Genomic DNA, 104,275 nt, shown 5'->3' with positions numbered 1-104,275 from the left:
GCACCCCATGAACTCCCCCAATTTCAGTTTGCACCCCACACCTCCACCTCTCCCACATGCTGCACTCCACGACACCCGACTGTCACACAGACTGTACCATGCACCCCCACCTCTCACACGCAGACCGCACCCCATGACCTCCCCCATACTCACACAATTTGCACACATACGAGATGCTCCCTCGGACCCCCTGTCCCTCACAAACATTACCATACAGACCCCCAACCCAGCTGTACAGTACACCACAAAGACCCTCCCGCTGAACCCCTTTCGTCACAGACACCCGCCCCGCAGGCTCCCTATGCCTCCCCTCCTGCTGCAACTCCCTGCAGACACTGCTCTCTCCAAGCCCCCTCTCTCTTAGAGACCCATGTGATTGGGGAGTGTCAGCTGACCTGCTTGCGTCAGACCTCCTTTCACCCACTCCACTCTAGTCTCTACCATAGAGTAGGGCCGAAGTGGGGGTAGAGCTAGCCGTAGTAGTTCCGGGTCAGAGGTTGTCCATGTGGAGCGCAGCAGTGAGACGCCGGGTGATCAACCGTGCAGCCGTAGAGAGGTACCTGAATCGATATACATACGGTTATTAACCCCTCGTGCCCCAGGCTGAGGAGGATCTGCTGCTCAGCAGATGAGGGGTGGGGGTTAGACTAAAGCTTTGTCCAAGTTTTCGTTGCGGCAGGATATTAAGCGGTTCCGATCAATAGTAGTAATCTTTGGCGCAATGAGTTCCCCATGCTTGTTTTGCTCAGGCAGCTTTCACACCGGCGTTAGGGTCAGTTCAGAGTGTCCGTCTCTCCGTTTTTGGAGGAGGGAAACTGAAATAAAACAGAAGAAACACATTTGTTCTTATTCCCAGTTGATTTAAATAGGGGTTAAACACCTCTCCCAAAATGGTAAGCTTGCCTCTGCTTTGTTAGCTTACTCTTTTTGGCCTGGAAGAACAGCGCAGTCGGCAGCATTATCTTCCTGTTAAAATGGAAACCTGACGGAATGGAAGCAGACGGACGCTTTTGCGTTTGTGTTCCGTTTTTTTTTTTTCAACCACATTGAAATCGTTGTTAGAAAAAAATGTATTTTTTTTTTTTACCTGTTTTCAGTTTCTCTCCACCAAAAATGGAGTGGAGACACAGAAAGCCTGAACTGACCCTATTGCATCTGTGTCGGAGATTCCGGTTTGCTGCTCTGTTCGGGGAGCAGTGAAGGGGAGTCCCTGTGGACTTCTTGAATTTTTAAATTTAACTCTTTAAACTTTTAGTATAATTTTATTTTTATAATAACCTTTTATCCATTTATTTTGCCTCTTTTTTTAATACACATAGAAGACTTGAACTTGCGATTGATCGCTCAGGCCTCCCTCACACAGGATCGCTCAGGCCTCCCTCACACAGGCGTTTGCAGAAACGCAGCGTTTTTCAATGCTGCTATTATTTCAGCGGCGTTGTGATGCATTTTTGACAATGTTTTTTCAGCCAAGGATGCTGGAAAAAAAAAAATCAATCCTCACCTAGCTGGCGCTGTCGAGGTCCCCGCCGCTGTTCTCCGGAGCTCTGGGCAGGTTGCCAGGCACTTGTTGGACCGGCAAAGCATCTATTGCTAGTGATGGGGATTGAAATCCCCAGCGAGAGATTGCTCTGATTGGCTGAGCCTGCTAAATGTCAGCGGGCTCAGCCAATGACAACCAGCGCTGAATATACCAGTCGCAGCCATTAATAGAATGGCTGTGATTGGTGCATCGAGCACCAGCTCTGATTGGCAGAGTCTGTGCTCCTGAACCAATCAGAGCAATCTCTCACTGGGAGGAGGGGATTTCAATCCCCATCAGTAGCGATGGATGCTTTGTCAGCTCGATAAGTGCCAGCAGCCTGCCCGGAGCTTCGGAGAACAGCGGCGGGGACGCTGACGGCGCCAGCTAGGTGAGTATTACATTTTTTCAGGTTGTGCAGCTAGCGCTGGCAATTAGGGCTGCCAGAAACATGGTACCAAGTTGGGTGACGCACAGCTGAAAACGGCCAAAGATAGAACATCGCTGTTTGAGGCTTGTGTGAGCAGCGCCATTGAAAAAGAGCGTAGTACAGTGTTTTAGCGCAGCGCTGAACGCTGTACACGAATATCTGTGTGAGGGAGGCCTTATGCTGTACGGTAGTTCTACCGGCATTCAATTAGGAAAGGCAAGTGAAGTGCTATGAGGACTTGATTTTGCGTAGTTTTTATCGGTACCATTTTGGGGTACATATTGATTGTATGACATCAATTTTTTTTTTGGGGGGGGGGGGGGCAGGGTGAAAACTCTCGCCTCGCAGTGCGAGAAAAAAAAACGGGATATCTCCAGTCTTTTCAATGGGGCCAGCGGGAGCAGCCCCATTGAAAAGCTATGGAGGATACCGTGGACTTCTGTCACAGCTGTGGCAGAAGTGCAGCATGCTATCCCATTGCTTTCAATGGGATCAGCGCTGCTGCCGATCCCATTGAAAGCAGTGGTTTTTGGCAAACCCTGCAGTATGATTTTCGGGGAAGGGCTTGAAATATAAGCCCTTCCCTGAAAATCATCAATAAGTGGTAAAAAAAAATTACTCCCCTCTCCGCTGCTCAGACGCATCCTACGGCTGGCTCCCCGACACTGCTATCCAGCACTTTCAGCAGGCGCGGATTTAAAAATCCCCGCCTCATGAAAGGGCTGTGCTGATTGGCTGAGCGCTCAGCCAATAACAGCTAGTGCTTAGCTATTGACTGAGCGCTCAGCCAATTACAGATAGTGCTTAGCTATTCATTCATGAACGAATAGCACTATCTTAGCTATTTATGAATGAATAGCACTATCTTAGCTATTTATGAATGAATAGCACTATCTTAGCTATTTATGAATGAATAGCACTATCTTAGCTATTTATGAATGAATAGCACTATCTTAGCTATTTATGAATGAATAGTTAAGCACTAGCTGTTATTGGCTGAGCGCTCAGCCAATCAGCACAGCCCTTTCAGGAGGCGGTCCCATTAAAAGCAATGGGATAGCATGCTGCACTTCTGCCACAGCTGTCACAGAGGATTCCTTCATCCCCGCAGGGATGAAGGAAACTCCTGCCACAGCTGTGACAGCTGTGGAAGAAGTCCCCGGCATTCTCCATTTCTTTTCAATGGGGATAGCGCTGCTGCCGCTGGCCCCATTGAAAAGACTGGCGATATCCCGGTGTTATCCCGTTTTTTTGTCTCGCACTGCGAGGCGAGAGTTTTCACTTGTTCTCGCAGCGCAGTGGAAAAAAAAACGCCAGTGGGTGTCGGCCCTTATGTGGTTAATGCATACAGTTTTATTTTCTTTCCTTTTTTTTCGTCAAATGCCTAAAAAAAAGTGTTCAACTAGAAAACTTTTAACATATACGCTAAATGTGCATTAAAATGGCATGTGAACTGAAGTAGGAGGGATGCAACTCTTCATATACTTTATCTACCCCCTTGTATGACTGGCATGGATGTAACTAATGCCCTTTGTGAAGCCCTGCCGGTGCCTACAGTGTTGGTGCTGATGTCTATGCAGTTTATAGATCACTCTTTATATGGCTCGTAAACTTGTATACCTTTTTTGTTGTTTCCTTCACACGCAGCACCCAAGCAAGCCACAGAAATGACGTCTCTAGCCCAGCAACTGAAGCGCCTTGCGCTGCCGCAGACTGACCCCAGCCTATTTGGCCTTCGCCAGGTTGCATCGCTTCTCTTTGATCATAAGGAAGCTGCAACTATCGACAGAGATACATTTTATGCTCTTGGTAAGTCCGTTTCCTGTATAGTAACCGACATCTGACAAGGTGAGCTGAGGCTCCTTATATAGCCCCAACGTATGCTGTGTTGTACACTACAACATGGAAGGGGTTCTTTACTGTAAGAGCAGTGACACTGTGGAACTCTCTGCCTGAGGACGTGGTGATGGCAAAATCCATAGAGGAGTTTAAGAGGGGACTAGATGTCTTTCTAGGGCACTATGATATTACAGGATATAGACATTAGGTGATCAGTGGGGTTGATGATCTTAAACATTGATCCAGGAATTACTCTGGCTGCCATTATGGTGTCCATCGGAGCTAATTGGCTCGCAGTGGTTTTTTTTCCTTCCTCTGGACCAACAAGGGGGGGTTAAACCAGGCTGAACTAGATGGGCATTGTCTTCATTCAGCCTAACATACTATGTTATAGTAGAGGTTTCAGACTGCAAAACAATACAGCGTAAGTTGAGAAGAAATGAATATGCATGAAAAACGGTTTAGTTTTTCTTGGTGTTCATGAGTGTCACGTTACAGTATTGTATCGACCCATTTGATCCTCTTTGGGTATGAGTATTTATTTAGAGGGACCCCGTCACCCTTCCTTGTGGTTAACCCCCATGAAATATCCGTCCTGGAGCATCTTTTTTCTTACAACAGTATTTTTGCGCCGTTCATCTGTTATTCCTCCTAGAAACTTATAAATTGCAATTGGGCGTTGGGGGTGTCCCTACACAGTCAGTCAGTGCTGCTGGACCCAGAATGAGTAGGGACACCTCTTGGAATGCAGAATGATAACATCCAGTTGTCATTTTATTCTAGGAGGCATAACATAGGAACCATATCATCAGTTCTATGAAAAAATGCTCCAAAATTCTTATTTTATGGGGAATGTAACTATTTACTAAAAATATAGACCCGTCAGGAGAGATAACAGGTCGTCTTTACAATGTGTGTTTGAATACGCAAAACTAATTCTACAACTTTCTATAACTTCGTAGGATGCACCGGACTGGAAGAGCTTATTGGGATTGACGACTCATTTGCAATCTTTGAGGAAACCCTGTTCAGTAGTACTTCTAAGACCATGGAGCGCAGCGTGCAGACCAAAGCTGTGAACGAACAGCTGGATGAAAGCATATCCTTGTTTCTTACACACCTCTCCCCGTATTTCATGCTGAAGCCAGCTCAGAAGTGCATGGAATGGCTTATTCAAAGGTACAGTCACCACTATGATGAGAAAACGTTAAAGTGGTTATAGTGGATATAGCTGCCGCCACTAGGAGGTGTGCACTAAGCAAGCAGGTGTTAGCTCCTCCCACCAGCGATACACCCCTTCCCTTGCAGGCACTGAGCTGAATCCGTTTTAGTTTAGTGTCCATAGGAGGCAGACCATTTTTCATTTCTTTTTTCTCTTCCAAGTGGGAATCGTGAATGATCGAACTTCCTTGATTGTTACCAAATGGTTGCATAGACAGACTTGTTACTCCACCTCCAAGCTACCCTGCTTCCTGCAGGCCATGGGGGGTCACTAAATGTTCCTGATTTCCCCCCACTCCCTTCTACCCCCCCCCCCCCTCCTTCCCATTTTCAGCAATCTCTCACCATTAAGTAATTGACGCTGAGGAGGTGACATTGCTGGTACTATGGGGGAGCCGAAGAGAAAGGGAGGAGGTTACTGGATAAGTATGGCGCCATTCCCTAGACCCTCTCAATGCTCCTCCAGTTAGCCTGAATCCTCTACACTCTACTGTCCATCTCTTTTTCAAGTGTTTCTAGGGGTCAACTTTCTTTCTCTGCTTCCGGGCACCATGTCTTTCTTCGGTCATCCACTTTTCCTTTGCGAGCGCAACCTGACTGATAAAGTAGCAAAGACCCCGACTTGGTGCAGCCTGCTAGGTCGTGTTCTCCGGTCACTCGTCCTTTTCCTAGGCCTCATCTACACCCTACACGTAGCATGCGGGACCCCATGATCTTCCTTGCCCTATGGGCTCTAGCGGCAGCAGTGGTGGACTCCCTCACGTCCTCCCGAGACTCTTTTGTCATAAGCACAAATCTGGGCATTAGCTCCTTTTTAGGACTTTCTTGGGGGCCAGCCAGCACCCCCTGCTCTCCCACTGCGTGTAATTGCGCTTGGATAGAAGAGTGTCTGTATCCACGTTTTGTACCCCTGGGCTATGCTGAAAATCTAAGCCCCTGGCTCCAGGCCTTGCACGCAATATTAACTTCATATACAAGGTTTTGATGAATTCTTAACTCTTTCCTAGAAGGGGGAAATGAGACAGCGTTATGCCCCTTATGACTACGAGATTCTGTCATGGCTTCCTGATACTGGCAATAGCTGCTGCCTGCAACGACTGTGGGGATATGTCAAACTATGGCAGGGGTGTTGGAGTGGCTGATATTTGCTTTAGCTGCGTAGTCATGGCAGATATAGAATCTAACTGTATTACCTTAAGAATGGTAGAGTTGGAAGGGACCTCCAGGGTCATCTGGTCCCACCCCCTGCTCAGTGCAGGATTCACTAAATCATCCCAGATAGATATCTGTTCAGTTTCTGTGTGTAGACTTCCATTGAAGGAGAACTCGCCACCTCCAGTGGCAACCTGTTCCACTTATTGATCACTCCTCCCATGGAAGAGGGTGATGAGGTGGTGACTGCTGCTCACAACAACTGCGTAGACATGTCAAGAACTGAATCTAGCCATAGTACTCTTACTCTTATGTAAGAGAGTGTAGACCCGTCAGGTACAGAATCTAGCAGTAGTACCTTTACCCCTCCAGTGGGACGAGGCTGATGCTTGCAGCAGCCACACTGACTGGCTTTGTATGTGACCAATCAACGGTGCAATTACTCCTCCTATGAAATGGGACAGTTGCTACATAGACTGTTGGATAGATATCAGGCAGCTACACTCCCCCTTAGGAGAAGTGCTGACATTAATACGGCTAGGCTTCTTACCAGTTGCAGTCGTCTTCCACATTTTTCTAGTTCAGGAGACTTTTCTTTGCATCATCAGTTGATGTTGCAGCTTACATGGCTTCACAGGTGGTGGTGCATGAACAGTTCATATTTTGTTTCTTCCCACTGGAACGTCTTAAGGTCTTGTGTGTGCTCCAGTGACACTGAAGAGAAATAGGTATTTTTGTTACTTGCCGTAAGATCCATTTCTTGTCACGTTCATTGGAGCACATGAGAAGGTTACTCATGGCTTCCGTGGACTTCATTGTTTGGTTATTATCCAGTCACCTTGTATGTGGATTTACGACTACTACTGCCTACGTATAAACTGATTTAACTTAGTCCCTGCAGGAGGGGTATAGCTGCTAGGAGGGAGTAACTTTTTCTTTTCTTAGTGTTGCCTCCTAGTGGCAGCACCTATACCCTTTTCGGTGTTCCCCAATGAATTGATGAGAAATGGATTTTACTGTAAGTAGCAGAAATCCAGTTTTTTCGTGCATTTAATTCCTTGCAGGACTATCCTTCACCACTTTTGACCCTTTGTGGGTACCTGATTTTTGCCCCAACACTAGCTGCTGTGGGTTGGACATCCGCATTGGGTCAGAACTAGAACTGTCATAGAAAGTATAGCTCCCATTAATTTCAATGGGAGTGAAGCCTTCTTTGCACACTTCCTGATCACTATATATTTGGTCATTCTGGCTTTATGTACTGGGCGGTTTCTGTTTTTTCAGTTTCCTGATGTGTAATATATAGTATTGTGTTCCCCAGGTTTCATATCCATCTCTACAATCAAGACCTCCTGATAGGCTGCGTTCTGCCATATCATGAAACTAAAGTATTTGTCCGAGTCATTCAGCTTTTAAAGATTGAAGACCCCACTCATAAGTGGAACTGGCTACATCCAATTCAGGTAACTACTAAAGTCTCATCGCATCCTATTTAGGCAAACTATTAAAGGGGTTGTACCAAAACTCCAAGTTATCCCCTATCCATGGGATAACTTGCTGAGTGGAAATCTTACTGCTGAGACCCCTGTCGATCTCTAGTACACGACTCCTGTTTTCCGCTACCTTGCAGGAATATCGCTCTGAACGAAGTGCTGGTCACACATTGATTTCAATGGGGCTGATGGAAATACTTAAGCGGGTAGCGTTCGGGTATCGGCAGTCCCATTAAAAGTGAATGGTGCGCTTGCTTGACCAGTACTTTATTCAGTCTTCTCCTTTCTGCTAGGGGTATAATAACCCCCAAATGAGGACGATGGGACATGGGACCCACGTTCTTGAGATCAGTGGGGGTCCCAGTAGTGAGACCCTTATTGATCAGCAAGTTATTCCCTATCCTTATAACTTGAAATTCTGATACGAGGCCATTTTAAAGGACCTTTCTGGTATGATTACAACAATGCCAAAATTTATTTTTTTAGGTTTTTCAACTTTTGCATAATAGAAACCGTTATTTTTGTAATTTTTTATTTTTTTTTGCATTTAAAGTTCCATAATTTTGTATTTTTCCATGGACAGAGCTGTTTGAGGGGTTGTTTTTTGCGTGACTAGCTGTAATTTTTATTGGTATCATTTTGAGGTACCTGCGGCTTTTTTGATCACTATTCATTTTTTTATGTGTTTCTAGAGGACTTAAAGTTTGAAAGCTCTAATCGCTATAATAATGCATTGCAGTATTTGTATTACAGTGCGTTATCGCTCAAAATAGCTATCGCAAGTCACGGCAGTCTTGGATACCAATGGCCCTCTACGATTACATCACGAAGTGCTGATGACCGCACAGAGGGAGTGTGCTTCCTATGTGAACCCTTTACATGCCGCAATGTACATTTATCGCTGCATATAAGGGGTTGAGAGTGGGGATCGATGTTCTCATGGATCCCTGCTATTTCAGCAGGAGGCAAGCTATCAGTCACAGCCGGCTCTTGCTGCAAGATAGTATGCGCTCAGAAGCTTACGTCCTGTTGCTTTTAGTACCCCCGAGCCAGGTCGTCCTGTAACATTAAGGGGTTAAATTAGGGGTGTCAAACTCGTGACCCATGGTCTGATTATCCTTTCCTTTGTTCCCCCTGTGCACGGTAGGACTGCTCCTTGAGTCAGGGACAGAGATTATTGCTATAATGTAGACTATAGTATAGCAGTAACGTGTCAGGGCTGGTTTGTATCTGTAGTTCATGTACTGCACTATTAGTAATTCAGGAATTCGCACTGTGCAGACCAGGTTATAATATTTTTTTGTCATTTTCTACAGAAACCAGGGGTCCCTCTGGCCAGAAGCACCTTAATCACGCATTGCTGCAAGGACATGGGGTTTATGGAGTTTATTTGCAGTTTGGTCACAAAAGCTCTAAAGGTTTGTATTGCCACGTACGGGTACAGATGTAGCCAACGTTGCCCTGACACTTAAAGCTCCATTCAGACAACAGTATTTTTTTCAGTATATTGCAGAAGTACATGGGCGTCAAAACCAGGAGGAGAACTTGCAGAGAAAAAGTATAGCGCAAAGATTTGCATCTCTTTCCAGATCTTCCTGGGTTTTGCTTACAAGTACTGATGCAAACTACTGATCAAATACCGTCATCTCAATGGGGTGTAATGTGTGCTAATGTAAAGACCATGTACATCTTTGGGGGGGGGGGGACAGTTTATTTTTTCTCGCACGACTGGTTTTGAACTGCGAATTCCGCGATCGCGGATGATCCGTGGGGTTAAACGCAGGCATTGAAAGGCATGTATTTTCGAAGTTTCCTCCTGGGTACGAATTGCGTAACTCGTGAGCGGAAGAAAAATCACAGCACGCTCTATTTTAAAGCTGGTTCTGCGCGGACAGCCTCCATTGATGTCGATGGATGCGTGCATCCCACAGCCCATACGCAATTAATATTGCATATGAGTGGCAAAATTGCTCGGGACTTGGTATGAGAATACATAGAAAAGGAGAGGGAGAGAGATGAGTGAATGAAATTTTCTAACGTCGTTTCCTACTTGCGAGTTTTCTTCCGTTCTGGCTATATGCTGTGCATACGCGTAGATCTGCCCGGTAAACCGCATGCATCCACCACCAAACACAATTACTTTCCGCGATTGATCATAGGTCTTCCTCTGTGAATATCCGCATGCGGAATCCAACTTGTTCATATGAGCATGGCCTTGCATGAACTGACTCATTTTTGTGGTGGGGTTTAATTACAAAACGCCATTAACTCCCCCACCATCATCCTCCCGCTGTAAACGTTGAAAACCGCCGCCGCAGTGCATTGAGTACACCCATTATAAAATTAAAACGGACGACTACTTAGCGCCATTGAATACATTCAGTAGCATCTTTCAGCTCTTGCGTTGTGGAAACAATAGGTATAAGTATGACCCTTACATCCCCGGACTCAGCGGGTCACCTGCTTTCAGCTTAGCTCATAGGGATAAAACTAGCTGTCAGATTCCCTTTAATTATTTTCTGGATGATGTAACTGTGGATTTCTTTTCATAGGTGTTTTCAGAAGAATCCGAAAACGAGGCCAAGCTGAGGGTCTTAATATCGTTTTACGTCTCAACAATAGTGGCTGCTTTGGAAACTGCTGAACGTATCTCTCATATGTTTGTTGCTAAACTCCTTCCTTACGTGCAGAAGGTATTGGCGCTTTGACTAATGTTATGTCTTCTACAGTATTAGCTGTAGCTTCTTGCCATCCAGGGGGGCAAATCTCTAATACAAATTGACACAAGATTCGGGACAGGGTACAGATAATGGAGCGTATGAGTGCCATTGATGGAGAGAGCTCCTGCGTTGGGGCATTGGGACTACCCTATTTTAGGCAGACTGAGGAGCCGGCTATGAATGCTGGAGTCTCTGCACATTAAATGGTTGCACGTTTTTCTAGGTTGTTGCCGCAATTTTCCCTCTCTGCGTCTCTACTGGAAAAATCCATGGCCATAGACGTCTTTCTGTGGGCATAGTTGGGACATCCAGATGTGGGATTTCTAAGGGTCTGTTTACACCAAACAATATATCGTTTGCTCGCTCTTTTGGGAAAACAGGCAGATATGTTGTTGGCTCGTTCAAGTGAGAAATCATTCATTTTTTCACATTCACTGAACAATTGGTATTCAAACAAAATGATAAGTGAGCGAGCCAACGATGATTTTTATGCTTGCATAGAATAAACGACAAGCAAAAAGCAAACAATTTATCGTTCGGCTTTGCTTGCGTTTAGACCAATCGATTATCGTTCACTTTCGCTCGTTTGAATCGTTCGGTCTAAAAGGGTATTAAGTTGCAGTCACTGGGCAATTCCTTTAATTCACCTCAAGCTTATTTACCAGGACTTTTATTACACAGCAGCTTAAAAGGGGACTGTTAATGGGAATACGTTTGCAGTTCCTTTCTGGACCACTGCACAATGTACGGAGCTGTGCTAGTTCTGGCACGCAGGGTCTTTGGCACTAGCACACCGACTCCAAAAACAGCTGGTCAGGAGTGTCATACCGCTTGCTAATTTGATATTGATGACCAGTCCTGAGGGTTGAGGTCATCGGTACTATAGTTCTGGAAAGCCCCTTTAATATTGAAAGATCCTTTCTGATTGGTGCTTTACTTTTCTTCTGTAGGGATTGAAGTCTTCTCTGGTAGATTACAAAGCTGCCACATACATGATAGTATGCCAGTTAGCTGTCAAAACCATCATGGAACCAACGTTGGTGAAAGCCCTAGCATCACAACTCAGCCGCAGGCTGCTGCGGACTCCGTCTCTGGTCCGGGAAGGAGTGGCAGCTATGATAATTCTTTTACAGAGTCAACAGTCAAAAGATGTGGGGAAGAAGTGAGTACCTCGAAATACTGGATGTGTGTTGTGGAAGACAAACTACTTTACTATTGTGAGGAGTAAGAGAGGCTCAAATATGACTGATGTATTCCATTAGTGAATGTTTGTACTGTCTTGTGCATCATAGAAATAGGTATAAATACTTTTATCTGTTTTGACATTACAACATAACGCCATACACCTGATGGGCCTGGCCTAAAATTAAAAAAAGGGCATACTCTCCTAACCTAGAGATCCGAGACACAACTGAAAGCTGCGCCCGTTAGCATCGTCGACTTCCGGGAAGGCATCTGGCAGAGGTCTGCTGCATCCAATCAGAGGCGGCAGCATCACCGTACATACTCCTGGTATCATGGCGCCCAGTGCTGATACCAGAGTATCTATGGTGACACTGCTGCCTCTGATTGGCCGCAGCAGACACCTGACTTCACCAGGCCTTCTATCCGGCTGCGTCCTGGGGCTCTAGGAGAGCAGAGTATGCCTATCTATCTCTCTTAGGCCGGGCCCAGCAGTTGGACAGGGTTTTGTTGCAATGATAAAACCCCTTTTAAGAATCATCCTATTGAGGATGTAATGAGGAAGTCAAGCAAGTTTTAATTGTGACGACTTTTTCCATTTTATTATCTACTCTCTTTCTCCAGACCATTTTTGCATCTCTGCAAGGTTCCTGAATTAGTTTCTGTACTTCAGAAAATTTCAAGTTCCTACGACGCCAGCCCATTGTTAGAATACCTCCTCCCGAATCTAGTTCGCTCCATTGTTCCCTCATCTACAGGTAGGTATATATTGTGTGTATACCAGTCCAGGGATTGTGTCCACAAGTGATGTAAGAGAGTGGATATCAGACCGAGTTCACCCGAACAGCAGATTACACACTCGAGTTTTGCGCTTGTAATATGCTGTATGAATCTCCCCTAGGCTGCCATGTTGCTGCTCACATGACTTCCGTGAAATACACGCACAAGCAAAATCGCAGCATGTTCTATCTTATAAGATTGGTGGCTTGTAGCGAGTATGCGGTGTCATTGTGTACTCCATGACGAGCAACTGTGTCTCACGGGCAGCATTCAGAGAATTACGGCTGTCTGAGCCCGGCCTTGGGAGGTTTTTCACTTTGGTCTACTTTTTCACATTTTTATTATTTATACACCTGTTTACATTTAGGTGCTTGTATATTTTCAATCATTTTATGCCCGTCTTTCCTTGGTCTTTCTTTTCCTAAGTACCCATGTGAAGTTTTTTCTCTTCAGAACCCCAAGCAGATGATCCAGACCCAGAGATTTTTAAAAAACATCTGGAAGCCATCCTTATCAATATACCACTACACAAAGACTTGGATAAGTTGTTAGCTCGGTAAGGCGTTTGTTTTTCTTAGAACACAATTGTCTTGACCCTTTTGTTGCTGAAATTCCAACTTTGAACATACACAAAGCCTGAATCATACAATAAATATTATTATACCCCCATATATTTTGTGAAAATACTATCCTGCACTTGACAGTGTGCGCCCTCATGCAATTTGGCATCAAAATGTGTTTTGGAGGTAAGGACAACACGTTCATGTCTGTGACTACAATTGTGACACAAAAAGTGCCTGAGATGCAGATTACCTCTAAAAATAGAGGTTCATAAATGTCACTTATGCCTGTGTCTATATGCAGATATCATCATGTATGGGGCGAACAATATGCAGGAGGTGGTTGGATGTATATCTGATGACCTCACTTCCTTAGTAGAATTCATCCCTCCCCATAAGCATATCTTGGTAAAGGGGGTGATGACTAGCGAGGAGAGAGATCAGCGTAACAAGATGTGATCTTTCTAATATTGCACCTGAAATATTAAGTCCGGTATCGCTTGGAAGCTGAGACTGTGGTGTTTAATGTCATATTAAGGTCAACCCTTCATGTTCTTGTCATGGCCCTTGACCGTGAAGGGGTTAAAGTTGTTCCCTTTAGGCAAGCTCTCCTGGCATGTTCTGGCTGTCGGAAGCTTCTCCTCCATTCTGATCTGCCTCATTTAGTACTCTGCATGCAGAAACTGAGCAACAAACTAGAAGTTACTGGCTTCTCGCTCGTTGTCCGAGCAGGACGTGCGTGTACACTGACCGATAATCATGCAGATTCTTGCTGGATTGTGCAAATCTGAATGAATGATCGTTCCATAGATCTTTAACATTTAATTTGAATTTAATTTAGAAAGCATTTCCAGCCGTTCATGGAGGGTTTATGCCGCTCACTTACTGTTCTGAGTAGCACTGGATGGAGCAGGTGATGCCATTTTTTGCACACTTCTGTAGATCATTTTAGACACTTTTTTTGGGACTCTGCTTTAAACAAAAAAAAGTGTGGCTTCATGGGAGAGGGCAGGGAATAAATACAACACTTTTGTACAAAGCCTGGCATAAAATCTGCTGGAAAACTGAGCCAGCTATTGAGGGGTATAAACCTATTTGGGCCATAAGGACCCTGTGACTCTTCTGGACAATTTTTCATCTGCACTTTTTAAAAGCCGTAACTCTTCTATTTTTAGCACAGTGAGTTGTAGTTTTTATTTGTGCCATTTTTTGGGGGGTACTTATAGTGTATTGTAAAACTTTTATCCTTTTTTTTTTTTTTTTTAATGGAAGGCAGGAAGAGAAAACCTCAATTTTTCAATTTGTGTTTTTTACAGCGTTAATCATACAGCATAAATGACAATTAGTGCAGACTGGTATAGGTTTTTCCACTTTTGCACAATAAACCCCCTTTTTGGGGTGGGGGGTAATTTTTTTATATTTTGTTGCATTCAAAATCCCAATACTTTTTAATTTTTTTTTATTTTTCCATGTACAGAGCTCTGTAAGGGCTTGTTTTTTTATTCGTGCGCTTTTTTTTTTTTTTTTTTAAGAGAAAAATTTTGCCTCCAGTTTTCTTTTTATTTATTTTTTTTTGGTTAGTAGTTTGCAGATATTAAAAAGCGTCTCCAGCTCTGCACAATCCATGCTGTACCCTGCACAGTGGAGACTAGCCGCCATGAACTAGACCCGTTTTCATTCGCTGACAAGTGTTCTGTGGTGGCTGGGTCAGCATCAGAGACAACTGAGCGCACATAATGGAGGAGACTGATCAAAATTTATGTCTACTTTGTTGAATACAATGTAAGGCTGCATTCCCATGAACATATATCGGCTCGGTTTTCACGCCGAGCCGATATACGTCGTCCTCATCTGCAGGGGGGGGGGGGGGAGGATGGAAGAGCCAGGAGCAGGAACTGAGCTCCCGCCCCCTCTCTCCCTCCTCTCCGCCCCTCTGCACTATTTGCAATGGGGAGAGGCGGAATGGGGCGGGGCTAATTCTCAGAACTTAGCCCCGCCCCTGTTCCGCCTCCTTTCCTGAAAGAAGCCGTGAAAACCGTGAAAGCTCCTTTCGTGAAAACCGAGCCGATATACGTTTCGTGGGAATGCAGCCTTATACTTGAAAACAATGGGCGAGGCGTTCTGAGAGAACTCCTAAAGATTTAACAGACTGTGATTTTTTAATTTTTTTTATTTTGTATTTATTTCTCTCATTTCTCTGCAGAACTTTCCTGGAGGAATTCCTCACTTACGGAGAACAACATCAAGCCGATGATGACAAAATGTCTGAATTGCGCCAAAGTTTTCTCCCGCTCATCAGGCTGTTGGAAAACAAGTACGTAGGCCTAATGTTTCTCAGCAGATTGCACTGATGTACTTAGCTTATTGATATAGAAGTATGTTTAGTAAAGTCCAGAGATCCTTCCAGTAACCCATCTCTCTGTGTACTACATATACTCTACAATTGTACTTTTTTTTTTTTTTTTGTCCACATCGGTCTTTATGGTCTTCAAGATTTCTTCTTCCAGTCATTCAATTAGAAATGTCATTGTGGATATACAGGAGGTAAAAATCTACCCAGTAATGAATACACAAATACGCACTTGTCTGTACTATAACAAGCTGTGCAGCTCCATGTCCTACACGCAACCAGGACAGAATTGGAAATAAACAATGAAAGTTTCTATTAAATTAAGCAAGCAGAGATCTTGAAATCTGTAAGACAAATAAGGCGGCTTCACATAAGCGGAATTTGCTGCTTGCCCCCTTTGTGTGTTGTGTCACAGTCGCGGGGCACGCATCAAGTACTTGCTGCTGGCCACTGATCGCCATGCACTGTCTTGGCGCGTATGCACATGTAATACTCGCCAAGATACACCATGCTGCAACCTTTATTTTGCGCAGTTTGTGTGAGCAGTCACATGGGAGCCTATGGCAGATTAGTACAGCCTATTCCATGCACGAAACCCGTTCGGAATATGTTGTAACAATACATGTGTGTGACGTAGCCCATGTCATGTAAACTATATTGGAACATTGTAGAACTACTCAGTAACTTTTTTAATTTGCCTCCTTGTCCTCCTTTTCACAAGCAGCGGGCTAACCTGCCTGACTGCTGCTGAGTCACAGTTCATGAATATCCAGGACTACAGAGCGTGCAAACAGTATTACATCCTTGACTTGCACTGCAGCTTTTAAAAAGTTATTTTATGAGAAGTTTGGCACCAAATAAAGAAACTGAAATGCCACTGTCATCGGGGTTGGTTTATTCTGCCCTTAGGACCACATAACCCTGGTGTCAGCACTTGACAGCTTGCTGAAAAGTAACTAATGGAAGATTACAGGAACAGATCAAATTAAATACAAAGGCACCCTCCCCAATCCTGTGATGTCAGGCAAAGGAGATGTGCAAACCAGATGTGTGAGCATTAGGTTAATGGAGAGTATCACATGGGTATATCACCAGTACAGAAACCATCTGTACAGAAACCATCTGGTTTGTGTGCGGTGTAGCCACATTCAGGGAGACCTCATATACCAACAGAACGTGGACAATGAATCCTTGTACTAGCTGTGAAGGCATCACGCACATCGTCTGCTGAAGCACTTGCTCAGGAGGTCTCGCAGGCCTTTGGAACATCCATTAGGACCAAAACCATCCATAGGAAACTGTATGTGGAGGGTTACCATGGATGAGTGGCTGAACACAATACCAATATCACAGTAGTGGTGGTGTTTGGAGTGTCATTTTTGGACTGTAAATGAGTGGAAGCAACTGTTGTGGACAGCTGAATCCTAGTACACCATCTTCCGATCAGGTGGTCGCAATTGGGCGTGACCGTTACCTGGAGAGCGGTTTTTAAGTGACTGCAAGATCAACGCCAATGGGAACACACATTGAGGCCAACGACAGACCAACACTGTGTTGGAAAATATGAATAAAATCTAATTTCATCACCTTCTATGGGTCTCCCAATACTTTTGTCAACATAATGCATAAACACATACAAACTAATGAGAAAACCCTATATAAATTGCAGAGGTTCACAAAAAAGCCTTTCATGATGTCATTGGTTTAAATTTGTCTGCAAACACAATTTTTTTCAGCCAGATTTTAATGTCTATAGTATGTTTGAACATATGGCTGCATTCATCACGCATGTAACCACTTCTCTGCCTGCAGGTATCCGGAAGCCCTGGATTCAGTGTTGGAAAGACAGTTGAAGGAAGTTAAAGATCAGGACAAGCAAGAATTGTTCCACCAGTTCATCGCGCTGTCTACCAGTGGAGGAAAGCATGAGGTGTGACCATCGGCTATACGCTACTGTTGTAATCTGCTCATGATCTTATAACTCACGTGATTGTTTAAATATTTGTATGTGAAGTCTGTAGTAATTCATAAACTGTTGTAGTTGTTGGCAGACTGCGGCACTTCGTTCCTGCTTAGCCTGAATCACCCGCAGGCGGCGGTGAGACACCTTGCTTTACTGCATCTGAAGAACATCATTGAGAGGTCCAAGGTGAGTTGTTCTCTTCTGTGTCGGGTTTAATAGCCATACAGGCAAAATCTGCTGGACATTTACTTAAAAAAATATATACTTTTTTTCTTTTAAAGGGGTTTCTATGCAAATGCTACTGATGACCTATCCTCGGTATAGGTCATCAATGGTTGATTGGCTGGGATCAACCGATCACCTGATTGGGCGCCTGCTATCAGCCAGCGAAACATAGGAGATGGGTGGAAGCAGATGCCTCCAACCCCTGTGTAGTTGCATATTTATTGCCTCCAAACCCTGTATTTTAATGCATATTTATTGAATGTTAAGTTTTACTTGTACAGTCTCTCCAAGTTTTCCTAGAAGCAGAACTTAGACAGAGTGAGACTGAGCCATAATACCAAATGTACCCTATGCGAAGTGCTACTTTACCTGCAAAATAAATTGGACTTTTGTAATAATCTTAAACGACGCCTCTAAAAGTAGCAATATACACTCCTTGTGAAAAAAGACTGACTGTGGTATGCGATGGCCCCAGACCATCACGCCACCAGTGGGGGGGCAGTGTGCCGCTCAACAGCAAATTTAGGATTGAGGTGCTCACCTCTAGGTGTCCAGACACGAACACGGCTGTCGTCTGTGGCCAAAATATACTTGGTTTCATTGCTGAAGACAAACCAGATCCACTCCATAGCAGTCTGGCTTCGGTGTTCACTGCACCACTGGAAACTGAGGTGATGGTGGATGTCAAAGGCCATACATATAATGGGGGCCGTGAGACCAAATATCCTTCAGCCAAGTGCTTGGAAATGGTTCAGGCAGACACAGGGGTGTAACGATGGCACCACCTGTCTCTGGACAACAAAACAGTTAGAGCTGCTCATGCTTGTCAGATGATCAGACAATACTCTCTACTGGTGGTCTGTCGAGGGCGCCCAGATCCCAGTCACTTTGTGTACATGTCCTCATGCATTACTGGTCAGAACTGCCCAGGCGGTGGCAATTCGTCAATCTGACCCTCCAGCTTATCGCATCCCAATAATGCACCCCTCTCAGACTCTGGTAACAGGGTGACATCTCTTCTCTGCATCGTAGAGGCGTCTAGTGGTCAACAAGCTCTACACAAGTGGAAGAAGAGGTCACTACACACAGGGAGCCTCTGAGAGCCTTTTATAGGCCAAGGGGGGAACCACTTTTAGGGCCTCAGGTGACGAGTTCATCTAATCACTCCACAACCCTGCATGTTTGTATATCTGCATCTTGGGGTGGGATTTTTTATTTTTCAAAGAATGTACTTACAAATCTGTCCAAACTTTTATATAGAAGAATAATATTTTCTCTTTCATGTACCAGGCTGGTTTTGAAGAGTCTTTTATTAAAGAAGCCATATTAGCTCGCCTGAAGGATGAGAACGTCGAGGTGCTTATGTCCGCCTTGGAGTCATTTGAGGTCAGTTGTTTATCATATTAATTTCGTTAAATAGTCACAACTAATGTTTCCCTAGTAATTACTAAAATGCGTCAGCCTAGACGGTCTGCTTCCATATTGCTCGGCTTCTTTTATTCTTTGCCTTTCAATGAGCAGTGTAAATTTATTAGCTTGTCTAACGTTGTATGTTAGGGGAGTACGACACTTGCAGGCTTTGGAGTATTGTTTCAGTGGTTGTAGTTTTATTCTTTTTATCATTGTAAAATTATGGGTGCATTTACATCTATTTTTTTTTTTTTTCGGGCCTGAGTCTTTCTACAAATGCTCATTCATAGAACGATCACGTGGCAAACGAGCAAACGCTCATTTAGTTGCTCATTGGCTCATTTATATGAGCGAAAAAAGGTTTGCTCACAGCTTTACATCTTCACAGGAAGACGGGCTGTATGATGGTGAGCGATCAGTTGCCCCCATAGAGCAGATAATCTGCCCGTGTACACCGGTAATGAGCACGGACTTATATGGTTGTTGGCATGGGCAGATTAGAGTTTTTGCACTCTTCACATTTGCTCCGTGGCTTTCATTCATAGGAGAAGAAAACAACACCCTGCAGATCTGTCTAACAAAAGTGGTCAGTGGCGCCCAACAAACCTGGTTGACTTATATACTAGGGACCATCTTGGCTTCATCATTGTATCCATAGTTTTGACATCATTAATAGCGTTGCACATTGCAATACTCTTACTGGCAGTGGTGACCGGCTGCCATTTGAACTGCACTTGTGCGTTCTCTTGGTTAAAAATATATGTGCTGCAAATCGCCTTGCGTAAAAAAAATAAAAATACAAAAGCAAAAAAAAAAACTATATTTGTAAGTGATTAAAGGGGTTGTCCAGAACTAGAAAAACATTGGCTGACTTTTTCCAAAAACAGCTACTCCTTACTTTCTTACAGCCAACAACCGACCGCAACGGCTCCGATCAGCACCGCCGCTGATCAAAGCAGTTCACCCTTTAAATGCCGCTGTTAATTTTGACAGCGGCATTTAAATGTTCTGATCAATGTTGGGGAGTAAGCGCCACGTCCTTAAGAGGTTAAACTTTAGTTGTAATTCATCCACTAATTGGTATGTTGTGGCCGTTCTGACAATCGTCTTATTTTCAGGTTTACCTCAGCCACTTTACTGCAGAAGAAATGGTCTCCGTTCTCCTTGCCCTATTTGATCGTGCGGATCTATCTCAGGATGATGGCTGGTAAGCAGTCTTATTTATTCCTCCCGTCGTTTTAGGTACTCAGAACGTGTCTGTAATAACCTTTAAGGGTTCCTGATGGTGACTGGCATGGAGATCAAAAAATATCATTTGGCACCCAGATTTTTAGACTTTGTATCCAAAGGCACCCAAGCGAGTTATAAAATCTGGATCCCTGTTACATAGTCGTAACTGTAGAAGCTTTCCTACTGGCAGCCCACCAGTACAAGAATGATGGGAGCATACAGCACACGGTTATTATTAGAATAGTGTAATATGCCGACTTTGGCTGGCTAACACAGAAATCGCGGTGCTGCACAGCGCCATAGCATCTAATGATTGTCCATGGGGTTGTAAATTAAAGCAACTGTGACATAAAAGTCGCAGAAAATCCAAAGCTGTTGGATTTTTGCTTGTGTGTGGCAAGTTGCACACAACTCTTCCATCTATTCATATGCGATTGTGACTTGTGTACGACCTGTCTGCGATTCGGTTGTTATTTTACTTGTCAAGCCGCACAAATTTTTTGGTGATGCAACTTAGAGACTTGATACTGTACAACCAGTGTTGCAGCGTAGTGCAAGGTGAAGTCTTAGTTAAGTCACATGGCCAAAAAATGTAGGCGCTTTTCTGTGACTTGCCTTCATGCGACTGTTTTACAGCTGCAGTCATGTTGTCGCAGTTGCACTTACTTTACGTTGTTGTCTATGGTAGAAAAGTTGAAAATCCATCAGGTGTGGATTGCTTACTACGGTCATGCCACATTTGCGAGAGGTACCATGTTGTGATGCGACCGGAGAGATGATCACTGAATGCAAAATCGAAAAGTGACATTGCCATCTTCATGTCGCATGACATATCACCACATAGCTCTAGCCTTAAAGTCAATGTATAACGGTATGCAGTAAGGTCCCTATGCAGATAAGGACGATGGAAAAACACTTCCCATCTCCCTTATTTGCATAAATTACCCAGATGAGCTAGCATGGCCTTATAAGTCTCCTTACTTGCCTTTTAGGTGTCCCCACACCACTTTTGGGTGCTCTCCTTGGGGAAAGTCTAGACCATCCCCCAACTCACTCTCCCTCTAGGTTTCTCCACACAATTTTTGGGTGCTCTCCTTAAGGAGACATGACACTCCCTCCTGACCCGTAAGTCCCCTATGCACCCCCTACTGGCAGTCATGGGTAGTCAGAACATAGAGCGCATAAACGCTGCGGTCAGTCCCACTAGCGTAGATGTTGTGACTGAGTAGTCCATTGTAAATACTGTCAACCTTTAGTTCATATTCTACCCCCTGTAAAGAATGTTTTCTTTACAGGGGGTAGACAAAAATATGGAAACCCCACACAAAATGCATGTTCTCAAATTACATAGGATTATAAATCCTATTTCAATAAGACACGTAGAGATGGATTTTAAGTGGAGGTAATATGACACCGATGCCGTCGGGCAGAAGTGAACATCTGGCCAAGCAACACTGTTCCATTGGTCAGGGGTTTGAGCTACTCAGCTGCTATTACCAGCTGGCTCCCAAAACCACCCAGAGCAGGGCAAGAGGTGAAGTAAAAACAAATTTGGCGGGAAAGCTCACAGCCACGCAGGGGTCAAAAGGGCAGTTCAGTGCTAATGATTAAAATACTGTGCATTTTGTATGGTGTTTCCATATTTCTGTCCACCCCCTGTAATTTTGATTTTTAATTTGACAACCAAAACATGTTTCCTTGAGTCCTTTTTTTTTTGGGGGGGGGGGGGGGTGTTAAAAATGGTGTGATGCAAATGGACAGTGAATTAGATCACCCGCACCACTTCGCACTCATGGGCTCGGAACCTTAGGCTTGCCTTGGTTTGGATGATGTTTGGCCGTGTAGCTACGCCAAAATTAACCCACATTTTATCTCATAAAGGGTTTCCTATTTGCTGAGTGATTAATAAAGGCATTGGAAACTAGTATAAGTTCTCGTGTTTGGACCCTCTTGGAACACTCATGGCTTTTTTTTTTTTTTCTCTTCCAGGTACAAAGCTATTCAAAAAGCTACGGAACTTCTAGTCCAAGACAGTTCAATCAAGGATCACCCTGAGTTGTGTAATAGGGTGGTAATGGCTGTAATACCGCACATGGTCTTCACAAACAACGTGGTCGGCTCTGCCGAGAATAACATGGCGGTGTACCTGGGAAGAAGTGGTGTTTGTCACCTGCACCCACTACTAAAGGGCTGGTCAGAAGGTATTCTGGGCAATCTTTGAATGTGTTTTATACAACTATACATTTTATTGTAAAGCATTGTAAAGTCTTCAGAGAACCCTTTAGTCCCTTTATTGTACATATGAAGGAAGGATACCGTATTAGAAGATGGTTTTCATTATAGGAGATGTATCTCTAACCTCGCATTAACACATATTTCATCTCCATTATTTATAGCACTGAATGGGAGCTTAGAAAAGGCTAAGGCTGGAAATTGTGCCGTGGCGGTAAACTATAGGTTTTCAGAGCTGTTGTCTGGCAATATGGCTGCCATGGACCCGGCTACGTTTTTAAAGATGGTAAGTTGTGAGTTTTTCTCGGACATCGCTTTTTTGGGAATTTTATTTTCCGTTATCTGTAGAGAAAACACTATATTTGCGCTACAGATAATAAAAAAATGTACAATTTTTTTCCCCTTGATATGTACTAAAAAAAAAAGGATCCAGTGGCTTATAGTCAGATCATTTGGTGACCTACCGCACACAGGCAAGGGCATTCCTCCATGTTGTCACTACCAGCTATTCCATGTATGACACCTTATTAGAGGAGTTGTCTGAGTTATAACAAATAGTTATATACTCACCTATTCCCGCTCTCGCTGTGTCCCGCTCCAGTGCTCGGCCCCCTGCTCTAGTCCGTGTGTACAACTGAAGTCCTGCCAGACTAATGAGATGGCACAGGCTGCAGCCAATAGCAGAGCTCAGCGGTCGAGTGCGGCAGTGCCTGTGATGTCCCTAAAACCAGACGGCACTCGAGCTGGGTGGAGCGAGTGAGGGGAGTATATCCGGGTTTGTTATGTGCACGGAGAACTGGTTGTCCCCAGATGTTAGAACCCAGACAACCCCTTTAAAATCCAACTTTGCCGTTCATATACTAGTTTATAAATTGAAGACGCAGTCTTGGTGTGCACCCTTTGTGTTTTTGTTCTATAACAGAGTATCCGATGGTCAGTTCCTTTTTGTAGTGTTCCAAGGTTGTAAACCATTCTACACGCTAGGATGACTCCAACAATGTCTGTGTTCTGTGAGATATATATTTACTAGAGATGAGCGAACACGTTCGGCCCCGCCCCTTTTTCGCCCGAACACCGAACTTTGCGAACACTTCAGTGTTCGGGCGAAAAAAGTTCGGGGGCCGCCGTGGCAGCGCGGGGGGGTGCGGCGGGGAGTGGGGGGGAGAGGGAGAGAGAGAGGGCTCCCCCCTGTTCCCCGCTACTGCCGCCCGCGCCGCCGCGCATCTCCCCGCCCCCCGACCTTTACGCGCGAACACTGCAGTGTTCGGCAAAGCCGGTGTCCGGGTGCGGATGTGTCCGTAACGGACATGTTCGCTCATCTCTAATATTTACGTTTATAAAAAATGATCAATGAAGTGTTGTGACATTTACTTACATAGTACAGCACCACTTCCTATTCAAAGTCAATAGCAGTGTGGAAGTCCACTTAATGAGTTGAGACCAGGACGACATACATGCACAGTCACACTCCCCACAACCAGGTCTCTGTGTAGTGATCCTCTAATCACTGAATAGCACTCTACATAAATGGCTTCTACGCTGTGGCCAAGGAAGGATGGGAGCCTGTGCAGTAGTGCACCAATATGCTGCAAAACTTTGAGGACTTCTTCTGAGGCTTCGCTTGTGAGTAAGCAAGTCCCATTTCCATTCACTGCTCCAGACACCTTGGTACAATTATTATCTGCAGGGGTACTTACTGGGAACTTCATCAAGCTAATTCACCACTCAACAGCTGAATGCAAGGATAGTGGTTAATTGGAGCTACAATGAGACCGGTCTCCTGCACTCCGAGCAATATAGTCACTATAAAAAGTAACGCCTGGAGCTTCACTTTAAAAGTAGTAAAAGTTTGGCTACTACATTCATATCATTGGGAGTAATAAAGCTTTCATCCATGCCACCTTGGCTCGTCCGACTCAACTTGTGTTCTTCCCCACTCGCTGGGACCTTTAAAGTGCTGCGGAATATGGTGGCATTGTAAAAATATGAAAAATTGTAATAAACTTTAAGGGTGTGTTCACATGTGGTGGAAATGCCACAGATTTTCCACAGCAACTGCCACGTCAAAATCTGTACCATTGGTGCAGCTTTTGATGCTGAATCGGCTGCGCTTATGCAGTTGATTTCAGCCTGCAGAAAAGCATCCTCTCGCCTAAGATTGCCCCAAAGCCCAGTGTACATTGTTACCCCACGCCACTAATGAGTGCCGCCACTGCTGCTCAGGTGATGTGGAAGTGGCGGCACTCAGTAGTGATGAAGAGTGACAGTGTACGCTTGGCTTTGGGACTGGCAGCGTGCGTGGTATTCCTAGATGAGAGGACGTTTTTCTGCAGACTGCAATCATCTGTGTAAGTTGCAAATTCAGGGTCAAAATCTGCACCATGGGGTGGATTTTGATGCAGGAATTTTACCATTGTAGAAAATCTGCAGCATTTCCGCCAATTGTGTGAATGCACCCTGAGGCTTCTTTCCCACGAGCATGTACCGGCCGCCGTTTTCACGGCCGGCCGATATACGCTACGTTGGGAGAGAGAAAACTGGTGAACGGACGCACACATCAAATGTTTGTGCGCCCGTTCAGACGGCATGGATCCTGACGCATATGCCGTGACTACCATGCCATCGCCCCTTTTCCCTCCCTCCCCATCACATGCTCACCTGTATTTTCCTCCTTAGCTCACCTTGCTGCTAAACTTTTGGGCCCAATGTGTAAACGCCCAGTGCTATATTGGGCTGGCCGGGCGCTTTTACGTCTCAGGAATACAGCCATGTGATCTGATGCACTGGAATCCAATGCATCAGATCACAGCGTATATCAGCCGGCCATGAAAACGGCCAGCTGATATACGATTGTGGTAAAGAGCCCCTAAGGGAATTTTCCAGGACTTCTCCTCTGGACAGGTAATCAGTAGTTGATTGGTGGGGGTCTGCTGCTCAGAATCCCCATTGATCAGCTGATTGAAGTGACAGCGGTGCTTAGGTGAGCACTTCGGTTCATATCCAGCACAGTGCTATACATTAAATAACAACTGTGCCTCGTTTTGCAACTTGGTCGCGTTCACTTGAGCTGCTTTCAGGCTATGTTAACCAATGGACATGACGTCACAGGCCTGAGTAGAAGCCTTCATTCAGCTGATTGGCAGGAATTCCAAGCGGCAGACCCCGGCAATAACTATTGATGACCTATCCTATGGATAAGTCATTAACAGTGAAGTCCTGGAAAAGTACTTTATTAAGTCAGAAGCATAACTTAAAAAAAAAAATTCTGTTGCTTGATGTTTAATTGTATTGCTTCCTTTTCTGCTTTTGTAGGTTGAAGATGTTCTGCATGTAGCTGACAAGGACACGGTCCTGGTGAGACAGAAGGTGACTTTTCATGTTCTCAGCCAAGCCCTGGTGGCAGGATGCTTGAGCTGCCAGGACCCTGAGCTGCAGGTTGCAACGAAGATCTTTCAGCTGCTTGACAAGAAACTGAGGAGTGCGCTGGAACTAGTACAGGCAAGTTATCCTCTCAGTGCTGACGGGTACTTGGAACCACACTACCGACAATTCTGAAGGAAACTTAAGCCCCATTTATACACAAAGATAATCTTTCAAATGATTGAAAGATTAGCGATCATTTTGCATAAAGTACTAAAGGGCACTAATGTCCATTAATACTTGATCAGCTTCATTTGGGTGCAAATGAGCCACCTGGAGCTGTTGCAGAACTCAGCAGGTGGTCTGAGCTCTGCAATCAGCTTGATTGATCAGCCAGGGGCTGCTAAGAGAAAACAATGTAATCTCTAGCACCTGTGGAGTAACAGCCTGCTCTCTGTTTTCTATCATCAGCTGCAGTGAGAATACATTGTAATCTCCTGCTCCTGTGGAGAAAACAGCATGCGGTCTGAACAATGGTTTTTAAGTTCACCTAAAAAACCTTGTTCAGACAAAGTCCATGAAAGTAACATTTACACACAGCGATTCGCTCATATGACAAATTTTTAACGAAGTTTGAGCGATGATCGTTGCGTGTAAATGGGCCTTTTAAATCAAAATTAACCCCTTAAGGGCATGGCTTATTTTGGCCTAAAGGCCGCAACATTTTGGGGGATTTTCAATTCCACACTTCAAAAGCTATAACTTTTTTATATTTTTCCATTGAGATCACAGCTTGTTTTTTGTGTGGCAAACAAATTTTTATTGGTAGTATTTTTGCGTGTATATAATGTTTAGGCTTTGGCTGGGTACTCACATGCCAGATTCCCAGCGGAACTCTCGCGGTTTGGCCGCAGCGAAAAGAGCTGCTTCGAAACCCGCGTCACTTAGCCGTGGGTTTTGAAGTGGCCTTTCCACTCGCTCTTCTGCTGTGGCCGGTGCTCCCATAGAGGAGAGTGCGGCTGCAGCAGAAGAAGAAAAAAATGAACATGCTGCGGCCGCCGAATCCACGCCGCAGCGGCAGCTTCTGCCGGCTTTGTTGCGGTGGATTCGCTGTCCCGTGTGGATGAGATTTCTTATAAATCTCGTCCACATTGCCGGCTAATCCCGGGATTAGCGGCCGCAGGCGGATTTGCCACGGCGAAATCCCGGACAGAGTTTCCGCGGCAAATCCACCCTGTGTGAACCCAGCCTTAGGCCTCATGTCCACGGGCAAAAGAAGAATTAAAATCCGCAGCGGATTTTAACTCTTCTCCCGCCCGCGGATCCGCATCCCATAGGGATGCATTCACCACCCGCGGGTAGATAAATACCCGCGGATGGTCAATAAAAGGGATTTTAAAAAAAATGGAGCATGAAAAAATCTGGACCATGCTCCGTTTTCGTGCGGGTCTCCCGCGGGGACGGCTCCCGCGGGCTTCTATTGAAGCCTATGGAAGCCGTCTGGATCCGCGGGAGACCTAAAATAGGAATTTAAAAGAATTAACACACCCGCAGCGGGCCGGGAGGGTCTTCTCTTCCTCACGGCCGGATCTTTCTTGCTTCGGCTCGGCGGATGTGCCCGGCGCATGTGCGCGGCACGTCGGCAACGTTGCGGCGACGTGCCGCCGGCGTGATGAGTTCATCCGCCGGCCGAAAAAGAAGATCTGGCCGTGAGGAAGATAAGACCTTCCCGGACAGCTGCGGGTGAGTTAATTCTTTTAAATTCCTATTTTAAGCGCTCATGTCCGCGGGGCAGGAGGGACCCGCTGCAGATTCTCCATGGAGAATCCGGAGCGGGCCTGATTTTCCCTGTGGGCATGAGGCCTTAGTGTGGCACAGAGTGTTAAGGCAGCAGAATGCAGTCCCAAGCTTTCACTCACGACCTGCAGGTTGCAGGTTCAATCCCCGCTTGGTTCAGGTAGACTGCTCACGATTGACACAGCCTTCCATCCTTACGAGGTCGGTAAAATGAGCAGCCAGTTTGGTGGGGGTAATAAACAAATTACCTGAAAGTGCTGCGGAATAAGTTGGCGCTGAACAAATAACAAGTCCCTTTTTCCCCCTATGGTATATGTTTTAATAATTTTTTTTTTTCAATTCTACTACAGTTTCTTTAACACCAATAATCATACAGCATACATGAGCACAGTATGGGGGAAAAAAAAAATCTTTTTTTTTTTTTAATTCCGTGGATCAAGTTCTATGTGGGCTTGTTTTTTTGCGTGACAAGCTGTAGTTTTTAGGCTGGGTTCACACACGGCGGTTTTGCCGCATGGAATTTCGCCGCGGCAAATCCGCCCACGGCCGCTAATCTCGGGATTAGCCAGCCATGTGGACGAGATTTCTCAGAAATCTCGTCCACACGGGACAGCTAAACCGCTGCGGCAAGTCCGGCTGCAACCGCGGCGGCCGCAGCCGCGGTTTCAGGAGATGCAGCATGTCTATTTATTGTTTACTTTCGTCGCGGCCGCACTCTCCTCTATGGGAGCGCCGGCCGCAACGGAAAAGCGAGCGGCCGGGCCGCTTCAAAGCCACCGCGGGTTTTTCCGCAGCAGTTCTCCCGGCGGAAATCTCACGGTTTTTGCTGCGGCCAAACCGCGGGATTTCCGGCGAGAATACGCCCAGTGTGAACCCAGCCTTTTTGGTATGATTTTGGGGTACATACGGCTCTTTTGATCACTTCTGTTTTTTGCTTTTTTTTTCGGAGGCAAAACAAACAAAATAAACATTTTGCCTCCGTTTTTATTTATTTTTTTTCTAGTTTTTGCTGTGCGAGATAAATAGTGTGTAAAGTGAGACGAAATATGTGGTAGTTTAAAATATTTTTTTATATATACAAATAGAGTAAAACATGATCTTTTTTTCACACGATTTTTATTTATTTTTACATTTTTTTTAATGTTTCTGTAGGGGACTTGAACCATAACCGCTATGATCGTTATGATAATGCTTTGCTGGACTTCTCTCCTGCAATGCCTTATCGCTTACAATAGCGATCATAGGCAATGGCAATCTGGGACACCAGTATCTGGCGCCCTGTTGCCATGGCAACCCGGCGTCCAATGCCATAGCTGAGGGAGCGTACTCCATCTGTGAACCTTTTGCGTGCTGTAATTTACGTAGATCGTGGCATGTAGGGGATTAACAGCGGTGCTTCGCTGTTCTTATCTATCCCCGCTGTTGCAGAATACACTGTCCTGGAATTGCGCACCTTAATCTGCACATCTAATTGCGGATTCTGATGCTGCATACTCCGTCCCATGCACCCCAGGATGGCTGACAAAAGACAATACTGTAACTTTTATGCATTGGTTATGTACACCAGGACCTTTAATGATGTAATGAATATTGTGATACAGGCCAAGGCAGATAAGTGGGTGCTGGACAAATCGAGTGGGGAGCAGCTCTACAAAATTGTGCTGACTAAGTATATTGTGAGGCTAAACGCTGGAGAGAGTGTAGATATGGTGGAGGCGATTCTGCTGATGCTTATGGTGAAGACCTTCATGAACAACCTGAAATGTCCAGAATCTTTCCCTAAAGGTGAGAACGACCTACGTTACTTGTCCCCCTGTCGGCTTATATATAACACTTACTTCATAGGTGCTGTTGCTGTTCTAAGCAATTCGTCTTTCACTTTGGCATCACAAACTTTTGTGTAGACCTTATAACTTTGTTGGGACATTGTGTCGTATGACGGTGGTTCCCAGTGACCTGGTACATCCCCACAGCACAATAAACTAAGTTATCTACTGAGAGAGGTGGTGACTGGGAGTCGGGTGAGGTATTTTTTTTAATATTCGTCCGCGATCCAGTGAAGATTGTGTTGCGTACGGAAATCTGCTTCTCTTCAGCATCTTGTGCATGCGCTCTCTTGTATAGGGGAGTGCGCACACGGGGCTCTAAAAAGAGTGAGATTTTCATGACGACTCCAGAGGGGACACTGCTAGATTGTGGGAGCGGGTGAGTATAAAAATACATCACCCGGCTCTCTGTCACCGCCCCTAACAGCACCGAAACTTAGTTTATGGTGGGGACGTGACAGGTTCTCTTTAAAGCCTTCTGTACAGGTGCCATTTGTAAGCATAGTAAGTACTTTATACTAGTCGCAGTGTAACTCATACAATGTTAGTTAGTATTACTTGCCTAAAGAAACCCAAATTCTCCATCCAGCAGACCAGCTAATAAATTGCTCTGTACGCTCTTTTGGTATATATTACAGTGTGTAATCACAAGCTGGTCATGTCCTGATTATTTTTTTTTTTTGTTTAGGTGAAACTTGGTGGAATCCTGTAGCCATGGACAGCCTGAGCAAGAACTACCTGCAGCTCCTCGTTGGCATGTTTGATGTGATTGTCATTGGCGCCAGTGACGGGGCGCACGTTGAAAACTGCCGAGCTCTCTTGGGCTTCTTATTTTCAGTAAGTTTGTTATACCCCTCTTCTATGTGGCACTCAGTATCTAGTTACATCATGCTGTCCCGTTTTCATTTTCAGCTCAACTGCATTCTTGTATAGTCCAATAAATGGAGAGGTGACATGTTAAGATTGAAAGCGTTGTACCAGAATTACAAGTTATTCCCTATCCACAGGGGGACGCGGGGATAGGACCTAGTATAACCGTTTTTTTTATTCTTTCCTAAATTAGGATCATTTAAAAGGTCCGATCAAGTTGTTCAGTTTCCTCTGTCTTCTTTGGACATATGGCTACAACCTCTCGAGTCCCTTGGGATGCACAGTGAATGCCATGTTGCAAACACGAGCCTTCTATATTGGTCAGGCCTTACTAACATCACCGTTCGATCCAATAAAAAAAGAATTTGAACTGATGTCATCCCCAGGTAAGGTGCATTTTAATATTCCTTGACTTTTAGTATCTTGAGAAGTGGGTCATACCACCACATTGTATAAACTTTGGCATAGCCTGGCGGTAAAATCTTCTGTTATCCTGCCACTGCACCTCAAGGAGAAGCAAAGCGCTACATTGTAAGGCCAAATGTACACGGCCGGGTCGGATTCTACATGTGGGATCCCACCGGAGAATCCAACCCTGTGCTCGGCCAGAGACCCTTGTGTACCTGTCCGGATCTGTACTGCTGATGTGCCAGCCGGGCCGGACGGCACATACGCAGTACAGATTATCCCGCGCCGTAGCTAGGCGATGACGCAGATTCCACAGCCCGTCCGCAGTGTCAGCTTCCATTGACTTCAATGGAACCCTTCCGCATGGAATCCGCGCTAGAATAGGACATGCAGGAGCAAATTTCCATAGCATGTCTATGGGCAATATTTGCTGCGAAATCCGGAGGCGGAAGCCGGCTCCGGATTCCGCAATGCAAATACACCTGTGTGCATTGGGCCTAATGCTGATACACATTGGGTTTTCTTTATAGCTGCTTTCTTCACAGGACAATAGAAGGGAATCCTTAACGATGGACCGCTTTCTGATAAAGTCCCTAGTAGCATGTTTGAAGATGAGATTTACAACCCAGACCGCTCCTTCAAAGTATCACTTGTGGAATTAGAAATGGCACTTTGCAGAAACTTGTTAATTTTCTTATGACTTTTGACCTCGCCTGGTTTCATGGTTTTGTCCTACAGTGGCTGTGTCTTTGGTGATTAACCTGGCTAATCCTATAAGAGAGGTGCGCAGAGGAGCCATTGTCTGTTTAAGTGCTCTTAATGTAGTGAAGAAATCGCTGCTTTACCCAGTCATACAGACAGTGAGTGAAAGAATCGAAGAGATCGTTGCCGATCCAAACTATGTGGCCCAGGTATGTCATATAATTAATAGACTGTATTCTTGACTTTGTCATGGGGATGTTGTATGCACTTCAATTGTGTTTGCCATTTTTTTTTCATACATGTCTAAAGAACAAGATGTTGTTTCTATATAACCATTGCAATTCTGCAATTACTATGCAGGCATTAGGCAGTATGTTCGAACAGGCACAAACATCCCCCAAGGCTTCACAAAAGCTCAGCGCATTGAAGGAACTTCTCAGCCTCCTACAGAACCCTAGCTGCCCAACATATGTCAGTAACCTTTTGTTGAAGGTGCTCCATAGCGTAAACGGCGAGGTATGTATTCTTGTAGTAATCTATTGCTTAGATCGAGTTTTTAGTTTAAACATATGCTTATGCTGTTTACACTGTTGGTAAGGTCATCATTTATCTTAAAGTGAAAGATAACACCTATACTTATTAAAGTTGACCTCCAATTAAAAACAACTTTCCATAAATCGATTGTAGAAGCAAATTTAAGAAAAATGTAATTTTATTTCCAAAAAATTGATTTTTTTCCAATTATCAGACTTCTCTCCTTTTTCCTGCACTAATCGCTCTGAATTTACTGATAAAATCTATACACGACAATCCATACGCTGAGAGATCAGCTTACACCTATAGCCCATAGAAGTCTATAGGGAAGAAGGGAGCAAGAGACTAGCTACTATGATGTGTCCCATGCAAAACACACAGTAAGTAGAGTAGATCCTGCTCCTCTAGATCACACAACCAATAGCAGCAGCATGAAGGACATAATACAGCAATACTGAGCAATTTAGATGTGAATCCAACACTGCGGTGAGGCATAATGCTAGAACAGTAACAGCAATGTCTCGATTTGTCTGCGTATCTCCCTGCAGCTGTTTCTCCTCCATCCTCCACAACTCTCCATAGACTTTTATGGGAATCAACTGTAACCTCATCCCTCATTGAAACTGATAATACATCTAATTTCTATGCACAGATTTTTATCAATGCATTCAGAGTAAAGACCCTTCTGCTTAACAGATCTAGCAGCGTTTTTACAAACGCCCATTCCCGATTATTATGCCGTACTGCTGGGGCAGTGGTCAGCTGACAAACGAGTAAATGCTGTTTTACTGGCTGACTACATCTTTAATGCAAGAACAAAAAAATCTTACGGTAGTCCATCTTCCTGTGTAAACGGGGAGTGTGCTGCTGACAGTAAGACGTGTACAGCGAACAATTGCATTTAGTTATCATTCCCCCCCCAACCCATATAGCCTGCATGGGTCTATGTAGAGGGCCTCTAAAGAGGATCTAGTTGTCCTCTGATTAGCAAGGCTGATTTAAGTAGTTTTGTAGCCTCAACCACGCTGATTATTGCACTTCTTTTTCTGTATACCCCTCTGTTCTCTTGGAGCAACCACCATTAGATTCACCTGCTGGAGTTTTTAATTTGTCAAGTGGGCGGTGTCCTCTACACGTTGTCAGTGAACAGAGGAAACGTTACAGGTTCAAAGCTCTGGTTGGCGCATCTATGGGAGGTTGTTGTGGGAGAATGGGGTTGGGTGGGGGAGACTAAAAGAAAGAAGAGGTGTGATGGTCAGCTATGTTGCGACTGTAAAGCTATGCAGCAGGCCTCGCTGATCTGAGGAATGACTGGTCCTCTTTAAACATGTGCCAATATTGTTGATCAGTGCTTATCATGAAGCTCAAATTGAGCTATGTTAGAGGACTTTGAGGAGTCAGGGAAGAGGGAAAGGAGCCTGATAAGTGGAGAAAGGCCTTTTCCTATAATGTAAGATACTTAGTAATATATTCTTCTACCTGCTTGTACTCTTGATTAATGGAAAGCTGTTTACAGTTGGAGGTATACTTTAAGCTGAAGCCACAGAGCCTGCACAGGTCCCTTTCCTCCTCCCTATGCATTATCTTCTCTACACTACACAATAGCAGGCTCACATTGGCCAACGGGTTTCTCTTTGAATAGCATATCTCTGACACTGCTGTTGCAGCTTCTAAGACCTGATGGAAATCCCCATACAATGCAAGAAAAAGTACAATCCGAACATAAAAACTGATTAGAAAGCGTATTTCTCAAAATGTAGTTTTAATTGTCAAGAAAAACAAATCCTGTGGAATAATCCATTGCTTCACTTTTTCTCTCTTGCAGAATCTCCTGATTCAGTTATTGCCAGTCTTGAAAAGACTCCTGGAGAAAGTGACCCAATCTGTAAGCGACGTTCTCCCCGAGGAGGCTGTGCTCCTTCACCTCATGCTGGCCAAGTTTAATGAGCATACCGCTGGCCTCTTATCTAAGGACCCTCAGTGTCTAGACATCTTTATACAAGCTCTTAAGACTCCCCAGGTCATCTCGGATGGGATGCCTTCCTTCCAGATGTCTGCTCTTGGACAAGTATGCGGTTTTCTTTCTTTTCTTCTCTTTTTGAATTCATGAAATGAATCTTAAGTGCTATAACATCTCTTTTTAGATCCCAAATTGTGACATACCGGCTCCTGCCGTTTCCAACTATCATCAAAATGTCTTAATTATGAAAAAAAATGTAATGGCAGTTACTTGTATGCGATTGTGTTTACTCTTTCCAATCCAATTTCGGAGCCACCTACACACTCACTGATCCTCATTTATTTTTGGGTGGTTGCAGAAACCCATAATAATGAGCTGCCATGATGATTTTATCTGCAGGTTTTTTTTTTTAATGAAACTAGTTAATATTAGTATATTTAATATATATGTGTGTGTGTGTGTGTGTGTGTAATATATATATATATAATTAATATAGTGTGTGTATATACATACAGTTGCTGGACCTCGCCCGACATGGGAGCTATGCAGGAAAATATCAATAAGGGGCAAAATACGAAACTAGATTGGAAAGGGTTAAAACTCAGCAATGGTTCATTTAATCTAGTTACTTTAAAGACAACTTGTCATGTCCTATTAGCACCATAAATTAAGTTTATGGAATCATAAGACAAGGGCTGCTGATTCTGGGGGTGTGCTACTTGCCTCTCTATAATGAAAACAAAGGTTTGGTACCGTGTTAGCCAGTAGAGCAAAATGTGATTGTTCATATCTACAGACTTGCCTCTCTGTTCCTTCCTTGCAATGGGTCCTCTCTACATTCAGCGCACACTGTTCTTTCTGTGGCTGTAATGCAGAGATGAGTCCGCTGCACATGAGCGCTCATACAACCTTCCCTTTTGAAGTAACATTTGGCTGCTTCATGCATTAAATAAAAACTGTTGCAATTAAAGTGTTACAATAGAAAACCAATTATATCGCTTCTCTAATTTTTTTTTTTGATGGATTAAAGCGCACTTAGCACAAAAAAAAAACTGTTAGCAAAAAGCCAAATGACAAATGAAAGCTGTGATCTGGTTGTGGCTATGGACAACGTCTATCCAGCTACAAATAATAGTGGTGATAATGACAACTATTCAAGAAAGCCACGTGGTCCGTGATAGCTGGAGTCTCTGGTTATTCTATAGAAGGAGTGTTACTTATGACAATAATCCCCTTGTTGTCGTTCTTAGATCACGAAGGCTTTCTTTTCCGCTCTTGATGGGACCGTCCAGCAGAAGTTGCTCGGTGTGCTTTTTGACTTGCTAGTAGAAAGCAAGAACTCCACTTGTGTTCACGCTGTCAGTAGTACTTTCAAATCGGTAAGTCAGCAGATGAGGTAATAGCTTCTGTAATGTGTAACCTCAACATTTAGATTTGGTTAGAATTATATTCTAACTTTATCTCCCTTACCGCTCCTCTGTGAACCTCTGATCATACTTGGAGACACACAAACGTTATTGCATGCATAGTATGGAGGTAGTCAACATTCATCCTCTTACTATTGAATCTGTTTAGAGATATGTTATGTAAAGTGGTTTCCCCGTGTGGACTTACATATATCCCTTCCTTACAGATCTCTGTAAATGCTGTACATATCAGCACAGAACTTGAACCTGCTGGAAGAGACAGAACTGTTTCATCTGTGCGACAAGCCAGGAGGACTAAAATGCAGGCCCAAAGGTATAGGCAAAATCCCAATGTTACAGAATGCTGGCCTTTGCTTGCAGTGGTTCTAACTGTTAACCCCCCGGGTCTATCAGCCCGTTCACATGAACGAGTAGCTGGGTAATACATGATTGGCAGAATTTGCACTGAGGTGGAGTCACTCTTTCTGACTTTAGATAGACCCCAATCTGCAATTTCAATGGGTTTTAGTTCACAAACCTTATTAAAATACAACAGTTGTCCCTTCTTAGTGAATTATAGTCTACCTTCTTTATTAACCCTTCCCAAACCAGTTTTCCTGCCACCCACACATTCCCCAGCTTATTTATTATGGGTGGGGAAGCGTGTTGAGTTCTCCACAAGTAATCCACCAACATCCAACCTCTCCTCTGTATATTGTAATATACATATGTGGAAGAGAACTCCATGTCTGACCTCTCCTCTGTATACTGTAATATACATATGGAGAAGAGAACTCCGATGTCTGACCTCTCCTCTGTATACTGTAATATACGTATGGAGAAGAGAACTCCGATGTCTGACCTCTCCTCTGTATATTGTAATATACATATGTGGAAGAGAACTCCATGTCTGACCTCTCCTCTGTATACTGTAATATACATATGGAGAAGAGAACTCCGATGTCTGACCTCTCCTCTGTATACTGTAATATACATATGGAGAAGGGAACTCTGATGTCTGACCTCTCCTCTGTATACTGTAATATACAAATACAGAAGACACCTCCGATGTCTGACCTCTCCTCTGTATACTGTAATATATATATGGAGAAGAGAACTCCGATGTCTGACCTCTCCTCTGTATAGTGTAATATACATATGGAGAAGGGAACTCTGATGTCTGACCTCTCCTCTGTATACTGTAATATATATATGGAGAAGAGAACTCCGATGTCTGACCTCTCCTCTGTATACTGTAATATACATATGGAGAAGGGAACTCTGATGTCTGACCTCTCCTCTGTATACTGTAATATACAAATACAGAAGACACCTCCGATGTCTGACCTCTCCTCTGTATACTGTAATATACATATGAAGAAGAGAACTCCGATGTCTGACCTCTCCTCTGTATACTGTAATGTACATATGGAGAAGAGAACTCCGATGTCTGACCTCTCCTCTGTATACTGTAATATACATATGAAGAAGAGAACTCTGATGTCTGACCTCTCCCCTGTATACTGTAATATACATATGGAGAAGAGAACTCCGATGTCTGACCTCTCCTCTGTATACTGTAATATACATCTGGAGAAGAGAACTCCGATTTCTGACCTCTCCTCTGTATACTGTAATATACATATGGAGAAGGGAACTCTGATGTCTGACCTCTCCTCTGTATATTGTAATATACATATACAGCAGAGAACTCTGATGTCTGACCTCTCCTCTGTATAGTGTAATATACATATGAAGAAGAGAACTCCGATGTCTGACCTCTCCTCTGTATTCTGTAATATACATATGAAGAAGAGAACTCCGATGTCTGACCTCTCCTCTGTATACAATAATATACATATGGAGAAGAGAACTCCGATGTCTGACCTCTCCTCTGTATACTGTAATATACATATGTAGATGAGAACTCCGATGTCTGACCTCTCCTCTGTATACTGTAATATACGTATGGAGAAGAGAACTCTGATGTCTGACCTCTCCTCTGTATACTGTAATGTACATATGTAGAAGAGAACTCCGATGTCTGACCTCTCCTCTGTATACTGTAATATACATATGCAGAAGAGAACTCCATGTCTGACCTCTCCCCTGTATACTGTAATGTACGTATGTAGAAGAGAACTCCGATGTCTGACCTCTCCTCTGTATTCTGTAATATACGTATGGAGAAGAGAACTCCGATGTCTGACCTCTCCTCTGTATACTGTAATATACATATGGACAAGAGAACTCCGATGTCTGACCTCTCCTCTGTATACTGTAATATACATATTCAGAAGAGAACTCCGATGTCTGACCTCTCCTCTGTACACTGTAATATACATATGGACAAGAGAACTCCGATGTCTGACCTCTCCTCTGTATACTGTAATATACATATTCAGAAGAGAACTCCGATGTCTGACCTCTCCTCTGTATACTGTAATATACATATGGAGAAGAGAACTCCGATGTCTGACCTCTCCTTTGTATACTCTAATATACATATGGAGAAGAGAACTCCGATGTCTGACCTCTCCTCTGTATACTGTAATATACATATGTAGATGAGAACTCCGATGTCTGACCTCTCCTCTGTATACTGTAATATACATATTCAGAAGAGAACTCCGATGTCTGACCTCTCCTCTGTATACTGTAATATATATATGGAGAAGAGAACTCCGATGTCTGACCTCTCCTCTGTATACTGTAATATACATATGGAGAAGGGAACTCCGATGTCTGACCTCTCCTCTGTATACTGTAATATACATATACAGCAGAGAACTCCGATGTCTGACCTCTCCCCTGTATACTGTAATATACATATGTAGAAGAGAACTCCGATGTCTGACCTCTCCTCTGTATACTGTAATATACATCTGGAGAAGAGAACTCCGATTTCTGACCTCTCCTCTGTATACTGTAATATACATATGGAGAAGAGAACTCCGATGTCTGACCTCTTCTCTGTATACTGTAATATACATATGGAGAAGAGAACCCCAATGTCGGACCTCTCCTCTGTATACTGTAATATACTTATACAGCAGAGAACTCCGATGTCTGACCTCTCCTCTGTATACTGTAATATACACATGTAGAAGAGAACTCCGATGTCTGACCTCTCCTCTGTATACTGTAATATACATATGGAGAAGAGAACTCCGATGTCTGACCTCTCATCTGTATACTGTAATATACATATGCAGAAGGGAACTCCGATGTCCGAGCTCTCCTGCATTGTGTTAGAAATGTGTCGGACCTTGCCAGACATGGGAGCTCAATCTCAATGTAAGGCAAGGTCTGACACTGGATTGGAAAGGGTTAAATAGCTACTTGGAAAGTTTCCATGCACCTTCTTATTGAGACCCCTATTATAGTTATTCCTTCTATTACCTGACACTTCCTTGTCTCTAGAGAGTATAAAAATCACTTTCTTACTCCATAGCATGTTTTTACTCATAACTATGAGAAAACTGCTTATTAAGTCACTCTCGTAAAGCTCTTAATTTTTACTTGTATTGTTGTACCTATTCATCCTAATTTGGTGATATACAGTTAATAGATAGGTTTTTATAATCTTTTGTTTTAATTCTGGTTTAGGAAACAGGCTGATAAAGTAGAAGAAGGGAGTGTGAACTGGTCTAGAAGTACTCTCATCCTGGAGCTCCTGCAGCACAAGAAGAAGCTTAAGGAACCACAGCACTTGGTGCCTACCCTCTTTTACCTACTGTTAAGGTAAAACTAAAAAAAATTTAGTATGCATATAGCTGAATTTACCTGGTACCAACCAGTATGGCTTTACTGCATTGTGACAGTGTTTGGATGTTTTCATGCATAACTTGAGATTTGCCACTTAGGAGCCTGGGAGAGATGGTGACAACCGATTTGGCAGTTTTAGTTTTACCCAATTTGGTTGTCTCCTTAGAACAGAGATCATAGTACCCAGTTATCTAATATATGCATGTAGGCTCACTAACATGAGTGCCCAGTTTTCACTGACGTGCATATACAGACTTCCTAAAGTTTGTATTTTAATTCTAGGAGTCTTGAACCTTCAAATCCAGAGCAGGGAAACGTGGAGTATACCAAGCAGCTAATCCTCAGTTGTCTTCTCAACATCTGTCAGAAGGTTTCACTTGATAATGAGAAGGATGCTAAAGGTAAGAGAACAGATTATTTCCACAGAAAGGGGTACGTGTCTAAATCTGGCTGTGCATATAAGATAAGTAAGCAGGATGCTTGTTCAGCCGACTGCTGCCTCCAACTCCTCAGCTTGGATCAGCCAAACGGGAGATAAGCTGCTGCCAAAACCTTTCGGGCAGTTGGCTACTGACATGCAAGTTAATTATCAACTGCTGAAGTCAACAAATGTGTATGGCTGCTTTTAGGGTCTGTTTCTTCTTGTGTTTAAGGAAAATCTATTGTAAAGTCATACTTCTATATTGTCAAATATTTTTAAAAAGACCAGAGCATGGTGATTCCAGGGAAAAAAATCACCCAAGGGGTAACACCTGACCTGAGAGGATCGTCTGATTGACAAGCATGAGCAGCTCCAACATTTTGATTGTCTGCCATCCAGGGGACATCGTCTGTTGGAACCAATTCCAGCCGCTTGGCTGAAGGACATTTGGTCTAACGACGCTCATTAAGTGTACTGCCTTTGACACCCACCCACAATCACCTCCTTTTGCAGTGGTGTCATGAAAGTGGGCTACTACGGAGTGGAACCGGGTTGTCTTCTCTAGAAAGAGAATGACACCTTGCACATTTTTCTACATCCAAAAGTTTTCGAGATATGAATTTTATCAATAAATTATGGTTCTAGGTGACCTTTGGAAAATTAACCCCCTCGTATTCCTTGACCCCATAGCCCAAAGGGTCTGAAAGTTGAGATTTTTACATGCATTCTAGTAATGAACCATTGTACAGAGTTTTTTTTTAAATCGGAGATGGTCTGGTGTTACACCTTTTGTGTGATTTGTCCTGCAATGACCCAACATCAAAAATGTTAATGACCAAATAAGGGTTTTTGAAAATTCACACTCCTGTTCTAGAAATTCTGGATGAAGAGAAGTTCAATGTGGAGCTTATTGTTCAGTGTATCAGGACCTCCGAGATGCCTCAGACTCACCATCACGCCCTTCTGCTCCTGGGAGCTGCTGCTGGCATCTTCCCGGTAAGTACATAGAGTTGTTCCAGTGTTACTGACCTGTAAGTCCTTTGAGCCATCTGTGAATATGAGATTTGAGGCTTTGTGTTTTTAACATCCCCGTTCTTTTGTCTTATTAAGCTACTTTTAATTAACATTTGAACGTTCACTTCCAGGATAAAGTCCTCCACAACATCATGCCCATCTTCACCTTCATGGGAGCCAGCGTTATGCGACTGGATGACAGCTATAGTTTCCAAGTCATCAGTAAGACCGTGCAGACTGTGATTCCTGCGCTGATGCAGGTACGATACAGTCATATGATAAATGGATATAGCTTTTGAAATGCTCCACCCTATGACAACCCTTTGTGACGGAGCGCTGACGTGATCATAGAGCTCCATATATTTGGCCGACTTAAAGATTCAGGGCTGCTTTCTTTTATCCTCCATAATACGAGAGCCGCTGAGCTCATCATGGAATGGTTCAGGTCACCTGGGTGTAGATGGACCTCCCTTTACTCCATTTCTTAACATATATGCTTTTAGCTATTTGAATTTATCATTTAACCCCTAATTATAAAACCATATTTGGTTATTTTTCTTTTAACCCCTTAAGGACCAGGCTGTTTTGGTCCTAAAGGACCAGACACTTTTTAGGGATTTTACTCGTGTGGTGGTTTTACTGCCCTATTGTTTTTTTCTTCTACAGCGACAAAAATTTATTTTTGTTGCTTTTTTTAACCTATGACATATAGGGCTATTTTTATATCTTTTTTTTTTTTTTTTCACTGATTCCCCCCAGGTATTTAGTGCCGTTGAGGTTCCTCATTTTGTTTCAGACGTTTTGATATACAATTTGTATAGTTTGGGATTTCAGGGCACATATGGCGTCCGTCTGTTTTGGTTGTCGGCGGAATATTTTACTTTGTGTATATTTTTATTTTATTCCACAATATTTATTTTTTATTTTTTTCTGCTTATTTTTGTAACTTTTTAAAAAATTTTTTTTTAAAACCTCTCTGTCCCCCATGACGTCACATAAAAAAGATCATTTTCTTTCCTTTTATATATAAATTTCATACTACCTCCACTGTGACTGGGGCTTCCATAAGATTGATTGCAGGAGCAGAGGCTTTAATCCTGCACTGTACTCATGCTATCATCCAGGATTAAAGCCCAGGACCAAGCGCCATATATTTTCAGCACTTGGTCCTTAAAAGGACCAAGTGCTGAAAATATCTATTTGTCACTGTAGTGGATTATATATAAATGTTACAGCATAAGTATATTGCTTGGATATGATTGCTGTTATCGGACCACACCAGTACCGATCTGATGACATCGTTGCCAGGTGCCAAATTGGTAGATATGGAAGCCCATGATGAGAAGATTCGCTAGCAATTATCTATCAATAGCATGAAATCACTCCATGTTTTGTCAAGACACTTCTCCATGAGAACTCAATGAATTCTACTTTATTATCAACATTACCAACTCTTAAACAGAAAGAAGAAGGCGTATTCAAAAGTTACTTGGTACAAAGATTAGTGTTACATAAGTGACAAAGCTGATTGATAAGGCTTATTGACATCTACCAAATAGTCTCAAAGCTCTTAAGGCCCGTCTCAGACATAGAAATTACTTCAGTCAGGATATTGCTGTTGCGTTAGACAATATTTCTGCTATAGTTGTGTGTCTTCTCTGTTAACATAGCTTAGCCTTATTTAATTTGTCTGTTGACTTCTTATATTAAAATCCTAGTACCCGGCACTACAAAGCATAGGTTTTAGTCTTCTATTTAAGGGTCAATAGTCCAATACAAGGTAAGAAACATACACTTATTGCATTCTGAAACGTAACACTTTATATTCCAAGACATTATCTAGCGTGTAGGTTTATTTTCAGTAAGATCTACAGTTACAATCATTTATTGATCAGCATAAATGTTTTCTTTTTTTTTTTTTTTGCAACCAGCTGAACGTTTGTACATTTGGCAAACAGGCCTGAATTTGCCGTGAGGGGGGGGGGGGGGGGGGTTAAATAATTATGATTGCAACTGTGTTTAAAAAAAAAAAAAAAATCGGGGGCGGAGCCTAGCTTGCCGAGAGAGCGGCCGCACGGGATCAGTGCTCCTGCAGTAAAGGAAGTTTTCCTTCATCTGCGGACTTGCTGATGCCGGATATCTCCCGCTCAACACCAGCATAAGCTGCCTCGCAAGCGGAGGCACAGAAAGAGAGGCCTGGAGACCGTTCCGGCCGAAGTCCAGCTCCGGGCCTGCTTCTGGCGCTGAAGCCGGGCCCTAGATTTAGGCGCCTACGCGGACCGGAAGTGAAGCTCCCCTACCGGCTTCGATCTCAACTCCTTTCCGGACCCGCACAACAACAAAGCGCCCGGGCAGGGTCAGTCGGGGGGGAAGGGACCGGGCAGAAACGGAGCCTACAACCCCGCACTGGAGCGATCCGGACCGCGGGACATCGCTATAGCGCAACCAGGAGCGACCGGAAGTTCGGCTCCCCGGAGCTCCCCACCGCGAAAGCCTCTCCAGCGCACTTAACCCCCGAGGCCCCAGGGGGTCGGGCTGGAGGAGAGGGCGACATACCTCCCGGAGGGTCCGGACCAGCGGCTGCAAGATTACACCAGGAGACACAGCGGCGGCGCCCCCCCCCTCGCTCCCCCCCCCCCCCCCCCGCTCCTCCAGTGCCTGACGATAGCGCTGAGGGGGAAGGGAGACCGGCGTAGGAGAAGCAACCCGGCGCCTCTGATAAAGGCACTTGCCCCCCCCCCCCCTCTTTTGTGAACACACTTGCATGAACCGTGTTACCAGACCCAGGGTGAAGAGAAAAGAGTATACCACCCAGAGACAACGGGTCTTAGGCTACAAGCAGCATTGTATACGGTCCCCCCCCCCCCCCCCCCCCCTCCCTGCACAGCTCAGATGTGATAGAAGAAGAGTGCAGGCTCCAGCGCCAGAAGTGTATACAGAAACACACAGAGAGTACCATCAGTGATACATGACAGGAGAACCCCTTTATTAAGACCTAAATCACTAATAGGTGGTTATACTTTTCTACAAGTACCCCTAGTAACGCACTATCCCAATCTTCCAACAACTAAGTCGCTATACACATCATCCCACCTAGAAACTCCCCCCTTCCCTTCTTCTTCTCAACTCAAGGGGTGGAGCTCACCACCAGAGAAATGATGCGTTAAAAACAAGGACTGCTTGGCGGCTCTTATCGGGACCTCTAATAATAATTCAGAAATACAAATGGGGAAGACGAGCAAAGAGAGAAGCAGTGACCCCCAGAGCACTCCCCGTTCAAATAAGGGACAAGTAGATATGCAGCGTTATCTGAAAGAGCGCGGCGCCAGATCCGTACATGACGCTGCCAGGATGACACCCACTCAAGACCCTTGCAGAGCAGCCGGTGCGGATAGAGAGGATGAAGGGGACTCAGAAGGGGAGGAAGGTGAGAGCATTTCTAAAACCTTTATGAGGGATCTCATGGCTTCTACTATAAAACCCGTCCTAGCGGAGCTAGGAGAAATTAAGGAAGAAATGAAGCATCTAGGCAGAAGAGTGGAGGACTTGGAATCCTCTTCCGCTTCCATCTCAGCTCATGCACTTGACATGGAGAAAGTGCTAATCGAACACCACGCCTACCTCAATAGAACCCTTATTATGCAGGAGGATATCGAAAATAGGAATAGGCGTAATAATATACGCATAAAGGGTCTACCGGAGAGTTGGGCTACTGAAGTGCTTCCTAAAATTGCCAAAGAGATTTTTTCCTTACTCCTGGGCGAAGACAGAACAGAAAGTATTTCTATAGAACGTATACATAGAGCCCTGCGGCCCCCTCCTCCAACATCTGAACCTCCAAGAGACATTGTGTGTAGACTGCTAAACTTCCCAGACGCGGTAGCAATTCTGAGAGCAGCAAGAAACCACAAAGACCTCAGTTATGCTGAGTCCCCAATACAAATATTTCAAGATCTTGCACCATCTACGCTCGCAAAACGCCGCTTACTACGCCCACTTCTAGACGCTTTAAGGGCAAAAAATATCAGATACACGTGGCTCTTCCCGTTCGGCATTAGTATCTCCCATAAAGGGCGTAAACTAAATATTCGCTCCCCGGAGGAACTACAGAACTCTTGGCAGATCTTAGAGATTGAACCCATGGACCTTCCATGCTGGCTGCCGATCCCCGACTTCCCATGCTTGCCTCGTCTCGATCCCCCTGAAAGATGGCAACCGGCAGCGAACACGAAATCCCCAAGGGGGAAGAAGAAGAAGACCCGAGAGGAACCCACGGGAGATTCTACCTGAATCGTGATAGGGCCTTACATGTCTTTACGTTCTCACATTTGATGGACATTTGTCCACATAAAGTCTTAAGAGCTCTGTGATCCGACCATTTCTCACCATCTTACCATTTAGCAGTTATTCTGCTGAAGGGAACCGACAGAACGGGCTACGGTCACCCCTTTTGGTCCATCACAGAACTAATACTTATGCCTCCTAGGTTGCATAGTCTCTCAGGACGCTACCATGCTCGTGATATGACCAGTATTACTTTTTGTCTGTTAATAGGCTGCTCAGTTGCACTATCTTTAAATATGCTTAAACTTATTTGTTCATATCGTTTAACTACCCCACCTCATAGGTCCCGAGGTGGATCCCGCCAGGCTGGACTACGTAATTCCTTACCGTCTACTGGCCTGGTACGGCGCTTGCCCTTCCTTACTCACCAACGCATTTGGAGAGAGATCCACGGATCCTCTTTCGATTCCGGGTGACTCGCTCCAATTCTCTCTATAGGTGCCCTCACCTCTCTCAGAGCACTTATCTGTTTCCCTTGTTCCCCACGTCTGATCCTTTGTGTTTCTACCTGGTGTCTTTCCCTTCCCCCATCCACACACACCCCGCCCCTACCCCTCTTCGAATAATTAATTTTAGGTGCAAACACCTTAACGTGCCTGAACACCTGTCTTGATACATTGTAACTCCACCCTTAAATTCTAGCAGAAGGTCTTGACTGATAGACTTACCCTGTTAAAGCAGACCCACCCTCCGCACGATGGACGTCCTACGGGTTTCGTCTTTTAATGTGAAGGGCCTCAACTCTCCGATGAAAAGGCACAATGTTTCCCTGATGGCCAGAAGGTATGGCACGAAAATTCTTCTTTTGCAGGAAACGCACTTTAAAAAAGCGAAGTGTCTGTCTCTACCGGGCAGACATTTTGAACAGAGCTTCCACTGTGCTCATCCTTCCTCGTCCTCCAAGGGGGTGTCAACATATTTTCATAGGTCCCTTAGCTTCTCCAGCATCTCCCAATACAGAGATGGAGAGGGCAGAGTGCTCTTCCTAAAGGGGTTAGTGAACAACATAAAAATGACCATAGCAAATCTTTATGCCCCGAACGTAGACCAAATTCCCTGGTTAATTAAGCAACTGACAATCCTGAACCATTTCAGGGAAGGCCACCTGATCCTGGGCGGCGATATCAACGTAGCTCTCCACCCCCTGATTGACTCCTCTACGGGACGCTCGCACATCTCCCAACCAAAACTCAGGAGGCTTTCACGAGCTCTCCAGGATCTTAATTTGGTTGATGGGTGGCGGCTCTTGAACCCCTCTGTGAAGGATTATACCTTCTATTCTCAAGTACACAAGTCATACCAGAGGCTGGACCACCTCTTCGTCTCCTCTGACCTCCTGACGTGCCTAGTAGGAGCCAAAATCGACACAATTACTATCTCCGACCATGCACCGATCCACCTGGATCTGCGCTTAGCCCATCCCAAACCCAAGGAGTGGAGATGGCGCCTCAACGCCTCTCTTCTGGACCCAATAGAGGAAAGAGAACGCCTCTCTAAACTTATTGAAGAATATTTCCTCCTAAACGGTGAGAGTGGTCCGGAGGTTCCAATGATCTGGGAGGCCCATAAGGCCTTTATAAGAGGTCTTTTGATAGCCTTAGGTTCTAAAACTAAAAAACTTCAACAAAAAGCCATAGACGACAAACTTAACAAAATCTCAAAATTAGAACTTCAGGCGAAACTGTCCCAAACTAAAACCATCATTGACAACCTAACCGAACTGAGGAGAGACCTTAAACAAATCCTGGAGTCAAGATTCAATAGAAAACAATTATTTTTCAAACACGCAGTATATGCTCAAGGCAATAAAGGAAGCAAGCTCATGACCGCTTTAATAAAGAAAGCACGCGCAAAAAGCTTCATTAAGTCTATAAAGACTCCTGCAGGATCACAGGTAACTTCCTCAGAGGAAATAGCTAACACCTTTCAGAATTACTATTCGCGCCTATACGACATCAAACAAGACACCCCCCACCCTGAGGGAATAGACATTAAAAATTTGACAGAGACCTCCCTACGTAGAGCGCAGCTCCCGAAACTGAGTGATACTCAAGCTACCTCACTTCTGACCCCCATAACGCAATCTGAAGTGGAACAGCTTCTTGCCTCTAGCCCCCAAAACAAAAGCCCGGGCCCAGATGGTCTAAATCTCCCATATTATAAAGCATTCAGCTCAATCTTAATTCCCAAACTCACTGAACTTTTCAATGCATTGATGAAAGGAGCCTCCCTGCCCAAACAAGCGCTTGAAGCGCACATAACTTTAATCCATAAACAGGACAAGGACCCGGAGATATGTAGCAACTACCGCCCAATCTCCCTTATCAACTTTGACATTAAATTATGGGCCAAACTCCTCGCAAAAAGAATGGAGAGCCTGGTGCCCCTTCTGGTCAACAGGGAGCAGGCAGGCTTTGTGCGTGGGAGGGAGGGCAGAGACAATTGTCGCAGATTGCTTCACGCAATACGACTAGCTCAAAAACGCCATATCTCGCTGGTCCTTGTGGGTACGGACGCCGAAAAGGCGTTTGACCGTGTTGACTGGACCTACATGAAGGAGGTCCTAGATCACTTCAACTTTCCCCCGGCCTTTGTCTCTGCTATCTTCTCCCTCTATGCAGCCCCATACGCCAGGCTCAAAATTAATGAAATTCTCTCAACCCCCTTTAATATTAAAAATGGAACTCGCCAGGGGTGCCCACTATCCCCCACGTTATTTGTCCTTGCGCTGGAACCCCTCCTCCAGCTTGTACGGCATGACCCAGAGATCACGGGACTCTCATGGGAACACCACTCTCTCAATATAACCGCCTTTGCAGACGACATAGTCTTTATAGTAACCAATCCCGAGAAAGGGCTTCCTAGGCTAATAGAACTCCTTAACAGCTTTGGTCTAATTTCCAACTTTAAGATTAACTATGGGAAGTCAACAGTTCTTAACGTGTCCACCCCTGCAAATCAGAGTAGAATCTTAAAAGAAAACTCACCCTTCACCTGGGCAGACTCTTCACTCGACTTTCTTGGAGTCAAAATAACTAGGGAAACACACAACCTGTACGCAGCTAATTTCCCACCGCTATTAGACCAAATTAAAAACTTACTGAAACTATACGATATCCCTCGCATCTCGTGGTTTGGGAGAAAGAATGTCTTAAAAACCTACATTTTGCCCATAGTTATCTATAAAATAAGGATGCTTCCCATCCACCTCCCGGTAAGCTTCTTTGGAGCACTCCGAAGGGTGTTCACGGGGTACGTCTGGAGGCAGAGGAGACCGAGGCTGGCTTACAGTTTGATGACGAGGAGAGGAGTGGAGGGCGGCATTGACCTCCCAAACATTCAGGACTTATACCGGGCCTCACTCTTGGGCTACTGGATGGATTTAGTTCTTCCTATAAAAGATCCGCTCTTTGCCTCGTTAGCAGAAGCAACGGGTGAGGACTCATACATAGAGGACCTCTGGTTCCCTACAAAAATCAAATGTAGATCCAAAAACTACAACCCCTTGATTAAGGGCCCCTGTGAAACTTGGGCCGACCTGAGAGGAGACTTGGCCCCCGACCCTTCACCGCTTGCCCCACTTAGTTCCTTACCAAAGCTCCTTAACATCCCGCTGGACCCGGCGTCCAGGTCAGTGTGGAAAAGATTTAGCTCGGTTAATATAGGAGACCTCCAAGCTCTAGCGCATAAAAATCCAGCCGACGTCCTTAATAGCTTATTACCGCATCACAACTTTTCCTTTCTGCAACAGGCGTCGGTCGTAAAGGCTTTAGGGGAATTCTCCAAAAGATTCATCTCCACCAGACCCCTGACGCCCTTCGAAAAAGCGCTGAAAGAACACAACCCAAAACATAGGAAACTAGCGACGGTACGGAAACAGTTTGTCTTAAAAACAACCTCATCTAAACCCTCTTTCCTACTATCTTGGGAAAAAGAGTTAGACATCACTCTCTCCCCAAGCGACACACACACTATCTTGAGCACGTCATTCGGCTTATCTCAGTGCGTATTGGCACAAGAAAGCCACTATAAACTTTTAGTAAGGTGGTATAAAACACCAAAATGGCTCCACGCCTACAAATTAGCACCACATGAGAGGTGCTGGAGATGTGACAGAGGACCCGGCTCTTACCTTCATATATGGTGGGGATGTTCAGTGTTGGCACCCTTTTGGAGGGAGGTGGAGGATACCATGAGAAGGATTACCCCGGCTCTTCGCTTGTCTCCCGAGATGATTTTCTTGTGGAGACCGTCTCCTGCGTTTCATCCAAGGAAGAATAAACTCATTGCCTTCCTGATAGATGCGGCCAAAGCCCTAATACCTACCTTATGGCTTCAAGAAACCCCGCCGTCAGTGACCCAATGGATGGCGAGAGTAGATGATATTTGCAATTTAGAAGAACTCTCCAGTTGGTCCAGAGGCAACAGAGAGGAGTTCTTCCACATATGGGGTCCGTGGAGGGATCTGAGACGACCCTCCGGCCCAGGTTGATCCAAGTTGACTGTAATTCCAATGGAGACTCGCAGTCGGCACGAGTTGGAGAGCCGCTCCCCCCCCCCCCCCCCACTCATTATCGAGGGCCCCTAGCGGGCATCGCTATCCCCGAAGGGAAACTCACTCATATTATCACAGCAGACGGGATCCTCGGATCAAGCATGGCTCTCAGAAGCAAGGCCCCACGCACCTCTCTAGGCTCAATATTCGACTAAAGGCCAGTCCTACTTTACATAGACAGGTTGTTCACGCTTCCCCAACCCTCCCCATACCCTCCCTTCCCACCCTAACCTCCCACCGTACCTGCTTTTCCCTTTTCCCCCCCTCTTAGCTTGCATAGGCACGTTGTGGCCTTCCCATTCCCCTTCATGTCTTGTTTGTCTGTCTGTTATTAGTTGATATTAATACTACTCGGAGGATGTTCTCTCCAGGGGGGCCTGATATATGTGACTTCAGTCATGATGTTCATGGCTTCGGATCTTTGTTTCCCAAAGAAGGAACCTCCATTGTTCAGTTACAACACGGCATAGAATTCCGTATACCTTGATCAACATTATCTTGCCTGTTTACCTCCGTGTAGTCAATCATCCATTATTCATTTGTTCTTATGTTCATTTGCGCAATCATTTGATTACTCTTCTGCAGTATTGTATGTAATAATTATCTAAAATCTTAATAAAACTTGATTTAACAAAAAAAAAAAAAAAAAAAAAAAAATCTATTGAGTTTTCCCTTTTAAAATTTCTCGCTCTTTTTTTTTTTTGACCCCCTCTGATACAGAAAGGAGAACAAACCTGCAAGGAGACCAAAGCTGATGTGGAGAAGGTGGTTGAAGACATCATCCGTGTCTTTGTGGATGCTCTGCCTCATGTCCCTGAACACAGACGACTGCCCGTCCTGTCCCAACTGCTGGATACTGTGGGAGCAAAACGATTCCTCTGGGTGCTTTTAGTTCTTCTTTTCCAACAACATGTGACCAAAACTGTCATCCTGGCAACCAGTGGAGAAAAGGTGAGACGCTTGATGACACCTGCAGCAGATATACCTGAAGGAAGTGTGTCATCAGAGTCAACCCCTTCCTGAATCTGGTGAAGAGCTGATTGGCCTGGGACCTGCTTCTGACACCCCGGCAAACAGCTGATTTTGCGTGGGAAGTGATGTCCAGCTAGACCTTTTACCTTCAACAAACACTGCGGGGAAAATGTAGTCATGATAGCCATTCATCTGATTGCCGATACAGTGATGCAAAGAGCACCAGAACGAGAGCCGTCTTGCAGAGTGGCTGTCCGTTATGGCTCATAGAGGGGCTCTCAAGAGCAGGACCCCACTCTGTGACGCTCATATGCACTAACAGAACATATGAACAGGGGTTGCCTTCTTGGAACAAGCCCTTTATTTTAACTGTTTGCTACATACAGTATATTTATTGAATGCCGACTGATATATCAAATGTAATTTTTGCCTTGGTTATTGCAATAGTTATCATGTAGACATGAGCGAGCATACTCGCTAAGGGCAATTACTCGAGCGAGCATTGTCCTTAGCGAGTACCTGCCAGCTCGGAAGAAAAGATTTGGGTACCGGCGCTGGTGAGCTGTGAGTTGCGTCAGTGAGCAAGGTGGAGAGAGGGAGAGAGATCTCCCCTCCGTTCCCCCCCCCCTGCCCCGCCCCCGCCGTCACCCGACTCTTTTCTTCTGAGCAGGCAGGTACTCGCTAAGGACAATGCTCGCTCTAGTAATTGCCCTTAGCAAGTATGCTCGCTCATCTCTATTATCATGTAATGGCTTCGAACACTAGGCTTATTGCTATAGGACAATGTAGATCCACTATATAGATGTAGCATCAGGTTATAGTGTACATTCATTTCACTGTTACTGAGTATGTACTTATTCTTATCCCTTTTTTGATGCAGGATACAGTGTTGGAGCGCGACACCGAATTCTGGGTATCGGTCTGTTGTGAATTCAATGTTCAGAATCAACTGGAGAGTTTGATCAGTCTTCTGATATTCCTCAGCAAACTTCCAGAAAATAAAGAAGGTGAATAGAAATACACAAGTTGCATGAGTCTAGTGATACCCACAGTCTTTCCATAGTTGTAATGTAGAGCACACTGGCATATAAGCCTCTCTTCCCTCAGATATTAATCATAATCTTATCTTAACATAGTGTTTTAGGCTGAAAAAAGACACATGTCCATTTAGTTCAGCCTATTCTGCAGTACTGATCAAGAGAAAGGTAAAAAACCTCAATGAGGTAGAAGCCAATCCTATATAGTTTTGGGCACCGGTGATCAAAAAAGACATCTTTAGTTCGCCATCACCACATCCTTAGACAGAGTTCCGTAGTCTCACTGCTCTTACAGTAAAGAACCCCCTTATATGTTGTGTAGAAACTTTCTTTCCTCTAGATGTAGAGGTCGCCCCCTTGTTAGTCACACTCCTGGGTATAAATAGATGGTCGGAGGGATCTCTGTATTGTTCCTTGATATACATAGTTATTAGGTCGCCCTTTAGGCATCTTTTTTTTTTTTTCTAAACTAAATTTTTATAACTAACTTTGTAGTCCGCTCATTCGATTTATTACTTTAGTTGCCCTACTTTGTAGAGTGTTGCAGAGTGCTCAGACAGCAGAAATGCAGTCTTAAGCTCTCACTTATGGCCTGAAGGTTGCAGGTTCAATCCCCACTTGGTTCAGGTAGCCAGTTCGAGGTTGACTCAGCCTTCCATCTGTCCGAGGTCAGTAAAATGCGTATCCAGTTTGCAGGAGTAAAATTACTCAAAAGCGCTGCAGAATAATTTGGAGCTATACAAATAACAGGATTTATGTTATTTTTTTTTTATTTTACCCACTCAAGCTCTGATATGTCCTTCTTGAGTACCGGTGCCCAAAACTGTACACAATACAGTGTCTGAGCAGTGACTTGTAAAGGGGAAGAACCATGTTCTCATCATGTGCCCCTAGACCTCTTTGGATGCACCCCATGATCCTATTTGCTTTAGTAGCAGCATCCTGACACTGGTTGCTCCAGTTAAGTTCACAGTTAACTAAAATCCCCAAGTCCTTTTCCATGTCAGCGTTACCCAGTGGTTTTTACATTTAGTGTGTAATGGTGACATGCATTTCTCTGCTCATATACATGACCTTACATTTATTAGTGTTAAACCTCATTTTCAGATTGTCCTGTCTGTCGCCCTAATAATGGAGTCCCCCACTAGCAAGACCTGTCTAGCCTGCCCTTAGCTCCCATTCCACTTCTTACTAGAACAGACATTTCCCGTTGGTCAGAGGTGCTAACTAGAGATGAGCGAGCGTACTCGTTAAGGCAAATTACTCAAGCGAGTATTGCCATTTTCGAGTACATGCCCGCTCGTGCCAATAGATTCGGGGGCTGCTCGAGTAATTGCCTTAGCGAGTACACTCGCTCATCTCTAGTGCTAACCCTTTTAAGGGATTTTCCTCATCAACCTATTTGCTAACTTGTTGGGGTGTGGCAGGTCAGGACTAGCCTCCGTTGATCTCTTTCCTCTACCCCTCTTGTCACCCAGCTAGCTGCCTGATCATCTAGCACTCCCGAACCACCATCCACCCCACATCTACCTCAGCAAATGCCCGCTCAATGAGCAGCACACTCCTTTCCAGGCTGCCAATGGATCTCAGTGTTACAAGCTGTGTTTTTAGATCCAGTATCTGGGCATCCAAATGTGCAACACACATCTTATACAACCATATGCACCCTCAAAACATTTCCAATGTCCCTGATTCTAAAGTCGTTAATCTCAAGTCACAGACTTAAGAAACAGTACACTTCAGAATATAGGCGCACGCTCCGCTCGTACACTCTTTTGTTTGCTTTATGTAGCTCTTACCTGTAATACCCCTTCTCTGTTCTTTCTAGATGATCCTGAACAGAAGAAGAGCAAGTTGCAGAAACCAAAAGTCCAGAAGAAAGAGACAGAACTCTTCAACGTGGAGACGCATTCTGCTAAGCAACTAAGACACTTTAAGTTTTTATCTGTGTCTTTTATGGCAAACCTCTTGGCTTCTCACACTTTTGTTGGGAAGGTACTTAATAATATTGATATCCTGTAGCCTTTTACATAAGGGTGTCTTCATGTTTTGTCCGTGTTACAGAACATTATTGACCGTCTTGTTTGTGCTTCCCAGGTGGTCGAGTTTAAGGCTGTTGAGGAATTACAAGAGCTGGAACAAAAGTATGTTATATAACGGTTAATCAGGACAATTGCCATCATACTTATTCATTAGGGAATGTTTGAGCTTTTCTTATTGACTAACACAGTTTGTTAGATAACCCTTTAAAGTTGTTATTCAACTAAGACTTTTTACATAGAAGCCAGCGAAGCAATAAGCATATCACCACAGATTCAGCTTTTCTAAACCCATTGCTTGGCTTTTATTGCCGGAAAGCCAGGTCTGCCCATACATTTTCCCTGCAATGTATGCAAACCATTCAAATGAATGGCTGACCAACTATTACATAGATGCACCGGATCCATCAGAGCTGGAGCAGCTTCCCATTCTGGCTCCTATAAACGCCTTCCTATGATATCTATAAACGAACAAGGGTTATTCTAATAGGGAAGCCACTTTAATATGTCTCGGATGCTGCATAGTAACAAAGCACTCAGTCCAGAAATGATAACTCCGGCTCTGTTGCAGTGTCACTATGCTATTCCATGAACAGTGAAGTTAATACAATTCATTGTGTATTCTATATGATTACAGGGTATTAGAAGAAGTTCTCTGCTATATCAAATTAGTAGCTGGCTCCGTGGAAGCGAATGCAGACAAACCAACGGTAAAGTTTTGGCGAGCTCTGCTCAACAAGACTTATGAACTGCTGGACAAAGTAAGTTCTACTTAAAACTACTCCTAATGTATACTTTGGGATAAATCAGAAGTGATCACAACATAATTCACACAGTCATAGAACATGTTTGGAAATTGGCTAACTGGAGTTGCCTGCCTGGACAGATAGAAAAGAGGATGTTTATACCATTCTTTCTTGCATTGATATATGCAGTATGTTTACCATAACCATCACTAAATGCTTCAAAGTATCTTTGCATGAAGACCATAGTAGTCTGTAACATGTGAACACAATCCTGAGACGGAGTTGGGTCCTTGTTTTTAGTGTAGTTTTGTAATTTGCCTCTTCTTGATTTAAAGGTTAATGCTCTGTTGCCTACTGAGACCTTTATCCATGTGATTCGTGGACTGATGTCTAATCATCTACCATCGGTACGACGTAAAGCAATGGATCTCCTTAACAACAAGTTACAGCATCAAACATCGTGGGATGAGCAACAGGTATCAATTAAAATTCAGATTGTTTGTTTTTTCGTCTCATAGAGTGCTTAGAAGCATCTGCGTCTTAAAAAAGCATCTTCATAGATCAAAAATATAATTGTGTAGCCATTTTGACACTTTTTCTGTTTAAATGACCCATTAACCGTATTACAGACTGCAACTGATAAATGTTCATCCTGTGTTATAAGTCCCAGGTACACCGCTGCTTGGACCTCATAGGAAAGAGAGCAATCTCAGTCACTGAAGAGTTGAAAGGAGTTATCAACTCAATTATTAGGGTGATAGACATGGCAAGCTGTCATAAAGACCGCAATCATCGAACACTGTGTTGGCTTTATAGAACTCTGTACCACGTGCCACACCAGAAAGGCAGCAGGAGATTAGGGGGGTAAACAAGTAGCTGCAGAGTTGGTGTAGGAAGGAAGGCTTTTGTATCCTGTAGAACGCGGCCAACTTTGCTGACGGCTACAGGCCCTACCGTAGGGACGGGCTGCATCTTAGTGGGCAGGGGCAGCTGTGCTGGAGGAGAAGATGGCTAGAAGGTTGGAGGAGTCCTTCAACTAGGGACTGGGGAGGTAGGGTAAATAGAGAAGACATTGTAGACAGTGATCTGGGAGTAATATAAAAAAATAACCAAAACCTTCTAAACTGAATGGTGACTAGAAGTCTGAACAATAAAGAAGACGAACCGGAAGAAATAATGTCTGAAGAAAACTAAGACGTTGCAGGAATAATGGAGACCTGGTTGAATGAAAGATGTGACTGGGTGGTGAACTTACAGGGTTACAGTTTGTTAGCAGAGATCGTAAAGTCCTGTTTAAAGCCCACATTACAGGAAGACATGTGGGAGGGAGATGAACATATGGAGTTTATCTAGGTAGAAATACATATCAATCACTTGCCATAACCTTAGCACATAGCAATGTACCGCTGCATGGTAGCGCGCACCATTTGCAGCAAATGTTTTAGGCATGACCCTGATATTTCTGCATAATCAGGAAGGCAGTATATGGTTTCTCTTAGACCAGTTTTATCTATTGTATTACATTGAGACTCTAATTCATTGCTACTCTAGTATATTTTGTTACATCACAATAATTAACTTTTTAAGAGGACCCAATTGTGGGTTTCAGCTTATGGCAAAGGCTGTGGTGGAACTATTTGTACCCAGCACTGTCACAATAATAAGGGGGCGCCCTCCCTGTCTAGCGGAAAGAAGGTTTCTATACCGACACAGAAGGGGGTTCTTTACTGTAAGAGCAGTGAGACTATGGAACTCTCTACCTGAGGACGTGATGATGGTAAATTCCATAAAAGAGTATAAGAAGGGCCTGGACACGATTTTTAACTGATACAGCATCGCATGTTATAGTCACGGATTACTTCAGAAGGGTTGGTGATCTGGGATTATTCCGATTGCTAGATTGGAGTCAGGGAGGAATTTTTTTTCCCTAGAATGAAAATTGGCTTGTACCTCCATTTGCGTTTTTTGCCTTCCATTGGATCATCATTACAGGAAAATAGGCTGAATCGGCTGGACATATGTCTTTTTTTCAGCCTAAGATACTATGCTACTATCCCATGAAAACAAGGTTCCCCTATCCAAAGCATTTGAACTTTACTGTCTCCATCAGCCACATTGAAATGAATGGTGGGGTAGTGTATATCCTTGACTGCTGATGCATTCATTCGGGCATCTTCAGGACCTATGTTCCTAGGTAGGCCAGGGTTGCAGCCTTCGGACCTACGCAATCATATTTTCATGGGACCCACCCTTAAACTAGCCCGTTTCTGTAGTATATTAACCGTTTTGTGCATCTACTGACTATTGAAAATTGGTATCCTTAATTGGCATTCAACTAGTTATCATTTCCACATAGCTTCTACAAAGTTTTATAAACTAGGATATATTATCAAACTGCATTACACTTATTGAGTAGAGGTGCTGAATATTTTCATTTCCCTCTACTTATGTTGTGTGTGTATATGTGTGTATATATAATTGTGTGTGTGTATAATTTTTGGATACATTCTTTAGCTGTTTATATTGAACCAATGGGCCTTTTATTTCTGTTCTTTTCCAGATTGAGTTACTTTTGGAACTTGTTGAAGACCTTCTTTCTGTTGCACAAGGGAAAGGAAACCTAGAGGGAGAGGAACAAGCCATAAACAGACAGACTGCTCTCTACAGCTTAAAGCTACTCTGCAAATGTTTTGGTTCTCATAAGCAGCAACTATTCGTACCTGTCCTTAATGCAGCAGTTGATCTTCTATCTGCAGAGCAGCCCGAAGAGAAGAATATTGTGGGCAGTGCTTTACTGTGCATTGCTGAAATCACCAGCACTATCCAAGCCCTTGCCATCCCACAGCTGCCCAAGTATGCAATCATTATAGATATTTTATCTGTACCAGCAGAAAGTTCCGACTACCTTTTAAAACATTAAAGGGGTTGTATGGCCCCTTTAAACATTTTTTTTTTTAAATGGTGTAAAATAATACTGCCTCTCACCTGACTGATTCTCTGATGCTCCTCTAGTCTCTATAGTTCCCAATCCCTCTTGACAGACATGCAACTACTCTTACAGTGCATTACTGTGGCCAGGGATTGGCTGCAGTGTCGCATGAGGAAGACATGGAAGCATTGAAATGGGAGTGAACATTAGTTTTACAATACATTAGATGTGCCCCAAAAAATCAATAAAAACTACAGTTTGCTGCACAAAAATCAAGCCCTCATATGGCCATGTCGACAGAAAAAAATTTAAAGAGTTATAGCTTTTTGTTGCATCCTTATGGCCAAAATAGGCCATGTCTTTAAGGGGTTAAAGAAAACTTTGTTAATTGATCCGCTCCTGGCTTTAAACACTTGTGCTCATACGGTATCATGACTGTAATGATGCTCCATGCAGAAATATTTTTTGCTATCTACAGTGTTGGCTAAGCTGAATCTAATGTACAGCGCCATATGGGGCACCAGAGATGGGATCATTTAAAAGCAGTTTTATTATGAAATGTTATGTATAAATATGGTGATGATCACTGATAGGATATTTATTCCTTGCAGGTTGATGCCAGCCCTTCTCACTACACTGAAGCATCGGAAAGAGCTGCTGACTAGTGAGATTCATCTTCTGAGCACAGTGACTGCCCTCCAGAAGGTTTTGGAGACTCTACCGCACTTCCTAAGTCCCTATTTACAAGACTCCCTACTCCAGGTTAGTGCTTCAGTGTATGTGATCAATATATATTTATGGTTATGTCTTTCTGACTGTTTTTCTGTTGAGTCCTTTTCGTCTAAAAAAAAAAAAAATCTTTCGGTTGCAGCATGTTGTATCTTCTTGCTTCCTTTGTGGTTTTTTTTACCCAGAAACTTAACTTGAAGAAGCGCACGTTACATAAGTTGTTACAGTACCACAACTTTTAAACAATGTAGGGACGTTTCTTGTCTTCTCAAGATGATGAAGATGGAAGTCCTCCAAGTGATTCTCATCGCTCCAGATTGGCAACATAGTGCGTGGTACGCGGATTTAGTTGACCTGCCTGTCAACTCTCTGTGGTGCCTATCTGTAAGAGATCTTCTCGTAGAGAAACCCCTTTTCCAAACGAATTTGTCCGTGCTTTGTTCAACTGTGTGATGGTTGAAGCTGCAGTCTTGAGAAGCTGTGAATTGGCGAACCTATCATTCAAACTATAATGAAGACTAGAAAACACTCTTCCTGGGTTTATCATCACGTTTGTAAAAAAAACTTTTCTGGTGTGCAAACAACGCAACTTCCATCCTATGCGTTTTTATCACACCACCTATCCTTCCTACAGGAAGGAGTGGATATGGGCTTGGGTCTTGGTTCCCTGAAGAGTCAGGTATCCACACTATCCATACTTTTACAACACTCACTGGCATCAAAGTCGTCTGTCTGTAGTTTTCTACAGGGGGTCACTCATACCATCCCTCCATACCATTCTCCTGTCCCACCTTGTGACCTTAATCTGGTACTGGATGCACTGCAGTGTCATTCCTTAGAGCCGTTGACCAAAGTTCCAGCTCGCCATTTGGCCTGGAAATTTCCAAGCATGCAGCCTTGTCGGCCAAGTCTCCATTCACCGTCTTTTATAAGGGCAATGTGATCCTATGGCTTGTTCCTTCCTTCATTTTTCCCCTCTGCAATTCATCTGAGAGAACAAGCTCTCCACAAACTGGATCCAGTGGAAGCCTTGTGGACCCTCGTCTCTGACAGCATCTTTCAGGCGCAGTGACTCTTTTCGTGATTCTTGACTGCCGAAGACGTAGCCTCCAAGGTAGTCCTCTCTTGCTGGATCCGATCATCAGTGGAAAAGGTCTACCATGTCAAGGGCAGAGTGCCTCCCTTCTCTGTTAATGCGCATGCTACTTGGGCAGTGGGTGCCTCATGGGCGGTATGCAAAGGTGTTTCCGCTATTCAAATGTGTAAGGCCGCTACATGGACCTCTTTGCACATCTTTTCAAAGGTTTACCGGGTGCATACTTTTACATCCGCAGACACCTTCCTCATTCGAGCGTTTTGAAGACTGCCATAAAGTGACCGCATGTGTCCTTCTATACATTTACTCACTCCAAATGGACTAAGCCGCAGCTGCATGAAAAAAACAAACAAAAAAGCAATACATCACCTAAAAGGGGCTGTCCTGCTCCACTGCACGTCTCCTCTGCATCTTTGGCACTTGTGTGAAGTCCTCCGGCAGGGCTTTCTGGTCAGGGCTTTGAAAAACCCCGCCTTCAGGAAGCGCTGCCTCCTAATTGGCTGAGCCGCAGCACGCGATAACCAATCACAGCCATTCATTGAAATCTACTCTTCGCTTGGCATTAATTCTTATGCAGTCTTTTTTTGCAAAATTGCATGAAGGCGCTAATGATTGTAAAGTGTTTGGAAGTTTAGCAAAGCCAGGTATCTTCTGTCTTTGTGCTTGTCAAAATCTGAAAAATGTGTTAGCAGCGAAACGGTTAAGTAAACATACAGACTTGTGCTACAGAGGACTGTTGAATCACGGCTTTGTGCTTGCTCCTGATGTGTGAATTTTCTGGTTACCTAGGTTACACGTCTGGATAAGATTGCTGTCAAAATCGGACCCGCATCGCAACTTTCTGCCAGGGTGACAGCACTGAAAACAACATTGGCAACAAAACTATCAGCCAGAGTTCTTCTTCCCGCCGTCACCAAGTGCTATTGTCATCTGGTGGATGCGCAGCAGGTAAGTGCTTGTTGTTTCCTTTCACTGTGTGATTATCCATACTTAACTATGTCTCTATAAGCAGTAGGTGATACCATCTACGTGAGTACAGACATGATTGGGACATATTCTCCGCTCCCGCTGCCCCGAGGTTGAGAACGTTCTATATTCATCATAATTTATTTGTTCTTGGTTTTAGCACTTTTCTCTTCTTTTATTGAAGGGCTTAGTCTGTCCTATATAAAGTGTTTTGCAATCAAAAAAAAGAACGGTTTTACTGCTAACCCTGTATGAATCTGCCACAGGCTTTAGTAGGAATCCATCAATACTAACAGAAAACCTCCTGATTTATGGTTTTGTCATTGCTGCAAGTGTTTTTGCTGCAAATACTCAATGTTGTCTGCTAAAGATTCGTCTTATTAATAATAGAGAGATGCAAACAAGGACAGAAGTGTGAATAGACATTCTGAGAAATCTATGTAAAGCATGCCTGACTTTTCAGAATAAACTGCTACGGGTGAGGGATAGCTCTATATCCATCCATTATATGACTCGTAAAACTGGGGATAACTGAGGCTACAGCTCTGCAGGTTGCATCTCTAATTCTCAGTCTTCCCTGAGCCGCTGGGTGGAGACTAGCTGTTGTGTCCATACACTGCACATGTAGGGGAGTGGGATATCTCTCTGTAGTACACGCTCATAAGTAACAGCACCATGGAGGACATTATACAGCAGTACTGAGCAGTGCAAATGTGATTTCAGTAGCTGTGACACAGTAAATACTCACTCACACAGAAATGCTGCTTCAGCAAATGGTTTCTCTGCTTTCCACTAACTTTGCAGCAACTCCATCATCATCATTTCTCTCCATAGGCTTCATGAGTTAAAGCCCTATTTCCGAGCTGTATTCACAACTTTACTAGTTGTCTTTAAAAGCGGTCAACGAGTTTGTTTTCACACATTCATAACAGTTTAGCTGAGCTCCCATAATGCAGTAGGACAGTAAAAGAGGTTGTCCAGTTGTAAAACTACTTATGACCTATCCGCAGGATTGGATATCAATAATAGATCAGTGAGAGTCTGCCACCCCAGATCTCCACCAATCAGCTGTTTGCTGACCTTGTGCACGCATGCAAAGAGCTGATTTCTGCAGAAGGCAGATGGCTCCGTTCTTACTGCAGTCGTCAGGCTTGGTATTACAGGCTAAGTTCCCACTGAGGTGAATTGGAACTGTACCTGTAATACCAAGTCAGGCCACTGCAAAGAGAACGGAGCTGTTTGCTTCCTGCAGAAATCAGTATGGTGCTCTGGAAACAGCTGAACAGTGGGGTTCCCAGGTGATGGACTCCCAGCAATCTACTATTGATGGTCTGCCATAACGAGTGGCTATTGGTAGATTACAACTGGAGAATCCCTTTAAGCTGGCCATACACTTAAGGATTTTTGACAGCTTTTTTCTCAATGACTTGTTGTCCATGGGTGCTCTGTGAAGGTTGCTATTGACAGAATGCCATCAGTTAAAATAACAATTCGCTGATCAATCTCTAGTAAGAGTTTCCATTGACGGATGCAGTGCTGTGGTACATCTCAATAGAATGCCTGCCTGAATGCAGTATTTCTGTACGGCTCATCATAAAGTTGTATTTTTGACATGCCTGTGTATTTTAAGTGCTATATATGTTTTATATTTAGGAAAACTGCATTGGATCCCTCATGGACATACTAAGAGAACACATTGCTGCAATGGACAAACTGCAGCTGTCATCGCATCAGTCTGAACTGACCACATTCTTCCTCAAAGCCCTGGATTACAGAGCAGAACATACTGAGGTAACTAGAACATGGGGGGAGCATGAATGAATAGTTCCCATAGGTACTTGTCTGGGTGATGTCAAGTAACCCGGTTATATAATGTTACCTGACACCTACTGGTGAAGAAAGTCTGTAATGCACTTAGAAGTGGAAATATATAGGGTGACATTCGGGGTTTTTACATTTTTTTTTTTTCTGTTTTACAGAGTGATTTGGAAGAAGTTGGCCAAATTGAAGGCCATGTCATTAACTGTTTCATCATCATGGTCATGAAGCTTTCAGAAGCCACATTTAGGCCACTTTTCTTTAAGGTAAGACAAAGTAAAATATAGCCTAGGTTTTATTTCAGGCCTTCAAAAATATATAATGAGCTAATTGGCTTCCTCACTTAAATTGGCCGTAGTGTATTTGCTTGTGGGGAATTAAACTGCGTTCACAATGCTGGTAAATGTAAGGTTCTGCACATGGGCAGAGGAAATAACATGTCACCATTACACACTAAATGGGAAACCACTGGGGAGCACTGATATGGAAAAGGACTTGGGGATTTTAGTTAACTGTAAGCTTACCTGGAGCAACCAGTGTCAGGCAGCTGCTGCCAAGGTGAATAGGATCATGGGGTGCATCAAAAGAGGTCTAGGGCACATGATGAGAACATTGTTGTTCCTCTTTACAAGTCACTGGTCAGACCACACATGGAATATTGTGTACAGTTTTGGGCTCTGGTAATCAGGAAGGATATATCAGAGCTTGAGCAGGTACGAAGGCGGGCAGCTAAAGTAATAAATGCAATGGGTGGACTACAATACCCAGAGAGGTTATCAAAATTGGGGTTATTTAGTTAAGAAAAATGACAGCTGAGGGGCGACCTAATAACTATGTATAAATATATTAGGGACAATGATCTATTTATACCCAGGATTGTAACAAGGGGGCGCCCTCTACGTCTAGAGGAAAGAAGGTTTCTACATCAGCATAGAAGGGGGTTCTTTACTGTAAGAGCAGTTTGACTATGGAACTCTCTGCCTGAGGAAGTGAACACTCTGAAAGACCTCAAGAGAAGCTGGATTCCTTACTCAATATAATATTACATGTTCTAGTCACCGGTTAGATCAGAAAGGTTGCTGATCCGGGGATTCTTCTACCTGCTGTATTTAGAGTTGGGAAGGAAAATTGGCTTCTACTTCATGATGGGGGTTGCCTTCCTCTTCATCAATGTTGCAATAGAATAAGCTGAACTGGATGGACCTATGCCTTACATACTACAGGTTGTTACGATGTTCCATTGGGACAAGAAAGTGCTGTAAGTGATGCCGATCTCTTTGCAGCGCTGTGGAATATGTTCACGTTCTAAAAGCAGCAGGAAAGAAATTTGATTATTTTACAAATCCTATAATGATTACGACCTGTTTTTAGTCGCTCACATACGAAACTCTTGACTTTTCACAGCTTTTCGACTGGTCAAAAACGGAGGAATCCTCCAAGGACAGACTCCTCACCTTCTGCCGCTTAGCCGATTGTATCGCTGACAAGCTCAAAGGACTCTTTACCTTGTTTGCTGGTCACCTTGTTAAGCCTTTCGCCGAGATATTAGTCCAGACCAATGCAATGAAAACTGGTATGTTCTGATATACTGGCCTAGTGTAACGATGGCAAACTGCTAATGTATCAGATTATTTATACGCTAGTTATATTGGAGTGTCTGTCCACCAGAAATATCATACCCCATTGTGATTCCTTACAGATGAAGCGTTTTTCGAATCTGATGAAAATAATAGAAAAAGTTGTCTTCTCTTGGAGTTTGTACTCAACTGCCTGCACAAAATCTTCCTGTACGATACGCAGCATTTTGTCAGCAAGGAGCGAGCGGAGGCCTTAATGATGCCCTTGGTGGATCAGGTATTTTCTTTTTGCGATCATAGCCTAAAGTTGATGGCACACTTTTTTTCCTTTTTAAAGCCCTCTGTTGAGAAAGAATTTTGCTCTTTCCACCGACAGAAAATAAATTGAAGTGCCAAGCGACGTGATTTATGTCGGGCTGATAAATTTAAATGTATTCTCTTTTTATTAGATTGAAAATTTACTTGGAGGAGATGAAAAGTACCAGATGAGAGTGAGCCAGAACCTGGTTCCTTGCATTGCTCAGTTCTCTGTTGCTATGGCGGATGACTCCCTGTGGAAACCACTCAATTACCAGATACTTCTAAAGATGCGCCACTCATCTCCTAAGGTGAGGAAAATTCGCTAAGATGCAAAGTTATAGATTTCTTTTTTTATCTGTATGTAAATGTTCCTGGAGGTGCTCAGAACTGGAGACGTGCGGTAAAGTAGTGAAATTATCAATAGATTGTATTCGGCTGCGTAGAAAGTGGAGATGACAGACTGTAATGTGTATATCCAGCTTTTATCAATGTGCGTTTTTATGGTGAACGTTCTCTACGGATTAAGTGTTGCAAAAGGGGTATTCCCATTTGAAGCATCCGTTTCAATTGCGATTTGGCCAAGTTTCCATGCTGCTTTATTTCCATTGAAGTCTATGGAAGTTTTTCAGCAGCAAAGCCACCTATGTTATGGTCAATTTATCAGTAAGGGATGGGGGTTAGTAGATAGATAGAAAATACCTTCTTAATATATCCATATGCAGCAGCTAGAGGTGGCTGGGATTACAGAAATACTTCAGCTGGATGTGCCATGTTGTTTCCGTAACTCCCACAAAAGTTTCTAATAGTTTAAAAAAAAAAAAAAAAGTGCACGCGTTTCCTCCGTGTCCCCATCATAAAATATTTCGGACATAAGTGAACAATACACTTTTGATTTAGTGGGTGACTTACATTGAGACACACACGTTTTTTCTTGTTCTTAATTGCTAAGGTCTGTCATCTGTTCTCAGGTCCGCTTTGCTGCACTGCTTGTCCTGGTCAATCTGGTGGAAAAACTGAGGGAAAACTACATGGTCCTGCTGCCAGAGGCCATCCCTTTCCTGGCAGAACTCATGGAAGGTATGTTGCCCTCCGCTACGGTCAAGCCACATAAGTATATGTATATATGCGTTTTGTAAATTTGTACAAAGCTCTTTGTAATCAAGCTTGCTCCAGTAATGGGCATATTTGTTTATTCTTTTGGTTTTGGAGAGGGTAGAACTCCCACACTCCTTGCAGATCAGGTAAACCTTCCAAAAAAAGGCTTGTTGGCAATTGCCACTAGGGGGAGCTAGCTGTGGATGTGTTGACATTTCCCTGATTGTCCTTAGTAAGAGTTGTATAAGTAGCTGTACAATGAGTTTTCCCTATTGGTGACTACAGACAATATAGTCATTAGTGGCTGTGTGAAGAAAAATAATCTGCTGACACTGTACCGGGCACATCTGAGGGTCCTAGGGTGCTGTCCGGGTGTCATGGCAGCCTGGGGCCCACTTTATGGTTTCCAGGGTTGCTATGATTGTCTGCCTATTAAGACGTGCTGTGTCAGATCTTAATAGAATGCCTGTCTGAATACAGTATAATGCAATACTATGGTATTGCAGTATACCGTAAAGCGATCAAACAATCACAAGTTCTCTATAAGGCAAATTATTACAAAATGAAATATTAAAAGTTTTAAAAAAAAACAAAAAACTTTTCACCAGTCATCCCCTAAAAAAATGGTATAGCCACATATATTGCATTTTTGATCCCAGACGGTAAACGCTGTCAGAAAAAGGAGAAAACTACAGGTCACCTTCTAAAAAAGAAGTATGCATCAACTTCAAAAAAATAAATAAATTATGGTCTGAAAAGATGGTGACAAAGTAATTTATTATTAAGCATAAAAAATAGACCATTTTGTATCCCCCAAGTCCCGCTGATGCGCAGAATATAGATAACGTCATTTTTACTGCATCTTGATAGCTGCAAAAATGCTTCCCACCCCACCCCCTGACTACCACTTAGAATTGTTTAAAAGTTTGCCAGTATGGCACATGAATGGCAAATGAAATGGTACCACTAAAAAAAGACAACGCATCCTGCAAAAAACAAGCCCTCATGTAGCGAAGTCACTGCTTAAGATGTGGGTAGGAAAAAATGAAAAAAGAAAATAAAAAAGGAAGGAAGGGGTTAATGGTAATTGGCCAGTACTTATAGGTGGAGTTTTTATATCGAAAAAAAATTGCACCTCAGCTCTCCTTGAAATTCTTAAGTCAAGATTACGGTGGCACCTTGGCACACTGTTTTTCATCAGACTGTTCTCTATTCCAAAAGCAGATTGTATACTGCTGACTGCTTTACGGGGCCGTGCTGGGGAAGTAAAATTCTTTTATCACTTCACTCCTTGAAGAGACTTTGCCACCTACTTTTAGCCCTATAAGCTAAGTTTATGGACCTACAGTAGGTGACCTGCTGAGTCCGAAGATATAAATGTGTTATACTTGCCTCCCCTGTTGTTCGCCCCCCATTCTCATCGCTGTAAGCCGTCAGGGCAATACATTGAGCAGCGGTGCTAAGTAGTCTGCCATTTCTAAAATTAGAATGGGCGGACTACTTAGCACACCGCTCAGTACATTCAGCTGCGATACTGGGTGAACAACGGGGGAGGTAAGTATAACCTTGGCATTTAGAGTAGGTGATAATAAGGTGCTGCAAATCCAAATACCACGACTGTGTGGAAAGGCGTGTGATAGGAGAAATCGCCAAAAAACAAAATAATGGTCCTGCTGCAACCCTTAGAACAGAAAGCTTATTAAAACGAGGGGTATCGCTTGATTCTTCTTTATTAGTAAAGCAATGAACAACAAGTATGATGCATTTCGGGTACACAGCCACTTCCTCTGAAATGGTTGGATAGACTGCGGTGGATGACAGCGCAGAGGTGCTTGCCGCACTTGAGAAAAGAAGAATGACCTGTATATAAGTAATGGTTTCCCCAGTGCCCCCTAGTAGCAAATAAATCAATCTATATTCTTGCCTGTCCTCTTCTTTGTGGCGCAATGGAGTAACATTCTGCCGCTTGTGTCTGGATGCTGAAGACCTGGGCAGCTGAACTGCAGGGCCTCTTAACCCTTTCCAACCCATGGAAGGTATGTTGCCCTCTGCTACGGTCAAGCCACATAAGTATATGTATATATGCGTTATGTAAATTTATACAAAGCTGTTTGTAATCAACTTTGTAATGAACTGCAGGACCTCTTAACCCTTTCCAACCCAATTTCCCTGCCACCCACACTCCCCAGCTTTTATTTATTTTAGGCGGGAAAGCGTGTTGTGAATTACTCGCCAAAAACATATAAAAATGACGTCATGATGTTTTATTAGCAATTACACTATATGTATATTATACATATATACACATAATGTGTGTTAGATATACATGTAGTGTAACTGCTAATAAAATCATCTCTAATATATACAGAATTATTATATATGTATATTACAGTATGCAGGAGAGAGGTCTTGCATGGTGTGATATACATATGCAGAAGAGAACTCCCATGACTGGCCTCTGCATAACTCTGCTGCTGGGCAACCTGTATCAGACCTTGCCCAACAGTGGAGCTATGCAGGGAAATCTCAGTGTTGGACGAGGTCAGATACTGGATTGTAATGGGTTAATCCTAACTTGAACTGCTCCGTCCGCAACGCAAATCAATACACCACTCAGTGGAAAGCAGCTACTGCACAGCTCGGTGCCGTTCTTAGCACTGTTTCCCTGTGCCCCTGTTCCTGCTGCTAGATCATTTGGCGCCCAGGGTGGTTGCACGCCTCGCCCACCACTATAAATGGGTATGGTTTATGGTATGGTCCTCACCTAGTTTTATTATTCTGTTGTGTGCCTGATCTGATCTAGTCTCTTCTTGTACCTAGATGAATGTGAAGAGGTGGAGCAACAATGCCAGAAGACAATCAGACAGCTGGAAATCATTCTGGGAGAGTCGCTGCAGAGTTACTTCTAGGAGGTCTTCCTCCAGATTTGTCCTGCCACAAAATATAAAGCTTGTGCAAGAAACTAGAAGGAGACCGGCTGAACTGTGGTTAAAATTGTGAGAGCGAGCCTCGTCCTTTCACAACGCACGGTCTTGGTTGACAACGCTCATGGCCAAGCTGAATGAGATCAGCTAGTCTGAAACATGGGAGATTTATGGAACTGTCTGAAATGGGAACGTTTTTTTCTTCACGTCGCAAGAAATCACCGCAGCGCTTTCCTTCCTCATAGCGCTCTTGAATGATGACAGTTGTGCTGTGATTGCTTGCTATGTGTCACGGAAAGACTGTTTTTATACCATAGATTGCAAATGTAATTCTTCTTCCAGCAATATTTACCACCGAGATCCATAAAGTTTTAGATGCAGTCATCGTGGTGATTTGATGGCCATGTACTCCTGATACCATTTTGTGTACCTGACATAGACTGGCGTCTGGCGTTTTGGAGCCCTTCACTGAAGTTACATTTGTATCATGCATTTTGTATACAAATATTTTGTAATGAAATGGGATCCAATGTCTAAGATTAAATATATATTTTACACTTTTTTTCTCAAAATTGTATTTTTCTCTACTATTACCCCTTCTCTGTTTTCCTATAGTAGATATAAATTACACTTTTATTTTTGCTCCAGATATATAGGGCAGCAAGAGTTACAGGAGGTGGACAAAACTATGGAAACACCATATGAAATGCATGGAATTTTAATCATTAGAAATGAACTGCCCTTTTTACCCCTGCTTGGCTGGCAGCTTTCCCGTAAATTTGTGTTTACTTCATTACTTGTCCTGCTCTGGGTGGTTTTGGGAACCAGCTGGTAAGAGCAGCTAAGTGGCTCAAACTCATGGAACCAATGGAACCTTGTTGCTTGGCAGATGTTCACTTTTGCCCAGCAGCATCTGTGTCACATTACATCCACTTAAGTTATATGGAATTATAAATTATAGTTTAATAAGACCTGTAGAGACTGATTTTAAAGCATGCATTTCATATGGTGTTTCCATATTTTTGTCCACCCCTTGTATATACAGTACATTTGTGGGGAGAGGACACTTTCTAAGCAGTCCCTTACATGGACCTGTCTGGATTTGCAGATTGATCCACATGTTTAAGTTTTTGCTGGATTATGTTGATGCCCTATGCACTGGGCTGCTGATCCTTACAAAATAAAGAGACTCTCAGCAGTGCTATGGCAAACTTAAGATTCGATTCATGTTGGTCGAACCCACTGCTTTCAGTGGGATTAGCTCACCATCTAATGTTCTATGAAGAGCCTTCCACTTCTACCCCAAAGACAGAAGAGGTCAGGGGAGATAAGGATCAGGCTGTTAGATCTCAACATGCCCAATCGTTTGATGTTGGAGAGTTAAATCACTGCCAAAGGAGTCTGAAAGTGGCTTACTTCCATCTCCCCATCCAGAACACCATCTGGTATATGTTCTTAAACACTGCCTTACAGAGAAAAGGCCACACCATGAAGAAAAATGCAACACCATAAAGATTTTGTCACAGCATTAGGGAATTGTCAGGGGAGGTTCAGGTACATTATGCAAATCGATGCAGTTTCAGGCCAATCACGTGATTGCGGAGCTTGATGAAAGGCGAAAACCAGTATGTGAAGGTAACTTTGGAGAGAACTTTGTCATGCCCACAGAAACTGCTCTGTGGTGGTGCCTCTTATGTCTGGATAAAGACTAAGGAGTGAAGATGCCTCAAAGACACCGTTTTGAGGCATTTAATCTAATGAACGAGTTTATTAAAGGGTTATGTACAACCAGTTGGTTTTTGTATCATATCGCGGTAGAAACTCAATGGCATATTGCAAGAATGGGTCAAATTTAAAGCTGGATCAGCAGAACGAAATCTGCAACATTGTAGCGAGACTTAGATGAACATCATGTAGCAGCTCTACAAACCAGTGCTGGTTACATTTAATGGAGCGTACGCACTGATTTGGATATGTCAGTATCAACGTTGACTGTTTCACGAAGATTGGCTGTGTGCGGTTCAGCTGTCTATAGTGAAGACTTCCCCTCACATTGGATCATCGTGAACCCTTGCGATGGTGTCACTCCAGAGCTACCTGGCACAGTGTGATGTTCAGCAACGAATGGAGATTCTTCTCAGCAATGATGATAGTCAAGTATTGAGCCAATGTAGAATTGGGCCGATTCTTCTGCCATTTTGGGACCCCACAATCCTGTTAATATGGAATCATAGTGTTGGGTGCTCTCAACATCTAAATACCTCTAGTACTCATAAGGGGAGCATTGATGGCAGAATGTTATGTTGCTGATGTGCTGCAGCCCATCGCACCATATCTTCAGACCGTACCCAATACCATTTTCCAGCGGGATAATGTGAATATCAGCAGGAAGGTGTCCACGTGAGTCCTTGGCCAGCACGCTCCCTAGATCAATTGTATCCCGTTGAATGAATGTTTTCCCAAATGAAGATGAACTATGGTCAACACTACACCAAGACCGTATATCATTGCTTAGTAATATGTGTGTGCGTAATATATATTATAATTTTTTTTTTTTTTTAATTCTGATGTCTGTACATAACTATGGGAGCTGCCATCTTGCCTTTGTTGCAGAGATATGCTTTACAGCTGCTTTTAGAAATATGCTTTTTAGCAGCCACCTATGCCGATCACACAATGGGCAGGAGGAGACCCATTGATTTCTATGGGAAACTATTCTCAGCATGCTATGTGACCTGTGCAGGAAGGGGAGTAGATAAAGTGTGATCACCTAGTCCTAATGGTGAAGCCTGTGCTATCTAGATGTGTCACCTTTCATGTTAATCCTGCAGGCAATGAGATGACAGTTTAGAGGTTTTTTCTACAGAACAGGAAGTGTCAGACTATTACAAAGTTTAGTGGTCAGTGTGAAAACTGCAGGATTTTGGGATTTAAAAAAATCTGAATCGTATTGAGACTAAAGAAAAAAAATCATCAACCATTCATAAAAGGTTTACTGTAAATACTTGGTTTATACAAGAAGTCATTTTCTGATTCCATATTACCTTTGAAGCATACCGAAGTTTTAGGCAGGTGTGGAAAAATGCTGCAAAGTAAGAATACTTTCAAAAATAGAAGTGTTAATAGTTTATTTGATAAGCAGCCCTTGTCTTCAAAACAACATTAATTCTTCTAGGTACACTTGCACACAGTTTTTGAAGGAATCCTACAGGGAGGTTGTTCCAAACATCTTGGAGAACTAACCACAGATCTCCTGTGGATGTAGACTTGCTTACATTCTGCTTTCTCTTCATGTAATCCCAGAGAGACTGGATGATGATGAGATCAGGGCACTGTGGGGGCTAAATAATCACTTCCGGGACTCCATGTTCTTCTTTATCTTCTTTAAGATAGTTCTAAATGACATTGGCTCCAAATTTATTCTGTGGCAGCACAACAACCCCAAACGTACAGCCTATCAGACGCCTCCCACATGGTATTGCATGATGGGTAATTATCTGCCTGTATATCTCAGCAATGAGGGCACCTGGCCAAATCCCCAACTCCATTTGCTGAAATGCAGACCCACACTTGCAGAGAAGTTCCACCATGTTTCACTGTTGCCTTATTTTTCTCTCACTCTCCATCCCTTTGGCGAATAAACTGCCTTCTGTTACAGCCAAGTATTTAACATTTTGACTACAATACCCAGAGATTGGGATTATTAAGTTTTAGAAAAAAGACATCTGAGGGGCGACCTAATAACTATGCATAAATATGTCAGGGAAAATACAGAGCTCTCTCCCACCATCTATTTATACCCAGAACGCTGATTGTACCAAGGGGGCGCCCTCTACATATAGAGGAAAGAAGGTTTCTACATCAACAAAGAAGGGGGGTCTTTACTGTAAGAGCAGTGATACTATGGAACTTTCTGCCTGAGGACGTGGTGATGGAGAACTCTATAAATCAGTACAAGAGGGGCCTGGATGTCATTATTGAACATTACAATATTACATACTCTAGTCAGTGATCCAGGGATTATTCCAATTGCCAGATAGGAATCAGGGAATTTTTCTCCCTTGTTAATAGGAAAAATGGGCTTCAAGCTCATTGGTTGTTTTTTTTTTTTTTGTCTTCCTCCAGATCAACATTGGGAGGTAATAGGCTGACTTTGAACATGTGTCTTTTTTCAGCCTTACATACTATGATATGATAATTATATGATTCTTAGTCCAGAACACCACCTGCAATTTTTCTGCACCACAGTTCCTATGTTTTTGTGCGTAGTTGAGTCGCTCGGCCTTACTTCTAATTCGAAGTTATGGCTTTTTGGCCATAACTGCTCCATGAAGGCCAGTTCTGGCCAGACGTCTCTGAACAGTAGATGGGCGTAACTGGTTTCTACCAGTTCTGAGCTGATGGTACTGCTGGGCATCTTTTGATTTCAAAGGGAAGTAAGCGTGATGTGTCTTTCATCTGCTGCACTAAGTTCCTTGGCCGACTACTGTGTATACAGTTCCCAATTTTGCCTATTTCTTTGTGCTTCTTCAAAAGATCTTGAACAGCACATCTTGAAACAAGTCTGCTTTGCAATCTTTGCCTGGGAAAGACTTTGCTGATGCAGTATAACTACCTTGTGTCTTGTTGCTGGGCTCAGTTTTTCCATGGTGTATGATCTGTGGCATGCAACGGTCTTCCCCAACCTCACCTTTTGTAGCAGTTTGGCTTTTCCATACCTAGTTTTAAGCCTCCTCCACAGCCGTTTCTGTTTCAGTTAATGACCGTTTCAACCTACATATAAGGCTGGATTCACACAAACGTATATCAGCTCGATTTTCACACCGAGCTGATATACGTCATCCTCATCTGCAGGGGGGAGGGGGGGGAGGATGGAACTGAGCTCCCGCCCCCTCTCTGCCGCCTCTCCGCAGCTCTGCACTATTTGTATTGAAAGGAGGCGGGGGCAGGGCTAAGTTCTGAGGAATTTGCCCCGTCCCTCCTCTCCCCATTGCAAATAGTGCAGAGGGGCGGAGAGGAGGCAGAGGGGGCGGGAGCTCAGAGCACTGCCCTGGCTCTTCCTGCCTCCCCCCTTGCAGAGAGAGACGATGCATATCGGCTCGGCGTAAAAAAACCGAGCCGATATATGTTTGTGTGAATCCAGCCTGAAAATGATGATCATTATTACCTGTTTGGTATAATTGGTTAATGATACACCTGACTATAATCCTACAAAATCCCTGACTTTGTGTAAGTGCACCTAGAAGAACTAATGCTGTTTTGAAGGTAAATGGCGCTCACAAGCATTCTTACTTTGTAGCCTTTTTTCCACACCTGCCTAAATTGTTTAGTCATTCAGATGCTCACTAGAGATGAGCGAGCACCAAAATGCTCGGGTGCTCGTTACTCGAGACGAACTTTTCGCGATGCTCGAGGGTTCGTTTCGAATAACGAACCCCATTGAAGTCAATGGGCGACCCAAGCATTTTTGTATATCGCCGATGCTCGCTAAGGTTTTCATTTGTGAAAATCAGGGCAATTCAAGAAAGTGATGGGAACGACACAGCAACGGATAGGGCAGGCGAGGGGCTACATGTTGGGCTGCATCTCAAGTTCACAGGTCCCACTATTAAGCAACTATAGCGGCAAGAGTGGGCCCCCCCCCAACAACGTTTACTTCTGAAAAGCCCTCATTAGCAATGCATACCTTAGCTAAGCACCACACTACCTCCAACAAAGCACTATCACTGCCTGCATGACACTCCGCTGCCACTTCTCCTGGGTTACATGCTGACCAACCCCCCCCCTGCACGACCCAGTGTCCACAGCGCACACCAAACTGTCCCTGCGCAGCCTTCAGCTGCCCTCATGCCACGCCACACTCATGTCTATTTATAAGTGCGTCTGCCAGAGGAACCGCAGGCACACACTGCAGAGGGTTGGCACGGCAAGGCAGCGACCCTCTTTAAAAGGGGCGGGGCGGTAGTCCACAATGCTGTACAGAAGCAATGAGAAATCCAATCCTGTGCCACCTCCATCTGGAGCTGCACACGTGGGCATAGCAATGGGGAACCTATGTGCCACACACTATTCATTCTGTCAAGGTGTCTGCATGCCCCAGTCAGACCGCGTTTTTTTATAAATAGTCACAGGCAGGTACAACTCCGCAATGGGAATTCCGTGTGCACCCACAGCATGGGTGGCTCCCTGGAACCCACCCGCTGTACATAAATGTATCCCATTGCAGTGCCCTGGACAGCAGAGCTAACGTCAGATGAAATGCAGGTGGGCTTCGGCCCACACTGCATGCCCCAGTCAGACTGGGGTTCTTTAGAAGTGGACACAGATGCATTTACAACTCCCTGTGGACCCACAGCATGGGTGGCTCCCTGGAACCCACCGGCGGTACATAAAAATATCCCATTGCATTGCCCAACACAGCGGATGTAACGTCAGCTGTAATGCAGGTGGGCTAAAAATTAATTTGATTACACTGTAAGTGAGGGCCCACAAAAATTGCTGTATCAACAGTACTAATGTACATCAGAAAAATTGGCCATGGCCAACCAAGAGGGCAGGTGAAACCCATTAATCGCTTTGGTTAATGTGGCTTAATTGGTAACTAGGCCAGGAGGCAGCCCAGTTAAAATAAAAATTGGTGGAGGTGAAAGTTTCAACGCTTTAATGAGCATTGAAACGTATAAAAATTGTTTAGAAAAATTATATGACTGAGCCTTGTGGGCCTAAGAAAAATTGCCCGTTCGGCGTGATTATGTGAGGTTTCAGGAGGAGGAGCAGCAGGAGGAGGAGGAATATTATACACAGATTGATGAAGCGAAAAGGTCCCCGTTTTTGATGGGGATACAGAACGATGCTTCCATCCGCGGGTGCAGCCTACGTATTGCTTAGGTATCGCTGCTGTCCGCTGGTGGAGAAGAGAAGTCTGGGGAAATCCAGGCTTTGTTCATCTTGATGAGTGTTAGCCTGCCGGCACTGACGGTTGACAAGCGGGTACGCTTATCTGTGATGATTCCCCCAGCCGCACTAAACACCCTCTCTGACAAGACGCTAGCCGCAAGACAAGCAAGCACCTCCAGGGCATACAGCGCGAGTTCAGGCCACGTGTCCAGCTTCGACACCCAGTAGTTGTAGGGGGCAGAGGCGTCACCGAGGACGGTCGTGCGATCGGCTACGTACTCCCTCACCATCCTTTTACAGTGCTCCCGCCGACTCAGCCGTGACTGGGGAGCGGTGACACAGTCTTGCTGGGGAGCCATAAAGCTGTTAAGGGCCTTAAAGAGTGTTGGCCTGCCTGTGCTGTACATGCTGCCTGATCTCCGCGCCTCCCCTGCTACCTGGCCCTCGGAACTGCGGCTTCGGCCACTAGCACTGTCGTATGGGAATTTTACCATCAGTTTGTCCGCCAGGGTCCTGTGGTATAGCAACACTCTCGAACCCCTTTCCTCTTCGGGTATGAGAGTGGAAAGGTTCTCCTTATACCGTGGGTCGAGCAGTGTGTACACCCAGTAATCCGTAGTGGCCAGAATGCGTGTAATGCGAGGGTCACGAGAAAGGCATCCTAACATGAAGTCAGCCATGTGTGCCAGGGTACCTGTACGCAACACATGGCTGTCCTCACTAGGAAGATCACTTTCAGGATCCTCCTCCTCCTCCTCCTCAGGCCATACACGCTGAAAGGATGACAGGCCAGCAGCATGTGTACCCTCACCAGTGGCCCAAGCTGTGTCTTTCCCCTCCTCCTCCTCATCTTCCTCCTCCTCCTCCTCCTCCTCCTCCTCCTCCTCCTCCTCCTCCTCACCGCGCTGAGATATAGACAGGAGGGTGCTCTGACTATCCAGCGACATACTGTCTTCCCCCGGCTCTGTTTCCGAGTGCAAAGCGTCTGCCTTTATGCTTTGCAGGGAACTTCTCAAGAGGCATAGCAGAGGAATGGTGACGCTAATGATTGCAGCATCGCCGCTTACCACCTGGGTAGACTCCTCAAAGTTTCGAAGGACCTGGCAGATGTCTGCCAACCAGGCCCACTCTTCTGAAAATAATTGAGGAGGCTGACTCCCACTGCGCCGCCCATGTTGGAGTTGGTATTCCACTATAGCTCTACGCTGCTCATAGAGTCTGGCCAACATGTGGAGCGTAGAGTTCCACCGTGTGGGCACGTCGCACAGCAGTCGGTGCACTAGCAGATTAAACCGATGTTGCAGGGTGGCAGCGTCCGTGTGGGACTTGCGGAAATGTGCGCAGAGCCGGCGCACCTTTCCGAGCAGGTCTGACAAGCGTGGGTAGCTTTTCAGAAAGCGCTGAACCACCAAATTAAAGACGTGGGCCAGGCATGGCACGTGCGTGAGGCTGCCGAGCTGCAGAGCCGCCACCAGGTTACGGCCGTTGTCACACACGACCATGCCCGGTTGGAGGCTCAGCGGCGCAAGCCAGCGGTCGGTCTGCTCTGTCAGACCCTGCAGCAGTTCGTGGGCCGTGTGCCTCTTATCTCCTAAGCTGAGTAGTTTCAGCACGGCCTGCTGACGCTTGCCCACCGCTGTGCTGCCATGACGCGCGACACCGACTGCTGGCGACGTGCTGCTGCTGACACATCTTGATTGCGAGACAGAGGTTGCGTTGGAGGAGGAGGAGGAGGAAGGTGCTTTAGTGGAGGAAGCATACACCGCCGCAGATACCACCACCGAGCTGTGGCCCACAATTCTGGGGGTGGGTAGGACTTGAGCGGTCCCAGGCTCTGACTCTGTCCCAGCCTCCACTAAATTCACCCAATGTGCCGTCAAGGAGATATAGTGGCCCTGCCCGCCTGTGCTTGTCCATGTGTCCGTTGTTAAGTGGACCTTGGCAGTAACCGCGTTGGTGAGGGCGCGTACAATGTTGCGGGAGACGTGGTCGTGCAGGGCTGGGACGGCACATCGGGAAAAGTAGTGGCGACTGGGAACTGAGTAGCGCGGAGCCGCCACCGCCATCATACTTTTGAAGGACTCCGTTTCCACAACCCTATACGGCAGCATCTCCAGGCTGATAAATTTGGCTACGTGCACGTTTAACGCTTGAGCGTGCGGGGCGGCGTACTTGCGCTTGCGCTCCAACACTTGCGCTAGCGACGGCTGGACGCTGCGCTGACAGACATTGCTGGATGGGGCCGAGGACAGCGGAGGTGAGGGTGTGGGTGCAGGCCAGGAGACGGTAGTGCCTGTGTCCTCAGAGGGGGGTTGGATCTCAGTGGCAGGTTGGGGCACAGGGGGAGAGACAGCGGTGCAAACCGGAGGCGGTGAACGGCCTTCGTCCCACCTTGTGGGGTGCTTGGCCATCATATGTCTGCGCATGCTGGTGGTGGTGAGGCTGGTGGTGGTGGCTCCCCGGCTGATCTTGGCGCGACAAAGGTTGCACACCACTGTTCGTCGGTCGTCTGCACTCTCAGTGAAAAACTGCCAGACCTTTGAGCAACTCGGCCTCTGCAGGGTGGCATGGCGCGAGGGGGCGCTTTGGGAAACAGTTGGTGGATTATTCTGTCTGGCCCTGCCTCTACCCCTGGCCACCGCACTGCCTCTTCCAACCTGCCCTGCTGCTGCCTTTGCCTCCCCCTCTAAAGACCTGTCCTCAGTAGGCGTAGCAAACCAGGTGGGGTCAGTCACCTCATTGTCCTGCTGCTCTTCCTCAGAATCCTCGGTGCGCTCCTCCCTCGGACTTAATGCCCTTACTACTACCTCACTGATAGACAACTGTGTCTCATCGTCATCGGCCTCCTCACCCACTGAAAGGTCTTGAGACAGTTGCCGGAAGTCCCCAGCCTCATCCCCCGGACCCCGGGAACTTTCCAATGGTTGGGCATCAGTCACGATAAACTCCTTTGGTGGGAGAGGAACCACTGCTGCCCAATCTGAGCAGGGGCCCGAGAACAGTTCCTGGGAGTCTGCCCGCTCCTCAGAATGTGTCATTTTCATGGAGTGAGGAGGCTGGGAGGAAGGAGGAGCAGCAGACAGAGGATTCTGAGTTGCAGCAGTGGACGGCGCAGAACTGTGGGTGGACGATAGATTGCTGGAAGCACTTTCTGCCATCCACGACAGGACCTGCTCACACTGCTCATTTTCTAATAAAGGTCTACCGCGTGGACCCATTAAATGTGCTATGAATGTGGGGACGCCAGAAACGTGCCTCTCTCCTAATCCCGCAGCAGTCGGCTGCGATACACCTGGATCAGGAGCTCGGCCTGTGCCCACACCCGGACTAGGGCCTCCGCGTCCTCGGCCGCGCCCACGTCCTCTAGGCCTACCCCTACCCCTCAGCATGCTGTATTACCAGGAATGCAGAAACACAACACTGTAATTAAATGTGCCGCTTATTGGCCTGTGGTTGAAGGCTGAGTTCGCTTACGGAACGCCAGGAAATAATTTGGAGCAAGCCTGCTGTAACACTTAGCTGGCTGCGTATTTATCTGTAGAACTACTACACCCAGCAGACACAGACCCAGAACACTGAGCAGAGTGACAGGCAGCCCAAATAGATTTTTTTTCAAGATTTTTTTCCAAAGGACCACTGCGTATATTCAATCTATAATATATGTCTTCTGGCCCTGCCTACACTATTTTCTCCCTAGACTGTGTGACGGAACTGCAGTGTTGCACTGTTATTAACTGCAACAGACCGGTGATTTCAGAGCCAGGAAATAATTTGGCGCAAGCCTGCTGTAACACTTAGCTGGCTGCGTATTTATTTGGAGAACTACTACCCCCAGCAGACACAGACCCAGAACACTGAGCAGAGTGACAGGCAGCCCAAATAGATTTTTTTTCAAGATTTTTTTCCAAAGGACCACTGCGTATATTCAATCTATAATATATGTCTTCTGGCCCTGCCTACACAATTCTCTCCCTGGAGTATTACTGCAGGGCGCAATGCTCTGCACGGCCGATATACCAAAAAAAAAAAAGTGCAACACTGCTAAAAGCAGCCTCCACACTACTGCACACGGTTAGATGTGGCCCTAAGAAGGACCGTTGGGGTTCTTGAAGCCTACACTAACTCCTAACACTCTCCCTACAGCAGCTCCAACACGATACCACTGTCCCTCAGCTATCTCACAACGCATCTGAGGCGAGCCGCGGGAGGGGCCGATTTTTATACTCGGGTGACACCTGATCTCCCCAGCCACTCACTGCAGGGGGGTGGTATAGGGCTTGAACGTCGCAGGGAGAAGTTGTAATGCCTTCCGTCTTTCAATTGGCCAGAAAAGCGCGCTAACGTCTCAGAGAGGAAAGTGAAAGTAACCCGAACATCGCGTGGTACTCGTTACGAGTAACGAGCATCTCGAACACGCTAATACTCGAACGAGTATCAAGCTCGGACGAGTACGTTCGCTCATCTCTAATGCTCACTATTTAGAGGCAAGCACACAGATTGCGAAGGAGATGTGACTGCTCCACTACACTGCTGCCCCTTCATTCTAGTGACTGGGAGACAGGGGCACTACTATCATCTTAAAAGATCAAGGGCCCAAGCCTTAAGGCATATGTACCCTCTACAGCACGTGTCAAACCAAGGCCCGCGGGCTGAATCCGGTCCGCTGCCTCATGTTATGTGGCCCGCGGCGTGCCGACGCCGCTCACCACTGACGCGATTACCAGCTGGGGTGCCGCAGCTCCCCGCTGGTAATCGCGCTATTACCGGTGTTCCCGGCACACTCTGATGTCAGTGTGCAGCCAGGATCATCCTCCCCTGAGTCCCCTGCTCTTCAGTTCCGCAGGAGAGGACTCAGGGAGGAAGCGTATTGGGCTACACACTGACATCAGAAGGAGAGCAGCGCTGACTGCAGGGAGCAGGTAAGTATAAGGGTTGGGGGAAGGTTAATATTACTGCTGTGGGGGGGGGGTGTTAATATTGGTGCTGGAGGGGGTTAATATTACTGCTGCTGGGGGGGGGTTAATTAATATTACTGCTGCTGGGGGGGGTAATATTACTCCTGCTGGGGGGGGGGGGGGGGTTGGTTAATACTACTGCTGGGGGGGGGGGGGGGTAATATTACTGCTGCTGGGGGTTGGTTAATATTACTGCTGCTGGGGGGGGTGTTAATATTACTGCTGCTGGGGGGGGGGGTTAATATTACTGCTGCTGGGGGGGGGGTTGGTTAATATTACTGCTGCTGGGGGGGGTGTTAATTAATATTACTGCTGCTGGGGGGGTTAATTAATATTGCTGCTGCTGGGGGGGGTTAATTAATATTACTGCTGCTGGGGGGGGTTGGTTAATACTACTACTGGGGGGGGGGGGTTAATATTACTGCTGGGGGGGTTAATATTACTGCTGCTGGGGGGTTAATAATACTGCTGCTGGCGGGGGGTTAATATTACTGCTGCTGGCGGGGGGTTAATATTACTGCTGCTGGGGGGGTGTTAATATTACTGCTGCTGGGGGGGTGTTAATATTACTGCTGCTGGAGGGTGTTAATATTACTGCTGCTGGCGGGGGGTTAATATTACTGCTGCTGGCAGGGGGTTAATATTACTGCTGCTGGGGGGGGGGGGGTAATATTACTGCTGCTGGGGGGGTTAATATAACTGCTGCTGGGGGGGGGGTTAATATAACTTCTGCTGGGGGGGTTAATATTACTGCTGCTGGGGGGTGTTAATATTACTGCTGGGGATGATGTTGCTGAGGGGTTATTACTAGTGAGAGGGTATAACTGTGGGGGTCGCTATTACTACTGGAGCCACTGTGGGATACCCTGTTACTACTGAGGCCACTATGGGGCTCGCTATTACTACTGGGGCCACTGTGGGGTACCCTCTTACTACTGGGGACACTGTGGGGCTCGCTATTACTACTAGGGCCACTGTGGGGCTCGCTATTACTACTGGGGCCACTGTGGGGCTTGCTATTACTACTGGGGCCACTGTGGGGGTCAATATTTTTACTGGGGCCACTATGAGAGTCACTATGACTACTGCGACCACTATAGGGGTTACTATTAGGGCTCGTTCACACGGGCGTAATCGTATTTCGGTTGCATAAATACGCTGCGTATTTGCGCAATCGAAAATCGCTTATGCCTGCATATTTGCGTACGCAAAAAAGAACGCAGGTGGGCCCACTAAAATGGTGCGCAAATATGTAGTGAATACACAGGTTTCCTGCTCATTCACTCTTCATTTGCCTATTGGGGTGCGTAGTACGTAACAAAATAGGTCATGCTGTGTGACAATATACATCATATGAATGAACTCATTGAAATCAATGGCTTCTATTCACTGCATATTATGTACGCAAATACCCTTGTGTGAACGAGCCCTTACTATACTGTCTTACAATTGGCCCTTTGAAGGTCACCATAAGCCTGATGTGGCCCTCGGTAAAAATGAGTTTGACACCCCTGATCTACAGCATCCCAAAATATATAATTTAAGACCATATTTATAACCTATGACTTGGGGGAAAATCAGTGTTGTGGTCCCTGATACCTGTATCTATGGATGCATCGCATATGATTAATTTGCCTCTTCAAGGGCACGGATCTATGTATGGTAGTCCACCTCTTAATAATACATAACACCTCTACACAAGGACTGAATATTACCACCATACTGTTACTGGACAAAGCCAATGATTCACGGGTGACGTCTTCTCTGGAGCCATTCTTTTGATAGCATCATGAAGACTTCTTCCAGCTACAACTTATCCTACAGAGTTTATCACACAAACACCTTTTGATCCTCGCTCTTCAGCATCCTCCTCTTTCACCCTCTGCAATAAACTCCCCAACCACAGTAACCCAGGTGTAATAGTGCCCCCCTCCACAGTAAACATGCACCATTTTGTGCCCCATACAGTAATAGTAACTTCTCTTTGAGGCAGTAATCATGTCTATTTTAGGTCTCCCCTCAGAATATTGATGTTGTCTTTTGTGTTTTCTAATGTGGCTCTAATGAGTCAATGGCTCTCTGCCATAGTTAACCGTACCCGCATGTTCTGGATTTGGGTGCAGCTGTAATTGGCATTTCCCTGGAGCCCCAGGCTAAAAATCAGGTGTTGGCAATTTTCTTACCAGTGGATATCCTAGCAGGGCCGTTTTAATACCCCCGTGGGCCTAGTGCAAGGATATTTGCACCTCACCAACCATAGCCCCTACGCCTCTGCATCACCATCCTGCTCACTCGATCCCCCAAACTTTTTGAAAACTAAAAATATAATATACTGACATATTCACATAATCCTGCCAGCTGTACTTCTTCATCTGGCTTCCCCTTCGATCTTTGTTCACTTCCAGGTCCAGCAGTCACCAGTCATCGCTGCAGCAGGAATAATAATAATAATCTTTATTTATAAAGCGCCAAACCTATTCCGCAGTGCTTACAAAAACAGGGGGCTACAGAAAGACAAAAATACAAAAAACACGGTTACATAGTAATCAGTTGATGGAAACAATAGGGGTGAGGGTCCTGCTCCAACGAGCTTACATACTACAGATAATGGGGTGATACAGAAGGTAAAGGGGCCGGAGATGTACACAGTATGGAGAGGTGGAGAGTGAGGGATGCTATACACAAACAATAGTCAGGCGTTCAGCCGTGTGCCGGCCGAATCGGTATGACTGCAGGGGTGGTTTATGGTGCCTAGCAGGGATTGCAGTCAATAGGTCAGGGAGCATGTTATCAGGCGGAGTACAGAGGGGTTTGGTTTAGGGGATGTGGTATGCCTCCCTGAAGAGGTGCGTTTTTAGAGTACGCCTGAAGTTTTGTGAATCGGGGATGGCGCGGATAGTTTTGGATAGCGCATTCCAAAAGACTGGTGCTGCTCTGGAGAAGTCTTGGAGGCGAAAATGAGAGGTTCGAATTAAAGGGGCACTCTGTCGGATTTTGTTAGCAGAGCAGAGGGCCCGGGCTGGGTGGTAGATTGAGATGAGGGAGGCGATGTAGGGTAGTGCAGTGTTATGGAGAGCTTTATGGATGAAGGTAGCGAGTTTAAATTGAATTCTGTATTTGAATACATGCTGTCCAAAAATTTGTGGACAGGCTGAAAAATAAGTCACTTAAAAAAAATTAAAAATAGATGCATCCATGATTTTATAGGTCTGAATGTTACTGAAACCAGTCACTGGCCACACGGTCACGCACTTAGGCATGCAACTACTGGACTGGAGCAAACGGGTTCATTGAAAGTGAGTAGTTGTTGATTTGGAGCGCTACAATATTTTTTAGCTGTTTCCGCGTCCTGAGGAGGTAGATGCAGTAGAAAATGATGCAGCTACCAGGTAGCCTGGACCATAAGTACTGTTTGCCCAATGGTTAACGTGGCCCTGGGTCTCAGCCCATGGCAAGTGTTCTTATACTAGTATTTCTATGTTACATTATGTAGCAATATTGAATCGCTATGAATTTAACGCCTAAATGCCACAGGATGTAAGTTTACATCCTGGCAGGGTGGTAGTTAACACAACAGGACATAAACTTATGTCCTGTGGATGGCACAGTCTCAGAAGTGAGCACATGCCATCCCACAGTGGGAGCCAGCTACGACTGGCAGCTGGCTTCCCTCTGCAACAGCTGGGATCAATTAGAACACAATTCCCCGCTGTTAACCCCTTACATGCCACGATCAATGTACATCGCAGCATGTAAAAGGGTTCATTAAGGGAGGCCAATGGGTTGCCATGGCAATCAGATGCCATACGCTGTTGTTCGGGCCTGCTATTGTAAGTGATAATGCATTGCAGTATGGAAGTACTGCAATGCATTATCATAGCAATTAGAGCTTTTATGGTTCAAGTCCCCTACAGAGGCAAATCACTTATTTTGTTTTGTTTTGCCTCTAAAAAAAATGCAATAAAAGTGATCAAAAAAGCCATATACACCACAAAATGATTCCAATAAAATTACAGCTTCCCATGCCAAAAACAAGCCCTCATACGTCCATGTCCATGAAGAAATAAAATAGTTATGGCTTTTGAAAAGATGAGTCATGTCCTTAAGGGGTTAATTACAGTCTTTAATACTTAGCTGTTCCAATGATGCTTTATATGTATCCTTGTAACAGGGGTAATGAATGTGATTTAATAGTACATACCCAAAAGTACATTTACCATTGAGGAGATGGGGGGGGGGGGGGCTACAGTCATCTCAAAGGACAACTATCAATCCCATCTTTGGCTCCTGTGAATGAACCCTAAAGAAAAAAAAAATTCTCTTTCCTCTTTCTGCATTAAAAAAAAGTAAGACATCCTGTTCAGTTTGTAGTCAGTCCATTCCCCAGCTCCCCAAGAGAGGGCACTGTTGTGGTTTGAATATTCTTTCTGCACTAAAGCTATTAATAATTACTAGATATAAAAGAAAAATAGGAATTTGTAATTTCAAGCCTATTTTTTAGAGCGAGCGATGTTTTGTTAAGGTAACCTAGGGAATATAAACCGTACGCTGATGTAAACTCTTCCATTACATAATATCACAATAGAAGAAACTCCACATGTTTAAAGGCTTGTCAAACTTAATTAGCCAGAAAATTTTATTTGATCTTTTTAGATTGGGTCAGGTGTTCTCTATTCGGTTTTTATCCCGATCTGCCCTCTATGAAAATTAATCGTTCTCCAAGTCCTAGAAGTTTAATTCAAACTCATTTATTTTTCTTTCGTATAAAAAGTCCATTAGTAGACAACCATCAACTGCGGCTTATTTCCATGGAAGACAGATATATTGGCCTTGTAGTGCTTTGACCATGGCTAGGGCCAGGCAAACTCTGCATAGATCTTTTATATGATCTATGACTTATCATAACTTTCTTCTACAGCACGTGTCAAACTCACTGAATATCATTTCTTTTCTTCCACCTGTGCATGGCTCGACTGCTCCTTGAGTCATGACAGAGGTTATTACTATATTGTAGAGCCTATAATATAGCAATAACCTCTGTCCATGACTCAAGAAGCGGTGGAGCCATGCACAGGTGGAAGAAAAGAAATGATCTTTGGGCCACTAGTTTGACACCCCTGTTTTACCACCTGGACACAACTGCTCCTTGAGTCATGGACAAAGGTTATTGCTCTATTGTAAAGCCTACAATATATCAATAACGTCTGTTCATGACTCAAGAAGCAGTTGGACCATGCACAGGTAGTAAAACAGGGGTGTCAAACTCATGGCTGAATATCATGTCTTCAACTTGTGCATGGTCCGACTGCTTCTTAGGTTCTGGACAGAGGTTACCGCTATATTATAGACTCTGTGACCCCTGTCCATGACTCGAGAAGCAGTCGGACCATTTATAGGTGGTAGAACAGGGGTGTCAAACTCATGGCCCAATATTATTTCTTTTCTTCCATCTGTGCATGATCCAACTGCTTCTTAGGTCCTGGACAGAGATTACTGCTATATTATACACTCTATATTATGGTCTGCAGGTTTATTGTGTTCACAGAAATCTGTTCAGGGCAGGCAAAATTATAATGCGGGTATGGAGTAATATTAATTTATTTTCTTCCACCTGTTCATGGTCTGACTGCTCCTTGAGTCATGGACAGAGGTTATTACTATATTGTAGAGCCTATAGTATAGCAATAACTTCTGTCCAGGACCCAAGAAGCAGTTAGACCATGGACAGATAGTAAAACAGGGGTGTCAAACTCATGGCCAAATATCATTTCTTCCACTTGTGCATGATCCAACTGCTTCTTAGGTCCTGGACAGAGGTTACCGCTATATTATAGGCTCTATGATCTCTGTCCATAACTTAGGAAGTAGTCGGACCATGCACAGGTGGTAGAACAGGGTTGTCAAACTCGCAGCCCAATATTATTTCTTTTCTTCCATCTGTGCATGGTCCGACTGCTTCTTAGGTCCTGGACAGAGGTTACTGCTATATTATACACTCTATATTATGGTCTGCAGGTTTATTGTGTTCAAAGAAATCTGTTCATGGCAGGCAAAAGTATAACGCGGGCATGGAGTAATATAAATTTGTGTAGGATGAATGATGTTGCCCCCTAGTGTTCAGTCAGATTTCAGTTTTTGTTGTTTAGAGGGTATGTCTAATAATGTAAACAGTTTTTCTTAATGTCTCTAAAATTAAAAACAAGGCAAATTTGCAAATGATTTTCATTAAAAATCTTCTACACTTTTGTGTCCACAGCTGTGTCTACATGATAACAGACTACAAACAAACCTGCAGCCATCCTTTTTCTTTTTTTTTTTTTTTACTTTTTTTTCCCCTCAGTCCTTTAATTCTTGCAAATCTACCTATTGGCAAGAAGTAGCTTACAGATGGGAACAAGTATGGCAGTGGTATCACACTATGTAGGATTTCTATCTGTAACCATGGAGATGCATAGGAACTGGAGATGCAAAACGATTTTTTCCAAAGTTGCTTGATTTTTCATTATAGATCCGTTTGTAAAAATAAAAGTATTTGGTTGTGAAGGTAGACATGGCCTTTATTAAAGGAATAATCCACTTTAGAAATCACATTTTTATGCAATTTATGGAATCCTCTGTTATTGCTGGGATCTGCGCCCGACAAGTCGCCCCGTGTAAAACGGCCCTTATCCAGCTTAGCTGTGTGCTGCACTATATATTATAGGAGCAATGTAGCTGGCACATTTGTATGGGAAATTCTCTAGTTGACACTTTTTTTAGTAGGGTACTTTGTACTTACGGATACTTTTATAGCAGCGGGTACTGCTATGAGAATGGAACTATTTCATAGGCATTTATTGTGGAGGTCATAATATTATGGATAATCGTGTGATTTGGAACTATTCTATAGAAATTGCTGCATGGCTTGTATAGTATTATGGGTAATAATGAGTAAACTTTAGAAAAGAAGATTCAACTGGCAGGCAGAGAGCGACACTGCCGGTATCGTTTGACAAACAATACAGCTGTTTTGCATAAGCACACAGCTGTATTGTTCTCCACGATTACAGCTCGTGCCCCGCTGTGAACCACCAGTAGGACACGGGCTGTAAGAATCTTATCAGCACTGCCGACTGTGATAACAGACTGCACCATTGATAAGAGTTCAAGAAAACTATTGTAGAGCCTATAATATAGCAATAACCTCTGTCCATGACTCAAGAAGCGGTCGAGCCATGCACAGGTGGAAGAAAAGAAATGATCTTTGGGCCACCAGTTTGACACCCCTGTTCTACCACCTGTACACAACTGCTCTTTAAGGTAATGGACAAAGGTAAGAATCTTATCAGTACTGCCGACTGTGATAACAGGCTGCACCATTGATAATTGTTCAAGAAAGATAGAATTAAACGATGAACAATTCTCGCTCAAAAGATGGCTTTAAATGAATTTTGAGTGAGAATCGTTGGGTCTAAATGGGCCTATATACACTAGTGTTCAGGACTAATTGAGCAAACTGAACCAGTAGAACCCTGTTTCGGAAGAACTTTGCTAAAAGTTTGGTTTGGGCTCATGACGAACTGAATTTTTAGCACAGTTTGACCCGAAACAGGGTGCTAATAGTTTGGTTTGCTTCACACTAATTATGGGTAGCCTTATGACAGGCATAAAAGTATGGGCAAATACACTGCACAACAAATATGCACTCAAAATAGTTAAACTATCCTAATTTTGGGTTGGGAAACATGAATATGACATTCAATTTTGTTTATTAGCTCTCGTTTTTAAGATATACTAATCTCAAATCAAAATACTAAAAATACGCTTTGAAGTTCTTTCTTTTCTGAAAATAACTAAACTACCCTAATTTTGGGTCGAGGAAAATGAATGTGACATTATATTTTGTTTAGTGGGCCTAACTCTGGTTTTATAGATATGCTAACTTCAAATAAAAGAGCTTAATCATGTGAACGGGTTCTCTTTGCTAGTTGCTTGTACTCTTTTTCTGGGGTGTCTCTTGTCACTGTCCAACAGTCTTTATGATGGGAGCAATTTGAGTTTCTGGGCAGAAAATGTCACATCACCACGCATAACAAAAGTTTCCGAAGAGTTTTTACAATTACGTGGCATCCTGGGTTCTAACCTGAAATTACAAAAAAAAACAAGTTGGAGAAGACTTAATTGCATTTTTTAATGTAATATATACATATCGATTCTAAGATTCAGGCATTTTGGTATCTGATTTACATTTTAGTTATTCAACTATTTAACTATATATACTTTTGTTTATTTAATGATTTCACTCATCCAACCTTGTGGATCTGAATAAAGGTCCATATATTTAACTTAAACGGGCTACATCTCTGATCAAAGAGCGAACTCAAAGTTTTCAATGTCATTTTCATTTCTTCCATAATGAAATGATTAAGAAATGCCTATTTTCAAGTCGAAAGATTTACATTGTTGACCAGTGTTATTTGTTGATTTTAATACTAAGCTGGTACTACCAAAAATGAGGGATAACTCCAAGATGGCACCAATTTGTAGGATAGTTTGTAGACATTCGGGCAGAGAACACAGGGATGTATTGTTTTGATACTCTGGTGCTGTGACTGGACAATTAAAGGGGTGGTGATATGGTAGGGCATAATATATTTGCCGAGGCTCTGAATGTTAATGCTAGACATCTTCAAACTGGTAAGAACTACAAGTTTATAACGCCAAACACTGGACATTTCGTTGGGCATTTTTTCACTATAGGGACTTAGATGAATATACTGATAAAATGAAAACTAACATGTTAGCAGGATTATTGTATTAGTGGATCAGCCAAATACTCTTTGCCTTGGGTTCAGTTTCAGATGAGCATATTATGAGTGCATTATTATGTCTTTATTATGGATGCGGTTCGCAGGCCAACTTTGAGGTTACTTTGCCAAGTTCACAGGATTATTGAGGTCTATGCACCTGCAATACACCCATCGGCTACGAACTGCCTGCCACCTGGTTCTGACCAGACTCTTAGGAGGTATTGTAGAGATGAACAAAAGAAAAAGAAAATCTCTGCGCTTGTAAGGATTCTATTTGTAGTTGTATAGGAAATAGAATGTTCCAATGAATATATATATATTTTTATTACAAAAATCTAAAATAAAATAAAAAGTCTGACCAATAAGTCGGATGTACAAATGCTAGTTCAATGCATTTCGGGGTTAGAACATGTCTCTTTATCAAGCACAGATCTTCTGGTCGCAACTTTCTGATGTGTGGGACCTCTTAGGAGGTATTGGGACTGGTGGTTGCATGAGGGCATGCACACAAGGCAACCAAACTCAGGATGCCCTCGACCGGCCACCAGTAAAGAGGATCGTATAATCGTCTGACAAGCATGAGCAGCTCCAACTATTTTGTTGTCAGCCATCCAGAGACAACTGGTACCATTGTTACACCCCTGTGTCTGGTGGGACCATTTTGAGGTGCTTTGCTGAAGGACATTTAATTTTACAGCATCTATTATGTGTATTGTCTTTGACACCCACAGTTAACTCCTTTTGCAGTGGTGTCCTGACTGACGAAACTGGACTGCTGCAGAGTGGAACCAGGTTGTCTTCAGTAATGAATCCAGGATTAGTTTGGGCACTGACGACGGCCATGTTTGTGTCTGGAGACCTCGGGGTGAGCGCATCAATCCTGCCTTTACTGTGGAGTGGCACACTGCCCCCTGCAGTGCATTGCATACGACAGTCGGTCTCCCCTAGTAGTGGCACCAGGGACAATGACCGCTCAGTGATATGTTCAGGACCTTCTGCAGCCACATGTGTTCCTCTCATGGTGGCTTCCAGCAGGATAATGCTCGACTGCACACACAAGGGGGTCACAGGAATGTCCCCACAACATTGTCACACTTCTGTGCCTGCCCGGTCACCAGATTTATCGCCAATAGAACATGTATGGGACCATCTGGGATGCCAACTTCAACAGCCTACGAGTTTGCACAATTTAGAGGCTCAGTTACCGCAAATGTGGACCAATAACATTGCAAGGTAGCTGCAACGTTACAATCACACATAGACAGTTTCATTCCAATCTGACAACTTCTTCTAGGGGAGGGATTTTTTTTTTGACAACAAGTGTATTTATTTCTGAGTAACAGCAAATGGAATAGAATTTTCCAAAGAGGTCCACAGGAGGCATGAGCACATAATGATCTACACACACATTGCTTGTCCGTGGGTAGGCTGGATGTAAACAAACTGCTTAGCCTTGGGCTTTGAGATTTGTTCTTGGAGACTGAATTACTGCAAAAATATATCTAAGAAACGTCAAGCACATTCAAGTTATTTACAAACCAAAAAATACATTTTAGAACCAATAAACCTAAAGTAAAAAGTTTTCAGAAATACGGCTCATGGCTGAAGGTATGGGGAAATAAGACTGTGGTTAGGGGAGCAGACGTTAGTTTGACAACCCACTAAAATACATAAGGGATGGAGTTCAGTGGCGGAGTTCATCAAATAATGCAGATTTTTTGCATTTTTAACTATGTAATGCATTTTTCGAAACGTGTTTTTAACTGCAGACTTAAATTGTAGAATTACATCTCCGGTATATTAGAATATGCAGAAATTACTAGAGGGAGGGGGGGGGGGGGGGGGGGGATTGGGCTGTGATCCAACCTTTTCTTCTTCTGTTTGTTATTTTCTAATAAGCAGATTTATTGATACTTTTATATGATTTTATTGTGTTGTTTTATGCAGTTTTTTATGCCCTTGATTGCAGCTCCCTCGCCCCCTTTCCATAGGTCACATTTTAATTGTTCATATTTTATTGTTTTATCATTATAGTTTTTATTCTGTTGATTATGTTTGTTTTTATGTGTTTTTATTTCTCACTTCAATGTGTACTTTCTTATTAACTTCATTTATGGCAGTATGTGATTAATCTTTTATCTCAACACTTTTAGTATCTCTACATATATTTTACATATATTATACTACATATAATACTAATATTATTTATACCATTATCATTATTATTCTTATACAGTTGCCTCCTGTATGACCCCAATAGGCAGTTTCCTAAATGTATTTATTCCTAATTTTATTTTCTCATTTCCTGCTCCGCCTCCCTAATGGAAAACTTTCCAATCATTTTTATGACTGTTTTTGCTCTTAGGCCCTTCTTAAAACCCTTATTTTCTCATTCCTGGCGCCTGGAATGCAGACCGGTGGAACGCACATAGAATTTCCATTCTGATGCATACTTTTGGACCTGATCGTGTTATGGTGTGAATGTCTGAATGCAGTTGTGAACGCCCTCCACTATCCACTGTCACCAATGAAGATAAATGTTTAGATTCTATATACAGCACTCTTTGACTTTTCTCTTGTAACTGCTTGATAAAGGGGGGGGGGGGGGTGTTCTTGATGTGTTCGCACCGAAACATGTCACAGATCTGTACTTATTTTATCCTTTCACAATAAAACTCTGTCTTGAAGAGACATCTCCATTCAGGAGACATCTTTACCACTTACATCTTTACCTGCTTGCTGGCTCTACCAGTTATTGTGGATACAGGGGGTTGTGGTGACTTGGTTGGGTCTCCCACACTACCCTGGTGAAGTTAGTGGAAGGTTTATTTTATTCTCTACATTTCAGTTGTTTTGGTTGGTGGTCACTCCCCAAGCACAATCCAACTTTGTTTCTCTCCTAATCTGTATATTAGAAGTCTGCAGCAACAATTTGTAAGACATCATTTGATCTGCAGCAGTAAGTGCAGATTTGAATTAGTCGCTCGGATTGTTCCTAATTTGAAGCCCCGTAGGATTACATGGGGGCTACCGAATTGTCCGTGCAGGATAACTCCGCCCTTATGAAAGCCCATTGTCAATCAACCAATCCCAGGATTGAAAAATAGAAAAATATGGCTGCTTTCTTCCATAAAACATCACTACACTTGTCCATGGATTGTGTCTGGGGACCTACAGTGTCACACACAAGCTGTGGACAGGCGTGGTGCTGTATCTGGAAGAAAACAGCCATGTTCTTTCTAATCTTGGATAACGTCTTGGAACATAAACTTTAGGCTTCGTGTCTCTGCCTAACTTAAGTCAGAAATGCTGGCTAAGGTCTACAAATGGAACCAACAGCCACTAATGAACTTGCCTATACAAGAAAGGCCACTTTCAAACCTCAATTTAGCATCCGTATTATAGCACAATACCTAGTAGTACCGTGGGAGTCCTGTGTACTACAGCCATAACAAGGTTGCTCTAATGGATCCGTATCAGAGAGATAGGAGAGCTCTCTATGGAAGATTTTGGATTTCAGGCAAACTAAGGGGAGATATATCGAAGCTATTGCACCTCGATCTTTGTCCAAAAATGCAACTTTTTCTGGTCTAGTTACTGTGAGTCTTATTTATGATTCTTGTATGCCTGTTTTTCTAATCTAGTCATGCCATTTTCATTGTAGTCTAAATTTATGACTTAGGTGGTTCAGTAGTTTAGACCTGATTAATAATCTGCAACTTTTTGAAAAAGTCACATAGCTCTCCAGTGTCAAAGTGGTGTATTATTTAGTGCAAACTTTCCCACCACAGAGAAAGAAGTTATTTGCGCCTAATTTAACATGCTGCATGCAACATTTTGAAGAATCGGGTGTACTGTAAGTATTAGTGTAGTCATAAAGTCACAACCACATTGCGCATATGATAAATCTTCCCCTAAGTTTTTAGCCATAAACTAACTTCAAGCTCTTTTCAAAACCAAGGACCGTCATGCATACGGGTAGACTAATGACATATTTGAGCAGTTAGGATGTTTTTGACTTAGAGAAATGATTAGAAGCCAGATCAAAATTGGACTGTGGAACATTTTACATCTAGAATTGATGCCAAGTTGGCTTCTTTATACACTAACATTGATCACGTTTTCCCTAAAACTGGAAATGGTATTACATTTAACACATACTTCATAGAGCTCCGGAGATGAAATTTTATATTACTTGGCTAGTTTTTCTTTTATTCACTTTTCCCAAAACTGTTTAATATGTCCCTGAAAAGCTGAGACTGACCAAGATAACCACGTAGTAATGACTAAACAGCAGTCGAAAATTCATTCCGGAGATGAATGGTTATTTCATTCAATGTTACTCGCATTCCATAAAGAAGAATCAAAAGTCTTAGTTAAACGATATAGTTTGCAAACTCATTTTTGGTGCATGTAAGTGCTCTGTACAGAGATGTAGACATGCTTTTACAGTAGATCTTAAAAGCCTACACAACCCTGTTAAAATGCCAGGTTTTTGTCGTGTTAAAAAAATCAGACAAAGATGAATAATTTCGGATTTATTTCCACCTTCAATATAGTAACATAGTAACATAGTATGTAAGGCTGAATGAAGACAATTGTCCATCTAGTCCAGCCTGTCTATCCTCCTGTGTTGATCCAGAGGAAGGCAAAAAAAACCCAAGGGCAGAAGCCAATTAGCCCTTTTGGGGAAAAAATTCCTTCCCGACTCCCTAATGGCAATTAGACTGTTCCCTGGATCAACCCCTAATAGTTCCTACCTTCCTATATACCAGGATTGACACTTAACCTAATATTTATATCCTATAATATCCTTCCTCTCCATAAAGACATCAAGTCCCCTTTTAAACTCCTCTATGGATTTTGCCATCGCCACTTCCTCCGGTAGAGAGTTCCACAGTCTAACTGCTCTTACAGTAAAGAATCCCCTTCTATGTTGGTGATGAAACCTGCTTTCCTCTAATCGTAGCGGATGTCCTCTTGTTACCGTCATAGTCCTGGGTGTAAACAGATTATGGGAGAGATCCTTGTATTGTCCCCTCATGTATTTATACATAGTTATTTGGTCACCTCTTAACCTTCTTTTTTCTAGAGTAAATAGTCCCAATTTCGATAGCCTCTCTGGGTATGCCAGTCCCGTCATTCCATGTATTAGTTTAGTTGCCCTTCTTTGAATCCCCTCAAGCTCTGTGACATCTTTCCTGAGCACCGGTGACCAGAATTGTACGCAGTATTCCATGTGAGGCCTGACAAGTGCCTTATATAATGGAAGGATAATGTTCTCATCCCTCGCCCCTATACCTCTTTTAATACACCCCAAGACTTTATTGCCTTTGCAGCAGCTGACTGGCATTGGTTACTCCAGTTTAGTCTACTATCCTCTAATACCCCCAGATCCTTTTCCATATCACTTTTTCCTAGCGGTACTCCATTAATCGAATATTGGTGACATCCGTTTCTCCTGCCCATGTGCATAGTCTTACATTTTTCAACATTGAACTTCATTTGCCATTTTTCTGCCCAAGCCCCCAGCTTATCCAGGTCCGTTTGTAGCCGCACATTGTCCTCCGTTGCATTAATTATATTGTATAATTTTGTGTCATCTGCAAATATTGACCCGTTATCTGTACAATAACAGTAAAAAACAAACTGAGATCATTTAGGGTGAAAAAATAAAATTAAAATAATGTGGTTACATAAGTGTGAACACCCTCTTATATTTGGGGATGTGGTTGTGTTCAGAATTAGCCAATCACATGTAAACTCATAGTAAATAGTCAGCACTCCGCTGCGGTTATTTTCAGGGATTCTGATTTACCCCATATAAAGTTCAGCTCTTCTAGGAGGATTTCATAACATTTTCTTAGTTGGTCCGTAAAGAGCTTGTTGTTGTTGTTAGTTGTTTAGTTATTTACAATCCTCGGCGACCCTAAAGGCTCTCTCTCTCCATGTTTTTCGGTTTTGCACTGCTTCTTTCAGTTGTATGATTTCCATGCCAGTATCAGCTATGGCAGCATCAGCCATCATGTTCTTTGGCACCAGGTCTTCTTTTGCCACTGATCTGTCCAAGCATTATAGATTTTTCTAGCGACTCTGCTCGCATTACATGGCCAAAATCCTTGAGTCTGAGTCCGGTCATCTTGCCCTCCAGTGATATATCAGTCTTATACGGTTCAGGACTTCTCTGTTTGTTACTCTCGCCGTCCAGGGCATACGCAGCAGCTTTCACCAGCACCACAGCTCAAACGCATCAATCCACTTTCTATCAGCTTTTTTCGCAGTCCAGCTTTCACATCCATACATGGCTATGGAGAAAACGGTAGTTTGCACTATCCTGCATTTAGTTGCTATGCCGATATCCCTACTTTCCCAGGTTTTGTCCATGTTTAGCATTGCACTTCGCCCCAATGCTATCCTACGTTTTATCTCTGGCATATATACTCCAGCCTGGTCAATTTTTGAGCCAAGGAAGATGAAGCCTTGCACACATTCTATGGCCTTGTTGTCGATTTTGATTGAAATTTGGCAATTTTTTGCAGTTGTCATAATTTTAGTCTTTAAAGGATGTAATCAATCTGATTTCGATGGAGGCCATTGGGAGATGGCCACGTGTACAGTCTGCATTTGGGTTGTTTATTTCTTTCACCAAGCCCAAATCTTCCTGCAATGGTTGCTTCTGGCTGGCTGAAGACATTGGAATTGAAGGCGCCCATAATATTAATGATGTCCTTTATTGGCAATTCGTTTAGAGTTTTCTGGAAGTTGGCATGCCAATTTTCAATGGTTTCCTCATCAGCATCCGTTGTTGGGGCATAGACCTGTAAGATTGAGATGGTCACTGGCTTACTACATATCTGGATAGCAATGATACGGTTGCTGATTGTTCTAAAACTTTCTACTGCCTTTGAGGTCTGCTTGTTTGTAATAAAGGCTACTCCATTCCTCTTGATTTCCTCATGTCCGATATAGTACAATGTGAAGTCATCGCATTGAAAATATCCATTACCTGTCCAATCACCTAGACTCATGCCACGCACATTCCCTGTTGCTAATATGTGAGCTTTGATACAGCACAGTCATTTACTTTTATCATGGGGTGCATCAGCAGTTTGGGTTCCCGAGGGCTTTCCCCCAGTTATGTCATGAGAAAAACCCAGACTACTTGTACTCAGACCTTGCTCTTCCCCAGTAGCATTTAGAGAATCCTTTGGCCTGGGGGGGCCTGCCATCGGATACCATATCTGAATTACTTGAGAGCTCTTTCATGGGGTTTCCAAGGCAAAGTTTTTACAGGGTAGGTCGCCGAGTCTTTCCCTAACCCTTCCCATTTATCCGGGCTTGGATATAGATGACTCCTACACGGCTGGGTTGTAAAGAGCTTACTGCACATGAAAGGGATCTGATTGTTGGAAGGTAACAGTCAGAAGAAGGGTACCAAAACATTTCCAAGGCATTACATATATCATGGAACACAGTGAAGATGGTCATCAAGAAGTAAATTACAATTGCTATGTTTTGCTAAAATCTGCATCAGGTCTGCCAAAAGTGTGTGGAAGAACATGTTAGGGTCTCATGAGACCAAGGAGGAACTTTTTGGCCGTAATTTCAAAAGGTATGTTTGGTATAAAGCCAACACTGCTCATAATCAAAAGGCCACCAGACCCCCAGGGAAGATGGTGGATGCAGCATTATGCTTTGGGACTGCTTTTTTGGAACAGAGGATTTGGTCAAGGTGGAGGGAATTCTGAACAGTTCCAAATATCAGTCCATTTTGGCACAAAACCTTCAGCCCTCGGCTGAAAAGCTGAAGATGAAGAGGAATTTTACCTTTCAGCACGGCACCGACCCAAAGCAGATCTCCAAATCACCAAGAGAAGGGCTTCACTAGAAGATGATCAAAGATTTGGAATGGCCCAGCCAGAACCCATACCTGAATCCCATTGAAAATCTGTGGGTTGTCCTGAAGAGGGCGCTACACACGAGATGGCTTTGGAATCTGACAGATTTCGAGTGCTTTTGCAAGGAAGAGAGGGCAAAAATTGCCAAGTCAAGACGTGCCATGCTGATAGCCACACCTACCCAAAAAGACTGAATGCTTTCATAAAGTCAAAGGGTACATCAACAAAGTATTAGTCTTAAGGTGTGTATATTTATGCAACCACATTATTTTACCATAACCTTTACATTTTACCACCCTAAATGATTTTCGTTTGATTTTCATTAGAATTGTACAGATTACGGGTCACATTGAAGGTGGAAATAATTTCATCTTTGTCAGATTTTTTAACATGACAAAAAAAACGACATTTTAACAGGGGTGTGTAGACTTTTTATATACACTGAGTTTCTGAATCTATACAACCCAATATGCGGGTAAATAGTAATAGAAATGTAATTGCATCAATACTACTTTTTCTTTTGCCTCTGTCAGCAGATAACACTGTTCTGTTGGGAAATAAAGGATTAAGAGTAGAGATGAGCGAACACCAAAATGTTCGGGTGTTCGTTATTCGGAACGAACTTCCCGCGATGCTCGAGGGTTCGTTTCGAACAACGAACCCCATTGAAGTCAATGGGCGACCAGAGCATTTTTGTATTTCGCCGATGCTCGCTAAGGTTTTCATGTGTGAAAATCTGGGCAATTCAAGAAAGTGATGGGAATGACACAGAAACGGATAGGGCAGGCGAGGGGCTACATGTTGGGCTGCATCTCAAGTTCACAGGTCCCACTATTAAGCCACAATACCGGCAAGAGTGGCCCCCCCCCTCCCAACAACTTTTACTTCTGAAAAGCCCTCATTAGCATGGCATACCTTTGCTAAGCACCACACTACCTCCAACAAAGCACAATCACTGCCTGCATGACACTCCACTGACACTTCTCCTGGGTTACATGCTGCCCAACCGCACCCCCTCCCCCCCACAGCGCACACCAAAGTGTCCCTGGGCAGCCTTCAGCTGCCCTCATGCCACACCACGCTCATGTCTATTTAGAATTGCGTCTGCCATGACGAGGGACCGCAGGCACACACTGCAGAGGTTGGCACGGCTAGGCAGCGACCCTCTTTAAAAGTGGCGGAGCGATAGCCCACAATGCTGTACAGAAGCAATGAGAAATAGAATCCTGTGCCACCGCCATCAGGAGCTGCACACGTGGGCATAGCAATGGGGAACCTATGTGCCACACACTATTCATTCTGTCAAGGTGTCTGCATGCCCCAGTCAGACCGGGCTTTTTAATTCATAGACACAGGCAGGTACAACTCCCTATTGTGAAGTCCCTGTCGACCCACAGCATGGGTGGCTCCCTGGAACCCACCGGCGGTACACAGAAATATCCCATTGCATTGCCCAACACAGCTGAGGTAGTAATGTCGTGCTTAATGCAGGTGGGCTTCGGCTCACACTGCATGCCCCAGTCTGACTGGGGTTCTTTATAAGTGTACAGATGTAGTAAAAACTCCGTGTGCACCTACAGCATGGGTGGGTGCCAGGAAGCCACCGGCGGTACATAGAAATATCCCATTGCATTGCCCAACACAGCTGAGGTAGTAATGTTGTGCTTAACCCTTTCCAATCCAATTTGTATATGGTTTTCCTAGGGGGCTTACTCTTTTTCTGCCGTTATACAACGGCGCTATATGCTGGCTAAAACCAGTACTGCATGAGCTGACACGTAGGATAGGCTCCGACAGCAGAGAGGCTGGCAATATACAGTAAGAGAACCCCGACGGACGTCTACCAACAACGGAGCTGTACAGCCTTAAACCCTAATGTCTTCACAGGTCACACAGTGGACTGGAAAGGGTTAATGCAGGTGGGTTTCGGCCCACACTGCATGCCCCAGTCAGACTTGGTTTCTTTATAAGTGGAAACAGATGCATTTATAATTCCCTGTGGACCCACAGCATGGGTGGGTGCCAGGAAGCCACCGGCGGTACATAGAAATATCCCATTGCATTGCCCAACACAGCTGAGGTAGTAATGTCGTGCGTAATACAGGTGGGCTTCGGCCCACACTGCATGCCCCAGTCAGACTGGGGTTCTTTAGAAGTGGACGCATGTATTAAAAACTCCGTGTGCACCTACAGCATGGGTGGCTCCCTGGAACCCACCGGCGGTACATAAAAATATCCCATTGCATTGCCCAACACAGCTGAGGTAACGTCAGCTGTAATGCAGGTGGGCTAAAAATTAATTTGATTACACTGTAGGCGAGGGCCCACAAAAATTGCTGTATCAACAGTACTAATGTACATCCCAAAAATTGGCCATGGCCAGCCAAGAGGGCAGGTGAAACCCATTAACCGCTTTGGTTAATGTGGCTTAAGTGGTAACTAGGCCTGGAGGCAGCCCAGTGTAACGAAAAATTGGTTCAAGTTAAAGTTCCAACGCTTTTAAGCGCATTGAAACTTATAAAAATTGTTCAGAAAAATTATTTGAGTGAGCCTTGTGGCCCTAAGAAAAATTGCCCGTTCAGCGTGATTACGTGAGGTTTCAGGAGGAGGAGCAGGAGGAGGAGGAGGAATATTAGACACAGATTGATGAAGCAGAAATGTCCCCGTTTTGGATGGTGAGAGAGAACGTAGCTTCCATCCGCGGGTGCAGCCTACGTATTGCTTACGTATCGCTGCTGTCCGCTGGTGGAGAACAGAAGTCTGGCGAAATCCAGCCTTTGTTCATCTTGATGAGTGTTAGCCTGTCGGCACTGTCGGTTGACAAGCGGCTACGCTTATCTGTGATGATTCCCCCAGCCGCACTAAACACCCTCTCCGACAAGACGCTAGCCGCAGGACAAGCAAGCACCTCCAGGGCATACAGCGCTAGTTCAGGCCACGTGTCCAGCTTCGACACCCAGTAGTTGTAGGGGGCAGAGGCGTCACCAAGGATGGTCGTGCGATCCGCTACGTACTCCCTCACCATCCTTTTACAGTGCTCCCGCCGACTCAGCCGTGACTGGGGAGCGGTGACACAGTCTTGGTGGGGAGCCATAAAGCTGGCCAGGCCCTTAAAGACTGTTGCACTGCCTGGGATGTACATGCTGCTCGATCTACGCACATCCCCTGCTACCTTGCCCTCGGTACTGCGCCTTCTGCCACTAGCGCTGTCGGCTGGGAATTTTACCATCAGCTTGTCCGCAAGGGTCCTGTGGTATAGCAACACTCTCGAACCCCTTTCCTCTTCGGGAATCAGAGTGGGCAGGTTCTCCTTATACCGTGGATCGAGCAGTGTGTACACCCAGTAATCCGTCGTGGCCAGAATGCGTGCAACGCGAGGGTCACGAGAAAGGCATCCTAACATGAAGTCAGCCATGTGTGCCAGGGTACCTGTACGCAACACATGGCTGTCGTCACTAGGAAGATCACTTTCAGGATCCTCCTCCTCCTCCTCCTCCTCCTCCTCCTCAGGCCATATACGCTGAAAGGATGACAGGCAATCAGCTGGTGTACCGTCAGCAGCGGCCCAAGCTGTCTCTTCCCCCTCCTCCTCATCCTCCTCATGCTCCTCCTCCTCCTGTACGCGCTGAGAAATAGACAGGAGGGTGCCCTGACTATCCAGCGGCATACTGTCTTCCCCCACCCCCGTTTCCGAGCGCAAAGCAGCTGCCTTTATGGTTTGCAGGGAATTTCTCAAGATGCATAGCAGAGGAATGGTGACGCTAATGATTGTAGCATCGCCGCTCACCACCTGGGTAGACTCCTCAAAATTACCAAGGACATGGCAGATGTCTGCCAACCAGGCCCACTCTTCTGAAAGGAATTGAGGAGGCTGACTCCCACTGCGCCGCCCATGTTGGAGTTGGTATTCGACTATAGCTCTACGTTGTTCATAGAGCCTGGCCAACATGTGGAGCGTAGAGTTCCACCGTGTGGGCACGTCGCACAGCAGTCGGTGCGCTGGCAGCTTAAAGTGATGTTGCAGGGTGCGCAGGGTGGCAGCGTCCGTGTGGGACTTGCGAAAATGTGCACAGAGCCGGCGCGCCTTTACGAGCAGGTCTGACAAGCGTGGGTAGCTTTTCAGAAAGCGCTGAACCACCAAATTAAAGACGTGGGCCAGGCATGGCACGTGCGTGAGGCTGCCGAGCTGCAGAGCCGCCACCAGGTTACGGCCGTTGTCACACACGACCATGCCCGGTTGGAGGCTCAGCGGCGCAAGCCAGCGGTCGGTCTGCTGTGTCAGACCCTGCAGCAGTTCGTGGGCCGTGTGCCTCTTATCGCCTAAGCTGAGTAGTTTCAGCACGGCCTGCTGATGCTTGCCCACCGCTGTGCTGCCACACCGCGCGACACCGACTGCTGGCGACATGCTGCTGCTAACACATCTTGATTACGAGACAGAGGAGGAGGAGGAGGAGGAGGAGGAGGGTGCTTTAGTGGAGAAAGCATACACCTCCGCAGATACCACCACCGAGCTGGGGCCCGCAATTCTGGGGGTGGGTAGGACGTGAGCGGTCCCAGGCTCTGACTCTGTCCCAGCCTCCACTAAATTCACCCAATGTGCCGTCAGGGAGATGTAGTGGCCCTGCCCGCCTGTGCTTGTCCACGTGTCCGTAGTTAAGTGGACCGTGGCAGTAACCGCGTTGGTGAGGGCGCGTACAATGTTGCGGGAGACGTGGTCGTGCAGGGCTGGGACGGCACATCGGGAAAAGTAGTGGCGACTGGGAACTGAGTAGCGCGGGGCCGCCGCCTCCATGATACTTTTGAAGGACTCCGTTTCCACAACCCTATATGGCAGCATCTCAAGGCTGATGAATTTTGCTATGCGGACGGTTAACGTTTGAGCGTGCGGGTGCGTGGCGGCGTACTTGCGCTTGCGCTCCAACAGTTGCGCAAGCGACGGCTGGACGGTGCGCTGAACTACACTGCTGGATGGGGCCGAGGACAGCGGAGGTGAGGGTGTGGGTGCAGGCCAGGAGACGGTAGTGCCTGTGTCCTGAGAGGGGGGTTGCATCTCAGTGGCAGGTTGGGGCACAGGGGGAGAGGCAGGGGTGCAAACCGGAGGCGCTGAACGGCCTTCGTCCCACCTTGCGGGGTGCTTGGCCATCATATGTCTGCGCATGGTGGTGGTGGTGAGGCTGTTGGTGTTGGCTCCCCGGCTGAGCTTTGCGCGACAAAGGTTGCACACCACTGTTCGTCGGTCGTCAGGCGTCTCTGTGAAAAACTGCCAGACCTTAGAGCACCTCGGCCTCTGCAGGGTGGCATGGCGCGAGGGGGCGCTTTGGGAAACACTTGGTGGATTATTCGGTCTGGCCCTGCCTCTACCCCTGGCCACCGCACTGCCTCTTGCAACCTGCCCTGCTGATGCCCTTGACTCCCCCTCTGAAGACCTGTCCTCCTGAGTAAGCGTTGCACACCAGGTGGGGTCAGTCACCTCATCGTCCTGCTGCTCTTCCTCCGAATCCTCTGTGCGCTGCTCCCTCGGACTTACTGCCCTTACTACTACCTCACTGCAAGACAACTGTGTCTGATCGTCATCGTCCTCCTCACCCACAGAAAGTTGTTGAGACAGTTGGCGGAAGTCCCCAGCCTCTTCCCCCGGACCCCGGGAACTTTCGAATGGTTGGGCATCAGTGACGATAAACTCCTCTGGTGGGAGAGGAACCGCTGCTGCCCAATCTAAGCAGGGGCCCGAGAACAGTTCCTGGGAGTGTTCCCGCTCCTGAGCAGGTGTTATTGTAGTGGAGTGAGGAGGCTGGGAGGAAGGAGGAGCAGCAGACAGAGGATTCGGATTGGCAGCAGTGGACGGCGCAGAACTGCGGGTAGACGATAGGTTGCTCGAAGCACTTTCTGCCATCCAGGACAGGACCTGCTCACACTGCTCATTTTCTAATAACCGTCTCCCGCGTGGACCCATTAATTGGGCGATGAATGTGGGGACGCCAGAAACGTGCCTCTCTCCTAATCGCGCAGCAGTCGGCTGCGACACACCTGGATCAGGAGCTTGGCCTGTGCCCACACCCTGACTTGGCCCTCCGCGTCCTCGGCCGCGTCCACGTCCTCTAGGCCTACCCCTACCCCTCAGCATGCTGTATTACCAGTGATTTGATTTCACAGGCAGGAAATAAATTGGCGCAAGACTGCAGGCCAAATATAATTTTTTCCCTTTTTTGAAAACGAAAGGCCCCACTGCCTCTAGTGAATGAATAATCTAAGTTTAATAACTGTGCTGTTTTCCTGCTAATGTGTCACAGAACGTGAGGGTAGCAGAGTTATTAACTGTGGCAGAGCAGGTATTTTTTTTCCCAATTAAGGAAAGCAAATGGCGAAGCCAGGAGTAAAACGTAGCTGGGTGCGTATGATTTTTAAAGGTGTCACACGCAGCCGACACGTGTCCACCGCCCTTAGGACGGACAGAGGCCGGACAAATAGAATTATTTTCCGTTTTTTGGCACCAAAAGGCAGCACTGCGTATATTCTATGAACATGAGAAGTTTAATAACTGTGCTGTGTCCCTGCTAATGTGTCACAGAACGTGAGGGTAGCAGAGTTATTAACTGTGGCAGAGCAGGTATTTTTTTTCCCAATTAAGGAAAGCAAATGGCGAAGCCAGGAGTAAAACGTAGCTGGGTGCGTATGATTTTTAAAGGTGTCACACGCAGCCGACACGTGTCCACCGCCCTTAGGACGGACAGAGGCCGGACAAATAGAATTATTTTCCGTTTTTTGGCACCAAAAGGCAGCACTGCGTATATTCTATGAACATGAGAAGTTTAATAACTGTGCTGTGTCCCTGCTAATGTGTCACAGAACGTGAGGGTAGCAGAGTTATTAACTGTGGCAGAGCAGGTATTTTTTTTCCCAATTAAGGAAAGCAAATGGCGAAGCCAGGAGTAAAACGTAGCTGGGTGCGTATGATTTTTAAAGGTGTCACACGCAGCCGACACGTGTCCACCGCCCTTAGGACGGACAGAGGCCGGACAAATAGAATTATTTTCCGTTTTTTGGCACCAAAAGGCAGCACTGCGTATATTCTATGAACATGAGAAGTTTAATAACTGTGCTATGTCCCTGCTAATGTGTCACAGAACGTGAGGGTAGCAGAGTTATTAACTGTGGCAGAGCAGGTATTTTTTTCCCAATTAAGGAAAGCAAATGGCGAAGCCAGGAGTAAAACGTAGCTGGGTGCGTATGATTTTTAAAGGTGTCACACGCAGCCGACACGTGTCCACCGCCCTTAGGACGGACAGAGGCCGGACAAATAGAATTATTTTCCGTTTTTTGGCACCAAAAGGCAGCACTGCGTATATTCTATGAACATGAGAAGTTTAATAACTGTGCTGTGTCCCTGCTAATGTGTCACAGAACGTGAGGGTAGCAGAGTTATTAACTGTGGCAGAGCAGGTATTTTTTTTCCCAATTAAGGAAAGCAAATGGCGAAGCCAGGAGTAAAACGTAGCTGGGTGCGTATGATTTTTAAAGGTGTCACACGCAGCCGACACGTGTCCACCGCCCTTAGGACGGACAGAGGCCGGACAAATAGAATTATTTTCCGTTTTTTGGCACCAAAAGGCAGCACTGCGTATATTCTATGAACATGAGAAGTTTAATAACTGTGCTGTGTCCCTGCTAATGTGTCACAGAACGTGAGGGTAGCAGAGTTATTAACTGTGGCAGAGCAGGTATTTTTTTTCCCAATTAAGGAAAGCAAATGGCGAAGCCAGGAGTAAAACGTAGCTGGGTGCGTATGATTTTTAAAGGTGTCACACGCAGCCGACACGTGTCCACCGCCCTTAGGACGGACAGAGGCCGGACAAATAGAATTATTTTCCGTTTTTTGGCACCAAAAGGCAGCACTGCGTATATTCTATGAACATGAGAAGTTTAATAACTGTGCTATGTCCCTGCTAATGTGTCACAGAACGTGAGGGTAGCAGAGTTATTAACTGTGGCAGAGCAGGTATTTTTTTTCCCAATTAAGGAAAGCAAATGGCGAAGCCAGGAGTAAAACGTAGCTGGGTGCGTATGATTTTTAAAGGTGTCACACGCAGCCGACACGTGTCCACCGCCCTTAGGACGGACAGAGGCCGGACAAATAGAATTATTTTCCGTTTTTTGGCACCAAAAGGCAGCACTGCGTATATTCTATGAACATGAGAAGTTTAATAACTGTGCTGTGTCCCTGCTAATGTGTCACA

At 44.6% G+C, this 104,275-nt stretch overlaps 1 protein-coding gene across 1 annotated transcript; it reads left to right on the top strand.

The window, feature by feature from the left end:
* Window positions 1-480: 480 nt before the first annotated feature.
* HEATR1 (HEAT repeat containing 1) lies at window positions 481-68,059 on the top strand. Its single transcript, XM_066595822.1, has 45 exons — window positions 481-556; window positions 3,600-3,761; window positions 4,754-4,970; window positions 7,486-7,627; window positions 8,974-9,075; window positions 10,210-10,350; window positions 11,328-11,539; window positions 12,184-12,317; window positions 12,793-12,895; window positions 15,103-15,213; window positions 17,062-17,179; window positions 17,291-17,398; window positions 18,728-18,823; window positions 19,966-20,054; window positions 22,067-22,278; window positions 22,474-22,595; window positions 25,622-25,807; window positions 29,068-29,251; window positions 29,981-30,129; window positions 30,356-30,548; window positions 31,309-31,481; window positions 31,633-31,788; window positions 33,632-33,874; window positions 35,017-35,145; window positions 35,400-35,506; window positions 38,782-38,916; window positions 39,223-39,341; window positions 40,236-40,357; window positions 40,507-40,635; window positions 49,995-50,225; window positions 51,127-51,253; window positions 53,112-53,278; window positions 53,381-53,427; window positions 53,960-54,083; window positions 54,404-54,544; window positions 56,629-56,921; window positions 57,609-57,759; window positions 59,612-59,770; window positions 61,442-61,579; window positions 61,768-61,872; window positions 63,011-63,179; window positions 63,306-63,460; window positions 63,633-63,791; window positions 64,452-64,560; window positions 67,399-68,059. Exons 2-45 carry the CDS (start codon window positions 3,620-3,622, stop codon window positions 67,485-67,487), a joined length of 6,438 nt encoding a protein of 2,145 aa, XP_066451919.1. The 5' UTR covers window positions 481-556; window positions 3,600-3,619; the 3' UTR covers window positions 67,488-68,059.
* The last annotated feature ends 36,216 nt before the right edge of the window (window positions 68,060-104,275 follow it).

This window comes from Eleutherodactylus coqui, chromosome 3 (genome assembly GCF_035609145.1).
Source record: "Eleutherodactylus coqui strain aEleCoq1 chromosome 3, aEleCoq1.hap1, whole genome shotgun sequence".
Classification (NCBI taxonomy): domain Eukaryota; kingdom Metazoa; phylum Chordata; class Amphibia; order Anura; family Eleutherodactylidae; genus Eleutherodactylus; species Eleutherodactylus coqui.
This window is presented reverse-complemented; position numbering and strand designations above follow the sequence as displayed.

What these genes read in the sequence shown, in the direction of transcription:
- HEATR1 (XM_066595822.1), top strand. Translation starts at nt 3,620, where the DNA reads ATGACGTCTCTAGCCCAGCAACTGAAGCGCCTTGCGCTGCCGCAGACT. An exon ending in TGATTCCTGCGCTGATGCAG is followed by an intron (nt 40,636 to 49,994) that starts GTACGATACAGT and finishes CCTCTGATACAG; the next exon opens with AAAGGAGAACAAACCTGCAA. An exon ending in TTAGGCCACTTTTCTTTAAG is followed by an intron (nt 61,873 to 63,010) that starts GTAAGACAAAGT and finishes GACTTTTCACAG; the next exon opens with CTTTTCGACTGGTCAAAAAC.